At 42.6% G+C, this 144,179-nt stretch overlaps 2 protein-coding genes, 2 long non-coding RNA genes and 1 pseudogene across 6 annotated transcripts; 2 read left to right on the top strand and 3 right to left on the bottom strand.

Annotated features, from left to right (window-relative positions):
* Window positions 1-24,040: 24,040 nt before the first annotated feature.
* LOC120027745 (enhancer of polycomb homolog 1-like) lies at window positions 24,041-72,388 on the bottom strand. Its single transcript, XM_038972751.1, has 14 exons — window positions 71,953-72,388; window positions 60,009-60,168; window positions 59,042-59,187; window positions 55,373-55,579; window positions 55,006-55,154; window positions 53,182-53,338; window positions 51,812-51,970; window positions 51,426-51,515; window positions 50,964-51,112; window positions 47,301-47,716; window positions 30,447-30,619; window positions 26,655-26,796; window positions 25,994-26,399; window positions 24,041-25,711 (listed from the first exon to the last, which is right to left on the bottom strand). The coding sequence occupies exons 1-14, from the start codon at window positions 72,103-72,105 to the stop codon at window positions 25,639-25,641; spliced, it is 2,580 nt and encodes an 859-aa protein (XP_038828679.1). The 5' UTR covers window positions 72,106-72,388; the 3' UTR covers window positions 24,041-25,638.
* A 1,679-nt stretch (window positions 72,389-74,067) lies between these two features.
* On the bottom strand, window positions 74,068-81,457 carry LOC120027956. The gene is made up of 3 exons (XR_005473356.1): window positions 81,148-81,457; window positions 74,900-75,003; window positions 74,068-74,662 (listed from the first exon to the last, which is right to left on the bottom strand). It is a non-coding gene; the product is annotated as an uncharacterized LOC120027956 (long non-coding RNA).
* LOC120027957 lies at window positions 80,601-86,123 on the top strand. Of its 3 annotated transcripts, none has more exons than XR_005473358.1 (4): window positions 80,601-80,818; window positions 85,185-85,323; window positions 85,416-85,835; window positions 86,013-86,123. It is a non-coding gene; the product is annotated as an uncharacterized LOC120027957 (long non-coding RNA). The 3 variants fall into 3 exon arrangements; XR_005473359.1 differs by lacking the exon at window positions 80,601-80,818 and having other exon boundaries at window positions 83,242-85,323; window positions 85,416-85,599; window positions 85,672-85,835; XR_005473357.1 differs by lacking the exon at window positions 80,601-80,818 and having other exon boundaries at window positions 83,242-85,323.
* Window positions 86,124-90,353: 4,230 nt separating this feature from the next.
* Window positions 90,354-99,381, top strand: LOC120027659 (annotated as a pseudogene).
* Window positions 99,382-104,143: 4,762 nt separating this feature from the next.
* Window positions 104,144-128,243, bottom strand: LOC120027658 (serine/threonine-protein kinase H1-like). Its single transcript, XM_038972652.1, has 5 exons — window positions 127,960-128,243; window positions 127,605-127,704; window positions 127,034-127,400; window positions 126,600-126,805; window positions 104,144-104,596 (listed from the first exon to the last, which is right to left on the bottom strand). Exons 1-5 carry the CDS (start codon window positions 128,241-128,243, stop codon window positions 104,144-104,146), a joined length of 1,410 nt encoding a protein of 469 aa, XP_038828580.1.
* Window positions 128,244-144,179: the final 15,936 nt, after the last annotated feature.

The raw sequence follows: 144,179 nt of genomic DNA, 5'->3' as shown, positions 1-144,179 counted from the left end.
ACCATGACATTTGGAGAACCACAGAATAGGTGATCCTTGTCGACACATGCAGGTTAGTGTTTTTCGTCATGTTCTTGAGTTAGCTCTGCAGAGTGGCACAACTAGCAGGCACAACCACAAAGTCCTAAAATCAGATTTTAAACCTAACCCTAAACACACTGCTAACACTAATGCCTAACCCTAACCTTAATTAAGACCAAAAAGCTAGTTTTTGATTTTATGAGTTTTTACAATAGAGTTAATTTTGACTTTGCAGCTGGGCTATCTACAGGGTATCTGCAGGTTCCATGAAGTAGAAATTTTAAGACCTTTCTAATGCCACTTGGAATGTAATTTAATACACATTTTGAAGTATGTGCGCCACACACCTGCTAATATTCCCCTCCAGAAATGAGCCCACGTTGGCAAAAAGTAGAATTTTTAGGACTGGCTCTTTCACAACAGGCTATAGCCTACATGGCTCATATTATCAGGCAGGTGCGCTATCTTAGCAATGAGCATTTGCATTGTACATTCTCCTGTAGCCTAACGGATGTAGTAGCATAGTGGCTAGGCTATAGATGGCTGAAGCATGGGGTTGATCATATGCATTTAGGCTACCCCAATGGGCTAATCATTAGCTAGATCACTCCAGGTTTTCAGAATTTTGGCTTTGACTCAAAACGAACAACAACTAATGCTACTCAATATCATAATGATACCACTGTTGAGAAAATGCCCTAAAGTCAAATATACAACACGGTTACTGTATTAAACACATGTGGTCAACTCTCCATTTGGAGAGCTAGGCCACTGGGTGTGCAGACGTTTGATCCATCACTGCTCAACACACACCTGAGTCAGCTTAACGAGGTCCTGTTGAGCAGTTGATTTGTAGAATCTGGTGTGTTCGAGTGGGGCTGGAACAAACGTCGACACACCTAGTAGCTCTCCTGGAGATATGACGCTGTAACATTGGACTACAACCAAAAAGTTGTAAAAAAACAACAACAATTCCCTCATTCAGGGAATCAGATATCAGATGGCTATACTTTGAAGCAAGGTAGCTAAGCGGAAGGGCTCGAGACTGACTTTATCCAGTGCCAAGCAAGACGTGAAAAAAGTTAGCTACTTTATCTGTTAGTTCATACAATACATGCTAGATATATTTTGATGTGCAACATTTATTTTGGGCTCTTTAGAGATTAATTTGCCTGCATGTTGTTTGTGCATAATGGCCTAGGCTATTTACCACCTGGGGAAACGAGAACTCAAAACACATTAGCTAGATTTCTAACTGTAAATATGATAATGGTGCTAGACAGCCATGCAATTCATCTAACACTAAATGTAATGTCCGACAAGGAGAAATCACTCAGCCTCCAGGACAAGACTCATGACAATAAACGTCAACCTGCTCGACATGTGCCTGCATGTGTAGCCACACGCCATGCCCCAGATGTGTTGTAATGGCTCTTTCATCCCTGCATGATGCCACAAGCCACGGTCCACCACCTTCACAGAAACGTATCAAAGCATCGCAAATGACAAGCCTATTCCCTATTTACTGTCCATACCGTAGGTCAAAATTTGTGCACTAAATAGTGAATAATTCAGGTATCCCAAATTTCGGCTGAGCCCAAGTAGTTGGATTTATATACACTATATACAATGGGATTAGTTCTAAACTCAGCAAAAAGAGAAACGTCCTCTCACTGTCAACTGCATTTATTTTCAGCGAACTTAACATGTGTAAATATTTGTATGAACATAACAAGATTCAACAACTGAGACATAAACTGAACAATTCCACAGACATGTGACTAATGGAAATGGAATAATGTGTCCCTGAACAAAGGGGGGGGGGGGGTCAAAAGTAACAGTCAGTATCTGGTGTGGCCACCAGCTGCATTAAGTACTGAAGTGCATCTCCTCCTCATGGACTGCACCAGATTTGCCAGTTCTTGCTGTGAGATGTTACCCCACTCTTCCACCAAGGCACCTGCAAGTTCCCGGACATTTCTGGGGGGAATGGCCCTAGCCCTCACCCTCCGATCCAACAGGTCCCAGACGTGCTCAATGGGATTGAGATCCGGGCTCTTCGCTGGCCATGGCAGAACACTGACATTCCTGTCTTGCAGGAAATCACGCACAGAACGAGCAGTATGGCTGGTGGCATTGTCATGCTGGAGGGTCATGTCAGGATGAGCCTGCAGGAAGGGTACCACATGAGGGAGGAGGATGTCTTCCCTGTAACGCACAGCGTTGAGATTGCCTGCAATGACAACAAGCTCAGTCCGATGATGCTGTGACACACCGCCCCAGACCATGACGGACCCTCCACCTCCAAATTGATCCCGCTCCAGAGTACAGGCCTAGGTGTAATGCTCATTCCTTCAAAGATAAACACGAATCTGACCATCGCCCCTGGTGAGACAAAACCGCATATCGTCAGAGAAGAGCACTTTTTGCCAGTCCTGTCTGTTCCAGCGACGTTGGGTTTGTGCCCATAGCCGATGTTGTTGCCGGTGACGTCTGGTTAGGACCTGCCTTACAACAGGCCTACAAGCCCTCAGTCCAGCCTCTCTCAGCCTATTGCGGACACTCTGCGCACTGATGGAGGGATTGTACTTCCTGATGTAACTCGGGCAGTTGTTGTTGCCATCCTGTACCTGTTACGCAGGTGTGATGTTCGGATGTGCCAATCCTGTGCAGGTGTTGTTACACGTGGTCTGCCACTGTGAGGATGATCAGCTGTCCGTCCTGTCTCCCTGTAGCGCTGTCTTAGGCGTCTCACAGTACGGACATTGCAATTTATTGCCCTGGCCACATCTGCAGTCCTCATGCCTCCTTGCAGCATGCCTAAGGCACGTTCACGCAGATGAGCAGGGACCCTGGGCATCTTTCTTTTGGTGTTTTTCAGAGTCAGTAGAAAGGCCTCTTTAGTGTCCTATATTTTCATAACTGTGACCTTAATTGCCTACTGTCTGTAAGCTGTTAGTGTCTTAACAACCGTTCCACAGGTGCATGTTCATTAATTGTTTATGGTTCATTGAACAAGCATGGGAAACAGTGTTTAAACCCTTTACAATGAAGATCTGTGATGTTATTATCTTTGAAAGACAGGGTCCTGAAAAAGGGACGTTTCTTTTTTTGCTGAGTTTATCTGAGTTTTCTTCTATTTTTGTTTTATTGTTTAAGTATGTAAGAACTCTTGAACAGGATGATAAACAGGTGATGCAAAGCACTTTACAATAGTTGTAGGCAACACCCCCCCCCCCCCCAAAAAATGGCAGCAAAGACAGCAGATAAACCAATGCAATCATGGTAATTATTATGTTCAAACCTGCATGCTGTATTTCAAGACGGGGAGAATGACCATTTACGGGGAGAAACGTGTGTTCTTGTAGAAAATTGCTTTTCAGCATTTTCCCATGTTTTCTTTTCTTTTATCCTTCATTGATTTCCTAAGAGGAAGCAAAGTGGATTTCACAGAAAGAACGCCCTTAAAGAACTGTGTCTCTTTTTTGAGGAAAGGGGATGTAGATGCCATCTCTAGTAGACTAGTGGAGCCTGTGTAGAGATGTTAGATAATGGCAGCACGCAGGTGGCATTTTATGAACTGGGAGACAGACAACCTCAAAAACCACTGGTGGGAGGAAGTAGCTTACCTGGCAGATATTAGAGAGATGATTTTGGCTTTAAACTCAACAGTAAAAAGCCCTCTTTGTTGGTTTGAGTCAGAGCTTTAAATGCAGATAGAGAGAGTGCGAGAGAGAGGATATACCATCCCCTTTAAAGCCACTGAAGCCTGTTCTAAGAGGGGGCCTGTTTTGTGGGTTGTGGAGGGAGGGAGGAAGGGAGGGTGGGGAGAGGCAGGTGCTGAGGAACAGGGACTCTATTGTGGGTCATCTCAGTCTCTTCACTCCTCCTCCACTCTCAACCCTCTCTCACTCACACCATCACTAGGAAACAGGTGTATGTGTGAATCCCTGCCTCCCTGCCTGCCAACTCTCTTCCTCTATCCCTCCATCTCCTTCTCTTCTCTCTCTCTCTCTACGTCCTGCTTCAGCTGTCTCGCCCATGCTGTTCTAAAATGCACAGTCTATTGACCAGTTTAAATATTGCTGTTATTGCCATCATCATCAAGGTTTCTTTCTGTCACACGCAACTCCTGAATCCCCCGAGTCTATAGGATCCTGGTTGCATCACAAATGGCACCCTAGTGCTCTACTTGTGACCAGATTACCCACTATATAGGAAAGAGGGTGCCATTTGTGGCACAGCCCCAAGCTCCTGTTTCACCTGACCATGAGCTCAATAATCCCTTTGGACCCTGCGGGCGTGACAACAATGTCACGGTGATTACATTGTCATGACAGCATCGTCAAGGGTAAAGTGTTCTGACTGGGGGCAATAAAAGTCGTTGTTGAATAGCACATGATGATAATGCTGTATGGATTCATTCACAACCCTCTGCTGAGGTCAATCCACCAATAACAAGTCAACATATTTCGAATAGACTGCGTAATTAAATTCCATCTCAATACTATCAGTTCAGTTTGTCAATTTGAAGTAGACCTAGTGTGCATCCCAAATGGTACCCTACTCCCTATATAGTGCACTACTTTTGACCAGGGCCCATAGGAATCTGGTCAAAAGTAGTGCAGTACTGTCAAGGCTCAGGAGAAGACCCAGATGCAGACAGTTTCGAAGTAACAAAAGTTTATTCCAAAAACAGGGGGGCCGTCGAAGAGACGGCGGAGAGGGAAAGTGCCTGGAACCCGGAACCACACTGCGGGAGTCTTGCCGAAGCTGGAGTAACCTCCGGGCAGCCTCTCTCAATGACAATGGAGAATCGAAAACCTTCTTCACCTCCGCCACCAACTCCTCCAGACTGAAGCATACGACTGTTGTTCCCACACAGCCGTAGCCCATGCGAGAGCCCTTCCGGACATCAGCATGATGAGGTACGCAGTCGTCGAGCGGACAGAGGGGAAGGAGGAGGGCTGCAGCTCAATGATGAGAGAACAATGCGCCAGAATTGCCCGACAGGTTCCCGAGCGCGGCCGGGGAGCCCGCGCTGCTAACAGCCGGGTTACTGAGGGGCTGGGATGTTACCATCGTGGTAGGCTACCTGACAGACAACCCGCGGAATTGCAGATCAGGGTGTGGCACAGTATATAGGGAATAGGGTGCCATTTGGGAGGTATCCCTAGTATTTGATTCCAATCCTAACATTGCCTTTGACTGCTGGATGTATGAGTCAGATATAATAATGGCTGTCTATTGACACATACCAAAGGTGACAATTGGCTGCTGTCTTGCCATGATGTGTATAGCCATGTTCTAACGGTCGTGCTTCCCAAATAGCACCCTGTTCCCAATGTAGTGCACTACATAGGGAATAGGCTGCCATTTGGGATGCATCCTTAGCCTTTACTACCAGCTCTCATGTCTTCTAAAAAGCTATGTTGCAACCATGGTTACAAAATGGTTACAAAGTCATGCAGTCATACATACAGTACGAGCCTCGACATCGCTGATTCCATTGTGTCCATTCTCAAATGCACTGAAATGCAACCTATTTTTCATTTGTCTTTTATTGTTGACACACTGTCACTATGAGGCCTTGCTGCCTAGCAACAGAAGCCTACCGGCTGCCGTTTTTCAATCTTTTGTCAGGGAAAGATCCTCATTTTCCTGTCCCCAGGGGCAGATGGAAAGGTCACATCACTCCTCCACTTGTCTATCTACAGAAGAAAGGTTTAACTCTGTCTATCTGTCTGTGGGCACAAAACATCCACTTGGGGACAATGGGAAGGGCAGCCATAGCCTGTCACCCACATTGAATATTGCTCTGTTAAAGTATTGTTTGACATCGCAGTGGGGTTGCAAAATTCCGGTAACTTTCTGGATTTTTGAAAAAGCTTGGATTTTTTGGAAAGTTACCGCAATTTTGCAAGCCTACCCAGTGTCCAGTGGACCTCTCACTCTTGAGTCAAGGAGATGTACTGCCTCTTCTGAACTGCTTTTACACACAGTATTCTCTCCAAAAGGAAAATAGCTTGATATACTTTATTTATCCCAGAAGGGAAATAAAACAAACATCATTTTGGAAAAAAGGCATCTAATTTGGCATTTGAGGGACGAGAGCTTCTGTCCTCCATCATCACCTCATTGGGATTCCTCTCACACAACACACAGCTATACATTTGTGCATTCTCCCAGATGAAGCAATCAGGACCGAGATGGATTTCCATCCCTCTCACTTTAGTGAATGTAACGTTTTATCAATAAAGTGGCTCATTTAAAGCAGGCTGAACACACTGCGGAAGCCAAGTGTATGAATGTGAAAGCCTCGCTATATCCAAAATGGCACCCTATCCCCTACATAGGCCCTGGTCAAAAGTAGTGCACTATATAAGGAATAGGGCACCATTTTGGACACAGCCCCTGTTTAATTCTGAATTAGCATGCCCTTCACTGCTAGTCATTCTGAAGAGCCTTTTTCCATTAAAGGCATTATTGACAGAGTAGTGAACAGAAAAGTGTCTAATAATTTCAGGGCTTTTGTGCCAAATGATAACCCACTGGGCACACACTGGTTGAATTAATGTTGTTTCAACGTAATTTGTCATCATATTGTGACGTGGAATCAACGCGGAAAATACATTGGATTTGAAAATACATTGACTTAACCTGACTAACAGGTTGTTATATCAATCTAAATTCAACATACATTTAAATTTCATAGATCATTCCACATAAAAACAAAAAAAAATTTCAATATTCAAGATATCTTGTTGGGTGGTTGAAATTACATAGATTTTTATATTTGATTAGACATATTTTATTTGACCTTGTGTCACGGCCGTTTAAAGGAGTGGACCAAGGCGCAGCGTTTTGAGCGTACATACTTGTTTATTTAACGATGTCGCCAACAAAACAATAAACAACCAACCGACACGTGAAGCCAACGTAGTGCTCACAGGCAACTAAACATGGACAACTACCCACAAAACCAACATGGAAAATGGCAACCTAAATAGGCTCCCCAATCAGAGACAACGATAAACAGCTGTCTCTGATTGGGAACCCATTCAGGCCACCATATACCTACATACCCCTAGACAATACAAAATCCCCATAGATAACCAAAAAACCCTAGACAATACAAAAACTAAACAAACCACCCTTGTCACACCCTGATCTAACCAAATAATAAAGAAAGCAAATATAACTAAAGTCAGGGCGTGACAGTACCCCCCCCCCAAAGGTGCGGACTCCCGGCCGAAAACCTAAACCTGTATGGGAGGGTCTGGGTGGGCATTTCTCCGCGGTGGCGGCTCTGGTGCGGGACGTGGACAGGAGGGCGACTCTGGCAGCTCCGGACAGGAGGGCGGCTCTGGCAGCTCCGGACAGGAGGGCGGCTCTGGCAGCTCCGGACAGGAGGGCGGCTCTGGCAGCTCCGGACAGGAGGGCGGCTCTGTCCGCTCCGGACAGGAGGGCGGCTCTGGCAGCTCCGGACAGGAGGGCGGCTCTGGCAGCTCCGGACAGGAGGGCGACTCTGGCAGCTCCGGACAGGAGGGCGACTCTGGCAGCTGGCGAACCGGGGACACTGTGCGTAGGGCTGGCGCAGGATAACCCGAGCCGAGGAGACGCACTGGAGGTCAGATGCGCTGAGCCAGCACCATCCCTCCTGGCTCAATGCCCACTCTAGCCCGGCCGATGCGAGGAGCTGCGATGTAGCGCACCGGGCTATGAGTGCGCACTGGGGACACCGTGCGCTTCACCGCATAACACGGTGCCTGCCCGGTCACTCTCTCCCCACGGCAAACACGAGGAGTTGGCTCAGGTCTATGACCTTACTCCGCTAATCTCCCCGTGTGCCCCCCCCCAAAAAAAAATTCTGGGGCTGCCTCTCGTGCACGCCTCCTCGAGCCAACTCCTCGTAGCGTCGCCGCTCCGCCTTAGCTGCCTCCAGCTCCTCTTTAGGACGGCGATACTCTCCCGTCTGTGCCCAGGGTCCCTTGCCGTCCACGATTTCCTCCCATGTCCAACTCTCCAACAAATGCTGCTTCCTCCTACCACGCTGCTTGGTCCTCTTTTGGTGGGTAGTTCTGTCACGGCCGTTTAAAGGAGTGGACCAAGGCGCAGCGTTTTGAGCGTACATACTTGTTTATTTAACGATGTCGCCAACAAAACAATAAACAACCAACCGACACGTGAAGCCAACGTAGTGCTCACAGGCAACTAAACATGGACAACTACCCACAAAACCAACATGGCTCCCCAATCAGAGACAACGATAAACAGCTGTCTCTGATTGGGAACCCATTCAGGCCACCATATACCTACATACCCCTAGACAATACAAAATCCCCATAGATAACCAAAAAACCCTAGACAATAAAAAAACTAAACAAACCACCCTTGTCACACCCTGGCCTAACCAAATAATAAAGAAAACTAATATAACTAAAGTCAGGGCGTGACACCTTGTTTCAATGTTGATAGTAGAATTGTATGTTTGAATCAACGTCATTGTTTCAATGTCATGCTGTCAACCTAAATAAAGAGATAATGTATGTTGAAATGTGTGCCCAGTGTGAAGTGACGTGTTAAAATTATGAAATGTGTGTGCGTCCCAAATAGCACCCTATCCCCTACGAAGTGTAGTATAGGGAATAGGATGCATTTGAGACGTAGCGGGGGAGTTGGCCTGAGGGGGATGTATTGTGAGAGGCTGTACGGTACAATACTGGAGGTTGTTATTCAATCACCCACACGACCAACCAACCAATCGACCTACCACCTCCCTCCCAGTTAGCCAGTACCTCTTCTGAAGTGACAGGACAGGGCAGCATCTCCCCTCTCTCTGCTTCCCGGGAGAGCTGAATGTCTGATTGTCTGACACAAAAACACACACACACACACTCACACACTTGCACACACAGACACAGACAGACAAACATAAACACACTCTAATTACACAGCCACGTATTACACTGTAAACCCTATCTGAACACTCGGCACCAGTCCCACTCATAAAGCTCTCAGCTGCTCTATTTGATTTTTGTTTATTTTATTTCACCTTTATTTAACCAGGTAGGCTAGTTGAGAACAAGTTTACAACTGCGACCTGGCCTAGAATAAAGCAAAGCAGTTCGACACATACAACAACACAGAGTTACACATGGAATAAACAAACATACAGTCAATAATACAGTAGAAAGAATCTATATACAGTGTGTGCAAATGAGGTAAGATAAGAGAGGTAAGGCAATAAATAGGTCATGGTGGCAAAGTAATTACAATATACCAATTAAACACTGGAGTGATTGATGTGCAGAAGCTAAATGTGCAAGTAGAGATACTGGGGTGCAGAGGAGCAAGATAAATAAATAAATGCAGTATGGGGATGAGGTAATTGGATGGGCTACATTACAGATGGGCTATGTACAGGTGCAGTGATCTGTGAGCTGCTCTGACAGCTGGTGCTTAAAGCTAGTGAGGGAGATATGAGTCTCCAGCTTCAGTGATTTTTGCAGTTCGTTCCAGTCATTGGCAGCAGAGAACTGGAAGCAAAGGCGGCCAAAGGAAGAATTGGCTTTGGGTGTGACTAGTGAGATATACCTGCTGGAGCGTGTGCTACGAGTGGGTGCTGCTATGGTGACCAGTGAGCTGAGATAAGGTGGGGCTTTACCTAGCAGAGACTTGTAGATGACCTGAAGCCAGTGGGTTTGGCGACGAGTATGAAGCGAGGGCCAGCCAACGAGAGCATACAGGTCGCAATGGTGGGTAGTATATGGGGCTTTGGTGACAAAACAGATGGCACTGTGATAGACTGCATCCAATTTGCTGAGTAGAGTGTTGGTGGCTATTTTGTAAATGACATCGCCGAAGTCGATGATTGGTAGGATGGTCAGTTTTATGAGGGTATGTTAGCAAGCATGAGTGAAGGATGCTTTGTTGCGAAATAGGAAGCCGATTCTAGATTTAATTTTGGATTGGAGATGTTTGATGTGAGTCTGGAAGGAGAGTTTATAGTCTAACTAGACACCTAGGTATTTGTAGTTGGCCAGTCAGAACCGTCCAGAGTAGTGATGCTGGACGGGCGGGTAGGTGCGGGCAGCGATCGGTTGAAGAGCATGCATTTAGTTTTACTTGCATTTCAGAGCAGTTGGAGGCATCGGAAGGAGAGTTGTATGTTATTGAAGCTCGTCTGGAGGTTAGTTAACACAGTGTCCGAAGAAGGGCCAGAAGTATACAGAATGGTGTCGTCTGCGTATAGGTGGATCAGAGAATCACCAGCAGCAAGAGCGACATCATTGATGTATAGAGAGAAGAGAGTCGGCCTGAGAATTGAACCCTGTGGCACCCCCATAGAGACTGCCAGGGGTCCAGAGAACAGGCCCTCCGATTTGACACACTGAACTCTATCAGAGAAGTAGTTGGTGAACCAGGCGAGGCAGTCATTTGAGAAACCAAGGCTGTTTAGTCTGCCGATTAGAATGTGGTGATTGACAGAGTCGAAAGCCTTGGACCAGAACAATGAATACGGCTGCACAGTAATGTCTCTTATCGATGGCGGTTATGATATCGTTTAGGACCTTGAGCGTGGCTGAGGTGCACCCATGACCAGCTCTGAAACCAGATTGCATAGCGGAGAAGGTACGGTGGGATTTGAAATGGTCGGTAATCTGTTTGCTTTCGAAGACCTTAGAAAGGCAGGGTAGGATAGATATAGGTCTGAAGCAGTTTGGGTCTAAAGTGTCTCTCCCTTTGAAGAGGGGGATGATCGCGGCAGCTTTCCAATCTTTGTGAAATTCAGACAATACGAAAGAGAGGTTGAACAGGCTAGTAACAGGGGTTGCAACAATTTCGGTAGATAATTTTAAAAAGAAAGGGTCCAGATTATCTAGCCCGGCTGATTTGTACGGGTCCAGATTTTGCAGCTATTTCAGAACATCAGCTATCTGGATTTGGGTGAAGGAGAAATGGGGAGGCGAGTTGCTGTGGGGGGTGCCGTACAGTTGACCGGGGTAGGGGTAGCCAGGTGGAAAGCATGGCAAGCAATAGAAAAATGCTTATGGAAATTTCCAATTATAGTGGATTTATCGGTGGTGACAGTGTTTCCTAGCCTCAGTGCAGTGGGCAGCTGGGAGGAGGTGCTCTTATTCTCCATGGACTTTACAGTGTCCCAGAACTTTTTTGCTTTGTGCTACAGGATGCAAATTTATTTTTGAAAAAGCTAGCCTTAGCTTTCTTAAATGCCTGTCATTGGTTCCTAACTTCCCTGAAAAGTTGCATATCGCGGGGGCTATATCTGTTCCTGGTTCAATTATTTTTTAATGGAGTATGCTTATTTAATTAAGATGACGAGGAAGGCACTTTTAAAGAATAACCAGGCATCCTCTACTGACGGGATGAGGTCAATATCATTCCAGGATACCCCGGCCAGGTCAATTATAAAGGCCTGCTCGCTGAAGTGTTTTAGGGAGCTTTTGACAGTGATGAGGGGTGGTTGTTTGACCACAGACCACAGAGGGGTGGTGGTTTGACCACCATTACGGATGCAGGCAATGAGACAGTGATCGCTGAGATCTTGGTTGAAAACAGCAGAGGTGTATTTGGAGGGCAGGTTGGTTAGGATGATATCAATGAGGGTGCCCGTGTTAACAGATTTGGGGTTGTACCTGGTAGGTTCATTGATAATTTGTGTGAGATTGAGGGCATCAAGCTTAGATTGTAGGATGGCCGGGGTGTTAAGCATGTCCCAGTTTAGGTCACGTAGCAGCACGAGCTCTGATGATAGATGGTGGGCAATCAATTCACATATGGTGTCCAGGGCACAGCTGGGGGCAGAGGGTGGTCTATAGCAAGCGGCAACGGTGAGAGACTTGTTTCTGGAAAGGTGGATTTTTAAAAGCTCGAATTGTTTGGGTAAAGACCTGGATAGTAAGACAGAACTCTGCAGGCTATCTCTGCAGTAGATTGCAACTCTGCCCCCTTTGGCAGTTCTATCTTGGCGGAAAATGTTATAGTTATGGATGGAAATTTCAGGGTTTTTGGTGGTCTTCTTAAGCCAGGATTCAGACACGGCTAAGGTTGGCAGAGTGTGCTAAAGCAGTGAATAAAACAAACTTAGGGAGGAGGCTTCTAATGTTAACATGCATGAAACCAAGGCTTTTACGGTTACAAAAGTCAACAACTGAGAGCACCTGGGGAATAGGAGTGGAACTAGGCACTGCAGGTCCTGGATTAACCTTATCCTGCCTGTTTGGTCCTATCCGGGGGTATCATCGAATGGGGCCACAGTGTCTCCTGACCCCTCCTGTCTCAGCCTCCAGTATTTATGCTGCAGTAGTTTATGTGTCGGGGGCTAGGGTCAGTCTGTTATATCTGGAGTATTTATTTTGTCTTGTCCGGTGTCCTGTCTGAATTTAATTATGCTCTAATTCTCTCTTTCTCTCTTTCTTTCTTTCTTTCTCTCTCTCGGAGGACCTGAGCTCTAGGACCATGCCTCAGGACTACCTGGCCTGATGACTCCTTGTTGTCCCCAGTCCACCTGGCCGTGCTGCTGCTCCAGTTTCAACTGTTCTGCCTGCGGCTATGGAACCCTGACCTGTTCACTGTGATTACTATTATTTGACCATGCTGGTCATTTATGAACATTTGAACATCTTGGCCATGTTCTGTTATAATCTCCACCCGGCACAGCCAGAAGAGGACTGGCCACCCCTCATAGCCTGGTTCCTCTCTAGGTTTCTTCCTAGATTTTAGCCTTTCTAGGGAGTTTTTCCTAGCCACCGTGCTTCTACACCTGCATTGCTAGCTGTTTGGGGTTTTAGGCAGCACTTTGATATATCAGCTGATTTAAGAAGGGCTATATAAATACATTTGATTTGATTTGATTAACCTCTACATCACCAGAGGAACAGAGGAGGAGTAGGATAAGGGTACGGCTAAAGGCTATAAGAACTGGTCGTCTAGTACGTTCAGAACAGAGAGTAAAAGGAGCAGGTTTCTGGGCGCGATAGAATAGATTCAAGGCATAATGTACAGACAAACGTATGGTAGGATGTGAGTACATTGGAGGTAAACCTAGGCATTGAGTGATGATGAGAGAGATATTTTCTCTAGAAACATTTAACCAGGTGATGTCATCGCATATGTGGGAGGTGGAACTAAATGGGTGGTTAAGGCATATTGAGCAGGGCTAAAGGATCTACAGTGAAATAAAACAATAAACAATAACCAGAACAGTAATGAACATGGCATATTGACATTAGGAAGAGGCAAGCATAGCCAGGTGATCATAGGGGTCCAGTGAATGGTTGGGCTGTCTGGAGACACGGCGATTCAGACAGCTAATAGGCCGGGGATAGCAAGCTCGCAGAAGGGCCTTAGAGGGATGTCGGGACGGAGGAAAGTTTGTTTTAGCCTCCTCGTGCGGTTCCGTCGATAGACCAGTCATGATGGATTAGTAGGGTTCTGTGTAGCAGAGGGTTCCAGTCCAATTGGCAAATGGATCTATTCAGCTAACAGTCCAATATGCTCTAGACAGCTAGCGGGCCGCACCTAGCAGGCTAGCACATGGGCATTCAGGCGACGTCGCGACGCAGGGGCCTGTTGGAAAAAAAACACTTGGGCAGATTACGTCGGTAGGCCAGTCGTGATGGATAAGCAGGGCTTCGTGTGGTAAAAGGGGCCCAGGCCGATTAGCAAAATAGGAATAGTGGCACGAGAAATTGGCCGATGAACCTATTAGCTAACAGTCCGATATGCTCTAGACAGCTAGCGGCTGCGGCTAGCAGGCTAGCAGATGGGCATTCAGTGGACGTCGTGACGTAGGAGCCAGTTGAGTAACCCCCTCGAGCAGATTACGTCGGTAGTCCAGTCGTGAAGAATCAGCAGGTTTCCGTACATCGTACCGGCAGTAAAAGGGGTCCAGGAGTGGCTGATGGACCTCTTCAGCTAGCCGGGAGATGGGCCTAGCATGGGCTAGCTCCAGGCAAATTGGTGCTTGCTTCGGGACATAAACGTTAGCCAGGAGTAGTCACTCAGATTGCAGCTAGCTAGCTGCGATGATCCAGGTGAGAAGGTTCAGAGCTTGCGGTAGGAATCCGGGGATATGGAGAGAAAATAGGTCCGGTATGCTCTGGTTTGAATCGCGTCCGAGCTAAAGGTAGCTGATGACCGCTAGCAGTGGTTAGCTGACTACTAGCTAGTAGCTAGTTAGCTGGCTAGCCTCTGTTGGGGGATTCCGATTCAGAGGTAAAGAAAAATTATTTAGAAAAAAGCAGATCCACACCACATTGGGTGAGGCGGGTTGCAGGAGAGTATTTTGAAGTTGAGGTTTAGAAAATATTTTAAAAACATATGCAAAGAAAAATATATCAAAAAATATATACATGGGACACGACAAGACGAAAGACAAAGACGTCTGATTGTTACGCCATCTTGGATCCCTGAGCAAACATACATAAATGTACTGTATTCAAACCCTCCTTATTCATTTCTAAGAAGCCTGAATCGGAAAAGACTGAATCGGAAAAGACTGAATCGGAAAAGTAAGGATCTAGATGATGAGCGTAAAAGGTTGCTGTGGCAACTGCGCTTAAACAGCAGTATAACCTGAATGACAGTAATTCAATTGTTATCCCTGTCAACTCTTATGTGCAAGAATAAACACGCATTTGTAATCTTCCTCACTAGTACACAATGATTGGAAAATTGATCATCTAATCATCCAGACAGTATCAAGTTGGAGAAGCTCAAGTAGAGAGTCGTTATCATTCATGTCCCTCTAACTGTTCTTCTGAGGCCCCTACATACCGCCTACGTACCTTACCTTACTCTGTCCTCTCTCTCTCTCTCTCTCTCTCTCTCTCTCTCTCTCTCTCTCTCTCTCTCTCTCTCTCTCTCTCCCCTCTCTCTCTCTCTCTCTCTCTCTCTCTCTCTCTCTCTCTCTCTCTCTCTCTCTCTCTCTCTCTCTCTCTCTCTCTCTCTCTCTCTCTCTCTCTCTCTCTCTCTCTCTCTCTCTCTCTCTCTCTCTCTCTCTCTCACGCACACACACACAAGCAGCAACTATCCTTCCTGGGGTCCACACAAAACATGACATAATATAGAACAATAATAGACTAAGAACAGCTCAAGGACAGAGCTACAAATATTTAAAATAAATATAGAAATACATAAGGTCCTGTGCTGACAAAACACTTCTGTGTTTGAAAAACAGTCCGGCTTTAAATGACATGCAGCTTATAAAGGCTTCATAAAGCCTTCATAAACACTAGATAAATGTGTTACAAATAATCTATAACCGTATACGATGCTTTATAAAGGGTTAATTTGGTAGGGCCTTTTAAAATCTGTTTGTATTTTTTGACTACTGCTGTTTTTTCACAAATTCCATTTTCTTGTTATTTTCTTTTTCCAGGTTTCGGATTTCCCCCCGTTACTTCTGGTTCACCCCATTTTTCACACTTTTCTAATAGAAAAACAACTAAATTGGATGTTCTGTGTTCACAACAATGCTTAAACCACATCAGGGGATGACTTTTGAGGTCAATTCAGTGAGCAAGCCCTGTACTGTTGTTTGGTTAGCATCCCAATATTACACTTCATATATCTCAGAAGACTGAAATAAAACAAAACTGTTTGACATAGAAATAACAGATTTTCATAATTAAAAAAAAACTTGATTAATTATTTTAAAAAATATGAATATATTCTACTCATGAGGCCATGGGGGCTTTTGGTCATTACCCTCATCTGGTGAGAGGAACTGTGTTTTTTGTAATAATAATGTATTATTTTTTGGTTTTTCTCAATCTGATTGGGTGGGCGTGGCAGGGCCTGGCTCCCCAGTGGGTGGGCCTTTGTCCAACCAGGCCCATCCATGTCTACGCCCCTGATGCAAACAGCACATGTTGACTGAATTGCACATCACAAATAGCCTACTAAACCAAGACTTCGGACCAAACTTTTTCAATACCTGATTTGCATACCCATTGTTGCCTTAGCTAGCATTTACTCCTAGATCATATGTTGAAACGTCTTTCCTACCTACCGGCTACTGATTACATTATTCTGTGAGCTGCTCCATGCCAAAACCAGTTGAGAGCTGTGTGTTCTTGCTGCCTACAGATTATATTCAGTTGAAACTAGGTGTGTAGCGCGCATGTGAGTATATGTCATGTGCTTTGCGATTTTGTAGGCTACTTTGTGCATGATTTCACCAGTGGTGTAAAGTAAGTGGTTTTTTGGGGTATCTGTACTTTATTTGACTATTTATTTGTTTGACAACTTTTACTTTTACTCCATTACATTCCTAAAGAAAATAATGTACTTTTTACTCCTTACATTTTCCCTGACACCCAAAAGTACTCGTTACATTTTGAATGCTTAGCAGGACAGGGAAATTGTCTAATTCATGCACTTATCAAGAGAACATCCCTGGTCATCCCTACTGCCTCTGATCTGGTGGACTCACTAAACACAAATGCTTTGTTTGTAAATTATGTCTGAGTGTTGAACTGTGACCCTGGCTATCCGTAAATAAAAAAACAAGAAAATCGTGTTGTCTGATTTGCTAAATATAAGACATTTGAAATTATTTATACTTCTACTTTTGATACTTAAGTACATTTAAAACCAAATACTTTTAGACTTTTACTCAAGTAGTATTTTACTGGGTGACTTTTACTTTTACTTGAGTCATTTTCTTTTAAGGTATCTTTACTTTTACTCAAGTATGAAAATTGGGTACTTTTTCCACCACTGGATTTCACTATTGTACTACATAATTGATAAGTCGTATACCTACACTACACTACTTTAATAAGCATCAGTGGGGATTAAGAAGTGAGCATACGCAATGTCCACTGTGGGTATACGGCGAATACATGCATATAGCCTCCACCACACCACTTGCCCTTTGTGTTTTACAAAAAGTGCACTCTCCTACATGAGTGCACTGGTATTACCGTTGCTGTCCTTTCCAGTGGTGTGTACTCATGGATGCCAAGGGAAGCCAGGCTTCCCCAAAAAATGGACCAAGAAAAAAACATTAAAAAATGTATCTTTCTCTCTCTGTGTTTTCAGAATTTTTCTTCAATTCGCACGAGGCTGAATGTATCTCACCAGAGAAAGCATCCGATCAATAGAAACAGCGCCCCTCTGTCTCTGTATGTTTAGGCCATCTATCTGATGCGGTCTTGTCGTAACGAGTATGACATTGTTGCTGCTCCTAGCAAGGAATGCAAGGGAAACAATCTCGCATTTGGCCTCCCTTGATAACAAAAGTATAAAATAATAGCCAATCAGTTGAGTGAGCTCAACTGTGAATGGTCCTGGCGCACCAAAAAAAAGTGTCAAGGGAAGCCAGTTTGGATTTGGCTTCACTCCTATCACAGAGAAATATGTAATCGATAGAAACAACTTGAAATATTGCATCTCGTTGTGTTCTTGTCCTTATGTGGCAAGCTAGCTAGCTAAATTGTCCTTTTCCTAAATTAACCATGGATGGAGATAGGGATTTGTACTTGTGGTTTTACTTAATTCTCTGTACTGGCCAATGATTATAACGGCTATTCTGATCCAACCATAAAATACATTGTGCCCCTGGACTGAGAGGACGGAAGTTCAATATGTAGATAGATGTAGAAGGCTAATGCTAACTAGCTAACGTTACCCATGAAAGGAAGTAAGGCTAGCGAGCAAGCATTTTAGCCAGGTAGCCTAGGACAACAAAACATGTAAGCGTGTACTGTATGACAGATTCATAGACAATTTTGTCAACATGAAAGCGAGGAGGATGGCATCGGCATTTCTCTACAACTAGGGGGAGTCAACATGTTTTTCTACTTGCACGAACGAACACATACACAAATCAGAACCATAGAAAGCCACATCATATTTATGTTGATTGGACTACATTGTTTTTGGTATCTTTTAGTTGTCACTGTATTAGACTAAGCATAGGGGATTTGATGATGTTTAAATGTTGAAGTTGAAATTGTGCTGGAATAGTGGAGGCAGCTCCTGTTTTTTTGCGTGTTTTGAAATCAATAGTTGTTTAAAATTCCGAAGATGTCGGAAACATGAACTTTCTTGACCATGCTGTAGGTCATGTAACTGTTTGTTACATGCAATAAGGCCTATGCTTTGTTGACTTCACGGGACAGAGGTTGCTCTTCGGTTTTGTGATGAAACAAAGGTGTGGTTGAATTTATTCTGCCACTGTGTCTTCTTATTGTCTCGACCTTAGGCATACATCGAGGTCACAAGGCATATGAACTAACAGGTGATAGAGCAAACAATGTAATTATCACAACACATACACTACCAGTCAAAGGTTTGGACACACCTACTCTTTCAAGGATTTTTCTTTATTTTTACTATTTTCTACGTTGTAGAATAATAGTGAAGACATCAAAACTATAAAATAACACATATGGAATCATGTAGTAACCAAAAAATTGTTAAACAAATCTAATTATATTTTATATTTGAGATTCTTCAAATAGACACCCTTTGCCTTGATGACAGCTTTGCACACTCTTGGCATTCTCTCAACCAGCTTCATGAGGTAGTCACCTGGAATGCATTTCAATTAACAGGTGTGCCTTGTTAAAAGTTAATTTGTGGAATTTATTTCCTTCTTTGAGCCAATCAGTTGTGTTGTGACAAGGTAGGGGGGGTATACAGAAGATAGCCGTATTTGGTAAAAGACCAAGTCCATATTATGGCAAGAACAGCTCAAATAAGCAAAGAGAAATGACAGTTCATCATTACTTTAAGACATGAAGGTCAGTCATGATATCAACCATTCAAATTTGGCCTTAGTGGGAGTGTCCATAGAATTCTATAGGAGGGACCTTACTGCGTAAAGTATTTGTCATCGTCACTACTTAATACAGTCAAAAAGTCATAATTATTTCTAAACCTTCCTATTTCCACAATTTGTCTTCTTAAAATGTGATTTTAAACCTAACCCTAACTAATGAAGGACAAATTTGATGCGTTGGTCCACCAGACCTTCTGCGCATTTGGGCGGAAGTGTCTGAGATTAGGTGTAATGTGACTAATATGACATCACTTTAGAGCGTATGCCATCCTTCAGCACAACATGTCACCCTTTATAAAGCACATGTTTATATCATATTCGACATAGAGGATTATGTCACACAGTTATACCACATTTATGAACCTTTTATAAAGCATGACATACAATTATAGATGCTTTGTAACACATTTACGTAGTGCTTATGGAGGCATTATGAAGGATTTATGAAGCCTTTATAAGCTGAATGTTGTTTAAAGTGGGACTGGTAAAACATTACTTGCTAAGGGAGAGGCGTTGTTCTGTGATGTGTAATTTTGTTGTTTGCTTGGGTCATTTTAGATGCAAGTCCTTTCCATCCAACCATGGCTCTATACAATACTATGCGTTTCCTTCAATTTGTTTTGGACTTGGGGACTGTGAAGAGACCCCTGGTGACATGCCTGGTGGAGTACGTATGTCTGTCAGCATGATATGTTATTTGATTATGCCGACAATTTGGAATTTTCATCACAGTAATATTTCTCGTAAAAACAAGACGTGATGCAATCAATCTTTCTTCTCCTTTAAGCCAAGTGAGACTGGCATGCATCTTGTTGATATTATCCCTCTGCTAACAATGAAGAGCAAGACATGCTGCTCTGTTCTGGGCCAGCTGCAGCTTTCCTAGGTCTTTTTTTGCAGCTCCTGACCATATAACCAGCAATAGCCAAGATGGGCCAAAACCAGAGCCTGCAGGACTTTTTGGGGTGAATGTGGTTTTAAAAATGCAGAGCATCTCTTCATCACAGACAGACCTCTCCCAAACTTTACAACAATCTATGTCTTGACCATGACAATTTGCAATCTAATGTAACACCAGCTTGTGAAATCATGTGCTTTTGGAACACTTGACATGTGAGGATAATTAACATGATGTTTCACATGTGTTTTTGGAATACAATTTAGAGATTTATCACACTTGATAACATTGCCTGTGTTTATTTATACAGTAATTATAATTAAACATGTCCTCACCTGGGATTTGAACTCACAACCTCATGCCGATCTTCCTGCCACGCCACCATGTCTGTCAATGACTGAGTTTCACATGTGAAATAGATGTTTTCACATGTTGAGCTGAAATGTTCAGTTGTTCACATGTAAACCATCAGTGGAGGACGGCTCATGATAATGTCTGGAATGGAGTCAATGGAGTGGTATCAATCACCTGGAAACCACATCTTTGACTCCATTCCAGCCATTATTATGAGCCGTCCTCCCCTCAGCAGCCTCCATTGGAAACCATATGTTCACATGTATTATATTTAGAGTTCACATGTTAAAACCACCTTTTTACATTTGAGGAGAATAACGTTTTCACCTCATGTGAATTTTCACCTGTGAAAATCTAACTCTCATGTGAAATTGCCTTCTCACATGTGAAAAACATTGTCGAAATTTTGCATCCCCATGTTGTCACATTTATTTCACGAGCTCATGTTTTCACGTGCTCAAATTTGTAGTTTCATGGTATCACATGTTGAAATTTTGCATCCGTATGTTTTCACATTTATTTCACATTAGATCATGTTTTCACGTGTAGTTTTATGTTATCACATGTTACTTTTATATGTTGTCACGTTATCACAGTAACTTCACATAAGATCACGTGATCTCCCTAGGCAGGTAGCTGCTGGTTCAAATCCCCGAGACAACTAGGTGAAAATCTGTGGATGTGCCCTTGAGCAAGGCACTTAACCCTAATTGCTCTTGGAAGTTGCTCTGGATAAGAGTGTCTGTCAAATGGAAATGTGAAATTCATGTGGTTATTCTGTAAGTGCCCACTCTGTTTGGTGTCCCCAAGCTCAGCCCAGACTAGTGCCTTATTCCCTAGTGTGTCACACTGTCACTGCAGGCCGTCTGCGTCAGGTTGACACGACACTGAAAAAACTCAACAGAAGCTCACAAATGTCCAAACATGCAGACACACTTAGATCAGAAGGAAAAAAAATCAGTATACATGAAGAAACATACATCACATAAATCACTGGTTGAGCTCTCTTGCTGAAAGACACACAGAACCAGAACAGAAACAGTCAACACTCTTGAGATCAGCCAATAAAAACCCAACGTTCCTGTTAAAAAACCCACTCTTACTGAGAGCTCTGTAAAAGGCTGCCACACTAGAGTGTTTTCATAAGTGTTTTCTCCACTTGAGCACAGACGGAGGAACACTCATAGTACCATCTACAGAGAATGGCCATCTACAGAGAATGGCCATCTAAGGAAAATTGCCACTCTCTATTGAGTGCAATTTTCACTCAAGGACTGCGCAAGCACAACAAGTCCAACAGCACCGGCTGGCTGCAACATCTAACCTGGCTTGACGCTCCTCAGCTTGAGTTTGTTTCAGTCCAGCATAGGTGACTGAGTGTTGCAATGTGTGTATGTGTGTCCATTGAAGAGTAGACACCCGGTGAAATAGAAACGTTCAGTACAGATTGATCTCACACCACAACTGTGTCCACAGTGACAGCAGGGGAGAGTAGTTTTGGCCCTGAATGGTTCTGTGGCTACATCACAAATGGCACCCATTTCCCTATATAGTGCACTACTTTTGACCAGAGCAATATGGACCCTAGTCAAAAGTAGTGCTCTATAAAGGGAATAGGGTGTCATTTGGGACACAAGCTCTGTTTACCACAGCTTCACATGATGCACTTTATTCTGCTCACATGTCAAAGTGAAGACAACCAGCTTGAAAACAGAGCTGAGTCTGACTATATCACCTCACTTGAATGAAATAGGCTGTGCCCCAAATAGCCAGTGGTGTAAAGTACTTAAGTAAAAATACTTTAAAGTACTACTTAAGTAGTTTTTCTGGGTATCTGTACTTTGCTATTTATATTTTTGACAACTTTTACATTTACTTCACTACATTCCTAAAGAAAATAATGTACTTTTTACTCCATACAATTTCCCTGACACCCAAAAGTACTCATTACATTTTAAATGCTTTGCAGGATAGGAAAATGGTCCAATTCATGTACTTATCAAGAGAACACGTGGTCATCCCTACAGTCTCTGATCTAGCGGACTCACTAAACACAAATGCATAACTTGTAAATTATGTCTGAGTGTTGGAGTGTGCCCCTGGCAATCCATAACATTTTAAAACAAGAAAATGGTGCCATCTGCCTTGCTATATATAAGGAATTTGAAATTATTTTTTACTTTTGATACTTAAATATATTTAGAACCAAATACGTTTAGACTTTTACTCAAGTAGTATTTCACTGGGTGACTAACTTTTACTTGAGAAACTTTCTATTAAGGTATCTATACTTTTACTCAAGCATCACAATTGGAGACGTTTCCCACCACTGCAAATGACACCATATTCCCCACATAGTGCACTACTTTTGACAAGGGCCCATAGGGAATAGGGTGCTATTTGGGGCGTAACATAGTCATGAAACTTCTTCATTCTTCCATCTCTCTTTCGAAAAAGTCTAATCTAACCCTACTGAGAAGTAAAGCATAATTCATCCCTGAGTAACGTGATCATGTTATACAGGAAAGGCTATCTCTCTCCAGAGGTAAAATTATATTTATGATAAGTCATATCATAGACAGTACCAGGCTATCAATCAACAAAGTCCCCATTCCCTTTCAGACTACTGCACCTGTTGGCCAGGGAGAGGGTTGATGGGGGACTGAGGGGGAAAGAGGGAGACAGAGGGGATAGAGAGAGGTGGCGAGCAAGGGGTTAAACCTGCTTGGCTGTCAGCCCTTCCAATCACCTCCCTGATGAAGACATCTGATCCAGTTGTGAACAGATGCATCTTGTTTTCCACCAGGGTTATTTTGGTCACGCTGTCCATTTTGTTCTATACTCTGAAAGCTAAACCCATGCCAAAGAATTCATATTTACAGAATGAGGGCAATCAGAGTGAATGACAGACAAAGAGAGTGAGCTTTATATTTCAGCTGTTTGCTTGGAGGGGTTAATGGAAAGCAGAGTAATTCCATGTGCTGCCTAGCTATATCTTGACAGCACAGCGTTGTCATGGTGAATTGTCCCTGGGAGCAGTGTGAGTGTATTGTTGGGAGTGTGTGTGCAGTTTTATTTCTCTCTCACGTCAGAGTGCTTGAAGCAGCCCAACACCCTATTCCTGACAAAGTGCACTACTTTGGACCAGGCCCTGGTCCAAAGTAGTGCACTATGTATGGAATAGGGTGCCATTTGGGATGCTCCCTAAGACTGTTGTAATGAGAAAGCTGACTTGATTAGTTGTTTTATCTGGTTACAGAGGGACTGAATTATCTTGCCTGTGCTGTTGGGATCCGCTGGTGTGGAATCAATTATGAACATGCTTGCATTGTCTGAGTGCCAAATGGCACCCTATTCCCTATATAGTACATTATTTCTTTTTAATAAAGCACTAGGCCCTTGTCCAAAGTAGTGCACCACATCAGGAATAGGATACCATTTGGGCAAGAAAGGGGGATAATTCCCTTTGCATGTAATGCTTGGCATTTTTGTTCCCAATAACAATCAAATAATGAGGTTACACTTGGTCAAAGAATGCTTGGTATTTTCTTTCAGTATGTCATTGTTCCTTTCAAACAGGGTGCTAATAGTTTAGGTAATGTCAACCTGCGAGGCATGCACTCAGACACGCACAATCCCACTAACATGTAATTCCCCTTTGAGTAATCCGTTTTAAATGAGAAACCGGATGGCTTTCAGCTCGGTGGTACTGGTGCTTTAATTACAGCATCAAAATGTGATAATGTAAACATGATGCAATAATGCAGTATAAACCGTCTTAAACTCCCCCAAACATTGCGCTCTCCACTCTCTTACACACACAGCCACCCAGTTGAAACATCCATAGGCCTACACACATTATTCAAAACGTCTCATTCTTAAAATATGACAATTTTTGCTTACACACACGACCATAACATTCACCCAACAGAACACAAAGAGTCACATAATCCACATATAATGACCTGGTCTTTATTGTCTTATATTATCGTAGAGTTCTGTCACTTTTTTATTTTCATTATTCTTTTCAGCCTCCAGGTGGGACAAGAAAACCTCAAGGATAAATCCTGCCATTGGACTGGGCATTCAGATTCTGACGACATAGACAAAAAGTACTACTAGGAGTAGCACTGTCTTTGTGCCTTACTCTTCACAGAAGAGAGCACGTTTTTTCCCCCCAAGGGAAGGCACCCGACACTTGTGGTTTTTGGCCTTGCAGCCGTCTGGAGTTTGAAACGGTGAGATAAGAGGAGAAAAAGAAGCCTTTCTCCATAGCTACCCCCCATTAGCATTTTTTTTTTCTTGTCAGAAATTGGAATGATGATACATACAGCAATTGTAACTGCCATTCACCTCCCTTATCACCTATGCATAAACAAGTAACAAAATAATGAAGTCTTTCAATACGAAGAAGCTTACAATCATATTTTTTTTTACCACAAGAACAGGAGAAAAATACAAAAATAACTAAATTCTGTTTTACAAAAATGTGTGTGGGGTTAAAATAATTAAAGGGGGGGCATTGCATGAAAACAAGGGACCAAAATTATACAAAAGCAGCATTAATATTGATTAAAAAAACAGAAAATTAAACAAAATCGATAGTGCTTTGAATCAGAAACATGATAGATGCTTCTAGGAAGAGACTTCATCCCTAGTTTGTTACTTGTATCGGGATAATGTAAATGGAAGATCCCAGGAAGAGCTTTAACCCCGCTAAGTGAAGTGAACCAAAGCTGACCATGTCCTCCACCTCTGGCTCCCCTCCCCAAAGAGTCTATCTGTAAATCACCATTGAATTCCACATGATCCAAAGAAAAGCGCAGGGACCCAAAGGGGGGAAAACCTGCATTGTGTTTACAATATACAAAATACCCAGGAGTCCGTAGCTACCTAACATTTACTACAGCACAGGAACCAATTAAGGTACAGTGCAGAAATAAAATAAGGAAACTGTAAACACAGCACAATAAATAGATAAAACAGCAGGCTCTGCACCATGCATGTGATGAAACGTCTCTTCTGAAATGTCTCTTTTCGTTTATACAACTCTCACATCTCACACTCACAAGTTTATCGCTTTTTTTCTTTTTATTCCCAAGTGCAAAACATCACAAATAAACAAGTTTCTGTATTCAAGTAACATATATACAAGGGGGTATTACAAATATTTAGTTACTGTACAGATACTAATTTGCCATATTCATAATTTACACAATGTCAATTTTTACTCTTATTAACAGTAACGAATACAAAAACAAAAACATTTAAAAAGCATGAGAGATGAGAATTGCAACCTATGTAATCCCCACAGTTGCCGTGGAAACGTGTATGTCCGTACTCCGTATGTAGTCCGTATGTGGAGTCCCGCCGACCACCCGCCTGCCGTCCCTTTTGCATTCCCAATGCTACGATGCACAGCACCTAAAGAGTGGATTCAGAGAGTAGTAGCAGACTCTCAGCAGAGGACTGGTTGGGCAGCAGAGGGTTGGGTAGCGTTGGGCCTGGCTGGTCTGTCACGGTAGCTAGCAGCACCACCACCACTCTGCTACGTCACCTCCATGGCCACTGTGTTGTCCGCTATACTGTTCAGAGCTGGCTTGTCTTGATCGTGATTATCCCTGGAAGAATACAAGACAAACACCATTTCAAAAACTGCTTCCATTAGACCCCTATTAACTTTAACTTTGTATGTTGATAACATTTGTTTAAGTCAAGGCATGGCTTAACCAATTAATTAAAACAAATAACAGATTCATCACAACCTCTAACCGTATCATTTGTGAATAGCCTAGGTCTGTGTCAGAGTATGTTTTTATAATAGCCTTCAGTTAAAGTCAGGGCATGCCTTAAACTATATGTTATTCAAAGTTCATTTGTTAGAATATGTTAAATCAACTCACCTGGATCCTATGTCTATGGTAGAAGCCCCGGTGACCTTGTTGGGCATCTGACAGTTGGTGTTGGCAGCCATCTTTAAGGCAGAGGGCAAGGCTCCCAGAGCCCTGGGTATGTGGCGTGTGGTGGTGCCGCCCAGACTGGGGAGGACAGGGGAGGAGGGTACGCTCATACGGACGTTGTTCCCTATCAGGACCTGAGTGGTGGTGGGGGTGGAGTTGGCAGCGTTGCTACCCAGGTGGAGGGGATTCCCGTGTGCGTTAGCTGGGGAGCTGAGGGAGGAGGCGGTGACAGGGGACGTAGTGGTGGAGGAGGGCTTGAGGAAAGTGGGGGCTGATGGAGGAGGAGTGGGAGTCTGGTTGGTGTTGTGGGTGTGGGTGGTGCTGGCGAGGTGTAAGCCCTTGTACACTCCTGAGGGAGGGAGACATTAATACATTAGACTATACCATACATGTCATTTATCAGTAAAATGCTGTGAGGAGATGGGTAAAGAAAATACTTTGATAAGACTAGAGAACTTCCTCAACTCTACAGTCCTGTCTCTCTATTCAATTGTATTTATTTGCAAATCTGGTCTGCGTCCTACAATGGTACTCTATCCATATATAGTGCACTACTTTTAACCAGGGCCAATAGAGCTCAGATCCCATTGGCGCTGCTGCTCACCTGAGCCTGGAAAGACCCCGTTGACGCCACTTCCCAGAACCCCCTCCTCCTTGCCCTTGAAGCCCATCAGCTGGTCCGTGGTCACCAGGGCAGAGGCAGCAAACTGGGCGCTGGCCGAGTCTAACGTCTTAGATATTATACACTGGAGGAAGGACAGATGGAGACAGACCGAGTGATGTGATTGTACAACCACTGAGCATATTAAACATGGAAGAGTCAGTGAAACCAGTCATTCCCCTGGTTATTTTTTCAGGCAGGATGCAAAGCTCCCTCAAAGCAACACAAAGGCTTTCTGGCTTCGAGGGCTTTCCCTGACTAAAAACAAATCTTGGTCGATCGATAGTAGTCTTTTCTTTCGACCAATCGATTGGTCTGAATTTGAGAAACTTTTATATATAAAGACACCCTATGTGTTCTAATAAAATCAACTACATGTATCTAGCTTGTCTTATGCTTTAAGAACACTGTTTGATTAAATAATTCAGACACAAATTATTCAAGAGAGCCAGAGATCAAGATGGTCTAACCAGAAGGGAAAAAACCTGTTCTTGACCCTGCTCCAACTCTGCTGTTACGCTCCTGAAGTTGCCAGAAACAGGCTAAACCAGGGGTCGGCAACCTTTTCCATTTGGGAGGTCCAACTTCTCTTACAATTTCTACCGACCCGGCGTGCCAGTTCTGATTTTCATATGCACATTTCCGTAGAACAGTTTCATTGTCATGTGGTTAATAACAATTATATCTAAAAGAAAATGATACAAATCTAAAAGTAACATCTATTGCCAACGATGTAAAAATAGCACACAAAGCCAACAGATAAAAACATTGCAGCCTGCAGGTAGAAAATATACAGATAATAATAAAGCATCCTATAAATCATATTGGCTACGCATGGCCTGTCTGCAAAAAACTTGAAACATCGTATCAACTATCAACTGTGTCTGGTCCGAAGCTCAGGCTAGCAAGCTTGCAACATGATCTGGGTCCTCAGAGCTCCCCCCGCCAGTGAGCTCGGGACAGACACAAGCAACTTGTGCAAAGGATAAGAAGTAAAATCAGGTGTTTTATGACGTTTCCACTGGATCAGAGCATTACATCTTTCCATTTCATGCCGAGTAGTTATCAAAAGTGAGATCGGCGAATATTTTTTCTAATACATTGGAGGAACTATTGTCACATTTTATATTTACGTCATTCAGCAGACGCTCTTATCCAGAGCGACTTACAGGAGCAATAAGGACACAGACAGGTTTTTCGCCTAGTCGGCCAAGGGATTCGAACCAGCAGCCTTCGGTTACTGGCATAGCGCTCTTAACTGTTAGGCTACCTGCCTCCCTTGTCAATGTACTCTAAAAACAGACTTTGTTTACTTGCATGTAGGGGGCTGGGGAATATGACGATATACACTGCTCAAAAAAATAAAGGGAACACTTAAACAACACAATGTAACTCCAAGTCAATCACACTTCTGTGAAATCAAACTGTCCACTTAGGAAGCAACACTGATTGACAATACATTTCACATGCTGTTGTGCAAATGGAATAGACAAAAGGTGGAAATTATAGGCAATTAGCAAGACACCCCCAAAAAAGGAGTGATTCTGCAGGTGGTGACCACAGACCACTTCTCAGTTCCTATGCTTCCTGGCTGATGTTTTGGTCACTTTTGAATGCTGGCGGTGCTCTCACTCTAGTGGTAGCATGAGACGGAGTCTACAACCCACACAAGTGGCTCAGGTAGTGCAGTTCATCCAGGATGGCACATCAATGCGAGCTGTGGCAAAAAGGTTTGCTGTGTCTGTCAGCGTAGTGTCCAGAGCATGGAGGCGCTACCAGGAGACAGGCCAGTACATCAGGAGACGTGGAGGAGGCCGTAGGAGGGCAACAACCCAGCAGCAGGACCGCTACCTCCGCCTTTGTGCAAGGAGGTGCACTGCCAGCGCCCTGCAAAATGACCTCCAGCAGGCCACAAATGTGCATGTGTCTGCTCAAACGGTCAGAAACACACTCCATGAGGGTGGTATGAGGGCCCGATGTCCAGAGGTGGGGGTTGTGCTTACAGCCCAACACCGTGCAGGACGTTTGGCATTTGCCAGAGAACACCAAGATTGGCAAATTCGCCACTGGCGCCCTGTGCTCTTCACAGATGAAAGCAGGTTCACACTGAGCACATGAGCACATGTGACAGACGTGACAGAGTCTGGAGACGCCGTGGAGAACGTTTTGCTGCCTGCAACATCCTCCAGCATGACCGGTTTGGTGATGGGTCAGTCATGGTGTGGGGTGGCATTTCTTTGTGGGGCCGCACAGCCCTCCATGTGCTCGCCAGAGGTAGCCTGACTGCCATTAGGTACCGAGATGAGATCCTCAGACCCCTTGTGAGACCATATGCTGACACATGCACATTTGTGGCCTGCTGGAGGTCATTTTGCAGGGCTCTGGCAGTGCACCTCCTTGCACAAAGGCGGAGGTAGCGGTCCTGCTGCTGGGTTGTTGCCCTCTTACGGCCTCCTCCACGTCTCCTGATGTACTGGCCTGTCTCCTGGTAGCGCCTCCATGCTCTGGACACTACGCTGACAGACACAGCAAACCTTCTTGCCACAGCTCGCATTGATGTGCCATCATGGATGAGCTGCACTACCTGAGCCACTTGTGTGGGTTGTAGACTCCGTCTCATGCTACCACTAGAGAGAGAGCACCGCCAGCATTCAAAAGTGACCAAAACATCAGCCAGGAAGCATAGGAACTGAGAAGTGGTCTGTGGTCACCACCTGCAGAATCACTCCTTTTTTGGGGGTGTCTTGCTCATTGCCTATAATTTCCACCTTTTGTCTATTCCATTTGCACAACAGCATGTGAAATGTATTGTCAATCAGTGTTGCTTCCTAAGTGGACAGTTTGATTTCACAGAAGTGTGATTGACTTGGAGTTACATTGTGTTGTTTAAGTGTTCCCTTTATTTTTTTGAGCAGTGTATATCGTGTGACAATAGACATTTTTCTATCGTTTCATATTATGCTCTATCGTTTATTTCGTTGGGTCGCAAATCACACTCTTTACGGCAATATTTTTCATCAATTGGACGTCGCTTTGCGTTCTTCCAAATTTGCAACACAAACAAACATGGAGTGTGAACGCGACACAGAGCACGGAGACCGTACCTAAAAAAGGGGCTACTTCAGTCGCATGGACGTGGTTTGGGTATGAAAAGTCTGACACGGACCAGAAAACCGTCCTCTACAAAATATGCCACAGGCAATATGCCACAGGGACACCACTAACCTCTTTAACCACCTACGTAAGAATCAAGCAAGAATCATGTGAAACAGTACAGAGAGAGTCTACGGATGAGACCCCAAAAAGTACAGCGGAGTGCTCAAAACAAACCCCCAACTCAGACGTTGCAAGAGGCTTTTGCCCACGGCACACCATATGGCAAAGAACCATGAAAATGGAAGGAGATAACAGCTGCCGTTACAACTTACATCTGCAAAGACATGGCCCCAATTTACAAGGTCGAGAAACCGGAGTTTTGTGAGTTGGTGCTAACACCCGACCCAAGGTACCAAATACCTTTTATTTGTTGAGTATACAATGTAGAAAATAGTAAAAATAAAGAAAAACCCTGGAATGAGTAGGTGTGTCCAACATTTTGACTGGTACTGTACTTGCGACTGCTTGACTAAGAAACGTAACGAAACAAACAAACCTACACAAAACTGTTTTGGAAAAGATGATTTGGGTATAGTAGGTGAGTGGCTGGTTTGTGTATAGCAGAGGAGTGCTACTGACCTGTGTGTTGGGTGGTGGTGCTGTGGATGTAGTAGTAGAGGATGGGTCTGTGTTTGCCTGCTGCTGTGCCTGTTGCTGCTGTGCCTGTTGCTGCTGTTGGATCTGCTCAAGCTGCTGTTTCTGCATCAGGGCCAGCTGCTCCTGGTGCTGGTGGTACTGCTCTGCTGTGAATGCTACAGAGACAGGATAACAATGTTATACACACACACATGGGTTATACACAAACTGGTCACAGGAGAATGAATGAAGAGTCAGGGTTCATACACACTGACAGATGTCATGAAATTCCTTTTCCATGACTTAAGCAAATTTCGATGACCAACAATTGGCGGCGTCTATGTACATATAAAAAAACAAGCACCATGTGGTATTGACACTGGGAGCTCTCAGATCACATATACCACCTCCTGTCATTAACCCCCCCCCCCACAAAGTAGAATACATCAAAGTAGAATACGGGTTAGGTAACTGTATAAAATGCAATTGCATTTGTTGTCCGTAGCTTATGCCTGCCCATACCATAACCCCACCGCCACCATAGGGCACTCTGTTCACAATGTTGACATCAGCAAACCACTCGCTCACACGACGCCATACACGTGGTCTGCGGTTGTGAGGCCGGTTGGACGCATTACCAAATTCTCTCAAATGATGTTGGAGGCGACTTACGGTAGAGAAATGAACATTAAATTCTCTGGCAACAGCTCGTGGTCATTCCTGCAGTCAGCATGCCAATTGCACACTCCCTCAAAACTTGAGACATCTGTAGCATTGTGTTGTGTGACAAAACTGCACATTTTAGTGGCCTTTTGTCCCCAGTACAAGGTGCACCTATGTAATGATCATGCTGTTTAATCAGCTTCTTGATATGCCACACCTGTCAGGTGGATGGATTATCTTGGCAAAGAAGAAATTCTCACTAACAGGGAGGGAAACACATTTTTGCACAACATTTGAGAAGCTTTTTGTGCGTATGGAAAATTTCTAGTATCTTTTCTTTCAGCTCACGAAACATAGGACCAAGACTTTACATTTTGTTAAGTGTATATTGGTAGGTGCTACCGAATGTCATTTTTGGTGAGTTTGGACATTTACAAGCGAATGGTAGACATCATGCAAATTAACAGTACTAGCTCTGGAGCAGCATATGTCCACTGGAGTTGCTAGGGCAACAGGCCTGACTGCTCTGAGAAGATGGAGGAGCAGCAGACAGGCTGAGAACTGAGAGGAGAAAAAAACAAGGAAATCAAAAGATAAGTGGCAGCTGTACAGAACTCAAACAAAGGGCTTTGACTTCACCATGGCAGAAAGCCAACAATATGATGTCCAGTCACCTTGATAACTAGCAAGTTAAACTTAGGTGTCGCGTTTACGCAGAATTCTTAGAAAAAAATGATTACGCATAAGAAACATTTTGCTGCGTTTTGTAAATGCAGATATAAAATGCTTCTTAATGTACTTTTGTTTGTGCTCAGTTGCATTTCTCCACTCAGATGAGAATACAATTCACTAACTGCCATTCTATCAGCACAGTGCTCTGACTGATATGCAACTACTTTTCTCTGGTACTTTTATTGGTGTAGCCAGCCTACTTTTCTCCGGGTAGAATGCAAGAAAAACATTAGGAAATGTAGCTGGCTACATTCTTTATGATAAACAGAAAGATTATAGACATGCATAGTTGTTCCCCAAAATACCTTGGTTTTTAATTGTAAGCTCATTTACTTCTGTTGTCATCTGATGAAAATGAAGCTATTTTCTGACGAAGATGTTTCACTAATGTATTTTCTGGTAAGGAAAACTATAGTTGAATGTCCCTGATCACGCTATTGAAGCCAACATTTAAATAAATAAATAAATAAAGTTAACTTTCAATATAAAACACAGCCCTGTCAATACACAGCTGGACTCACCTGCTCCTGCTGGGAAACTACGGTAAGCTTCATAATGTAAAATAATGTGACAGGTGAAACGAAGAACGCAAACTGCTTCATCTTCTTACATATTGCACAAGTTGACTGCAGGTATTTACTTAAATAGTTTCAATGGTATTAACGGTATTGAAAAAACATCCCATGGTTATTTCCAAATACCCTGGTATACAGACCAAGCCTAATGGTAGACTCAGTATTTTTAAATCAGCTAAAGCAAGCCCACAAATTTTATACAGGAAATTCCCCTTTTCTAGTTGTCATATTTATCTTAGCTACATTAGAAGTGTTTACTTTGCAGGCTGACTAGCATCTATTGAGTTGCAATGTCCCCTACATTGGATGGCCAAATCAACTGAAAGCATCTACAAAACAAGCTTTCAAGAAAAATGCATTTTTTGTTGTTGTCATTTTGTTCGATCATCTTTGAACTGCAAGAGAAAGGCCTATATATGACTAAGGAATCTAGACGCAATTTAGATTTTGGCCACTAGATGGCAGCAGTGTATGTGCAAAGTTTTAGACTGATTCAATGAACCATTGCATTTCTGTTCAAAATGCTGTATCAAGACTGCCCAAATGTGCCTAATTGGTTTATTAATAGATGTTCAAGTTCATAACTGTGTACTCACTCAAACAATAGCATGGTATTATTTCACTGTAATAGCTAATGTAAATTGGACAGTGCAGTTACATTAACAAGAATTTAAGCTTTCTGCCCATATCAGATATGTCTATGTCCTGGGAAATGTTCTTGTTACTTACAACCTCATGCTAATCACATTAGCTCAACCGTCCCGCGGGGGAACACATCCTGTAGATGTTTTAAAAAGTAAATCAACTTCATATGTCCTTATTCGTGAGTGTCGGTGTACATTTTTCTGGGACATGACGAAAACATTAATACACGCTAATAGCTAAAAAGTTAACTAGAGCGTACAAGATACTGTATGTTTTGAATAGGCTACCTACTTATTAGTCTGTTTTCTATCATATTTTAAAGTCTAGGCCTACCTGCTGATGCAATGTCCGACTGGCTCTCTCTCTCTATGAGCAACGGCCTATTCGTCTCGCGCAGATGCAGGTGAGGTGCGTGCAATAACTCAAGGGCTAAAGTGTCATTCTTATCCTAGCTGACAGGTTGATTTTTTATTTGATAAAATATTTAAAAAACGGTGCCTAAATAAATTACATTAAGAGAAATTATTAAATTCATTTCCATAACTTTTCAGATTTGATCATTTTCTAAAACTTTTCCAGGCCTGGAAAACACCATTTAAAAATTTCAGGATTTACAGGATTTTCATGATAGAAAGATCCCTGAGAGTTTAGGTGATATGCAGATCCTATATTTCGCCACCAGTCATAATAAAGCAAAGAAAAGCCTGCACAGTGCACACACTAGGCAATTTGCCACTCTCATGCCATATTCTTTCATTTCCTGCATATACACAACTGTAATTGGCTCCAAGGCTGACTTTGTACACCTGTAGATTGTCTTCTAGACAGAACATTCAATATCTTCACGAAGCTGGTGACTCTTTATTTGAGTCAATAGCATGGCTGATAGAAGACATAAAAATAGCTAGCTTTCTACGACGTCAATTTTGTTCAGTGATAGGCCTACCGTTGTAATCAAATAATCAGACCCAGTATAACCCTCGATCTAAGTCCTAAATATCCTCATTTGACCCTTAGCGTGGCTGACAAAATGCATCACAATACCTAGCCCTCTAAGACATTAGCCAGGAATATAAACTTGTCAGACTCACTCCTGTGCTCATGTTTTTTCCAGTTAACTCAGTAGATCAGATCATTAGTGCCTTGTGTGACTGGTCTAACAGGATACGCAGCTGCTAGTCTGTCTCAAACTAACTCATTCATTTCACTTCGCACGCCAAGACCACATCCCAAATGGCGCTCTGTTCACTATAAAGTGCACATTTCCCTAAATCGAAGACTGGCAGTGTCTCGCACCAGAGACATGGTTAAAGCAAGTTGACAAAGCAATGACAAATCTGTGCTAAAGAGGTATTTCATAGTAAGGTCAACCGGAGTATGAAAAAACAAAATGGCTTATTTCCTAATTAAACTACTTTCATATTTGCCTTGAATGTGTGCCTTTTGAAGTAAAGACTACATTTGGCCTATATATTTGCCAAATTGAATGTTATTGTTACTACAAAGTAGAATACAAAGTCTCAAAATAAGTATTTGTCAACCAGATTTGATAACTTTCAGCAATGGCTCACAGAACTTGTTTTAGTAGTCAAATCTCTGTCCCCCTGTGTTTCTAACCAAATCGTAAGGTTAATGATACAATATCAAACAAATGTTTGTCCAGTGAGTGCTAGTATAAAATTCTAGTGAAGCTAGAAAGCTGATTTGGACAGGGAGTGTCACATCCGTAATGTTTTTGAGGAAAGGTTGTTATTGTGGATGCGTTTCAAGTATGATTGTATGCAAACTTTCTGTGCAAAGCTAACTTTCATCAAGGGCTTAGGTGATGTATAATGGGTTTCCTTTCTGTCAGTACTCGTTCTAAGCGTAACGGATGTGACCGTTACGGACGCATAACATGATCAATGACTCACTAGTCAGCAGCACTGCATAACGCGATCATAATAGAATGTTCATGCCCTTCCTACAGCTTCAGAAGTGTGTTTATGTTCATAAACAAGCTAGCGGGCAATCTGTGTGTGTGTGATCTATTTCGGGTGTACTCCCGTTCTCATATGAACTGCAATCATGCGTTCTGCTAACTGGACCATTGCCTTAGATCACATGGCATAATAAAGGTCTTAAATTCATAAACATAATTAGTCTTAAAAATCCATAAGAAACTTTCACTGGTCATGCTGAGTTTGTTTACTTCCTTGAGTAACTACGGGTACCCCCCAGTGACAATATTTGTCTGTATCTGTGTAGTCTGCAGCTATCAAGTCTCAGGTGATTTACAACCTGACAAGAAATGTCTGTGAAAGTGCAAACCCTGTGCCACTGGTAGATTATAATTCAATGAAACATATGTTTTGCCATTTCACATAACAAAAATGAAGTTCACAGGAAAGACATCAAACATAAGGACATATGTCAAGATATAGTAGAGATGATAAGGGATGAGTGAGGAATGAGCACAGCTATCTCAAATGAACAAGAGAATGAAATGAGTGTATCAATCCCTGAGTCTAGGGTTAGACATATACACTGAGTCTACAAAACATTAACTGCTCTTTCCATGGGGCATGGTAGTAGGTGACAGACGCACCGGTTTGTGTCAAGAACTGCAACGCTGCTGGGTTTCATGCCCAACAGTTTCCCGTGTGTATCATGAATGATCCACCACCCAAAGGACATCCAGCCAACTTGACAACTGAAGCATTGGAGTCAATATGGGCCAGTATTCCCGGGGAACGCTTTTGACACCTTGTAGAGTCCATATGGGGGGGGGCAATACTCTGCAGTTTGTGGGACTGGTAACAGATAAAGACTGACTCAGATGCTGTTTAAGAGAAATTACCACACAGGATGTGTGTACATCTTGCAAGCCAAGGAGGACAAGGCTTGGGTGGCTGCAGGTCAAGTTGTCCAGTCCCTGTCATTTTGTGGACAACAGGGGGGAGGAGGTAACATTTCATAAAGCCTGATTTAGAGCCTGATGTGCTGGCAGATTAAAGGGTGTGAGATTAATAAAGTATGAGGTCATTTTTTTAATTGAGTTTTTGTATGTTTAGGTGATTGATAATAAACATTAATATTTTAAATAAAACAGTCATTAACGATCTAAAATGAAATGACTGAAACATTGTACATTTGAAATGGAGTGCAGTGTCATTTGCAGTCTGTCTTTTGGGACCCTGTCACATCCATAATGCAGAATGTCACATCCATAACAACATTTACCTCTAGAGTTATTATGAATTGTTGAGGTATGTAGCACTCCAATTCGGAATGAGAACGGAGTTTTTCAAATAAAGAAATGTAAACGCATTTATGGTTGGTTAAGATGGGACCCACAAGTGCACTTTGAGAGCCTACGCAATAATTATTCAAGATACTGGTGATTTCTTGGTTATTTGAGGTACACTGCATTTTCAGATGACAACAAAAGTATGATGAAGTTTGGTAAAGAAATCTTTAATATATAAACACATATTATCCACAGCGTCACATCCATAACGGTCAATTTTCCTCTCTGAAGTGTGTGTATGTATGTAACAATTTTTATATTTTCATCATTGGTTTCTGTGTAGTCAATCCTTACTTTCAAAGTGGCTATTAATATTTTACCCTAAGACTGAGATTGACTTTTGCTGATGTGTCCATTGTCCCTAAAATGCCTGTCCATTTCCGTCATATCCATAACGAACGTTTTGTTGTTGCATTACTGTGGTATTATTTAGAATTGTGTCTACACTTCCCCTTTAGGGTTCTACAAATATAAAAACATTAACATTTTAATTTATGCTTGATAAGGAAATTCTGAGAGACATTCTGTTTCTCATTGTGTGTGCAAATGTCATATCCATAACACTAAAATTGCCCTAAACCTAAGGTTACGGTGATGCACAAGGCTGTGCTGAACCCCTGTAAAGGCCCATGTTTGAGCTCACAGACAAGAGGTTTACCTCAAAGCCCAAGTCAAGAGATTATCAATCCACATCCTACACTTAGCCAGCCGCTGTGGTTTGGGTCAACACATCTTTTCAGATTCCAGGTGTGGTTTGAGAATCAAGTAACCTCTTATCGGGCCACTCTCTACACTGGGTCAAACCTTTGACCGAGCCTATAAAAATACCTCCTTCAGAAAGATAACTTATCAGGAGATGAACTGGGCTTAGCTATGAACTAGCTCCTATGGTTATCCTTTTGATCTAAACAAAACAGGTGTGACAGCCAGAACGTAGGCTACTCGTTCACAATATACACTTAGCGACATCAAAAGTTGACTAAGTGAACATAAACATACACACCAGTGCCCACAGAAGCACGTGCATGGCAAAATATGCCTCCCCAAAATGGTGATGCAGTTCAACGTGTGGCCTAGCTAACCGCAAGGGGGTATGAAAGGAAAACACACCGATATGGCTGTCCCCGACAAAAAAAATAATTATTGGTCGACCAAGAGTCATCTAAACTGGTCAACATGTTTTAAACATGTATTTTCCCATATACAGATGCTTGAATAAAATAAACTATTTGTAGGCTACTGAGCTTGCCTGATGCACTAAGCAATTCAATTAAAAATGACAAGTGACTTAAGAGGGAGGCAGAGATCAATATAGCAAAGTCAATAGGCTACGTTGAGGAACTAATGTCATTCTCAATGGATTTTAAAAACAGACTTTGTTTACTTGCTGTTTGAGGCAAAGAAAAAATTACTTTGAGAAGCTCCACAGTGGTGGTGAGTTAAGACAATCAGAAATAGTATCAGATTCCCAAATGGGCACATTTATATGAGGCCAGGTAGCCTAGGCCTATTTCTATGTGTAATCAGGTGAGTGTCCTTACTCAAGATTGAAAGGAGCGCTCCAAACAAATGAATTAATAAATTGACAACTTGTAAATCGAATGAAATAAACCAAAACTTTCACAAGTGTAGCCTAGGTTGTGTGCTCTGCAAACAACAAGTCCACTCCAACAATGACAACAGTAAGCCTGCAATAATAATAATAATAATAATAAATTGAATGCATTAACAGAAATTATGGTAATTAATGGTAAATGTACTACTGGTGATACGGGTGTGCCATCCCCGCGGCCTCCGCAATGGATTAGTCCACTGAGACAGGTCATGTGTGTCATGCATTTAAAAAAAAATATTTGTAATTATTCGACAATAAAAAATGTCAGTTGACCAACAACCAAACAATTGACCAGTCGACTAAACGGGGTCAGCCCTACACACCAAGGTTAGCTTTCTGACATCAAACATAATTCTAAAACGTAAAAATTACTATAAAGTATAGAGCTCACCAGCTTGTAGTCCTAAAATCATAAATTAGTTAGCATTTTCTACTTCTGGTTTGTTTGCTATGCGAAAAATGTATGGGGGTTTTGGGATCAACGCTGCAAATAATTTAGGAAATCTGTTCTTTCCCACACAAAAAAAGACGTGATCCTGTCAATGTATGAAATTATTATTATTTTCAAATAAAATCTATTTTTTGGGCTTAGTTGTGGTAAATTTGCAGTCTACAAATTATTATAATTATCTGCTCCATCAAAAAAAATCATCACGTGTAAGGAAAATCAGTAAATTTAAATAAATAAATTAGGCCCTAATCTATGGACTTCACATGACTGGGAATAGAGATATGCATCTGTTGGTCACAGATATCTTTTTTTTTTTAAAAGGTAGGGGCTTGGATCAGAAAACCAGTCAGTATATGGTGTGACCACCATTTGCCTCATGCAGCACGACATATCTCCTTTGTATTGAGTTGATCCGGCTGTTAGTTGTGCCCTGTGGAATGTTGTCCCACTGGCTGGAACATGCTGTCGTACACGTCAATCCAGAGCATCCCAAACAGGCTTAATAGGTGATCTGTCTGGTGAGTATGCAGGCCATGGAAGATCTGGGACATTTTCAGCTTACAGGAATTGTGTACAGATCCTTAAGACAAGGGGCCGTGCATTATCATGCTGAAACATGAGGTGATGGCGGCGGATGAATGGCACGACAATGGGCCCCAGGACCTTGTCATGTTCTCTCTGTGCATTCAAATTGCCATCGATAAAATGCAATTGTGCTCGTTGTCCGTAGTTTATGCCGGAGCATAGCATATTCCCACAATCACCAAGGGGCACTCTGTTCTAGAGGTCGACCGATTAATCGGAATGGCCGATTAATTAGGGCCGATTGCAAGGTTTCATAACAAATCGGAAATTGGTCATTTTGGATGCCAATTTAGCAGTTTTTTTTTTTTTTTTTTTTACACCTTTATTTAACTAGGCAAGTCAGTTAAGAACACATTCTTATTTTCAATGACTGCCTAGGAACGGTGGGTTAACTGCCTTGTTCAGGGGCAGAAAGACAGATTTTTACCTTGTCAGCTCAGGGATTCAATCTTGCAACCTTACGGTTAACTAGTCCAACGCTCTAACCACCTGCCTCACGAGGAGCCCGCCTGTTAAGCGAATGCAGTAAGAAGCCAAGGTACGTTGCTAGCTAGCATTAAACTGATCTTATAAAAAACAATCAATCATAATCACTAGTTATAACTACACATGGTTGATGATATTACTAGTTTATCTAGCGTGTCCTGCATTGCATATAATCGATGCAGTGCGCATTCGCGAAAAAGGATTGTTGTTGCTCCAACGTGTACCTAACCATAAACATCAATGCCTTTCTTAAAATCAATACACAGAAGTATATATTTTTTTAAACCTGCATATTTAGCTAAAAGAAATCTAGGTTAGCAGGCAATATTAACCAGGTGAAATTGTGACATTTCTCTTGCGTTCATTGCACGCAGAGTCAGGGTATATGCAACAGTTTGGGCCGCCTGGCTCATTGCGAACTAATTTGCCAGAATTTTACGTAATTATGACATAACATTGAAGGTTGTGCAATGTAACAGGAATATTTAGACTTATGGATGCCACCCATTATATAAAATATGGAACCGTTTCGTATTTCACTGAAAGAATAAACGTTTAGTTTCCGGATTCGACCATATTAATGATCTAAGGCTCGTATTTCTGTGTGTTATGTTATAATTAAGTCTATGATTTGATAGAGCAGTCTGAGCGATGGTAGGCACCAGCAGGCTCGTAAGAACTCATTCAAACAGCAGTTTCGTGCGTTTTGCCAGCAGCTCTTCGCAATGCTTCAAGCATTGTGCTGTTTATGACTTCAAGCCTATCAACTCCCGAGATTAGGCTGGTGTAACCGATGTGAAATGGCTAGCTAGTTAGCAGGGTGCACACTAATAGCGTTTCAAACGTCACTCGCTCTGAGACTTGAAGTAGTTGTTCCCCTTGCTCTGCATGGGTAACGCTGCTTCGAGGGTAGCTGTTGTCGATGTGTTCCTGGTTCGAGCCCAGGTAGCGGTGAGGAGAGGGATGGAAGCTATACTGTTACACTGGCAATACTAAAGTGCCTATAAGAACATCCAATAGTCAAAGGTATATGAAATACAAATGGTATAGAGAGAAATAGTCCTATAATTCCTATAATAACTACAACCTAAAACTTCTTACCTGGGAATATTGAAGACTCATGTTAAAAGGAACCACCAGCTTTCATATGTTCTCATGTTCTGAGAAAGGAACTTAACTTCTTGCCACTATAGGGGGTGCTGTTTCGCATTAGCATAATTTGCTCTACAGATTAAACTGCCTAGTACTCAATTCTTGCTCGTACAATATGCATATTATTGTTATTATTGGATAGAAAACACTCTCTAGTTTCTATAGCCGTTTGAATTATGTCTCTGAGTGGAACAGAACTCATTCTACAGCACTTTTCCTGATATGGAGTGAGATTTCAGAAATCTTGGCCTCTGGTCCCAGGTCAGTTTTAAAGTCCCTGTGAATCCTATGAGGATACAAACACTGCCCACGCCTTCCTCTAGATGTCAGTAAGAGGTGACAATTTGAATGGAGTCGATTGCGCAATCAGGGCCTGTATAAAAGGCCAAAGACCGGATGTACCGTTCTTTTGCTCCCTGCGCCTGACGCACGATGGACGTCGGACCTGCTCTCTTTCCAAGCTGTTGTTTAGCCAGTAATATATCGCCGGTCATGTTTTTACTCGTTATAGGTGTTAAAAACATCATAAGGTAGTTAATTTAAACCGTTTTATAGCAATTTATATCCGTTTAGTGCGATTTTGAGGCATTGCTTTGTGATGCACTTTGAAGCGCCGGGCACGTTTCGGGGTCCCGGTCGAACGTTAGTGGGCATTTCGACGGACAAGAGGACATCTTTCGACCAAAAGAAGATTAGACCCAAGAAAGGATACATTGCCCAAGATTCTGATGGAAGATCACCTCATAGTAAGAAATATTTAAGATGATAAATCGTTGTTCTGTCGAAAAATGTTAAACGCATATTCCGCCATTTTTTTTGGTATAGCTTCGCTTGGCGAACCCTGTATTGCACAGTAAGGATAATTTTAGAAATGTAATTCAGCGATTGCATTAAGAACTAATTTGTCTTTCGATAGCTGTCCAACTTATATTTTTTTAGTCAAGTTTATGAATAGTTATCCATGAGACAAGATCACTGTGAAAGATGGCGCCCGACATTTTCAGGCCAGTTTTGCTAGTATTGTCATTGTATAACCACGTTTTTTTGTGGCTAAATATGCACATTTTCGAACAAACTCTATATGTATGTTGTAATATGATGTTACAGGAGTGTCATCGGAAGAATTCTGAGAAGGTTAGTGAAAAAATTAATATATTTTGGCGATGATAACGTTATCGCTCTCTTTGGCTTGAATCAATGCTCGGGTAACGTTTGCACATGTGGTATGCTAATATAACGATTTATTGTGTTTTCGCTGTAAAACACTTAGAACATCTGAAATATTGTCTGAATTCACAAGATCTGTGTCTTTCCATTGCTGTGAGCTGTGTATTTTTAAGAAATGTTTTATGATTAGTAATTAGGTAATTCTCGTTGCTCTCTGTATTTATTCTAGTCGAGTTGTGATGGTGGGTGCAATTGTAAACTATGATTTCTACCAGAAATATGCACATTTTTCTAACAAAACCTATCCTATACAATAAATATGTTATCAGACTGTCATCTGATGAGGTTTTTTCTTGGTTAGTGGCTATCAATATCTTTATTTGGCCGAATTGGTGATAGCACCTGATGGAGTAAGAAACTGATGGAGTTAGAAAAGTGGTGTCTTTTGCTAAGGTGGTTAGCTAATTGATTTACATATTTTGTCTTCCCTGTAAAACATTTTAAAAATCTGAAATGGTGGCTTTATTCACAAGATCTGTATCTTTCATTTGGTGTCTTGGACTTGTGATTTAATGATATTTAGATGCTACTATTTAATTGTGACGCTATGCTAGCGATGCTAATCAGTGTGGGGGGGGGGGGGGGGGGTGATCCCGGATCCGGGGTTGAGAGGCGGTAAAAGTTAAACGTTAGCTTTCTTACATGGCACATATTGCACTTTTACTTTCTTCTCCAACACTTTGTTTTTGCATTATTTAAACCAAATTGAACATGTTTCATTATTTATTTGAGGCTAAATTGATTGTATTGATGTTAAGTGATATTAAGTTAAAATAAGTGTTCATTCAGTATTGTTGTAATTGTCATTATTACAAATACATTTTTAAAAATGGTCCGATTAATCGGTATCGGCGTTGAAAAGAAGGTCGACGACATCCGATCCTCGTTTGCTAAGTCAAACGACACCGCTGGTTCTGCTCACACTGCCCTACCCTGTGCTCTGACCTCTTTCTCCCCTCTCTCTCCAGATGAAATCTCGCGTCTTGTGACGGCCGGCCGCCCAACAACCTGCCCGCTTGACCCTATCCCCTCCTCTCTTCTCCAGACCATCTCCGGAGACCTTCTCCCTTACCTCACCTCGCTCATCAACTCATCCTTGACCGCTGGCTACGTCCCTTCCGTCTTCAAGAGAGCGAGAGTTGCACCCCTTCTGAAAAAACCTACACTCGATCCCTCCGATGTCAACTACAGACCAGTATCCCTTCTTTCTTTTCTCTCCAAAACTCTTGAACGTGCCATCCTTGGCCAGCTCTCCTGCTATCTCTCTCAGAATGACCTTCTTGATCCAAATCAGTCAGGTTTCAAGACTAGTCATTCAACTGAGACTGCTCTTCTCTGTATCACGGAGGCGCTCCGCACTGCTAAAGCTAACTCTCTCTCCTCTGCTCTCATCCTTCTAGACCTATCGGCTGCCTTCGATACTGTGAACCATCAGATCCTCCTCTCCACCCTCTCCGAGTTGGGCATCTCCGGCGCGGCCCACGCTTGGATTGCGTCCTACCTGACAGGTCGCTCCTACCAGGTGGCGTGGCGAGAATCTGTCTCCTCACCACGCGCTCTCACCACTGGTGTCCCCCAGGGCTCTGTTCTAGGCCCTCTCCTATTCTCGCTATACACCAAGTCACTTGGCTCTGTCATGACCTCACATGGGTCTCTCCTATCATTGCTATGCAGACGACACACAATTAATCTTCTCCTTTCCCCCTTCTGATGACCAGGTGGCGAATCGCATCTCTGCATGTCTGGCAGACATATCAGTGTGGATGACGGATCACCACCTCAAGCTGAACCTCGGCAAGACGGAGCTGCTCTTCCTCCCGGGGAAGGACTGCCCGTTCCATGATCTCGCCATCACGGTTGACAACTCCATTGTGTCCTCCTCCCAGAGCGCTAAGAACCTTGGCGTGATCCTGGACAACACCCTGTCGTTCTCAACTAACATCAAGGCGGTGGCCCGTTCCTGTAGGTTCATGCTCTACAACATCCGCAGAGTACGACCCTGCCTCACACAGGAAGCGGCGCAGGTCCTAATCCAGGCACTTGTCATCTCCCGTCTGGATTACTGCAACTCGCTGTTGGCTGGGCTCCCTGCCTGTGCCATTAAACCCCTACAACTCATCCAGAACGCCGCAGCCCGTGTGGTGTTCAACCTTCCCAAGTTCTCTCACGTCACCCCGCTCCTCCGCTCTCTCCACTGGCTTCCAGTTGAAGCTCGCATCCGCTACAAGACCATGGTGCTTGCCTACGGAGCTGTGAGGGGAACGGCAACTCAGTACCTTCAGGCTCTGATCAGGCCCTACACCCAAACAAGGGCACTGCGTTCATCCACCTCTGGCCTGCTCGCCTCCCTACCACTGAGGAAGTACAGTTCCCGCTCAGCCCAGTCAAAACTGTTCGCTGCTCTGGCACCCCAATGGTGGAACAAACTCCCTCACGACGCCAGGACAGCGGAGTCAATCACCACCTTCCGGAGACACCTGAAACCCCACCTCTTTAAGGAATACCTAGGATAGGATAAAGCAATCCTTCTGACCCCCCCCCCTTAAAAGATTTAGATGCACTATTGTAAAGTGGCTGTTCCACTGGATGTCATAAGGTGAATGCACCAATTTGTAAGTCGCTCTGGATAAGAGCGTCTGCTAAATGACTTAAATGTTGAAAAATCATAATCGGTCGACCTCTACTCTGTTCACAACCTTGACATCAGCAAACCGCTTGCCAACACAAAGCCATACACACTGCCAGGTACAGTTGAAACCGGGATTCATCCATGAAGAGCACACTTCTCCAGCGTGTCAGTGGCCATCGAAGATGAGCATTTGCCCACTGAAGTCAGTTATGACGCCAAACTGCAGTCAGGTCAAGACCCTGGTGAGGACAACGAGCACGCAGATGAGCTTCCCTGAGACGGTTTCTGACAGTGTGCAGAAATTCTTTGGATGTGCAACCCCCCTGTTTCATCAGCTGTCCGGTTGGCTGGTCTCAGACAATCCCGCAGGTGAAAAAGCCGGATGTGAAGGTCCACGTTACACATGGTCTGCTGTTGTGACCTAATGCCAAATTATCTAAAACGATGTTGGAAGCCGCACATGGAAGAGAAACGAACATTACATTTTCTGGCAACCGGTCTGGTGGACATTCTTGCATGCCAATTGCACACTTCCTCAAAACCGTTGACATCTGTGGCATTGTGTTGCATCACAAAACTGCACATTTTAGAGTGGCCTTTTACTGTCAACAGCACAAAGTGAACCTGTAAAATGATGATGCTGTTTAATCAGCTTCTTGATATGCCACACCTCAGGTGGATGGATTATTTTATTTCAGCTCATGAAACATGGTACTAACATTTTACATGTTGGGTTTATATTTTTGATCAGTGTAGTTGCTAATATCATTAAGTTAACAAGACCGTCGTGAATTATGAAGCCTTTAAATGATTGTTCTGAATAAATAAATGCTAAAAAATGCACAAAAAGTGATGCTATCTGTTGATGATTTCATAGAACAAAACGTATAACATGCAAACGTCATCGGATGTGATGTGTGCGAGCGGTGCAAAATAGATTTACACATACATGTTATTCAATCATCTCACCCAGACCGCAAGCACGAAAATAGAACTTTGATGTATTTGAAACGCTCCACAAGTACCTTCCTTATTGGATATCAGGATGCTTGAAAGAAAAACGAGAGAATAATAAAAGATAACTAAAAACAAACTAGGTTTACCTTTATCTGTGGATTAATTATCAGAGAAGAAAAACACACAATTTTGTATGACTCTGGGTCAAAATTCTACAAAGATCCATCTAAAATGACAATATGTATGTCATGTAAAATAACAACCCCAATGTTCATCTCCCAGGACAACAGCAACAGCTAGCTAGCTAAATGTCCATGAATGTGTCCTGTGTTTTGACCTGCCACAAAATCTATCATTGATTCACAGTTGAGTTTGGTATTTTAACCTGTGTGTCATGATCGCGTCTGGAGGGATAGACAAAATCAACATGAGCCGGTGTAGTCAGCATGTAAGATCTCCTAAGCCTGTGTTTAACACAGACCTTATTTTCAGCATTTATCCAAAAACCGCAGTACTTTCCCCATAGGCTTTGGCCAACGATGCCATGGCGGAGTTAGCCTCCACTATTGCCTACAAAAAGACACCATTACTATTGCTCTCCATATTCCAGTCTTCAGACACCATAGCATGAAGGATAGGACTATCAAGGCTAAACTCGAACAAGCCAAGACTCTAGCTTGAGATACTGCTCGTCATATAGGTAAGCCTGACAGTGTTTAGCATGCAGCAGACTCATCTCTACGGCCATTGGCCCTCTTCTGAATCTAATTATACGACACCATTTCTAATTGACTCCCTGAGCCGGGAGAACAGGAATTAATGTACTCTTATAAGGAAGCAGCGTATGAATACAGAATGTTCATTTGGTTTACAGCCAGAAAAGGCGTCGCTTTCTGAAGGAGAAAAATAAACCATTAAATACCTAATCAGGATCAGATACAGAATAGCTAAACAGTGAGCCTTGAAAAATGCATATTTATCTCTCCTTCGCACCCTCCCCCTTGCAGGCACACGCAGGCACATACACTAAACAATGGTAGCTCACAATTTCATGCATGGAGACATTTCCCAATTACACCCCTCCCCACATACCACACACACACACACTCACTCAAAGCCTGCTCAATTCTCTCATTCTGATTCACACTAAACCTTTATAGCTCTGCCAGAACAGAAAAACTGTCTTTTCAAGAAATAATGCTCCTGTGACTAGGTCAAAACAAACGCCTCCTCTCTTCTCCCTGCCAAACACTTATCTATTTATCCGATTTCTAAAGAGAATACCTGTCCTCAAGAGCGTCAACATAGTGCCCTAAAGCAAGGGGGTGGAATACTACATCCCAAATGACACCCTATTCCCTTTATAGTGCATTACTTTTTTTTTTATATACCAGAGCCCTATGGGCCATGGGTCCATATCCACAAAGCATCTCAGAGTAGGAGTGCTGATCTAGGATCAGGTCCCCCCTTTTAACTATCATTTAAATGTCAAAAATTATCCCAGGGACAGCACTCCTACTCGTAGATTCTTTGTGAATACGGGCCAGGTCAAAACTTAAGTAATGCATTATATAGGGAATAAGGTGCTATGTGGAACACAGAAGAGCAGATATTCCTCCGCCACTGGGCTGGGGTACATTACATTCAGGACTCTGAGGCACAGCAAACTCTTAACAAACCAGTACTCAGAAACAGCACATACTATGCCTATATCTGCATTGTATATTGCCCGTAAAGCAAAGTGGTAAGTGACAAACAAACACCCTTCAGTACTCTCAAGCAGGACTTGGCAGGTTACCCACAATACCTGAATTCTAGCGTAAACCACAAAGCAGGAGGAGCACAACTCACCGGTGACGGGTGTAGCTCCTGGGCCAGTGCGGGGTAGGGCGTTAGCTCCACTCCCCAAGAGCCTGCTCTGTCCCAAGGACGTACTCCGGGTAAATCCTCTAAATCCTCTGTAGCGTGAGATGTCACCTCCACCCAGGGGGTGATGGGATAGCGTCCGCGGCCTAAAGTGCCTCCAGCGGCCCGACTTAATGTTCAACAGAATCTCACTGAGGTCCACAGATGACGAAGAGGGGTGGTGGTTGTTGGGAGCATTGGTTCGGTCCGAGGTATTGGTGTCTGAGGTACTGGCAGGCGCTGCACTGCGGAGAGGAGAGCTTGTGGGAGGAGATGAGGCTTGAAGTGGTTCGGTCTCGGGGTCCGAGTCCAGGCTGTGGAAAACATTGTCCAGATCTGTGTGCGCTCTGTCCAGCAAAACTCTGAAACAGAACCAGAGAGACTCGTTACAATCACAGCAACGATAACACCCAGACTGAGTCCCATATGGCACCCTATTCATTATATAGTGCACTGCTTTTGAAGGCTCTGGTCAAAAGTAGAGCATTATATAGGGAACACATGCCGTGGTCAAAAGTATATAGAGAGAACAGGGTTCCATTTGGGACGCATCCACAGACTCCTGTTTACACAACATGAAGTCGTGGATTCACGGAGCTACCTTTACCCGAGACGGGACCAAAAATTCTAAATGATGTCACAGGTAGGGCTGTGTCGGTCATGAAATTTAGTCAGACGGTGATTTGTCAAGCAAATAACTGTCGGTCCCACGGTAATAGACCAGTAATTAACATAAACACATTTAGCATCTCCTGGTTTCCACACATGGTCTGCATCAGTGGTTGGAAGTCTGTTGGAACCTCTACATTTAAAAAAAAGTATAATAAATACATGTAATATAGCCTACACCTTCACAATTAATCCATTATTTATTTTAGACGGGTCTAAAGAAGCATGATTTGAAGAAAATTATTTCAGAAGAACATAGAATACTCTGAGTCCTTAAGTCCTAATGTGGATACACCAAATGGCTGTGGGCTAGACTAGTTCATTTAGCAGACAAGATTTGTTTAGAATTCCGTGGCAATATTTAATATTATTTTATAGTATGAAGAAAACAATTGAACAAAGCTTAATAAAATAAAAATTAAATGTTTTTGATGGATGGCGCTAAATACAGGAAAATTCTTGAGGGAAACCTGTTTCAGTCTTCCAGAGATTTGAGACTGGGACGGAGGTTACCTTCCAGCAGGACAATGACCTTAAGCATACTGCTAAAGCAACACCCGAGTGGTTTAAGGGGAAACATTTAAATGTCTTGGAATGGCCTAGTCAAAGCCCAGACCTCAATCCAATTGAGAATCTGTGGTATGACGTAAAGATTTCTGTACACCACCGGAGCCCATCCAACTTGAATGAGCTGGAGCAGTTTTGGCTTGAAGAATGGGCAAAAATCCCAGTGGCTAGATGTGCCAAGCTTATAGAGACATACCCCAAGAGACTTGCAGCTGTAATTGCTGCAAAAGGTGACTCTTCAAAGTATTGACGTTGGGGGGGGGGGGGGGGGGGGGGGGGAATAGTTATCCACGCTCAAATTCTGTTTGAGTCTAATTTCTTGCTTTTTTCACAATTAAAAATATCTTGCATCTTCAAAGTGGTAGGCATGTTTTATTTTACACCCTTGTAAAGCAAAATAAATGTGCTTAATTGTAAGAAGTTATTTGATAATTTTAGTTGTGATACAAATCTTATTAAAACATATAAGCCTAGACTACATGCGGTGTGCGACTGATTTCAAAAAGTCGCGGGAAAAGGCCGTTTCTGGGTATCATTCACAAGTGATAATATTTAATTCACAAGTGATAGGCTAATATTGTCACCCATCAGACTATTCTTGATTCAATCTTGTCTTTACATATACAAAATAATATGTGTGTGAAATTTGTTTTGATTTAGAATGTCTCGAAACAGGGGCAGTGGGAAAAAAATACATGTCACCTATGCACTTAAATAAAGAATGGAGAACGCTTTCATGCCAGCCAGGTAGGCTATACTCCTGTTGTAAAAATAAACAATGTGCTTAATATTAGGAAAATTGAGAAATAAATATAGTAGGCGTAGGCCTAGTCCATAGAAAGCTGATGGGATCCTCCTCTTTTTAGTAGTGGCCATTACTGTTTTCTCACGCAATTGCATAGCCTATAGAAATGTTGAGCAACATGAGCTCTCATGAAGTGTTTGATTCCATTTTCATTTGCATTTATGTCAGAGTGATTAGAGGGACAATAGAGTGTGGAGTAGCAGGCAGTTAGCAAGTTTGGTAGGCTACTAATGACCATCAGCAGTATCAGAGCTTGGAGAAGCCTAACTACCGTGACTAAACGGACACGTGGAATTTGACCGCCTTCATGACTCATAACCATAACGTAATACGGTCACCGCAACAGCCCTAGTAACAGGTCTTGGTCAGATCTGATGGTCACGGGTATGTGTAATTTTAACTGACTTGTACGGAAAGGCCTGTATAGATCCGAACGAGACTGCTGCAGTAGTTTATGCTCCTGCCCTTGCTTTTCACGAGTGGCACATGTAGCTTGTTTACCAATCTTAAGTCATCAAAGCGGCAATAGACAGGTTGACTGACAATGTTACGAAAATCATGCGCACGCATCTATGTGGCCGGAAGGTGTGCGTTATTATTCGTAACGGTCAAATAGCGAGCAACAATGACAAGAAGCTGCCATGTAGGGAATCACTTCAGCTTGTTGTATTTTGTTAATGATACCTTGTTTTGAGGTGTTTTGACTGATGCCATGTCTATGCTAATATGGCTCAAATGTACTAGCTAGCTAACCAACAACTGTAACAATGTATTTGAGAGACAAGAAGTGCCAATTGTGCAAATGTATCTATGTTTTCAATAAACTATCTACTGTAGGGCGAGTCGGCTTGGTTGGTTGCATCTCTCTCTCCCTCCCTCCCCATGTCACTCGCTCACACACACTGAGTAAACACAGCACTGTCCCTGCTAGAGCGGTACCTCTCTCTACCTCGCGCTTTATCAGCTCTGTTTAATAAAGTAGCTTAAAAATATATCATTTTCTGCTGTTTCCCTCAGATCGGACCGGGTCAGGATCCATTCAGGTCTCGACGTACCGGGTCTAGTTATTCTTGGGTGGGTTGGGAATTAAAAAAACATTTTTTACGCATATTGGGTCCGGATGGGAAAGCCCCAGGTCCATTTCGGAACAGCCAAACTTTTCAGACCGATGAAGACCTCAAATTCAGAGCCTGGGGCAGGTGGAATATGCATGATAAAATGTTGCAGCTGTAATTGCATGTCACACTATGAGAGTATTATAGTTCTAGCCTTCCTAAAAGACCTGATAGTTGTTTCCAATCTGTGTGCACGTGTTGCAGTGAGTGTGTCAGAAACTGTCGCCACTTGCCAACTTAATCTCCTCAATGACATCCAGCACAGAAATAGGATCCCCTGTCAAATGAACAGCTACTACAACAGGCAAGTAGAGCCTCAAGGCGAGATTTGGGATGTGTCCCAAATGGCACCCCATTTCCTATTGACCAGAGCCCAAAAGTAGTGAGCTACATAGGGAATAGGGTGCCATTTGGGTCACAGCCCTAGGCAGCAGTAAGGGCGTCTGAACTCACCTGCCCCCTCTGCCCGTGCGTCGCCTTGCCAACCCTACACAGCGCCGGGGCACCGTCAGGGACGTGAGGCAGTAGCGGAAGCGAGGGTCGCCCAAACCACCCCCAGAGGGGCTGACCCACGGCCAGTTACCACTCTGGTCCAGACGAGACTGAGGGAGGGAGAGAGGGACAGAGAGAGAGAGAGCGCAAGGGAGATGGCGAGATGGAATGGGGGAGAGAGAGAGCAATAGAGAGAAGAAAATAGAAAAAGGGTGAAGAGAGAGGGGAGGGAGGAGAGGGAAAAGAGAGACAAAGCAGGAAGGCTCCGTCAGTAAGGCGTTGATGTGGTCAGCAGAGCATGGAAGAGAAAAAAGCGGCAGCCCTGGCTGTGTGTGTGTGTGTGTGTGGCTGGCCGAAAGAGCAGCGTATGGGCTATAAATAGAGCAGCGGAGTCACAGGAGCGCAGGCAGCTACTCTACTCACAGCGTAGTACTGACAGCCGGCCTTCCTCCGGAACGCAAAGCAGCCATCTGGGTCATTCTCCTCCTCTGCCTCCGAGGAACCTGAATGGATCTAAACAAACACGAGGGGGGGGTGAGTTACGATAAGAGCCAGAGACAATAACAATGGGGCTGGCTACTTAGACAACAGCCATGATTGCAATCACATATCCAACTGCTACTACAACTACAACAAATAGACCGATACTAAACATTATTACCATCATTATCTGCACCCCAAATGGCACCCTATTTCCTATACAGATGCACTACTTCTGACCAGGGCCCATGAAGTGGTGCACTAAATAGGAAATAGGGTACCATTTAGAACGCAAACATCACCACCACCGGCGTTATTTATGAGTTTACCTGTGAGAAGGGTTCGTCGTCAGAGCTGGGGAAGTCATACTGGTTGAGGTCCTTGGGGTTGAACACAGAGGGGCCAGAGTGTTGGGGTGCAGAGAGAGGAGGGATCTTAGGCTTCTTCTCGTACTTCCTCTTCGTTCTGACCACCTCCGTCTTCTCCGGCTGGAAGGAGGAGAACCAGAAAAGGAAAACTGTTAAACAGCTGTCTACATTAAAGGGATTCAGAGCGTGGCCTAGGTTGGTCTAGCGGTCGAAGCCGCTGCCTCCAGATCACAGACACAGCTGCAGCATGGGTTTGAATCCGTCCCACTGCTATTTTAACACACTCCATGTCCATATATCCTCTCTACCTCTGTCCTATTCAATAAATGAACAAACATATATAGCAAGTCCTATGAAGGATAGAGGCTGTGCTACAAAAAGGTATTCCGAGCCCTGTAGCATTTCATATGGAGGTGGTGCCATTCAGAAACAGAACAGTGAGTCATTGGTATGCAGATGAGAGGCGAGGCACGGAGGCATGCACCAGATGCTTCTGCCCAGACAGATTGTGCCGCTCCCTGAAGACAGGACCCCCCCCCCCCCCCCCCCCCCCTCCAACCACAACACACTCCACCCCTCCCTGCCTACCCAAAGAGCAGACCCCACCCCTCACTGACTGAACACACTCCTCCATACCACTAGTAGAGGTTAGTGAACTGAACTCTCATTCAACCCAAGGCCCCAGAGGGAAGAGGTAGGGGGGTAAGGCTACAGTACGGGGGGGGGCATCCGTTAAATCAATGGAAGGAATGAAAGCAAGGTGGGGGTGTGGACTAGGAGTGTGGAGGGACACAGTTACATCAATAGATGAGTGTGGGGATAAACAATAGGAGAGTCACTCATCGCCCAGTTGGTTGATTGACTGCTCAATAGTCATAATGAGAAGGGTCTGTGTCCCCAATGGCACCCTTAGTAGTGCTAGCTAAATAAGTCACGAGAGCTGTAGCATGATTTACTACAGTACCCATAATGCTCTGTGTAACATATCCGGTGTTATCTTAGTAAAGACGTTCTCGAAGCTACCATAATGGTGTCCCATCTCCTTATCAATACAACACCTAATTACCTCAACTAACCTGTACCCCGGCACATTGACTCGGTACCGGTACCCCCTGTATATAACCTTGTTATTGTTATGTAAATGTATTGTGTAACTTTTAGATTGGATTTTTTATTTTACTTTTGTTTATTTAGTAAACATTTTATTAACTCTATTTCTTGAGCTGCATTGTTGGTTAAGGGCTTGTAAGTAAGCATTTCACGGTAAGGTCTACAACTGTTGTATTCAGCGTATGTGACAAATAAAATGTGATTTGATATGTGTTTCTTACTTTAGTTTTGTACTCCTTCATGTCCATGTGGTCTTGGTGGCGGTACTGGTTGCTGTTGGAGAGGGGAATGATGGGTATCGTGTAGACAGGCTTTACCAGAGCCCTCTGGGCCAGGGCCTCTGCCATAACTTCACTCCCGTAGTCAGGCATGCCGTTTCTAGTGAGAACACAGAGGAAGAGGGGGTGAGGGTTATTGGAGAAATACCCTTTTAGGTCAAAACGTTGCACAATTAAACTGCAGGAGCATTCAGCAGTGTGCAAGTAGGCCTAACCATATGTCTTTCATAAGTACTTTTTGTACTTTGCACAGGCAAGTTACTGGATGTGAGCAGGCTACACCATTTCTAAAATCAGAGAAAATACTCCGAAAAGTAGTGAAGGAAGTTGGCCACCTGGATCTCTGCTATACAAGGGCAAAACATCTTCCATCATAGAACAATACGCCAATCCAACTGTGTGAGTAAAAATAAAAGCATCAGGATGCAGACGCTAGCGCAGGGCAGGCTGATAACAGGCGGAAATTGAAATGTCACTACAAATCAAAAGTACTCAAGGAAAGAAGGAAAATCTAAACTCGCAGTGACATCTACTTTCAGATGGAATCTATCCCATTCTGATATGTCATGTTTGGAAATGCGATTCCCAAATGGCAACCTGCATTGTGCACTACTTTTGATCAGGGCCATAGGGCCCTGGTCAAAAGTAGTGCACTTTGCAGGGAATAGGGTGCTATTGGGACAGAAGGTGCCCCACAAGAGAATAGCAAGCCCCAAAAAAACTAATTAAGAGTAATTAAGAGATATAAATGCAACTAACCAACAATAAGCCCAGCTTATTCTATACTGACAAAACCAATTTTTTTATGGCCAGTGAATTGAGTGAAAGTGAATGAGCTCATTGCTTTGACCTTACTGCACAAATAAGGTGAATTCTAATTGATAATGCATGCAAAAAAGAGCACTGAATGATGCCCCCAATTAACATGAGCAACAAAGCCTGACTACATAAAAAAAATACAGAGCCTTGGTCTACTCTGCTAATACCCATCATATAGGATTCGTCCCAAATGGCACTCTTCCCTATATCAGGGTTCCCCAACTGGCAGCCCGCAGGTGATATTATTTGGCACCCCAAGTTTGTTCAGCAAAAGACATGACAAAAAAAACTGCAAATCAGCTCCAAGTGATTTTAATTTTGGAAATTATTCCCACACATAAAAAGTATTCCCACACATAAAATAGATGTGTGATCGTAGATAAATGTAAGCAAGGTTTGAAATGATTAAGTTGTAGTCAAATATTATATCCGTTTGGGCTTCTTGCTGTCAATTTTCAGTCCACCAATTATTTGTAATTATGTTCCGGCCCCCTGACCATCCACTCACAAAAGAAAATCGACCTGCAGCTGAATTTAGTTGATGATCACTGCCCTATTATAGTGCACAACTTTTGACCAGGGCCCATAGTGTACTATATAGGGAATAGGGTGCAATTTGGGATACATCCTCAGCCTGCCCTGACAACCCAAGGAGCCTCCTTTGGCAAACAAACAGCAGGTTTAAAATCAACCAGACAGGCTACTACCCAAGTCACAGAACCAAAATGGCAGGTGTGTAATCAGCCTGAAAACTAACAGCTGCAGACAGTCATTAACCTGCAATCACGGAGAAAGCAACTGTTTTCTTTGATTTGGGGGACCAATAATTTATACCCACAGCAAATAGCATTCTAAAGCCTAGATAGTAACTGAGACAAATAAAGTTGTTCAAGGTCCAAAACCCAGCGAGAAACCAGAGATAAAACAAGCTTTGAAGGGCTTTCTCACCTCTTCTCTACGATCTCCAGGGTGAGGTGTAGCAGCTCCCGCTTGCTCTTCTCCCTCCTCTTGATCATCTCCAGGATGGTGACGGCTCGGCTCAGGTCCCTCCGCAGCTTCAGCATCTTCTCATACCCAGCCTCGTCGTTCTTACGGTTCTAAAGATCGATTTATGGAGGCACATGTAAGTAAACAAGATTCTCTCTTTACTATTCTTTGTAGGCCAGTTTCCTGGACCCAGATTTCTGGAACTAAAATGTATGCCCAATGCAGGCCCTAGGAAACTAGCTCTAGGTTACAACTAAATCCAGAATTGTGTCTGGGTGATGGCTGGGTCTTTAAAGACCCTGTCGTGGGAACTGGCCTCCAGCCTCACCTTTCTGGTCTGCATCTTCTCGGTCCTCCTGCGGAAGGCCACGTAGGGGTCTGAGGTGCTGGATCCGTCTCTCTTCTCCTGCTTCACAGTGGGAATGAGCGAGCCACTCTTACAGTTTTTTCGCTTCCTCGTCCAGTAGTCAAACACCTCCTTGATCAGCTCGTCATCCTCCTTCAGCAGCAGCTTGGCCTCCTGCAGGCTCACCAGCTGAGGAGAAGAGGCAACACACATTTAGTCACACTGTTCTTTCTAGTACTCAATAAAGCACCTAGACTAATCATGAACACCTACAGCCGACAAAAGTGCTTCCCAAACTTCTCCTTAAAAGTACCCCTAGCCATTCCACTTATTTGACCAAATAGGCAGAACGGCTTGGGGTACACAAGAAGAGGTTTGAGAAACACTGTCCTATGTCCTAACACTGGCCTAAGAAATGCCTTGAACATTGTGGTGTGGTTAACTTCTTATGGCTGGGGGCAGTGTTGAGTAGCTTGGATGAATAAGGTGCCCAGAGTAAACTGCCTGCTACTCAGTCCCAGAAGCGAAGATATGCATTAGTAGATTTGGATAGAAAACACTCTGCAGTTTTTAAAACTTTTGAATGATGTCTGTGAGTATAACAGAACTCATATGGCAGGCAAAAACCTGAGAAAAAATCCAACCAGGACGTGGGAAATCTGAAGTTTGTAGGTTTGCCTATCCAATATACAGTGTCTTTTGGGTCATATTGCACGTCCTAAGGCTTCCACTAGATGTCAACAGTCTTTAGAACCTTGTTTGATGCTTCTACTGTGAGAGAATGAGAGCTCTTTGAGTCAGGTGTCTGGTCACGCGCGCACCCGTGAAAGCGACCTGCGTTCCATCGCATTTCTGAGGAATTCTCCGGTTGAAACATCATTGAAGATTTATGTTAAAAACATCCTAAAGATAGATTCTATACATCGTTTGACATGTTTCTACGAACTGTAATGGAATTTTTTGACTTTTCGTCTGACCTGCGCGTCATCAATTTGGATTTTGGAACTAAACGCGAACAAAAAGGAGGTATTTGGAAATAAATTAACGACGTTATCGAACAAAACAAACATTTATTGTGGAACTGGGATTCCTGGGAGTGCATTCTGATGAAGATCATCAAAGGTAAGTGAATATTTATAATACTATTTCTGACTTCTGTTGGCTCCACAACATGGCGGATATCTGTATGGCTTGTTTGGGCTCTGAGCGCTGTACTCAGATTATAGCATGGTGCGCTTTTCCTGTAATAAAAAAAAAAATCTGACACAGCGGTTGCATTAACTTCTTATGGCTGCAAGGGGCAGTATTGAGTAGCCAGTTAAATCGTGCCCATTTCAAACAGCCTCGTACTCAATTCTTGCTCGTACAATATGCATATTATTATTACTATTGGATAGAAAACACTCTCTAGTTTCTAAAACCGTTTGAATTATTTCTCTGAGTGAAACAGAACTCATTCTGCAGCACATTTCCTGACCAGGAAGTGGAATGTCAGAAATCGATGCTCTGTTCAACTTCCTGCCTATACATGGGCATGATACGTAAGAGTCTACGTACACTTCATACACCTTCCCCTGGTTGTCAAGAGGCGGTGAGAGAAGACATTTCGTGTTTATCTTGGTCTGAGGTGGAATTAAAGCTCTTTGTATGACGTGACCGTCCATTTCCTGTTTCTGGAGCACGCGAAAGGGGACATGGATTTGCCTTCTGTTTAGCTGTCGTTATGGACGACTAACATCTCCGGTTTAGATTTTATTTGATACATGTGACCATATCATCGTAAAGTATGTTTTTTCAATATAGTTTAATCAGATTATTGAAATTTTTTCGGGAGTTTTGCCGTGTTCCGTTCTCTGACTTTGTTGACGTTGGAGAGATCCGTGCCACTTGGCAAGTGTGCGTGCTAAATCGAGAGGGAAAATGAACGTTCTGAATCCAAACAACGACTGTTCTTGACAAAGGACACCTTGTCCAACATTCTGACGGAAGATCACCAAAAGTAAGAAACATTTTATGATGCTAATTCATATATCTGTCGTGCATGTGAATTAGTCGTGGGCGCCCAACTTTGGGGTACTCAGCTATACCAAAGCTGGATGTCGTAATGAAGTTATTTTTTAGAATTCTAACACTGCGATTTCATTAAGAACTAATGGATCTATCATTTCCTATACAACATGTATTTTTTACTTATGTTTATGAATAGCTATTTGGTCAGAATATGTGTGTCAGAAAACGTGTCAGAAAATCATCGTTGCTGTTTAGACGTTGTGGGAAAAAGATGCTACGTTAGCACAATGTGTAACCACTGATTTCAGCTCTAAATATGCACATTTTCGAACAAAACATAAGTGTATGTATAACCTGATGTTATAGGACTGTCATCTGATGAAGAAAATCAAGGTTAGTCAAAAATTATATATCTTTTGCTTGTTTGCTACGATCGCTAACTTTTGCTAATGGGAAATTGCTTGTGTTTTTGGCTATTGTGGTACGCTAATATAACGCTCTATTGTGTTTTTGCTTTAAAACACTTGATAAATCGGAAATATTGTCTGGAATCACAAGATGCCTGTCTTTCAATTGCTGTACACTATGTATTTTTCAGAAATGTTTTATGATGAGTAATTAGGTATTTGACGTTGGTGTCTGTAAATATTATGGCTGCTTTCGGTGCAATTTCTGATTGTAGCTGCAATGTAAACTATGATTTATACCTGAAATATGCACATTTTTCTAACAAAACATATGCTATACAATAAATATGTTATCAGACTGTCATCTGATGAAGTTGTTTCTTGGTTAGTGGCTATTTATATCTTTATTTGGTCGAATTTGTGATAGCTACTGATGGAGTAAGGAAAAGTGGTGTCTTTTGCTAACGTGGTTAGCTAATAGATTTACATATTGTGTCTTCCCTGTAAAACATTTTAAAAATCGGACATGTTGGCTTGATTCACAAGATGTGTACCTTTCATATGCTGTATTGGACTTGTTAATGTGTGAAAGTTAAATATTTAAAAAAAAAATCTTTTGAATTTCGCGCCCTGCACTTTGAGCTGGCTGTTGTCATAAGTGTACCGACGTCGGGCTTGCACGCCAAACAGGTTAAGGAGAAGTTTATCTAAAGTTCCATGTTTAATTCTTGTATCTTTTATCAATGTTTATGATGAGTATTTCTGTAAATTGATGCGGCTCTGCAAAATCACCGGATGTTTTGGAGGCGAAACATTACTGAACATAACGCGCCAATGTAAACTAAGATTTTTGGATATAAATATGAACTTTATCGAACAAAACATACATGTATTGTGTAACATGAAGTCCTATGAGTGTCATCTGTTGAAGATCAAAGGTTAGTGATTCATTTTATCTCTATTTCTGCTTTTTGTGACTCTGGCTGTGTTTTTCTGTGACTAGGTACTGACCTAACATAATCGTTTGGGGTGCTTTCGTCATAAAGCCTTTTTGAAATTGGACACTGTGGTGGGATTAACAACAAGTTTATCTTTAAAATGGTGTAAAATACTTGTATGTTTGGGGAATTTTAATTATGAGATTTCTGTTGTTTGAATTTGGCGCCCTGCAGTTTCACTGGCTGTTGTCAAGTTGATCCCGTTAACGGGCTCTCAGCCATAAGAATTAAAGTACCTGTGTGCCACTGCCTTTCTCCAGCCGGTCAATCATCTCCTCAAATTGCAGAGAGGTGATCTCCATCTTCTTCTTCAGCTTATTCACAAACGCCTCGTCCTCTGAATCCAGGTCGTAGTCCGGCTGCTCTGTATCCAAACTGAAAGCTGTGATAGAGAACACGGGTTGAAGTAAGAAATAACGCCAACAACACTTTGCAGTACTTTTAGAGTGCTTGCCAAATGGCACCCTATATAGTGCACTACCTTTGACCAGAGAGCTAAGGGACCTGGTCAAAAGTAGTGTACTTTATAGTGAATAGGTGTTACAGAAAGATGATAAATGGGAATTCTGATAAAAACACATCTCTATTTTTTGCCCACAATCAGCAGCGTAATGCTGCCAACTCCAGAAATACGCTAAGCTTGCAAAAAGCCTGCCATCCCTTTGCATATCTGGTTCTATATGAAAGTCCTTTAAAAAAAACAGTGCAGACAGGAGTGTTTGTAAACTGGGGCTGAGAGGGGGTCCCCTGGGCTTACTGAGTATTCAGACAGACAGTGTCCCACTCTCCCCCCGCCGCAGCCTGTGTGATTGTGTGTGGTGTGTGAGTGAGTGAGCTCAAATGCTTTCAGACAGCAGAACACGTCTGAGATCACACTGCTGCTATTAGAGACACCCCAGGGGCTGACACAATCACTTAAACATACCTCAGACAGAGCACACACACGCAGCAGCATGAACACACAAACAAACTGCAGTATGCGTACACACACACACACACACACACACACACACACGAAAACCAGCAGACACACCAGGCACACTCAAGACAAGAAAAACAAACATCTGCCGACTGACTGCAGACAGATAGAGCTAACAGACAGAGGCAGACAGACACACAGGCGCGGCAGACACACAGGCGCGGCAGACAGACACACAGGAGAAAGACAGACACACAGGCTACATGAATAGTAATAGTCCTCACGCTGTATGTGAATGAGCTGCTTTGGCATCTTGAAGTCCCCGGGGTAGAGGGACTCATAGTAGGCGATGTTGCTCCCTGCTTCGGGGACGGGGATGACCATGTTGTCCCGTTTCTCCCCGTACACCTGCTGTGCAGAGATGGCCCGCTGGAGATGGTGCTCCTGTGGGGGAGGAATATAACAAAGGAAAGGTCATAGATTCAGTCATTAGGCCTACATCATCAACAACAGTGCTTTGGTGAGATGCAATGACATACACAAGGAAAACATTAAAACGAGGTTAGACTGGAGGCCAGCTACATTAACAAAGCAACATCATCGCTTCGGTGAAATGTAAACCACATAACACACTGACTAACACCTTTAAAAACAGGAGTTTGCGCCCTTATGTGAAAGGTTCAACCATGAAGCAGTCTCACTGTGTAGCAGGGCTCTACACTGACCCTTGAGTCGTATTTTGCGACCATTTGACTTGGCTGTGCGAGTAAAAACATTTATTGGTCGCATCATTGCAAGTTACAAATTCTAACTGGTCAACACACCTAAAACGTCCTATTTTTTGGGAGGCTAGAAGCATGATTTGGTTAAACGGTACACCTTAAGTAAAGTGCATTGATTCCTGCTATGAAAGTGCCTGACTTGCCCATTTTACCAAGGTTAACTATTCAGCAAAAAAATATATAGTTACAAATTCTGGAGCCCTATGTTGACAGTAACCTATAGCAACAATAGCCTTATTGTCAACCCAGAATGCATGACCATCACTGGTTTATGTTGCACATCAAAATTACTTCATGCATTCCTGCTTTGATTAACATTTTATTTATTATACCATCTCCGTAGTCTATTTTATTTTAAGCACTGTGGCTACTAGGGGTGTGAAAGTTTAAACGGGATCATTAACATTAATAAAAATGTTTTGTTCTTTTTCCCACAATTAAAAAAGCCTGTATTGCCTGTATCGATTACCCTTTTCAGACATAATTGAATGTGGCCCCTTGAAAGCTCTTCGGCGACAGCATGTTGCCTGTTAGGGTAGACTACACTACGGCTTTTTAAAAAGCTCACAAAACCCTCTCTGGAGATATAAACGGGCATTTTACTAGTCTGTAAAGGAATGCAGCAGAAGCGAGACTAACATCCATCACTAGGTGACCTAAACTTGAGCTGTTGCATGTAGCTTGCCTGCATAGCAGACCACTCTCTACTAAAAAAAAGTACTTTAAAGTTTGTTAAATACCATGTCTTACCAAGATATTTAATAGAAAGAAAACATTAGCTACTCTACCATAAAAATCAGCATTAAAAAAAAGCAGCACATCAACCAACAACGTACACTGCTGTCAGGGAAACGATACCGAACATTCTATGCAGAGCAGAATTGTACTGTCTTAAAAAGGTAGGGACGCTTCTGACGCGGCACTTTTTTCCTACGCCTAAAAAATGTTAGCAATTGTCGCTATCGACATATTACTGTAGCTGCGTTGTCTCTGTAAAGGGTTGTGGTAGATACAACTCCATTGCACAGGCCCTAGCGGTTACATACATGTAATAGAACACTTATTCTGCATTGTGAATTGACATGTAAGTATATATTTTTTTTAATGTTTGCGATTTAAAGGAACCAGCCCCCCCAAGAAACGGCTGTTTAAACGTTATGTAAAATTTCAATTTGTCACATCCCTAGTGGCTACTAATTTATTCTATTGCGTTACGACGTGACAATTTTGGTGCCACCAAATCATAGGCTAGTGCCAATTGAAAAAGTTAGTGGCAGGGGAAAACCGTTAGTCTGGAGCCTGGAGTGTAAGCTAAACCTTGTGTTACACAATCCGATCCTTAGGCCATTCCAAATAGGCTAACAATGTTATAACCCCGGCTCCATCTAGCAGTAGGTCCAGTGTCCCCATCTGAAGTCACATCCAAAGTACTCATCCAGTTTTAATTCACATTGCAGGTTTCTAAAACATGCTTCAAACAGTTCTACATTAATGTGGACGCTGCCATGATTACGGATAATCCTGAAAGAATCGTGAATAATGATGAGTGAGAAAGTTAGAGGCATTTATATCATATCCCCAGAAAGGCTAAGCTCCCGTTATTGTAATAGTGAGAGGTTAACATGTCTCAGGGGTATGATACTTGTGCGTCTAACTTTCTCACTCATTCACGATTCATTCAGAACTATCAGTAATCATGGTAGCATCCACATTAATGTAGACGTGTTTCGAAACATATTCTATTTACAATAAAAGGGGTTCCAAAATTACAATTTCTATTGTGCACAAAATAATCTGAAACCATCAAAACAAACTGCAAAAAGCATCCAACAAGTTTGTAGAGTCACAAGCTTGATATAATCATTGCGTACTAGGAATATGGGACCAAATACTAAACTTGACTACTTTAATACACATAAGTGAATTTGTCCCAATACTTTTGGTTCCCTAAAATGGAGGGGCCTATGTACAAAAAGTGCTGTAATTTCTAAACGGTCACCCGATATGGACGAAAATACCCACAAATTTAAGATGAATCTGCACTTTCACCTCAGTCATGGTATCATTTCAAATCATAAGTGCTGGAGTAGAGCCAAAACAACAACAAATGTGTCACTGTCCCAATACTTTGAGCTCACTGTATGTGTTGCAATTTAGCAATTAGGATTTGTTATCTGTAATGGTTATGATAGATTAGGCATTGTTACACACTGTTGGCATAGACTTAGATAATTGCGCACATATTTTTCCAATGGGGGCCTTGTGTTCTAAAACTAGATTTCTTTCTCCATTCGAGTACTCTATTTTTATGCCCAGCCCTAGAATTCACGAGCAATTATCCAAATAAACCATATCATATCAATAAAAAATAAACTACCATCACAATATGTCCTATTGACTCACTCTAGCCTTTACATACCAACATGCATCCCACTGCTGGCTTGCCTCTCTCTGAAGCTAAGCAGCGTTGGTCCTGGTTGGTCCCTGGATGAGAGACCAAATGCTGTTGGAAGTGGTGTTGGAGGGCCAGTAGAAGGCACTCTTTCATCTGGTCTAAAACATATATCCAAAATGTCCCAGGGCAGTGATTGGGGACATTGGCCCGTGTATGGTGCCGTCTTTCGGATGGGACGTAAAACGTGTTTCCTGACTCTCTGTGGTCACTAAAGATCCTTTATCGTACAGAGTAGGGGTGTCCTGGCTCAATTCTCAAATCTGACCATGGCCATCTACTAATCCCTAGCTTCCAATTGGCTGATTCATCCCCCCTGTAACTATACCCCATGTCGTTGCTGTAAATGACAATGTATTCTCAGTTAATTTACCTGGTCAAATCAAAGGGATGAAGAGAGCAGATGGGCTATTCAAGCAAACTGTGACTGCCTGTGCTCTGGTTAACTATGATAACATTTCACACCGAGTAGGCATGTCCAATTCACAGGGGAAAGCCATCACCGAGAGCTTACATAACAACCATAGGGATTGACATTAGGCGCTCAAGGGCACTTGCCCATTGTTTTTAATTGCCCGAAGATTATAATCTGGCAACCAGGCTAGATTAATGTCACTCACTAGACCAAATGTTTATATGGTTTAGCACATGGTGTGGTCAATTTCCTTAACAGTTTAGACAGAGGAAGCAGAATCAACAAGATGTGTCTAACAGTTAGCCTAAACAATTCTCTTCAATACATGAATTGGCAAGGTTCCAACCAACAGGACAGAGCAACATTACCTTCAAGAGGTAACGTAGCACCACCATCAATGCACATCATTTAGGCTAGCCAAGTGACATACCAATGATTCAGCAACAAACGGCCTTCTGCTTGCTGCCAAAACCAATTAATGTTGTTAATCTCTTAGAACAAATGATGTACATCGGCGCAAGACGAGAAGCTAGTATATGAAGTTAGTCTACAAACAGACCGGTCTTGGGCCTTCATTTCTCTCAGTTGAAGCAAATCTTGACTCAACACCCAGCTCACATTTTCTTCAATGCGAGGAAACACAATTTACATCATGTTCTATGATGATAATGGCCAACCCAAGGCGAGGGACAAGCAATACTTCGAGGTGTATTAACTAGGAAGCAAACAGGCCAAAAACAGGGAGGGACCTTCCTGGATTTGTCCTACAAGAAACAATGTGCACTAATGAACACACTGGGCAAGGTGAGATCTTGCATAAGGAACCAATTAGTAACAGGCCAGAGCCAGACTTCCCTTCTCTGGAGAACGTCAGGCTGCGACCGACTCTAGCCTGAACCACAGGGAAAGCATCAATATAAGACTAAGATTGAAACCTACTATGCCGGCTCCGACGCTCGACGAATGTGCCAAGGCGTGCAAACTATCAGATTACAAAAGGGAAACTTAGCCGAGAGCTGCCCAGCGACAAGAGCCTACCAGACGAGCTAAATGCCTTCTATGCTTGCTTTGAGAAAAGCAACAGCACGCCAATGGTAGAACCAGGTTACCCGTGAAACTAGGACTGCAGAGTCCCTGCCCATCTTCTGAAAACATCTGAAACCCTATATAGGTTCAGCACTTTTGTGAAACAGCACAGTTAAACTATATGGCAAATAGAACTGGATGGTCTTTAGAGATAGATGGGTAGCTGAAGGATGGGATAAAAAAATAAAAAAAGATAACTATTGTGTCCGTGAAATGTATATAGTATGTATAAGCTGGAAGTAGAAGCATAAGTTTAGTCTATTAGTTTACTCCAATTAGGGGAGGGGTTGGTAGGGTTAGGGGAAAATAAAAGGACAATAAAATATCTAAACACACATAGTATTCAGAACCCTTCCCCTTTTCCACATTTTGTTACATTTCAGCCTTATTCTAAAATGGATCAATCTACACAAAATACCCCATAATGACAAAGCAAAAAACAGGTTTCTACATTTTTCGCAAATATATAAAAAAACTAAAAACAATCACAAATACCTTATTTACATGAGAATTCAGACCCTTTGCTTTTAATTGAGCTCAGGTGCACCCCGTTTCCATTGATCATCCTTAAGATGTTTCTACAACTTGATTTGGAAAGGCACACACACAGGTCTACATAAGGTCCCACAGTTTACAGTGCATGTCAGAGCAAAAACCAAGCCATGAGGTCGAAAGAATTGTCGGTAGAGCTCCGAGACAGGATTGTGTCAAGGCACAGATCTGGGGAAGGGTACCAGAAAAACTCTGCAGCAATGGAGGTCCCCAAGAACACAGTGGTCTCCATCATTCTTAAATGGAATTAGTTTGGAACCACCAAGACTCTTCCTAGAGCTGGCCGCCTGCCAAACTGAGCAATCTGGGGAGGGGGGGGCGCCTTGGTCAGGGAGGTGACTAAGCTAGAGATATCATTTGTTTTGCATTATTATTACTTTTAAAGTTCATTGTCAGAGTGGACACGTTTGCGGAGCGCACAACCTAGGCAACACTTGTGAAAAGTTTTGGTTTATTTAATTCCATTTACAAGTGGTCAATTTATTAATCATTTTGTTTGGAGTGCTCCGGTCAATGTTGAGTAAGGAGACGCACGTGATTACGCATAAATGTAGGCCTAGGCTACCTGGCCTGCACGGCAATAAAAAAAAAACATTTTTTTTTATTTAACAAGGCAAGTCCATTAAGAACAAATTCTAATTTACAATGACGGCCTACCCCGGACGACACTGGGCCAATTGTGCGCTGCCCTATGGGACTCCCAATCACAATTTACATCCATTGAGAAAGCCTATATTGAAGAACTATTGTCAATTTGAAAAATCTTTCCAGCTCTCCCCCTTTCGATAACCACTCTGCGTGTAAGGGGGGACATTATGCTCGGATACGTCTTAAAATAGGCCTACCTGATTACTTATCCTTGCGCAAATACAGCTGTCTGTATGGAGCTCACTGGCATGGGAAACTGAGGGTTCATAACATTTTATACGTCGCAAGATTGTTCACTTTTGGGGTGGACACAGTTGATACAATGTTTCAAGTTCCTTGCACACAGGCCATGCATAGCTACCACACAGTATATGTTCTACCTGCAGGCTGCAATGTTTTTATTTGCTGGATTTATGTAGGCTATTTTTACATCGTAGGCAATGGAAGTTAAATTTTAGATTTGTATATTTTCATTTAGATACAATTTTGATTAACCACATGACAATGATTGAGATACGAAGACTATTATAAAATAAATGAAACTGTTCCATGAAAATGTGCATATGAAAATCAGAACTGGCATGCAGATCGGTTGAAATGGTAAGATAAATTGGCACTGCAAATGGAAAAGGTTGCTGACCCCTGGTGTAGACTATTACTGGCAACTTTGGGAACATAGTGGCAGAATCTGCGAAAGCCAGCAGCAGCGGTGGTTCGGAAACAGGTTTTTTTCTTCTGGTTAGGCTCTCTAGCTCCCCCGAGTCATTTGTGTTTTAATTATTGAATCACAGATTGCTTGAAGCATCAGGCAAGCTGGCTGTAGTTTACATATTGTTGATTTTATTAAAACATATAGGGCATGTCCATATGGAGAAATACACATGTAAAAATGTTGACCAGACGATTGGTCGAAAGAACAGACGACTCCTGGTCTACATTTTTTTTAAGTCGGTGACAGCCCTAAATTAATTTCTTACACTCAATTTTTTTTTTTTTTTTTTTTAAACTGTCCACACATGCCTGATCAAGGACTAGCTCAGTATTTGAGTAGATCTCTGTACAGATTATAGTAACCTAATAGTATAGTAAATTCTAGTAAAGTAGCAGGTGCACTGAACTCCAATCATGCAGCATCTCAACATTTAAGCAGGGATGTATAAGGCTGTGTGTACTGTGATGTTATCTAGCTAGGTGTAATAATGCGTAGGATCATGAAACACTAGCTCCCAGTCCTTGACATGTTCCTCTTGACGGATTACAAAACTCAAACTGTGCGAGGCAAGCAGGGGTTTGAAATTGTTCACTACATGGGACATAATAGCCAAGCGCTCAAAGGGGATACCTAGTCAGTTGTGCAACTGAATGCATTCAACCGAAATGTGTCTTCTGCATTGAAGTGCGGGGCTTAACTGCTTTGCGCAAGGGCGGAACTGCAGATTTTCCCACCATGCAGGCTCAGGATTCGAACCAGCGATCGCTTGGTTACTGACCCAGTCCATTCACTAACCAAGTAGCCCAACTGTACAAAGACAAATCCACCACAAGACAATGACAATCAATTTGGTACAGGACAGTAAAGGGAAAGTTATTATGGCCATTATAGATCCAGCCAAACACTTTCCTCCATTTCAAAATTCCACAAACACTACATAAAACATTGAGCTGTATAAAATATGCATACTGTTAATTCCGGTATGGTTTCACAATAGCCCGCCAGCCAGAGAGCTTTGCGTTCCAGATTTAAAACCACCAGACCAGTTCCTGGTCAGGGGAAGCTAGCTACCAATCCATCCAGTCTGCCTAAGTCAATCAGCTCCCAGAGTGTGTCCCAAATAGCACCATATTCTCTACATAATGAACTAATTGACCACTAACAATGTGTGCCCTGTTCACAAGTAGTGCACCATAAAGGGAATAGGGTGCCATTTAGGTACAGATCCAGGGTTTCCCCATCCAGTTCCCACTGGTGTAAATGTGGGTCAGACAGCAAAGCAGCCACGCTGCATATCACTTGGGCCCCTGAAGTAAAACAGCCTCTATCTCCCTCGGTCTCTGTCACTCCAAGCAGTTACATAACAGAGAAAGCACAGGACAGAGAGGGGCTGGTGGGATTCTTCTGATAGTTAAATTAACTGCACCCCCAGTCCCTTCCTCTGTTTGCGTTCACTGAGGCATCTCAGCACAAGACGCCCCCCTCTGATGCCCTGGTGAGGTAATGAAGAGGCAATAACCCACTGTCTCTCAGACCATAACACAATGCTCAAAATTGGCCACTGGGTTTGTTTTGGATTATAACCCAAAACTGGGTCAAAGTTGTTTTGCATCAAACCCCCCGACAGTAAAAAATGTGCACACAGCATCAGCCTGAACCAGGGGGTGGAACTGGTTCACAGAACAGAACCAAAAACATTTTTTTTGAAGGTACAGAAAGAAATGTAACAGGGAACAAAAGGTTATCCACACTGTTCCCGGAACAGAACTGTTATTTCAAAAGCATGGGAACCGGTTAATAACGTTATGTTACACTCCAGGCATTTTTTCTAGCCCCCCCCTCCCCCAAAAGAAAACACTAAACAAAGCACCTATGCAAAGCCTTCACTGTCAATCAAATGTATTCCAGTGTCTGCATGCAAGCTGAACATCTTTGCCAGTGTGTGTTCAGGCTACTTGCGCCTCCCCCTCCGAAGCATAAACGTTACAAGCGTGATTCAGAAGATGGAGATTTTTTAATTAGATTAATTAGAGGAGAATGGATTAACATTTCCAATGCTAGTTAAGGATACTATAGGTATAGTTCACATTTCCCGTTAGATTTATTAACTACAAAAAGACATGTTTTGTTAGCTAGCGAGCTCAAAGGATATTCAAAGTTCCTCCCTAGGTATAATTCTGTTGACCTAAGTCAGATAATGCATGTCATAAGATGCGCCGCGCTTCAAGCCTCCTCAATCCACTCTCGCTCGCTCTCCACCCGCAAAATTTCTGTTGCGTCGTGCACCATTGGTGGCACTTGTCTGTCCATCACGCATGTAAACAACTAGCTTGCCTGCTCTAGCAGCACTGATTAGTGAAGTCATTTAATGAGCTAAATGTAAAAAACGTGATTACACAAGTTAAAGGAACGATAAAACGGTACTTTGTGGGGTTTCGCACCGGTTTAGAAATGTATTTTGCCGGTCGGAAAACGTGAGATTTTTTTTTTTTAATGGTTCTGTTCAGAACGAAGCACTGGAAGATCATGTTGGTTCAAATCCCTGGCCTGAACTCAGATCTAGCTATATTACATTCAGGAGTCTGGGCTTCACTATACCCATAGATTGCTACTTCATTCCATAGCTACCTATCTAACAACTAGCAGCATTCCTTTATGAATACTGGCTTTATGAATACTGGCTTCTAAAATGCTTGTTTTCTGTCAGCTGTAGTTAGCTTGAATGAAGAATTAGACTATGGTCAAACTTCCAACAACAGATCCCATCTCTACGTACTCCTGTCACTGAGACACATGGCTAAGAAAAGCTTCTGGGCACACTTCTGAATTAGAAAATGCAGACATGCTTATTTTTCTGTTCACAATCAAAATGATTGACTAGTTTTTTTCGATACTATAACATGAAAAACAGTTCGATACTAAATGTGTCTCTCAATCTTCTCAAGGGGGCAGTAGTAAGCTCGCTACTTGTGCTTCCGCATGCAGCTGACAGCACAAGCCACTTGAGAAGCAAGAGAGAGAAAATGCTGACAGCACGGCTTCTAACGAAAACATCATACCTCCACCCGCAGCTTGACAAAACTGGCTCCAGAGGCGATCTATGGGAATACTTTGCTTACAGGGCAGATGAGGACCAGTCCACCGAAACAACTATGTAAAATGTGTTACAAAGCACTGCAGCGCAAGGAAGGTTTAGTTGCAAACGACAAACTATTTTAACACGTGACATTTCATTAGAGTTTGACACAAGAGTAAAAATGTATTCCTGTTCTGTCCTGTCAACAAAATTCCCATACTGCTATAGTTCTATAACCCTGGAACTTTCCTGTCCCATCCCAATTCTGCAGCATTGCATAAGTGGAAACCAAAACTTTTCTCTGGGCAAGCCTCATTGTAGCTAGATGTTAGTCACAACGGGACAATTTTAGCTAATCCTAACCTGCAAAAGTAATTTCTGCTGGTCAAAAGCGGCAGAAATGCCCTGAGAACAGTTTTGGTTTCTACTAATGCAATACAGCTGCTCTGAGTAGTCATAGCAACTGCTCCATGTTGCTGCTCAGTGCTCAGGAGACAGTTGCCTGTACACAGCTGATAACCACATTACGAGATTTTGGCAATGACGGCAGCCCTTGTACTTACTCAAGAGTCGGATGAACTCATGGATATTGGACATGTGTAATTGTGTGCGTCTCCGTGTGCATCTGAGGTACAGTAGTAAATGACTACAACTGGAGCGAGGTGAGAGTGTGTGCTGACTGAAGGAAATCATTTTTATTAGAAAATAAAGCAGAAATCACCCTTTTCCTGGTTGCTAAAATAGTTCACTTAAATTTCAGTTTGTGTGACAAAACAAGAAAGTTTAGTGTAGAGAATCACTGTACCCTTTTCCATAACCAAAACATTATTTGCAGCTGTTTGAAGCTGGTTTACAAAAGAAAAACAGTAACGGGGAAGAGAGCAGAGCTAATGCTTAGACTTGCTTTCAATGAGAATGAAAGATCTATAACTCATTTCTATCTGAATTTGATCAAAATGCCCAAAAAGTTACATATTGCATCTTTAAGTAAACTATATTAAGCATCATTTTTTTGAAATTATTATATGAAATTCACCACACTTTACATATTTATACCCCCCCCAATATTGCCTGAATCCTACATGTCGGAGGGAGTCCTGTTACTATGTCAACCTCTAATTTGCATATTAACATTCTACTATCAACTAAATGTAAAGTGTTCATAAGCGACAATGACATGAACATATATTCAGCCTGACATTCATGTGAGCCTGATATGACTAAAACCCCAAATTAATGTGAAATGCACTCATAAGTTAGCTATGACAGCAATATATTTAGACTACTTCGCTTTTGTCTGGTCTTGCTAGCAGTAGCCACTAGCCAGCCAGCAGCCCTGGGCGGAGCATTGCACCCTGGGAATCATTATGCTGTGTAAAATCCATCATATGGTGTGTAGACTACTGCAAAATAGAAGTTTCAGAAATGATCTTCAATGTGTTGTCATTTTGGAAATAAACTATTCATTTAATACATTCAATTATTTAGCTGTAATGAATCATAGGTCTAATGAATAGCAGTTGACCCAATATGGTCATAGATGTATCAAATTACATTTTAAAACGGTTTAGATTTAAATTGTACAATTATTTTGTATGCTTCAAGTCTCAGGGTTTGGCACAAGGAATATTTAAGATATTCCCTTACAAAAAAAGAGTGCAGTGAAACTGCAGAATGCAGCAAATACTGCTTCCAATATATATATTTTTTTATTCTTTTACTGCAGTAAATTTGCTGTGTATCTGCATTACACTGTAGTTATTCTGCAATTACTGCATCCAAAACCAGTGACTATACTTTTACTTCAGTTTAAAAACAGCAATCTATTTTTGTAAGGGTAATATGAAGTTTTATGTTTTGAAAGAAATTGAAAACACTATATAAGATTGTTCAATGTGAGAAAAAAAAGGGGGAAAAGTCAGTGGTTATTCTATGACTACAACTAATACCCTCTTCTTTGCTGTGGTATCGTTTCGGTATAGAGTATCGTGATATTAAACCTGGTTTGGTATCAATTCTGGTATCGTGACAACACTACTACTAGTGACACTCCCACAGACACGTACATGGTCGGTTTTACCGATCTGTCCAAATGTGTTGCCCATTCAAAACATGTCGACTCAATGTCTCCCCCTGGTATTTGTTCATGGTAAGGGCACCACTTCAAAGCCCATCCCCAGCAGTCTTTGGCAAAGTGAAAGTCAACAAAATGGCGGATGCGAAACGAATCACGTGACCCCTTTGTGCTTTCCAATACAATTCCATTTGAAATAAGTGGACACAACACGGCTAACGAACCCAAATTCAAAACAATACACGGTTAGGATTAGATTAATGGAAAAATGTAGGTGTAACACGCAAATTTCGTCGCTATCTACCGTGTTCACGGTAAACCGATATGGCCGCCATTTTGTGCAAAGTTGCGCAGGCAAGATAGCGACGCCCCCCATATTGTGAAAATGTGGAAAACATATCAAATATGAATCTGCCAGCGATAAAACATACCGATTCTTCCTCTTTCTCCATCCCAGTTGGCATTTGCGGTACTGCCCGATTGATAGAGGCATATTCGTGCAGGTCTGGCAAGTCCTCGCAGCGAAAGACGGGTAGAGGCTTGGTAGCGTCCAGCGCCCGTGCCCGAAACGACAATTTACTCATGTTTTTTTTATAATGTAAGATTCAGCATTTATCTAACCGATAACCTAAGGTTCACAACAGTACTGCTTTGAGTTCTCATGGATGGATCTGTGATGTTCGCCAGAAGTCAACCGTTCGATTGGTAGTAGGGTAGGTATATGGAGATGCGAACGGAGCCGGGAAGGCCCGGGTTTTGATCGCTCTCTGTCGGTCTCTTTTTTCCGAGGCTCCGCTCTCCCTGGTTCAATACGCCATGGCCAACATGGCGGACATTACAAACTCTAGCAGCTCCTAGCGGCCCAACCCCCGGTCACACAACAGCCATTCCCACACGGTTTTGCACGCGTGCGCGCTCGCGGAGCCCGGGGGAGGGGGTACTGGGGGAAGGGGAGTACTCACACGTTCCCACCGTAAAAACTGCCTGGCATGAATATTCACATACTATGAGAGGCAGCTGCAAACCAGTGCGCGCTACCCGCGAACGAAATCACTTGCTGTAAATGTTTTTTATTATTCTACAGCACAGGGCGACAGAATGCCCTGGCGCGATTATTAATAGTTTGCAAAAAACTGGAATACAATAACTTAATTTGAATTGTAAAATAAACTAAAGCAACTGACAGTTTGTATAATGTTACGATGCACGAACTCTAGATGGGGTACTTGAATAGTTGTATACAAGTGCATCAGACTGTTGTGAAAATCATTTGCTAACTAAATATGAAAAGAAAATCACGAATCAATGTATCAAAGATGAGTTTACTAATTCTATGGGACCCATTTGTTAGTCAATGTCGCCCTCTTGTGGCATAACCTAAGAGTACTGCGCAGTGTTGGTTATTTCCTACTTCAACCGCTCTTCCCAATAAATGTTCTTTTTAACCATTATTTTACCAGGTAAATTGACTGACAACACATTATCATTTACAGCAACGACATGGGGAACAGTTACAGGGGCGAGGAAGGGGGATGAATGAGACAATTGTAAGCTAGGGATGATTAGGTGACCGTGATGGTATGAGGGTCAGATTGGAAATTTAGCCAGGACACTGAGGTTAACACCTCTACTCTTACGATAAGTGCCATGGGATCTTTAGTGACTACAGAGAGGACACCAGTTTAACATCCCATCCGAAAGAAGGCCCCCTGGCCACATTTAGAGGTGGTATGACAGCGCGTCAGTGTGACCCAAACACAAAGATTTACACACACAATATTTACACACACAGTTCTCACAGAATGAGAACAAAGAAAGTATCGGCAAGTAAAGGTTAATCTAAAATATCCTGATTATTGCTAGCAACATTATGCTCAACCTTAAACACAAGCTTTAGAAACCTATGCCAACACAAGCTTTAGAAACCTATGCCGCTAAGGTTAGAGATCATTTGTTGATCAGAAGATAGGATGTAGGCCCAAACCTACTAGAGAGCTACTGGACATGCAAGCACATGCTCCAACCTAGCTCTCAAACCCTTCTCTCCATAGGGTTTTCAGTGGGTACCTTCGCACACGGCTGGCTCAGAGTGAAGTACAATTTCGACCCCCTCGTTTTAACGTTTATAAGGTCCCGCAGTCATACTATTTCCGAAGTAAAAATAGCCTATGACCAAAACCCATAATATTTGTATGCTATTAAAATCCTCAGAATAAGAAGTTGTATCTTGGGCAGAGAGCTTATATTCATGACCTCGCCTTGACTGACAGCTGTTTGAAACACCCTTGTGGGCATTGCCAGGTAACAAGGTAAACAATGGGCCACGTCATTCCGAGCCTAAATAGTATGTATGCATCAACCCATTTTCTCTGCAAAATGCTCTGAGTTGATCATAGACTGTTGGATATCAGACAAACCGCAGCAATACACAATTGTATTTCTATTGTTTTAACTAAATTACAGAATATAGTTCACCGATACACGTCACAACAATTTGTAAAGCCTGAATCACCTTAGACGTAAGGGAATGTACATGACAAACAGCATACAATAAGTGGACTGGACAATTTATTGGTGCCTCTGCATTAGCATTGTAAATGACTATATTCAGAATTGTATGTATTGATCAGACATTTGATCATTTACAATAGGCTAGCATATCCAAAATATTGATCAACATGAGAAAAAAGTGAGAAATAATGTTGAGACATTTGACATAAAAATATAATTACAGCCATAAGCCTAGTATAGGCACTCGGCCGCCCTTGTGTCCCTACAGTGCGCAGGACCCATTGATTCGTTCAATTTGTAACACAAATCTCCAGTCCGAATGCTTGAAAAATTATATAAAAAGTAACAAAATTATGTGATATCAAGTAAAGTGAATTACTAAGGGTTTAGGAAATGCAACCAACTACAAAGATTGATGGGGAGAGGAGGGGGACCCATGTACCCCGCTTCAATCAAGCAGGCGTCAGTCACCCACTTGGTTTCAGTCACCCCCCCAAGACTGAAGCGGGAGACAAATCCAGCTATGGCCTCCTTGTCAGGCCTCTTACATGGGGGAGATAGCTCGCACAGCTTCCCCACATACGGCGCTGGATCAAGGGGGACATTGATCCAAGAGCCTGTCTGCGTAGCCTGTAATGTTTTGGAAAAGGCAAATGTTTGTTAAATATGTAGTGAATTTAAATGTTCTGATTTATGATGCTATCAATTTGTTAATGTAGAAATCTACTCATTCTACACTGTGTTTTCAAGTGCTGAAATTTAAATATGCAATATTTGTTCAGGCACTTTTGTGAAACTTTTCAATGTTTGTATGTGGAATTTCTGTGTGCACAATTAATGCAGATTTGATATGAATAAATGACTTACAGAATGTTGGGTCTGTCTTCACAGACTTCACAGCATATCCTTCTTTGCCTTGGGAAAGCTGTTTTTGTATTACAGCATTCCTCCTGTGATGGTTGCCTGGGAAGCTGTGCAGACACAGTATATGTTGAATACAAAAACAACATGTATTTCATTAGTTTGATGATAGTGGAAAGACAAAAGGAGATGAAAAGTGAAATAATCCCCCCCAATCATCATGATTAGACCCAATGACACAAGCTACATCAACTGCAAGACAACCCACACAAGAATGGTAAATGGTAAAGCACACTTTACTGGGTCTAACAGCTGACCAATCGGCTTGCTGCCGACACGTAGCAAACTTAAGGTAAAAAATTGTGTTTGACCAGATAAAATGCTATTTCTCCAAACAAATGAACAATAGACTTTCAGCATGCTTATAGAGAACGGCACTCAACATGTACTGCACTGACACAAATTACTGATTGGTTGAAAGAAATTGATAAGAACATTGTGGGAGCCGTACTGTTAGATTTCAGTGCAGCCTTTGATATTATTGACCATAACGTGTTGTAAAAAAAACTTGTTATGGCTATTCAACCTCAGCTCTGAATCTATATGGCATTCTTTAAACGGAAGCTTCTCTAATGTTCAACATATAAAGTGTGGTACCGCAGGGCAGCTCTTTTGGCCCGCTACTCTTTTCTATTTTTATTAATGACCTACCACGGGCATTAAAACAAAGCCTGTGTGTCTATGTATGCGGATGATTCAACCCTATACGCGTCAGCAACCACAGCTAGTGAAATCACTGCAACCCTCAACAGAGTTGCATCAGTTCTAGAATGGAGGAGCTATTTTTATTTCTCAATCTCAACTTGTAAAGCGCACCCCCCATTCGCATGCATAGGCTATAGCCTGCCAACCGTTGACTATCAGCCACCACTTTGCAATGTGAGCTTGAGGCAGTATAATTGTTTGAAACCTGAATGTTTTACTTTACTTAAACAAATAATGAGGTTTCTTACCTTGCTTCAAAGTAGCCTTGTGAAAATCCACCCATAGAAACTTGGAGGCAATTATTTTATAAAGACTTCCTCATGCCATTAACCAGCAATTTTCTCCGGTTCTATTGGTTTTTATGCCAACTTTCTTTTGTTGTCCAGAAGCCAAAAGGCACAATCCTAGTCATATTAGCAACCCATTATAGTAGTTGCATTAGATTCCCCCTCTAAATTTCTAATGGAGATTCTAATCTCTGTTATATATGGAACTGCTCTCATTAGCTGCACAGTTTAGAACTGTTTTCCGTGAATTGCATTTGGGCAAATGCTTGAAAAGGAAGTTTTATTAGCGGTTTCATTACACGAGTTGCATGTTCAATAATAGGCCATAGCCTTTGACTAAGACAATAGGCTTGCACTTGTTGCAAGTTTACATTAAGCTCTTAATGAAAAATGTCCGGTCTTTGTATGCATGCATAGTATCAGAGAGTTATAGGCGAAGCGCACGCTTTTACTCTCGCCAAAATAAGTCCAATGTGTTTCTATGGGCATAAGCTTGTCGCCTGCCTTCCCACATTGGGACTACCCCCATTGTTAGGGGGGAAACATAAGCATCTTGTCATTACATACAGATCTATGATAGTATTTTCTGTTGGTCACGCCATTTTACTGTTTGGAAAAAATGTAACCGTTTGTTGACCGGTTAATGAGGGTCAGTTAGTCGGCAACAAAATTGACCGAAATTTGCATATTGTACAGATTAGAGGTCGACCGATTAGGATTTTTCAACGCCGATACCGATTATTGGAGGACCAAAAAAAGCCGATACCGATTAATCGGACGATTATTTTATTTATTTGTAATAATGACAATTACAACAATATGAATGAACACTTCTTGTACCTTAATATAATACATCAATAAAATCAATTTAGCCTCAAATAAATAATGAAACATGTCCAATTTGGTTTAAATAATGAAAAAACAAAGTGTTGGAGAAGAAAGTAAAAGTGCAATATGTGCCATGTAAAAAAGCTACCGTTTAAGTTCCTTGCTCAGAACATATGAAAGCTGGTGGTTCCTTTTTACACGAGTCTTCAATATTCCCAGGTAAGAAGTTTTAGGTTGTAGTTATTATAGGAATTATAGGACTATTTCTCTCTATACCATTTGTATTTCATATACCGTTGACTATTGGATGTTCTTATAGGCACTTTAGTATTGCCAGTGTAACAGTATAGCTTCCGTCCCTCTCCTTGCCCCTACCTGGGCTCGAACCAGGAACATATCGACAACAGCCACCCTCGAAGCATCGTTACCCATCGCTCCACAAAAGCCGCGGCCTTTGCAGAGCAAGGGGAACAACTACTCCAAGTCTCAGAGCAAGTGACGTCACCGATTGAAACGCTATTAGCGCACACCCCGCTAACTAGCTAGCCATTTCACATCGGTTACACCAGCCTAATCTCGGGAGTTAATAGGCTTGAAGTCATAAACAGCTCAATGCTTGAAGCACAGAAAAGATCTGCTGGCAAATGCACAAAAGTGCTGTTTGAATAAATGCTTACGAGCCTGCTGGTGCCTACCATCACTCAGTCAGACTGCTCTATCAAATCATAGACTTAATTATAACATAATAACACACAGAAATACGAGCCTTTGGTCATTGATATGGTCGAATTCGGAAACTATCATTTCGAAAACAAAATGTTTATTCTTTCAGTGAAATACGGAACCATTCCGTATTTTATCTAACGGGTGGCATCCCTAAGTTTAAATATTGCTGTACAACCTTCAATGTTATGTCATAATTATGTACAGTTCTGGCAAATTAATTACGGTCTTTGTTAGGAATAAATGGACTTCACACAGTTCGCAACGAGCCAGGCGGCCCAAACTGCTGCATATCCCCTGACTGCTTGCACGGAACGCAAGAGAAGTGACACAATTTCCCTAATTATAAGAAATTCATGTTAGCAGGCAATATTAACTAAATATGCAGGTAAAAAAAATATATACTCGTGTACTGATTTTAAAGAAAGGCATTGATATTTATGGTTAGGTTTGGTGCAACGACAGTGCTAAATCACCCGTTTGTCGAAGTAGGCTGTGATTCAATGAGAAATTAACAAGCACCGCATCGATTATATGCAACGCAGGACACGCTAGATAAACTAGTAATATCATCAACCATGTGTAGTTAACTAGTGATTATGTTAAGATTGATTATTTTTTATAAGATAAGTTTAATGCTAGCTAGCAACTTACCGTGGCTTCTTGCTGCCCTCGCGTAACAGGTAGTCAGCCTGCCACACAGGCTCCTCGTGGAGTGCAATGTAAGGCAGGTGGTTAGAGCGTTGGACTAGTAACCGGAAGGTTGCAAAAACAAATCCCAGAGCTGACAAAGTAAAAATCTGTCGTTCTGCCCTTGAACAAGGCAGTTAACCAACCGTTCCTAGGCCGTCATTGAAAATAAGAATGTGTTTTTAACTGACTTGCCTAGTTAAATGAAGGATAAATAAAGGCGTAAAAAAATAAAATACAGATTTCCGATTGTTATGAAAACTTGAAATCGGCCCTAATTAAAATCGGCCATTCCGATTAATCGGTCGACCTCTAGTTTACAATACCGCGTTGGTAATAAAGCAATTTGTTTGACCACAACTTCTGGGATAGTTAGCTTGGTACCTAGATATCACCAATACAACCAGCCTGAAAACAATGACCAGTAGAAACTGCAGTCACTTTCACTATTCTTAGCAATGACTTAGGAATCTAGCAATGATAAGTATTATCTAGGTTGCCACTTGTTGTTCGCCTACTGAAATTTAACTTCAGTTCATGAAAATAAATAGCTAGCCAGCTAATTAACCCTGTTGCCCAAAGCTAACGTTATAAGCAGGCAGCTAGCTTCACCTGGCTAGTGACACTCGACCGGACTGGGTTATGTGTTGTGAAGCTAGCCACAATAAGGATTAGGCACAATAGTGGAATTTGCGGTTTGCCTTCAAAATAAAAGTATGTAATTGACAGTGATGCAAATTAATACAAATAGTAGAATTATGCCATACTTTCATTTTGAAGTCTAACTGCAAAGTCCACTATTAGCTCATCCATAGATGGCCCGACCACCATTAATCAAATAAGAACTGTCTTATAAATTAAGGTTATTTTAGATGACACCTAGCTATATAGTTAGCTAGCTAACTATAACAACCGAAAGAGATGCGGTTTTGCTATGTTTTTGGAGAAGAACATTGTTTGCATCCATGAGCTAGCTAGCTTTTTTTTAATGACCAGCACTGTAGGTCCGTGAGACAACTTTACTAGCATCATAGCATACGTATCCATGAATCGTTGTGACATATGAAATACGAGTGATAGTGTAATCAATGTGTAATAATTACGTAAAAATGTATGAACGCGTTAAATTATTATGCGATGTGCAGCCATATTCAAGTCCTGATTGGCCATAGTGTTATTTGACACGTCAAAGAGGGTATATTTTTTGACACGCAAGACCCAAACGGCGTTCCATAGAAATCCTGGTTGAGAATGGAACGACTTAACAAATGAACAACGAAATAGCACCGCAAGTAAGCGAAAGAAATAGGTTTCGATTATGTTTTACTGGTAATGGGGACATACGTAAATTCCAACAAAATTAACCTTTTGGTCAGTGTGGTGTGTGTAACCTTTATTTAACTAGGCAAGTCAATTAAGAACAAATTCTTATTTACAATGACAGCCGGGACGACGCAGGGCCAACTGTAATCCACCCTATGGGACTCCCAATCACGTCCGGATGTGACACAGCCTGGATTCGAACCAGGGACTGTAGTGACGCCTCTTGCACTGAGATGCAGTGACTTAGACCGCTGCGTCCATGTGTGTGTTAACTATTTAACTGTACTAGAATGTTCAATGGTGTAGGAACAGTTACTAGCTAGATTTCATGTAGCCAAGCCATGTGCATGAGTAGCCACTAGCCACTCAATGAGAGAGCAACAGCACATATAGCACATATAGAACAATGACCCAGATTGTTCACTATGTATAAATCTAACGCATCCTGTTGGCGTTTCCACTCAACACCAAATATGATGAAAGGATGCCCAGTGGGCGGCAGTGGGAGAAGATTGGGCAAGATGAATTTTGGCCGACATTCTGCAAATGTTCTCATCCATGAAACATTTGATCCCAATACAGCTTTGTTACGAACAGAATGGACTAAGTTTTGTAGACTTTACCCTGTGCCTAAGTAAATTGCGTTGTTTAAGAGCACAAGGGCGAATTGAGTTACTGCAAATGCGCATTTCAGAGTAGGCGTTCGAACGGAAATATGCAAATACATGCTAGCTCGCTTTTGGCTCTGCCCACCTTGCTTGTTTGCCCACTATGATTCATTTCCTGAATTGGTAACGAAAAGCTGTGGTCTACCTTGGGTTAGTTTAAAAAATATTTGCCAACAGCGCCACCACATAGTCGACGAAAACCCCGCCCTCAATGATGGCCAAGAAAATGTAAACGAATGTTACTTTGCTGTCGATAATAAAACTGCGGACAGAGAGAAGACCATTTGAGGAAATGAGCTGGCCGCAACCAGATTCTAGACAAGTGGGAATCAAATGTACCAAACGTTTCAGTTAGTTAGAGACGGACACAAAACTGGTAACTACAACATTAACTAGCTAAAGTGAGCTAGTGAGATTTGCGCTTTGGTCGCTTGACTTGGTTACGAATGGTTGGCTAATTTGTAACTAGCTAAATTAGCGGTCATCAAAAAGTACGTTAGATAGTTGTTGACTAGCAAACAGCACAGTAGCCAGCCAACTTCTTGTAGAGTTCCACCCACTATAAAATCTGCCTTTACGAATGATTTTTCAATGCTTGCCCTCAGCGAATATGGTCAGGCAGATGTTGGGGCAGCGTTAACGTGAGTTACTGAAATTATTATCAAATAGTTTTCCTCAAGAACGAGAGCGGTTGCTAGCAGGTAGCTAACGTTATAGCTACAACATTAACGTATATAGAATGAGAAGTTTACGTAGCTGGCTATATTATGGGGAAGCACATTTGATTATTTTACACCAAGTAGTATTTAAAACGAGGGTTGTGATTTAAAACAGCATGGGCGTCGATTGTCTTGGCGACGTCTAATTGTATTGGCTAACTACATTCAAAAACGTAAATTATTAAATGTGTTAGTCAATGTAGCTAGAATAGTTACAGGATCTAAGAGACAAAACAAGAACATTTACTTACCAGGGAGGATGATAACTAGTCGACATGACGAATATTCCAGCTAGCAATAGCATACTTAGCTAGCGAACGTTATCCATTGCAAACCGCGCATACATAGTTATTGCTGGGTTGGTACAGCTATCTTGCTGGCTAGCACGCAATCCACAAACACTATGCGGTATTTAGAATGTAGCAACATTTTATGTGTGTTGTTTCAGTAGTTTGCTGTCAACGTCGGGTCGGAAGGGATAACTAGCTAGCTGTAGCGGAAAATCTGTTCACCCAAAAGGTTACTTACAGCTGACCAAGCCATAACTTTGCGTTGGCAAACAGACTGTTTGTGATTGGACAGCGAGTGGCACCAATCACCTGTTGAGAGCTAGGGGACGATGAGCTTACTGGTTACTTTACTTCGAAGGACCGAGTAAAAACCAACAAAAAACTAGTAGAAAGGGACAGATAATTTTATATTAAAGTCAATCGTAAAACTGTGAAATTACCAAATGAATTGTAGTACTTTTATATTTTAAACATTTATGGCTCATCTGATAAATGTTAGACTATGTAGACTATGTACATGGATCATCTGACCCGATAATATGGATTTAGTGTGGGAGAGTATTATTGGAGAGGTAGTGTAGTGTAGACACATTGATCATATACCAGACATACACAGTGACAACATTCCTTCTGAAACAGATTGTTGCAGTGTGATGCAAGGGAAAGGAGGGGGAGGAGATCTGTCCTGCTTTCAGCTGCTTCTGCCTCCCTTTGGATGGGCTAATGCCCATCAGCCACAGATGAGTTTTGATTATGTTTATTTGACCATTTCAAAACAATACAACTACACATGTGGATATGGCACTATGCCATTAAAATAATCGAGGATGACATAAAACATTTAAAAAACATGTATTTTCATTGTGGTCCTCATGTAAATACATGAAAACCAAAGGTATAGAAGATTATAACATGAAAGCAAAATACATCTTATCAATAGGGAGGAAACCATAAAACAAATAAAATAGATTACCAAGTAACGTTCTGGAAACAATTATACTTTATTTAAGCCTGTGCAGTTCTAAAGCATTTTGCCCATAAAGCATTTCTTAAGCTTTATCTTAAAACTCTCTAGTGTAGGGATGGATTTGATATGGTTTGGTACACCATTCCATTCCTCTGCACCAGTGTTAAGGAAATAGCTTTTTCCAGCCATGCTCCTATAGCGCAGGAGTCTGATATTAGCAACACTGGCTCTGGTGTGATGGCTATGAGAGTCTAATGAAATGAAAATAACCAGACAGGTAACTGGGGGCAAGGTCATGTATAACTTTAAAAAAAACATCAACAGTTTGATTTGCACCACCCGGAGATCAACTGGAAGCCAGTTCAGTTCCTTGAAATTATTAGGACCAATGTCCGTCCTAGGGCTGAGCATGAGCATAATTCTCATTAGTTTGATTAGGGCCATTTAAATTTGTGCTTAAGATTTTTTGTTATGCCTCTGAAATATGCGATACAAGCATAGTCATAGTGGCCTGTATCAGAGATATTGCCAGGGTCCTCATAGTCTCTGTATCCAGGAACTTGGCCAATGACCTTCAGAGCCATGAGTTCACCTGCCATGTGTTGGTCCAGTTCACATCCAAAGTATGTAGCAGAGCATTTTTACTTCAGCTCTACACCATTACACTTGACCAAGAAGTTGGAAGAGTTTCTCACGTTGTGTTTAGAACCAAAAGGGATACATTCTGTCTTTCCTAAATGCAGAGACAGTTTGCTGTTGGATAACCACTTTCTGACTTTAGTCAGTTTGCTGCATAGGGTCTTTTCAACAATATCCTTTTTCTTATGTAAAACCAAGAGGGCAGAATCATCCAGAACAGAGGGCATGAACAGGCAGAGGGCATATCATTTATGTAGAGCAAAGAAAGCAAAGGCTCCAAAATGCTCCCCTGGGCGATACAAATCAAATCAAGTTTATTTTATATAGCCCTTCGTACATCAGCTAATATCTAGAAGTGCTGTATAGAAACACAGCCTAAAACCTCAAACAGCAAGCAATGCAGGTGTAGAAGCACTGTGGCTAGGAAAATCTCCCTAGAAAGGCCAAAACCTAGGAAGAAACCTAGAGAGGAACCAGGCTATGATGGGTGGCCAGTCCTCTTCTGGCTGTGCCGGGTGGAGATGACCCGTTTATCTCCTTAGCATCAGACAGTGTTCAGCCCACATCCACCCTTTGGACCCTATCAATTAAGTATGACCACCCATAATAAGGAGTCGGTGCAAAACCAATTGCTTTCAGTTTGTACAACACAATTTTATGGTTCACAGTATCAAATGCTTTTAGTAGGTCAAGCATGACAATACCACAGAAGTTGCCCTTGTCAATTACTTGCTTGATAAAATCTGTCATTTATATTAAACAAGTATCAGTAGAATAGGATTGTCTAAAACTGGACAGAAGGTCATATAAAATGTTATGGTCATCAATGTACTTTATGATCTGTTCATGGAGTGCTCTTTCTAAAACCTTTAACAACAAACTCAAGATTGACACTGGTCTGTAGTTCCCTTGTTCAACCTTGCTTCCTTTCTTGTATAAAGGAACAACTCTTGCATGTTTCAACTCTGGTGGTACCTTTCCATGTTGAATTGAAAGATTGATGATGTGTGTTACATAAGGTCCAAAATTATCAGCAGCATCACTCAGGAATCTAGCTGGGATGTTATCCAGTCCTGTGGCTTTCTGTTTGTCTAGATCTTTAAGCATCTGAAGTTGAAACCTGGGAAAACGCAAACTGTCCTTCGGAGATGCCCTTAGCTGAATAATAGGTTTGTATATGATGGTTTCCAAAGGTGCCAGAGCATTCTGGGAGTTTGTCAACAAGATTGCTGGCAATAGTGGGGGAAAACTCATTAAATGATCACTCACCTGTGCTCTGTCAAAGGTTACAGTACCATTGATATTCAGTCCAATGCTGTTTGACTTTGTTTTTGGCTTGTTGCTACTGCCTAGGTCCTTGAAAGTCTTCCAGAGGGCCCTGGGGTCGTTTTTATTGTCCTGGGCGCTCATTTATCAATGTTGCGTACGAACACGTAAACCATGCGTGCGATCATTTCTAAGCAAAGTGTGGGATTTATCCATTTGTACTTATACTTGAGAATGTGTGTAAATTTAAGCACACCTCGGACCATGCGTACACACAGCACATTGTGGTAGAAAAGTCTAACTGCTTATGAAATACCACCCACCAAATGGAGAAAGGATTGACATACTGGACCAAATCATAAACTATGACGATAAAAGATAATACATTAATAGTTTATTCATGTATTTCTTCTATAGACTCTTAAGCTACTAATAGTTTTCTCAGGGTGCTATCGAATTCATAAACATGAAGTCATTTAAGCCTAATTGAATAATAAAGTAAATTAAAAAGAGAGTGGAATGTACGGTTGGAGTCAATTTTGTTAAACCAGTTAAATAATATAAAAGGCAACACTGAGGCATTGTGACTTGTCAAAAATGGCAAATCTTGCATTGCTAGAGGATCTGGCACAAGCTGCATTACGCAGGGAGCGGGTTTTCAATGAGCGTGCAGATTTTTTGCTGAGAGCGACACTTGGCTTATTAGTAGATTTCGTTTTCCAAGGCATATTTTATTGTATCTCTGCAACCAACTCTCCAGTATTAGAAAGGGAGACGAATCGCACCAATGCCATCCCAGTGCATACCCAAGTCCTCTCCACCCTGGGATTTTTGGCCACTGGAACATTCCAAAGGGAGATTGCGGATCAGTCTGGCATTTCACAACCAACCATGAGCCGAATATTGCCTGCAGTCCTTCGTGGCATTATTTTATCGACCCCCACAATACATACAGTTTCCATACACTGCTGTGCAACAGGCCAGAGTGAAAAGGGATTTCCATACCGTAGCTGGATTTCCCAATGTCATTGGAGCAATTGACTGCACCCACATCTCAATAAAAGCACCATAATGGAAAGAATTCAACTTTGTCAACAGAAAATGTTTCCATTCTGTCAATGTGCAGGTCATCTGTGAATCACATTTGGATTTGTTGAATTTAGTGGACAAATGGCCAGGTTGGACACATGAATAATTAATTGTGCAGAACAGTTCAGTAGGCCTTAGCCTCCAGGAAGGAGCTGTTGAGGATGGACGGCTTATTGGTAAGTGACTTATGCTTTATTTGCACAATTTTATTTGCCTCGTTAGACCTCTACTGGGAAACAATATCTGAATGTTCTGTTCATAACCGCAGGAGCTACCCATTAAAAACATGGCTGATGACTCCCCTCACAAACCCCTCAAACCAGCTAGTGGCCAGGTACAACCAAGCCCACGCATGCACAAGAACAATAGTGGAGTGCACCATAGGCCTGCTGAAAGGGCATTGGCTGTGCTTGTCTGGGACAGGAGGCACACTGCAATACCAGCCTAGCAAGGTTTGTCTCTGAAATGACATTCCTTCAAATGCCATTACGTGAATGTAATAAAATGTACAATTTCCTTTTTAGGGTTGCTACATTGTCAAGGCTTGCAGTGTGCTCCACAACATTGCAATCAAAAACAGTATTCCACTGAATGATCCACCCAGACCCGATGAGCCCATGCCTGACAGGGAGTGTTTCCCACCACCCATAGCTCTGGCACTGAGGACAATAGTCAATATCGGTTTTAGGTATCTGTTCTTCCAAATATTGTAATCAAATCGACAAGGAAAACACATTTACATTGCACCAGAATTTATTGTCTCACATGTTTGACACAATCAATATCTTTCAATGATTGATTTATCTCTCTCAGGCCATTGCATACATCCTCAAGAGTATGTTTTGTTCTCTTCTTGTTGTTTCAGGACTGCGTCAGTCCTGAAGCGCTCGCCAAAGAGGACACCGTTCTGGTAGGCCTGGGGATGAGGGGATCAGGCAAATCACCCACATCTGTCAAGATTTCATGTCTGAATGTGGTTGCGAAAATAAAGCTTGACTTATCATCAGTTGGTGTATCTGGTATTCCTTCAGGGTCTGGAAGAGGGTCCTCAGTATCACCATCACAAATGATGCCAGACACTGAGGTCTATCCAATCATGCTGCCAATGCGATGGTTCATAGCAGACAGTGAAGAGTCACTCTGTCACTCCTCCTGTTGCACTTATTTCCCTTTGGTGGATTTTTGTTTTTTGGCATATGTTTTCAAATCAAACCATTTCTTTTTAATTTCGTTAACTGTTCTGCACTCAGATGAGGCAGAATTTACCACAGCTCTAACCTGCTCCCAAGCAATATTTTTTCTCTTATTTGCCAAGCCATTGCTGAGGGCTCCGAAAAGTATGGCTTGTTTTGCTTCCACTTCGGTGATCAAATCTTCAATTTCTGTGTCCGAAAAGTGTTTTTTCTTTGTCTTCTTTGATTTCTCCATGTTGGCTGACAGAAATTAGTGACATTTCTTGCAGCTTTAAAGGGAAGGTTTGTGACCATAAATGGTCATTTAGGGTGGTTCTTTATGTAAATGAGACTTCACGAGCACTAGCACAGTGTTTTAGAACGTGTCTGATTTAACAAGGCAAAATACTTACAGGTGTGTGTAAATCAAGCGTACGAGCATTTGATAAATACCTACTTTTTTGTACTTGTGAACATTCTAAATGTTCTTCGTACGAGTTCATTGAGAATCTTTTCTACGCAACATTGATAAATGAGAGCCCTGGATCTTTGAACTGTATTCCTTAGGTGTTTGTGTTGAGTGAAGGAATCTGGAAATGTTGACCTCTTGAAGTCTTTTAGAGCATTGTTTCTCATGGTGATGGAAGGAAGATTTCCCTACGATCCTGGGTTCTGTCCTTTGTTTGATCCTCCTCACTTAGGGATGCCAGCTTGTCCACAGTACTGAGAAATATACCTTGGAAGAGTTCCTATGCTCTATCAACACCCTCACTTTCCATAACATTAGACCAGTCTACCTATCCTAGTAGTTTATTAAATTGTTCCTTGTCATTGTTTTTGAGGGATCTGGTCCTGAAGGTATTATGACAATTTAACAGGTTTTGCTCACTTTCCTAGAGCAGGTTATTAAGACATGGTTGATAATTCCATATGCAATTACACTACTTTGGGATATCTTGTGATTATCTGATACCATATTGAGATCAATGGCAGTCTGACTGGTGTCAGAGATTCTTGTAGGCGTATTTATCAACTGAGTCAAACAGAAAGTTTTGCAAAAGTTAGACAAGCCTTATACAGGGGGCAGCTCATGTTCAGTACATCAGTATTTACATCACCCAGAATAATCACTTCAGAGGTTAGAAAATCACATAAGGCAGTACACTCATTTTCAAGGATCTCATAAAAGTCGCTCTGGTCTGGAGGTCTATACAGAACCCCTATTCTGGAGGTCTATACAGAGCCCCTAACAAGATTGCTTGGCACTTAAGTAATAATATATCCAGGCAAACTGCTTCCATGTGATCATGGTTTAAATCAGTTCTCATTTTAAAACCAATGTCCACTCACGTCCCCTCCTCTCTGATTTCTGTCCTTTCGGGTAATTAGGAAGGTTTCTATTGTCATGCCCTGACCTTAGAGATCCTTTTTATGTCTCTATTTTGGTTTGGTCAGGGTGTGAGTTGGGGTGGGTATTCTATGTTCTATTATTTGTATTTCTATGTTTTGGCCGGGTAGGGTTCTCAATCAGGGACAGCTGTCTATCGTTGTCTCTGATTGAGAACCATACTTAGGTAGCCCTTTTTCCCACCTGTCTTTTTGGGAAGTTGACTTTGTTTATGGCACTTAGCCTTTAGCCTCACGGTTTGTTTTGTAGTGTTTATTGTTTTGTCGGCGTATTCACCTAAATAAAAGAAAATGTACGCTCAGGAGGAGCAGCGTGTTCAGGATTCATGGACTTGGGAGGAAATCCTGGACGGTAAGGGACCCTGGAGGCAGGCTGGGGAGTATCGCAGTCCACGGGAGGAACTGGAGGCAGCGAAAGCAGAGCGGCAGCGTTACGAGGGAACACGGCTGGCAAGGAAGCCCGAGAGGCAGCCCCCCAATTTTTTTGGGGGAGGGGGCACACAGGGAGTTTGGCTGAGTCAGGTTGGAGACCTGAGCCAACTCCCCGTGCTTACCATGGCGAGCATCGTACTGGTCAGGCACCGAGTTATGCGGTGGAGCACACAGTGTCTCCAGTACACGTTCTTAGCCCAGTGTGCTACATTCCAGCTCCCCGCATCTGCCGGGCTAGGGTGAGCATCCAGCCAGGACGGGTTGTGCCAACCCTGCTCTCCAGACCTCCAATGCGCCTCCTCGGCCCAGTATATCCTGCGCCGGCTCTACGCACTGTGTCTCCGGGTACGTCTGCACAGCCCAGTGCGTCCTGTGCCAGCGCCCCTCATTTTCAGGGTGAAGATAACCACCCAGCCAGGACGGGTTGTGCAGGCTCCAAGCTCGAGACCTCCAGTGCGCCTCCATGGCCCAGTGTATCCGGTGCCTCTGCCAAGGACAGGGCCTCCTGTATGTCTCTCCAGCCTGGTGAGTCCTGTGCCTGCGCCCAGAACTAATCCTCCTGTATGTCTCCCCAGCCTGGTGAGCCCTGTGGCAGCTCCACGTACCAGACTGCCCATACGTCTCCTCACTCCAGTGATGATCCATGGCAAGAAGCCTCCAGTGATGATCCATGGCAAGAAGCCTCCAGTGATGATCCATGGCACGAAGCCTCCAGTGATGATCCATGGCACGAAGCCTCCAGTGATGATCCATGGCACGAAGCCTCCAGTGATGATCCATGGCACGGAGCCTCCAGTGATGATCCATGGCACGGAGCCTCCAGTGATGATCCATGGCACGGAGCCTCCAGTGATGATCCATGGCACGGAGCCTCCAGTGATGATCCATGGCACGGAGCCTCCAGTGATGATCCATGGCACGAAGTCTCCAGTGATGATCCATGGCACGAAGCCTCCAGTGATGATCCATGGCACGAAGCCTCCAGTGATGATCCATGGCACGAAGCCTCCAGTGATGATCCATGGCACGAAGCCTCCAGTGATGATCCATGGCAAGAAGCCTCCAGTGATGATCCATAGCACGAAGCCTCCAGTGAGGAGTCAATGCACGAAGCCTCCAACGACGGCCTCCAGTCCGGAGCCTCCAGCGACGTTCTCCAGTCCGGAGCCTCCAGCGACGTTCTCCAGTCCGGAGCCTCCAGCGAGGGCGCCCAGTCCGGGGCCCGCGACGAGGGTCCCCAGTCCGGGTTCGGCGACGAAGGTCCCTGCACCAGAGGTGCCACCAAAGTGGGGTGAGCCAGTGGTGGAGCGGGGTCTGCGTCCCGCACCTGAGCCGCCAACGCGGATAGATGCCCACCCAGACCCTCCCCTATAGGTTTAGGTTTTGCGGCTGGGGGGAGGGGGGTACTGTTACGCCCTGACCTTAGAGATCCTTTTTATGTCTCTATTTTGGATTGGTCAGGGTGTGAGTTGGGGTGGGTATTCTATGTTCTATTATTTGTATTTCTATGTTTTGGCCGGGTAGGGTTCTCAATCAGGGACAGCTGTCTATCGTTGTCTCTGATTGAGAACCATACTTAGATAGCCCTTTTTCCCACCTGTCTTTGTGGGAAGTTGACTTTTGTTTATGGCACTTAGCCTTTAGCTTCACGGTTTGTTTTGTAGTGTTGATTGTTTTGTCGGCGTATTCACTTAAATAAAATAAAATGTACCTCACCACGCTGCACCTTGGTCCAGTTCTTTCAACGGCCGTGACATCTATTTCTAAGTCTTTGATGGAAGGATCTCTCTGTGAAACATAAAACCCCTGCGTTACTCTTTCTGGCTAGCAAGCAAATCTCATCTATTTTTGGCAGTAGACTGCATACATTAAGATGTAAACAATGCACATTTCTGGGCGTGAGTGGCTTGAAAGAGACTACCTCAGGAAGATCCGTTTGGGGCACTTGGTTGAGTACGCCCTCTGAGTTCTCCCCTTCACCAAGGAAGGCTGCTGACCGATTGAATGGACTTCTGTCCACTCTCCCACAAAGGTTTCAACTCTGTCATCTTCATGCAGCACTGGGTCTCTGCCTCGGATGGTGGAGCGACCACCCCCTCCACCTGTCACCTACCGGCGTTGGTAGCAGCGAGTCTCTTTAGCCTGTGCCTCACTCCCCGTATTCCCCCTGGCTTCCTGGGATGTCCTGTCCAAACATGGGCATGCTGGTGTGGCTTGACTATGTCCAGCATTCCATCCAGTCCTGGTGCAGAGTAGAATTGAGGTCTTAGACGAAACAGGCTATCCCATGTGCGCCGGTGTCTAGTTGCGTCTTTAGTTTCCATGGTTACCACAGGTGAAAAGCACATCAAAAGCAGCAAAAATGCAGCTGAAAGTCTTCTGATTGCAAAAACCCTCCATCCATCAGTTGAAGCAACCATTCCAAAGCAATGTACAGAAAACTGCACACATGAAAATCACAATTGTACTTGTGATTTTGATGAAAGATGAAATGATCTAGCTAGTCAAAACAACTAGCTAGTTGATTGCAGAAGTACTGTAGTTTGGAGAAGTTCTCAAATGTCCAAACCAATTCAATGTCGATGGTGATAAAAAAAGATGTACAGTTGGAGTCGGAAGTTTACATACACCTAGGTTGGAGTCATTAAAACTCGTTTTTCAACCACTTCACAAATTTCTTGTTAACAAACTATAGTTTTGGCAAGTCGGTTAGGACATCTACTTTGTGCATGACACAAGTAATTTTTACAACAATTGTTTACAGACAGATAATTTCACTTATAATTCACTGTATCACAATTCCAGTGGGTCAGAAGTTTACATACACTAAGTTGACTGTGCCTTTAAACAGCTTGGAAAATTCCCAAACATTATGTCATGGCTTTAGAAGCTTCTGATAGGCTAATTGACATCATTTGAGTCAATTGGAGGAGTACCTGTGGATATATTTCATGGCTTACTTTCAAACTCCGTGCCTCTTTGCTTGACATCATGGGAAAATCAAAAGAAATCAGCTAAGACCTAAGATTTTTTTTTGTAAAACTCCATAAATCTGGTTCATCATTGGGAGCAATTTCCAAACCTCTGACGGTACCACGTTCATCTGTACAAACAATAGTACGCAAGTATAAACACCATGGGACCACGCAACCGTCATACCGCTCAGGAAGGAGACGCGTTCTGTCTCCTAGAGATGAACGTACTTTGGTGCAAAAAGTGCAAATCAATCCCAGAACAACAGCAAAAGGACCTTGTGAAGATGCTGGAGGAAACAGGTACAAAAGTATCTATATCAACAGTAAAACGAGTCCTATATCAAAATAACCTGGAAGACAAAAAGCCAGACTACGGTTTGCAACTGTACATGGGGACAAAGATCGTACTTTTTGGAGAAATGTTCTCTTGTCTGATGAAACAAAAATAGAACTGTTTGACCATAATGGCCATCGTTATGTTTGGAGGAAAAAGGGGGAGGCTTGCAAGCCGAAGAACACCATCCCAACCGTGGAGCACGGGGGTGCTTTGCTGCAGAAGGGACTGGTGCACTTCACAAACTAGATGGCATCATGAGGAATGAAAATTATGTGGATATATTGAAGCAAAATCTCAAGACATCAGTCAGGAAGTTAAAGCTTGGTCGCAAATGGGTCTTCCAAATGGACAATGACCCCAAGCATACTTCAAAGTTGTGGCAAAATGGCTTAAGAACAACAAAGTCAAGGTATTGGAGTGGCCATCACAAAGCCCTGACCTCAATCCTATAGAAAATGTGTGGGCAGAACTGAAAAAGCGTGTTCAAGCAAGGAAGCCTACAAACCTGACTCAGTTACACCAGCTCTGTCAGGAGGAATGGGCCAAAATTCACCCAACCTATTGTGGGAAGCTTGTGGAAGGCTACCCGAAAATGTAAACTTCTGACCCACTGGGAATGTGATTAAAGAAATAAAAGCTGAAATAAATCATTCTCTTTACTATTATTCTGACATTTCACATTCTTAAGGTTAGGAAAAGGGTTAGGGTCAGGGTTATAGCTAAAATGAAACAAAAAAAATCTACTTTTGATGTTAATTTGATAAAAGCTGGATCCCTACTAGTCATGGCCCACCCCCTGTTGGCTGTAAAAACTATGCGTGTCACACAGAGTTGTGTGCTAGCTAGCTGTCTGCATCGTGTCACTGAGGGACTATGGTAACAGCACATAATGATTAATCTGACAATTTATTACATTCTCAGCAATGTCATCAGCAGTCATCTAGGTTTATACAAATGTTTATGATAAACTGACAGTGTGAAAATGTGGCATCATTTGATCACAAAGAGATGAACTGCCCTGTGGTTAACAGTGAGAACAGTCTAGCAGAGATATGATTGGCGGTTCATTATACAAAAATGTTGGCTTTCCTATCCTGGCCTCAATCACCAGGAAAAACATTTAAAAGTGCCAGATAATGACAAAAAATATGTGTTTTTGTTCAAATTGAAGTGTTTAATTTTTTTTTTAAATATATATTTTTTTGTTCATTATTTTACCCCCTTTTCTCCCCAATTTGGTAGTTAGAGTCTTGTCCCATCTCTGCAACTCCTGCACAGACTCGGGAAAGGCGAAGGTCGAGAGCCGTGCGTCCTCCGAAACACAACCCAGGCAAGCCGCACTGCTTCTTGACACAATGCCCACTTAACCTGGAAACCAGCCGCACCAACGTGTCGGAGGAAACACCGTACACCTGGCGACAGTGTCAGCGTGCATTGTGCCCGGGCCGCCACAGGGGTTGCTAGTGTGCGAACGGACAAGAACATCCCTGCTGGCCAAACCCTCCCCTAACCCAAACGACGCTGGGCCAAATGCATGCCACCCCACCGGTCTTCCAGTCGCGGCCAGCTGCGACAGAGACTGGACTCGACCCAGGATCTCTAGTGGCACAGCTAGCAGGAGGCCCCTCAAATTGAAGGGTTTTATTGTTAATAAAACATATGTAAGACAGATAAATTGGCAACAATTTTTACAAATATATATTGAAGAACACGGTCAGTAGCATGAAATTGGGTTGTCCCTCGGGTCATGAGTCAAGGTTGAGTGACATATTTTGAGTAAAACAATATATTTTTGTTCACACTTTAAATGTCATTATGCAAAAGAAAGTATTAACTTTGCATAGTTGACAACTTAAAAAACTAAAATATCAACTAAATATGAACAATCTTTTACAGGGAATAACTGTCCTTCCACTCCATGTCACTAGTGTTACCCTTTATAAAAAACAGTGCTATCCGTGATCCTTAGGACGCCTCTACCCGAAACCATAACCGCTTTACATTTCAACGGGGTAGTTTAATTTAGTAGAGTACAGTAGAGTATAGTTTAATTCAGTAGAGTAGATTAAAGTACAATACACTTTACTGTTCTCTACTTTGCACTGTAATGTACAAACCTGGCTGAGACCTCATCTAGAGGGCAGTGCAGACCTGTGTAATGTCCTTCGATTCAGTATGTGGCAGAGTTGAAGTGAGTGTTCCTGCCTCTTTATAATTCATATCATCAGAGCAGCACTGTGTGAAGTATCACTGCATGGAAGGAGAAAGAGAGAGAGAGTCCTCTTCATTTCCTCAACTTACTGCGCATAGGCTGTGTTACTGCCAGATATTCAGTAAGGAGTCCTTCGTCTTCCAGTCTTTGTCTCCACTGAGAGATTGTTCGCTGCTCAGCACCCTGTATTATTTAACACTTGTTCTACGTCTCAAATGGCACCCTATTCCCTATATAGTGCACTACTGAAGTAGGGCACTATGTAGGGAATAGGGTGCCATTTGGGACATCCTGAGCAGTTGGCTGCTGTTAGAGCTGGTCTTGGATTAGTGGAAGGGGAGGGCTGTCCTGCAGGAGGGAGGGGTTAATGGTCAGGTCTCTGTTGAGTTTGCATCCCAATATTACACTTTATATACATCACAGAAGATTGAAATATAACAAAACAGTTTGACATAGAAACACAGAACTTTTGTTGTAAAAAAACTACAAGTCCTTATTAATTATGACATTTTGAATAATATTAATAACATTCCAACCATGAGATCAGAGGGCGCTTTTGGTCATTGACTGCAGGAAAGGGCTACAGAAGCTAAAGAATTGCTGATCAATCATTCTCCACTCTCTCCTCAACAAAGGAAAGGATATCAAATTCTAGTCAGCAAACTGTTTTTGTGTTTATGGTCAGATGCTGTTGTGCTGTTATTTTGCTGCCAGGACTAAGGGAAATCAAGGTAAATCAATACCTTTCTCATAATAGAGGTATAAATGTAAAAAAAAATGTATAATCATAATTCTTTCCCCTTTCACAATTTCATATTACATTAAATACAGGAGGATAGCTCTATTGAGAGTCTAGAGAATGATAAAGCACATTGCAGTGGGTGGCAGAGAAAGGTTGTTGTTCTACTTGTTGTCCTTGCCCTAGGCCAGAGAAGACAGGAGGAGTGCTATGGTCAGGGGTCAAGAGCTGTGGAGAGTGTCTGGAGTCTGGACCACACTGTGCCTGGTGTAAGGAGGAGGTACTGTAAGAGGGTTCAGTCATCTGGCCTATTTGCTACTTAAATTATTGGAGTACATTAGTCTTAGAAAATATTTATTTTTTCATATAATGTCCAAATAGCATGATACTTTGTTTTACTGTTCTTCCATGATGTGTAGACTTTCATAGAACCAGGTTAGCAGACGTGGGAGCATTGTGACACCTCCAGGGCTCTGCTGGAGAGAGGCTGCCTGGTGGAGCACCTCGAGAACCCTAGAGGTTCCACAGGCCTCCTGGAGATCCACAAGGTCACCTCCAGACCCCAGGACCAGAAACACCAGCCCAGGCTGGACCCCCACCACATTACCCAGTTATAGCCCCAAAGAGTCCTGCTACACCTGTGCCCTGGTAGGCCATGTGTATATATAAATTGTATATATAAGTCATTGGTCATTATAGTGACATATAAGTAATACTGTATGTCAGCAAAGGGGACATATAACTACAATGGTTAAATTCCATTATTTTCTAACCATTCTGATGAGACCATGAGTTCTCTATGTAAGTATTGGCTACTTGACTGACTGAGTATCCACCTCAACTCTGACAAGCAGATAGATGTGCTCGGTTTTTCTGGGTGTAGTGTGTGAATGTAATAAGTGGCTTCCTCTTGGTACAGGCGAGCCCCAGACCTTTGAGGTGAAGTTCAAGCGTGTGCAGGACTACCACATAGACCTGTGCTACCTGATGCACCTCTCCTTCTCCATGAAGGACGACCTGGCCAACGTCAAGAGGCTGGGGACACACCTGATGGAGGAGATGAGGAACACCACCAGCAACGTCAGAATGTGTGAGTGTGTGTTTGTTTGTGTGCGCACATGTGCCTGTTTGCATGCTTGCCTGGCTGCCTGCATCCCTGCCTGGAGAACTGACTGGGCCAGATTTGTATATTCATTACTGTTAAACCGTATATTTTATTATTTCTCTGAAGGCTTTGGAGCATTTGTGGACAAGACAGTGATGCCCTATTGAGGGGATGCTCCAGAACCTGTGTAAAAGGATGGAGTCCTGGCCTTGATCCCCTCCCTTCACCTACCACAATCTCTTGGGCCTCACAGCTGGTGGTGGTGGTGGGGGGAGCAGCGAACTCCGGAAACCTTGACTCACCAGAGGGGGGCCTGGATGCCTTGACGCAGGCCGCCATGTGTGAAATAAAGTGAGGTTGGATACACACCCAGTAGGGGGTAGAGCTGCTGTGTTGGATTGTTATGTTGTTTTGTCTGGGTTAGTGTGTTTGTGTTACCTTAACTCCTTTTGGGATCATTTTTAGACCAATGGGCTGTGCTGGCTTCCACTTTGCTGGAGACGGGGAACCTGGGAGCGATCGTTCTGCCCAACGATGGGAAATGTCACCTGGAAAACAATGTGTACACCAGAGGTAACCTCCAGGTACAGCTATGCTCTATCCAGAACCCCTCAATAAACACAATAGGATTTGCAAGTATAACAGAGTTCCTTGAGCTAATTCCTAGGCTAAAACTCAGTGGGATAACACAGCCTTGTAGAGTGCATGCAGGAAACCCTGGTTTGAATCCCATTGGTCACACTAGCATGTCTCTAACGGAAGACTAAATAGTAGTATCTTCCTTTATATTCTTACAGTAGCTAGTGTGAGAGGATATTAGGGAGTGGCAGTAACTCCATGCAGTACAGACTGCAGAAGTAGACAGAAGTCTACAGAAGACAGACAGAAGTCAACGGCAGTGATTTAAAGGTCAATATCATTTGTAAAGAGGATACTGTCAGGCACTTCCTGATTTGAAATAGCTGGGGTCACCATGGAATAATCCTGACAGAGCCTTTTTATCTCCTAAACTAAGTCTGTGTGTTTGTGTCTATGTGTGTGTGTGTGTGTTATATCGAGCCTCCCTCCACACTGTGCTACTGAGTGTGTTACAGACCATTTCTGTTTGGATAAGTGCCCACTCAGGGTGGGGAATGGACATGTGAAATATGGATCCCCACACTCCTTCTAAATTGGATTTATTTATCCCTTTTCAGAGAAGGAAATGGAATGTTTGTCTGATAGAGTGGGGGGTAGAGATAGAAATAGAGAGAGTGTACGGTCTGTCTTCCTGTTAGGACTATCCCTCTGTGGCTCACCTTGCTGAGAAGCTGAGAGAAAAAAATATATCCAGATCATCTTTGCTGTGACCGAGGACGTCACACACCTGTACGAGGTAGAAACCCATCTTTATCTCCTCCTCCTCATCCATTCCTCCCTCTCTCCAACCACAACATTACACTAAATATCTTTGACAGCACAATACAGTATATATAGTTTAACAGTAACTCCTCTGTATTTTATCAAGATGGATGTAGTGTTGTTTTATTCTTCTGGCATATCCTGAAGAGCACCTTCTCAAAAAGTGCTGTCGGAACGCTCTCCAACAACTCCCAAAACATCCTGCGTATAATAGGCATATAACGTAAGTGCAGCAGAATACTCCCTTCCTACACAGGTCATTATTTCTGTGTGTACGAGGCTGCTGACGAACTGCTGACACCTCCTCAGCTACAGAGGTTAACTGTCACACACACATGCACACACACACACGCACGCACACACACAGACCCACACAAAAACACACTCCTCCTCAGCTAAAAAGGTTAACTCTGTTATTGACCCCAGGACCTGACCTCTGAGGTTGTTATGGAGAAGAGTGAGCTGCCTGCAGGCTTCCAGATATCATACAGCTCCCACTGTAAGAACAATGATGAAGAGCTGCTGGAGAGAGAGGACCAGGGAAGGAGGTGCTCCAATATATCCATTGGTGATGAGGTGTGTGTGTGTGTGTGTGTGTGTGTGTGTGTGTGTGTGTGTGTGTGTGTGTGTGTGTGTGTGTGTGTGTGTGTGTGTGTGTGTGTGTGTGTGTGTGTGTGTGTGTGTGTGTGTGTGTGTGAGAGAGATACATACAGTTGAAATTAGATACACCTTAGCCAAATACATTTAAACTCAGTTTTTCACAATTCCTGACATTTAATCCGAGCAAATATTCCCTGTTTTAGGTCAGTTAGGATCACCACTTTATTTTAAGATTGTGAAATGTCAGAATAATAGTAGAGAGAATGATTAATTTCAACTTTTATTTCTTACATCACATTCCCAGTGGATCAGAAGTTTACATACACTCAATTAGTATTTGGTAGCATATCCTTTAAAATGTTTAACTTGGGTCAAACGTTGAAGGGTTGCCTTCTACAAACTTCCCACAATAAGATGGGTGAATTTTGGCCCATTCCTCCTGACAGAGCTGGTGTAACTGAGTCAGGTTTGTAGGCCTCCTTGCTCGCACACGCTTTTTCAGTTCTGCCCACACATTTTCTATAGGATTGAGGTCAGGGCTTTGTGATGGCCACTCCAATACCTTGACTTTGTTGTCCTTAAGCCATTTTGCCACAACTTTGGAAGTATGCTTGGGGTCATTGTTCTTTTGGAAGACCCAAGCTTTAACTTCCTGACTGATGTCTTGAGATGTTGCTTCAATATATCCACCATCCACAGAAAAGCATCCCCACAACATGATGCTGCCATGGGATGGTGTTCTTCGGCTTGCAAGCCTCCCCCTTTTTCCTCCAAACATAACGATGGTCATTATGGCCAAACAGTTCTATTTTTGTTTCATCAGAACAGAGAACATTTCTCCAAAAAGTATGATCTTTGACCCCATGTGCAGTTGCAAACCGTAGTTTGGCTTTTTTATGGCGGTTTTGGAGAAGTGACTTCTTCCTTGCTGAGCGGTCTTTCAGGTTATTTTTTATATAGGACTCGTTTTACTGTGGAGATAGATACTTTTGTACCTGTTTCCTCCAGCATCTTCACAAGGGCCTTTGCTGCTGTTCTGGGATTGATTTGCACTTTTCGCACCAAAGTACGTTCATCTCTAGGAGACAGAACGCGTCTGCTTCCTGAGCGGTATGACGGCTGCGTGGTCCCATGGTGTTTATACTTGCGTACTATTGTTTGTACAGATGAACGTGATACCTTCAGGCGTTTGGAAATTTCTCCCAAGTATGAACCAGACTTGTGGAGGTCTACAATTTTTTTCTGAGGTCTTGGCTGATTTATTTTGATTTTCCCATGATGTCAAGCAGAGGCACTGAGTTTGAAGGTAGGCCTTGAAACACATCCACAGGTACACCTCCAATTGACTCAAATTATGTCAATTAGCCTATCAGAAGCTTCTAAAGTCATGACATAATTCTGGAATTGTCCAAGCTGTTTAAAGGCACAGTCAACTTAGTGTATGTAAACTTCTGACCCACTGGAATTGTGATACAGTGAATTATAAGTGAAATAATCTGTCTGTAAACAATTGTTGGAAAAATTACTTGTGTCATGCACAAAGTAGATGTTCTAACCGACTTGCCAAAACTATAGTTTGTTAACAAGAAATTTGTGGAGTGGTTGAAAAACAAGTTTTAATGACTCCAACATAAGTGTATGTTAACTTCCGACTTCAGATGTATATCAGGGCTATATAACTATATTCAGGCTATTTTCACATCTCCCGTCTAGGTGAAGTTTAATGGAACCATCACTGCCCCTCCATATCTGTCTGGTACCAGTATGGGACAGTTGCGTGGGGTCATCAAGCCCCAGGGGTATAGTGAGGAGCTGGAGATTTTGCTGAAGCCCATATGTGACCGTCCATGTTAGAGGGACAGGGTTCCACACTGCCCAGCCTGTAGCCATGGTAACAGTGCCCTCGAGTGTGGAGTGTGCAGGTAAGAATCTGTGTCCCAAATGGCATCATATTCCGTATATAGTGCTAGTTGCAAATCCTACCCCATTGAATATGAATGACGAGGTCATCATGTCTCTTACAGTTGTAGGGAGGGGTGTGTCGGAACGTTGTGTGAGAAAGTAAAGCCGGGCAAAGGGGATCATGGGAGATACCTGTGTTGCCATGACAATGTTTCAGAAGAGTGCAGTGGGTATGGGGAGTATGTTTGTGGAAAGTGTTTGTGCCATAATAGCCACAAAAATCCCACATTTCATGCTTACTATGTGCAGTTCTGTGAGTGCAGTGACTTCCGCTGTGACCAGTACCGGGGCTTACCATGTGGAGGTAGGTGTGTGCTCTCTCTCACATCTGACATACAGTTGTTTTCTACTGCTTTACATAGGCAGGTCAACTGTAACGTTGTCTTTGTAATGGTCAGTGTGTGTGTGCACGTTCGTTCGTCTCTGTGATTCAGGGTGGGGCAGGTGTGTGTGTGCCAGTGTCTTCTAGGGTTCAGTGGCAGTGCGTGTGAGTGCCCACTCAGCACGGACAGATGTTTGTCCCATAGCAGCCTGGCCTGTGCAGGGAGGGGCGTCTGCAGCTGCGGTGCTTGTCTTTGCCAGGACAGACGTTACCAAGGGCCCTACCTGTGACCTGTGCCCCACCTGCCCTAGCGCATGCACTGCACACAGGTATGGAGTGGCAGCCAAGTGAACATTAATATCTAACATTTGTAAGAACAAGTGCATAAATTGGAATTTGACTGCAAGGAGAGCTCTACACTCATACTTGACTTTTTCCTACAAGCACCGACATTGCTGATAGCTAATTTATTGAGGAAAATGTTACTTACAATAGCTAGGTTTCCATCCAATTGGCGACAGACTTTCATGTGAATATTATAAAATCTTCATCAAAACAATATGGGCATTTCCCCACCAGAGATGTGTTTCCATCAAAATGACTTGTGGAAATAAAAGGCTGTGCGTGATGACATAGTGCACATACAAATGTTGTGGTTCAATTCCCATGTACTGAATAAAAAGTTGGGGTTGGGGTTCCATCCCATTTTCAACTCAACTGATGGTTTTCTCACAAAAATTGTTGCGTCACATAGCGAGTGTGCCCACTGGTATTGGCACGCGCACTCTAGCCAACAGCTTTGCAGGTACAGCGCGGGTATAGCCTACATGATGAGATCATTATGGACTAAAGAGCGAGATTATTTTTACTTGCCAAACCGCAGCCGAGCATAGATTATCATATCACCAGAATAAGACCATGGACATTTATTGGAAAGGAGCATCAAGCTCAGCACCTTGCACTTTCACCACCTGTCAAGGGATGACGCTGGAGAGGCGAAGCAGGTACGGGGAGTCAAACATTTAATATGGAACGGACATAGAACGAGACAGGAACAGCGTGACACACGGGTAACACAGACAAATAACAATCAATGCAGCAGCCGGGAACAGAGCTAGGGAACTGACAAATATAGGGGAAGGAATAAACAGGTGATGTGAGTGAGTCCAAAATCGCTGATGCGCGTGACGAGGGTAGGCAGGTGTGCGTAATTGATGATGGCAGGAGTGCGCAATGCAGGGCAGCCTGGGGGGGGGGGGAGAGCGGGAGCAGGTGTGACACCACCCTGTGAAATTCATCATCATTTATTTCATCTGTAGCCTAATAAACTGCATGCTTTCCACACAACATGGACCACACAACATGTCATCGCGTGACTCCAAGTTGACTTTGTTATGATAGTTATTATATCAATATTTGCGCACAGACATTTATCGCATAATTCATTTTACCGACACGAAAAGAACCCACCTTGTCTAGCGTATTTTGTTTTGTCGACATTTGGAAAGTTTACCAACAAATGTTCTGTTTCCATCAGGCCTGTCGTGACATTTTTATCTGACATGTACTTTACTCGCATGAAAAGGTTGGATGGAAACCTAGTTTATGGCTTAGCTATATGGTTGTCTCACCTAGCTATCTTAAGATGAATGCACTAACTGTAAGTCGCTCAGGATAAGAGCGTCTCCTAAATGACAAAAATGTTAAACGTTTACATACAAGTATTCATGAAAGAGAGACACATCAAACATTAAACATATAATCACATAGCAATGCAGATTGCAGATTGCTAGATTGCATCCTGTGTCTGGCCTTTTACCAGGGTCTGTCAGAGGAGATGTGCCCACCTGAACCTTACCCTGGTGGGGAAGCAACCTGGTCAGCTACCCCTTGCCTCTGAGCACCACCACCCCTCCAACGGTTTCCACAGATGTAAGGAGAGGGACACGGACGGGTGCTTGGTTCTCTTCTTGTATCTGGCCAGACAGAGACAGGGCTTTGCCCACATTCACACAGCCCTAAAGCGAGGTACTAAAACCTATATTGTCAAAGATAATAATCGTTTTGCACTCATGAATGTTCACTCATTTGATTGTGGTTAATTTCTCCAGCCCCATACCTCAGTTGTTTACCAAAAAAGTGCTGGGTGACCAGTTTGTTGCTGTTTAAATCCCAGATTTAAAGCCACACTGTCATAATTCCTGCTGTTCGAAGGTAATTTGAATTAATGACACACCAATTGCTTCTTCAAAGTGGCAAAAGTGAGGCTGTTGCAATGGGAGGTTGTGTCTTTAATGTTTGATCTTATTTTCTTCCTCCCAGAGTGCCTGTCAGGTTCTGATGTAGTTCTGCTGACTGCAGTGGTGTCTGGGTCCATGGTTTGGTCTCTGTACTGCTCTGCTAACGACTCACCTCCATCCACAACCAGAGAGAGTTTGCCCGCTTCCACAAAGAACTGGGAGGGATGACCTGGCTAATTGCGAGTCCTGCCAGCCCTGCTATACCCTCTGACCGCAGGCCCCGTTCCAAATGGCACCCTATTCCCTGTATAGTGCACTACTTTTGACCAGGCCCCCTAGCACTATATAGAGAATAGGGTGCCATTTGGGACGTAGACCTATTCTCAGTGTCTGGCTTGCCCTGATGTGGCTGTAGACACCATGGAGGGTTGGAAGCTACAGGTCAGACGTATCAGGGAAAGTGTTTCACCAGACTCACAACAATATACAGTACATTAGCTGTTTTGTCTCTTCAATGTCTGTGAATTAGGATTGTGGTGGGAGAAATCATTGGGGATCATATATGTACCGATAGTGTTCCTCTATTCCATTACAGGGTGAGAAGCCAATCTACAAGAGTGCCATCACATCTATTGTCAATCCAAAGTATAAATGATGGACGTGCTTAAACCAACTCAAGAAGTCTACTCACTCTTAGAGCCTTGAGCCTGTGATGGGAAAGATAACTCAAGACCAAGGGACAATAGAAGAACACACATTAGTTCCTCTCATAATTTCTATTAAGGATGCATTCATTCACCCATGCCACAGGGTGCTCACCGTGTGGACAAATAATACAGATCATTATATATCATCAAAACATGGTGATGACAAATGTTCATTTGATTAAAAACGTTTGTTACATTAACTTGTTGGAGTAATATACAGTTTATTTCACCTTACGTCAGAATTAGAGAAAGGATGCAGAAACTAAGAAAACAAACATGCAGGTGGCAGGCAGATTAGATTTCATATTTATATTTACAACCATTCACTGGCTTAAAGAGGTGATGTAGGGAGGCCTTTCCACACAAGTAGGCGATATGTTACATCTGACTCCATCATTGAACCAGCATCAGTGGTAAGGACCCATTGTCCTCTATAAGTTTTACTATCACGTCTCCTCTCCAAAGTGGAAACTAGCCAAGTAAGTCAGACAGCAAGTTTAAGTCCCTAATGGCACCCTATTCCCTTTATAGTGCACTGCTTTTGACCAGGAACCATAGGGCTCTGGTCAAAAGTAGTGCACAATATAGGGAATAGAGTGCCATTTTGCACGTACCCTAAGTCATCTTCAACTGAGAACATGAATCACCAAGATTAATACAAAACACAAAAAATCATGAATATAATTTGTGATAATGCCAGATGAAATGGAGCAATTATTCTTCCCATCCTTTTTGCATTTTAATGCACTTTCAAACTTTGATTTTATTTTTTGTTTTCCTCTCCTCATAGCCTTTTCCTAGAACGTTTTGGATTTGAAATAAAGTTTTCAGGTACTCAATTTAAATATTGATGATGGTTTATTACACTGTTACAGAGCTGGGTGTTTAAAGAGGTAGCGTCCCACTGCCTGTCAAGCCTCATCCCGCAGAGTTTCACTCATACTTATTTACTTAACCCTTTACTCTCCTGAAAGAAAATAGGGCCTGTACTAGAGTTTCACTTATATGACACCATAAAAATTATCTGATGTTTTGCCTATTCTTTAAGGCAAAGTCTGATCATCTCTGCTGGGGTTGGAGATGGTACTGTCTTAGGAAAAGCCTCAGTCTGTGTAGCGTGTTTGTGAGCAACCAAGTGTTGAGGTAGCCTGAGAGGGATCAGAGTGTATAGCTGAGCATGGGTCTGTAACTAAGACAGAGTGGCGGCAACAGAACAGGCTAAAGCTTTCAGCCTGACCCGCAGACACCACTGGTCAAAAGTAGTGCACTAAATAGGGAATAGGGTGCCATTTGGGAGACACTCCGATGTCTGCAGCAGTAAGACAGGACTTAGCCTGAACAGCTGTTGTGCTGCTGATATTAGCCTGACTGTGACTGGGTTTTTGTCAGGGCGACCCTGGCTGGGTGGTGGTGGTGGAGCCCGCTGGCTGAACCTGCTCAGGGGGCTTGTTGGGCTGGGAGGTGGGTCTTAGAGACTGGGTCGTAGCCTGGTTCCCTGGCTGTCGTCTCTGGTTCTGGATGGTGGGTCTCTGGGTTTGCTTCTTCTCCAGCAGATCTTTCTCCCACTGATGTGTAAATCGACTGTGGCTGGCCCCGGAGCCTGTGCTACTGGGGCATCGGGAGGATGACGAGGAGGAGGGTACGGAGGCCCGAGACGCCCGCCGCCGGAGGTTCTGGGAGATGGAGCGATGCAGGTTGGTCATGGACGAGGAGCTTGCTGACATAGTGACCACCCAGGGGTGTTGGAGGGCCTGGATGGCGGTGAGGCGAGATGAAGGGTCCACCCCTAGGAGGCACTCGATGAAGTCCTTAGCCAGGTTGGAAACAGAGGGCCAGGGCTATGATGGGGAGAGGAGAGAGGTAATCATTCACACTATGTATACAGTAATATGACTTACAGTACAGACCTGTTATAACGATTAGAAATGAAAGGTCAACTTTCATAATAATTAGCTATCTGTCCTACTGCCCTTATTATTGTAAGTAGGACTTACCTCAACTAATTTACTTTAGACTCCACTGCTCACATAAATTGATGTAGTTCTGTCCTTGAGCTGTTTATGTCTATTACTGCTCTGTATTATGTCATGTTTTGTGTGGACCCCAGGAAGAGTAGCTGCTGCTTTCGCAACAGCTAATGGGGATCCTAATAAAATACTAATACCAGATGGTCTATTATACTACATTTCTAAAATAGCAGAGTACATTCTCACTATTCCCTAGATACCCTTAAAGTGTAACAGTCCCTTGATTCGGTGAATCTAGTGTCTAAATACTTAATTGGAAGACAACAGGATGATCTCAAAGTCCTGTTCAATCAAAATTGACACCAACTTCCAGGTATACATCCCAAACTGCACCTTATTCCCTTTACAGTGCACTACATATGGGACACACAGACCAAGATTTGATTACATAGGCCTCTACGAGTGTGTTCCCTGACCTCTGCTGCCCAACAGTTTAGAACAGCTAAATGTCACTGGCTAAATGGACCGGTCTTGGCTGAATTACTTTGAAACCTGAATATGACAGAACTGGATTTAGGTCTATGTGGGAATGGGTTCTAGGACAATTATTATATTTACACTAGCTTCACAAAACAACCCTGCTTCACATCACATCTATGGGGTCTTTCAGTTCATTGTTAATTCAAATATCAAATTATTCCCCTTTGTAATGAATAAAATTACACTCATGAATAGACCGTCATCAACATGCAGTGTCTTTTCAATAAAGAATATATAATCCGTTTAATAAATCAGAATCCTTTTGGCATTCTGTCATAGAGACAATGATCCTCATAATCAAGTTGTTCTTAAAAGTAACCCAAATTGTGCTAAAAAAGCCTGAAGTGCACTGTGACTTAGTGACCTTTGTGTCACCTCTCCACATTCACAGATGCAGCTGGCAATAATGCAATTGTTTTGGTATTAGAAAGTATAGCATGCTTAGCATCGGCTTGACAACAGTGACAGGTGAAATCCATATTAATAATACATATAGTACCAGGCAAAAGTTTGGACACACCTACTCATTTAAGGGTTTTTCTTTATTTTTACTATTTTCTACATTATAGAATAATAGTGAAGACATCAAAACAATGAAATAACACATATGTAATCATGTAGTAAGCAAAAAAGTGTTAAACAAATCAAAATATATTTTACATTTGAGATTCTTCAAAGTAGCTACCCTTTGCCTTGATGACAGCTTTGCACACTCTTGGCATTCTCTCAACCAGCTTCATGAGGTAGTCACCTGGAATGCATTTCAATTAACAGGTGTGCCTTGTTAAAAGTTAATTTGTGGAATTTCTTTCCTTAATGCGTTTGAGCCAATCAGTTGTGTTGTGACAAGGTAGGGTCCATATTATGACAAGAACAGCTCAAATAAGCAAAGAGAAACGACAGTCCATCATTACTTTAAGACATGAAGGTCAGTCAATACGGAACATTTCAAGAACTTTGAGCGTTTCTTCAAGTGCAATCGCAAAAACCATCAAGCGCTATGATGAAACGCGATCATGAGGACCGCCACAGGAAAGGAAGACCCAGACTTACCTCTACTGCAGAGGATAAGTTCATTAGAGTTACCAGCCTCAGAAATTGCAGCACAAATAAATGCTTCACAGAGTTCAAGTAACAGACACATCTCAACATCAACTGTTCAGAAGAGACTGCGTGAATCAGGCCTTCATGGTCGAATTGCTGCAAAGGAGCCACTACTAAAGGACACCAATAAGAAGAAGAGACTTGCTTGGCCCAAGAAAAACGAGCAATGGACATTAGACCGGTGGAAATCTGTCCTTTGGTCTGATGAGTCCATATTTGAGATTTTTGGTTCCAACCGCCGTGTCTTTGTGAGACGCAGAGTAGGTGAACAGATGATCTCTGCATGTGTGGTTCCCACCGTGAAGCACGGAGGAGGAGCTGTGATGGTGTAGGGGTGCTTTGCTGGTGACACTGTATGTGATTTTTTTAGAACTCAAGGGACACTTAAAAACTTCTTAGGGATAGGCGACCCATCAACGGGACAGTTGTAAATCATGCAGCGCCTTGTGTCACGATCGTAAATTTTTGAGAAACAACAAATGTCCGGTACATATATCTTATATCGGCTGAAAGCTGAAATTATTGTTAATATAACTGCACTGTCCAATTTACAGTAGCTATTACTGTGAAAAAAATGCCATGCTATTGTTTGAGAGCTCCTAACAACAAAACACTTTTTTCACCACAATAGGTTTGATAAATTCACCTCTGAAGGTGAAATGTGTACTTAAATCATAGCAAGATTTCAGAATGTATCATCCAAAGGGTCCCAGAGATAACATGAAGTGTAGTTTTGTTAGATAAAATCCTTTTTCATTTCAGAAAAAAGTCCATATAGCATGCACAATCGATTTTGTATTTCCACTGCAAAGAAAGGAATCTGTGAAAATCGAACCCTAAACGTTGTTTCAACCAGTCAAATCACATTTGTATTTATTCCTCAGCGATCCTAGAACGTAACCAGACTTCACTATATCATTAGGGGTGTAGTATATCCTATAGGACACCAAATTTGGTCAGAGACCGACGCCTTCATGGCACGCCGATAACGCGGGCAGTCTTCACTTGATCGACTGTAACTTTGTCAAATAAGCACCAATCGGGGTCAAACAAAGCTAGCTAGATAGCCAATGAGCTGGGATTTACGGGAGTATCCGGAAACCACGTATTTGTCGCAAAATGTAGCTGTGCGACAGCAAGCCTTTTCCTTTTGGACAATAATGATTAGAATATGGAGAGTTATGAAGTTATTAAAACTGGGTGTTTTGCAAATGTTGAACTTATAATATGGCTACTAATACTGGAAAAGCTAAATAAAAGACCATGTATTCGATTTGACGATATTCTTGCAGAAAAATGTAATGGGGCGGCAGGTAGCCTAGTGGATAGAGCGTTGGGCAAGTAACCGAAAGGTTGCTAGATCAAATCCCTGAGCTGACAAGGTAAAAAATGTGTCATTCTGCCCCTGAACAAGGCAGTTAACACACTGTTCCTAGGCCATCATTGTAAATAAGAATTTGTTCTTAACTGACTTGGCTGGTTAAATAAATAAAAAATGTCTTCTTCACGATTCGCCCAAATGTACCTGGGTGACTTTACACTAAATGTCATGTAGTTTGCTCATACTTCAAGTTATCTGTTTGCACACACACTGCTGCCATCTTGTGTACACCATCAGAATTACAACCAGAGTGATGGCTAGATGTGGGACCTTTCTGTTGCATTTCAAAGATGGTGGTAGATTTTTTTTTTTAAATGGTTGTTTTTTTCTTTGTATTTTCTTCTACCAGATCTATTGTGATATATTCTCCTACATTTCCACAAACTTCAAAGTGTTTCCTTTCAAATGGTACCTAGAATATGCATATCCTTGCTTCAGGGCCTGAGCTACAGGCAGTTAGATTTGAGTATGTCATTTTTGGCGAAAATTGAAAAAAAGGGAGCTATCCCTAATTAACCAGCATGGCACCACAGCATTCTGCAGCGATACGCCATCCCATCTGGTTTGCGCTTAGTGGGACAATCATTTGTTTTTCAACAGGACAATAATCCAACACACCTCCAGGCTGTGTAAGAGCTATTTGACCAAGAAGGAGAGTGATGGAGTGCTGCATCAGATGACCTGGCCTCCACAATCACCCGACCTCAACCGAATTGAGATAGTTTGGGATGAGTTGGACCCCAGAGTAAAGGAAAAGCAGCCAACAAGTGCTCAGCATATGTGGGAACTTCTTTAAGGCTGTTGGAAAAGCATTCTAGGTGAAGTTGGTTGATATAATGCCAAGAGTGTGCAAAGCTGTCATCAAGGCAAAGGGTGGCTACTTTGAAGAATCTCAAATATAAAATATATTTTGATCTGTTAAACACTTTTTTGGTTACTACATGATTTCATATGTGTTATTTCATAGTTTTGATGTCTTCACTATTATTCTACAATGTAGAAAATAGTAAAAATAAAGAAAAACCCTTGAATGAGTAGGTGTGTCCAAACTTTTGAGTGGTACTGTATATTGATTATAATACTTTAATACCTTAATAGCTCAAGAACAAAATTTACAAAATCTACCTGTCGCCTAAACAACCAAGACTCAAACTCATCAATGTCATTCAACAGAGAAAATAATGTCATAAACCCAAAAATAATGACTAATTTCCTTCCCACTAAGCTCTCTCTATAAATACTTTTGAGGCTTTGATTATTTGTAATAGTGTAATCATTTGTTACCTCAGGCTAAGTGCCATTTACTTGTATTATTACTGTCAATGCACAATGCAATGCATGATAAGCTTTTCTCACTTTACTGCTAAGTAGAGCATGGTACCTTTAATCAAAATATATCAAACATCTCACTTTAAAATGTTCTTCTGTACAATAAGGGCTACAACAACAACCCAAGGAAAACAGTGGATGAATGAATGTTTCTCTCTTATTCTCAATTCAACCTTGCAAAAGCAGATGAACCTCGCTCTTCGGGGAAGGTCTCGCTCCTCTCCATTTTAATCCAGAAATGCATTTCTCCTTTTGTGTCTCTCACCCAGTAATGACAATTAATCAACCATGAAATTGACAATTGCAAAACTGTTGCCAGGGAGGTGAATTTAAAGAGAAGCAGGTCTCACTCATAGACACAGTGTACTACACTAGAGAGAGCTGAGAGAGATGAAGAGAAAGAGGGAGAAGTCAACTGTCTGTCTGTAACTGAGCAGAAAGTACTGCACACAAAGCACCATAAACATGCTCCTCACAGACTCCCTTCACTGTGTTATTTCACACCTGAGAGAAGCAGTATTTGATTGAGCTCCACAACCACATACCAGTGTTTGTCTGTCCTTCAGAATCATAATGTTCTGACTGATGACTGCTTACAGTGCCTTCAGAAAGTATTCATACCCCTTGACTTATTACACATTTTGTTGTGTTACAGCCTGAATTTAAAATTGATTAAATAGATTTTTCTCTCTCACTCATCTACACACAATAACCCATAATGACAAAGTGAAAACAGGTTTTTATACATTTTTGCACATTTATTGAAAATGAAACACAGAAATATCTAATTTACATAAGTATGCACACCCCTGAGTCAATACTTAGTAGAAGCACATTTGGCAGCGATTACAGCTGTGAGTGTTTCTGGTTATGTCTCTAAGAGCTTTCCACACCTGGATAGTGCAACATTTTCCCATTTATTATTTTAAAAATACTTCAAGCTCTGTCATATTGGTTGTTGATAATTGCTAGAAAACCATTTTCAGGTAGATTTAAGTCAAAACTGTAACTCGGCCACTCAGGAACATTCACTGTCTTCTTTGTATGCAACTCCAGTGTAGATTTGGCCTTGTGTTTTAAGTTATTGTCCTGCTGAAATGTGAATTAATCTCGCAGTGTCTGGTGGAAAGCAGACTGAACCAGGTTTTCCTCTAAGATTTTGCCTGTGCTTAACTCCATTCTGTTTATTTTTTATACTGAAAAACTCCCCAGTCCTTAGCGACTACAAGCATAAAGTATTCACCCCCCCTTGGCATTTTTCCTATTTTGTTGCCTTACAACCTGGAATTAAAATAGATTTTTTGGGGGTTTGTATCATTTGATTTACACAACATGCCTACCACTTTCAAGATGCTAAATATTTTTTCTTGTGAAACAAAAAATAAATAAGACAAAAAAACAGAAAACTTGAGCGTGCATAACTATTCACCCCCCCAAAGTCAATACATTGTAGAGCCACCTTTTGCAGCAATTAGAACTGACAGTCTCTTGGGGTATGTCTCTATAAGCTTGACACATCTAGCCACTGGGATGTTTGCCCATTCTTCAAGGCAAAACTGCTCCAGTTCCTTCAAGTTGGATGGGTCCGCTGGTGTACAGCAATCTTTAAGTCATACCCCATATTCTCAATTGGACTGAGGTCTGGGCTTTGACTAGGCCATTCCAAGACATGTACATGTTTCCCCTTAAACCCCTCAAGTGTTGCTCTAGCAGTATGCTTAGGGTCATTGTCCTGCTGGAAGGTGAACATCCGTCCCAGTCTCAAATATCTGGCAGACAAACAGGTTTCCCTGAAGAATTTCCCTGTATTTAGCGCCATCCATTATTCCTTCAATTCTGTTTCCCAGTCCCTGCCGACAAAAAACATGCCCACAGCATGATGCTGCCACCACCATGCTTCACTGTGGGGATGGTGTTCTCAGGGTGATGAAAGGTTTTGGATTTGTGCCAGACATAGCGTTTTCCTTGATGGCCAAAAAGCTAAATTTTAGTCTCATCTGACCAGATTACCTTCATCCATATGTTTGGGGAGTCTTCCACATGCCTTTTGGCGAACACCAAACGTGTTTGCTTATTTTTTTCTTTAAGCAATGGCTTTTTTTCTGGCCACTCTTCCATAAAGCCCAGCTCTGTGGAGTGTACGGCTTAAAGTGGACAGATACTCCAATCTCCGCTGTGGAGCTTTGCAGCTCCTTCAGGGTTATCTTTGGTCTCTTTGTTGCCTCTCTGATTAATGCCCTCCTTGCCTGGTCCGTGAGTTTTGGTGGGCGGCCCTCTCTGGGCAGGTTTGTTGTGGTGCCATATTCTTTCCATTTTTTAATAAGGGATTTAATGGTGCTCCGTGGGATGTTCAAAGTTTTGGGTATTTTTTTATAACCCAACCCTGATCTGTACTTCTCCACAACTTCGTACCTGACCTGTTTGGAGAGCCTCCTTGGTCTTCATGGTGCCGCTTTCTTGGTGGTGCCCCTTGCTTAGTGTTGTTGCAGACTCTGGGGCCTTTCAGAACAGGTGTATATATACTGAGATCATGTGACAGATCATGTGACACTTAGATTGCACACATTTAGACTTTATTTAACTAATTATGTGACTTCTGAAGGTAATTAGTTGCAGATGATTTTATTTAGGGGCTTCATAGCAAAGGGGGTGAATAAATATGCACGCACCACTTTTCCGTTTTTTTTAAATAAGTTATTTTTTTCATTTAATTTCACCAATTTTGACTATTTTGTGTATGTCCATTACATGAAATCCCCCAAAAATCTATTTAAATTACAGGTTGTTTGTCACGACTTCCGCCGAAGTCGGTCCCTCTCCTTGTTCGGGCGGCATTCGGCGGTCGACGTCACCGGCTTTCTAGCCACCGCCGATCTACTTTTCATTTTCCATTTGTTCTGTCTTTGTCTTATCACACCTGGCTTCACTCAACCAATTACTTGTTTATTATTTAACCCTCTGTTCCCCATGTTGTGTTTGTGAGTGATTGTTTATTGTAATTCGGTCCGTCTTTGTGGGCTTGGTATGTTACTTTGTATATTTGTCTTATACGTTGATTATTCATATCTGCTGTCCTGCGCCTGACTCTCTACACCAGCTACACACAGGATCCTTACATTGTTATGCAGCAAAATAGAAAAAACGCCAAGTGGGATGAATACTTTTGCAAGGCACTGTACCCGTACCGGAACGCCAAGTCTAGGACCAAAAGGCTCCTCAACAGCTTCTACCCTCAAGCCATAAGACTGTTGAACAATTCGCCACCAGGCAATTTACATTCACCCCCCCCCACTCCCTTTCATACACTGCTGCTACTCGCTGTTTGTTTGTTACCTATGCATAGTCACTTCGCCCCCACCTACATGTACAGATTACCTCAACTAGCCTGTACCCTCGTACACTGACTCGGTACCGATGTCCCCCGTAAATAGCCTCGTTATTGTTATTCTTATTGTTACTTTTTATTATTACTTTTTATTTTAGTCTACTTGGTAAATATTTTCTTCTTCTTGAACTGCACTGTTGGTTAAGGGCTTGTAAGTAAGCATTTTACGGTAAAGTCTACACTTGTTTTATTCGGCTCATATAAATAAAGTTTGGTTTGATTTGATAACATGATGCAGCCACCACTATGCTTGAAAATATGGAGAGTGGTACTAAGTAATGTGTTGTATTGGTTTTTCCCCAAACATAACACTTTGTATTCAGAACAAAGAGTTAATTGCCCTGCCACATTTTTTGCAGTATTACTTTAGTGCCGTGTTGCAAAAGGATGGATGTTTTGGAATATTTATATTCTGTACAAGCTTCCTTCTTTTCACTCTGTCAATTAGGTAAGTATTGTGGAGTAACTACAATGTTGTTGATCCATCACAGACAAGAAAAACTCTGTAAATGTTTTAAAGTCACCATTAGCCTCATGGTGAAATACCTGAGTGGTTTCCTTCCTCTCCGGCAACTGACGCCTGCATCTTTGTAGTGACTGGGTGCATTGATACACCATCCAAAGCGTATTTAATAATTTTGCCATTATTATTATTCAATATCTGCTTCTTCTTTTAGCCATCTATCAATAGTTTACCTTCTTTGCAAAGCATTGGAAAAACCTCCCTGGTCTTTGTTGTTTAATCTGTGTTTGAAATTCACTGCTCGACTGAGGGACCTTAGAGATAATTGTGTTTTTATTTTTTGTATTTATTTCACCTTTATTTAACCAGGTAGGCCAGTTGAGAATAAGTTCTCATTTACAACTGCGACCTGGCCAAGATAAAGCAAAGCAGTGCGACAAAAACAACGACATAGAGTTAGTTACACATTTTCTCATTATAAAACCAGCGATGGCGAGATTCAAAAATGGTGATATTAATTCTACAGCTATTTATGTATGTATTAAGCGTGCATGCATTTTTTTATTTTTTCACCTTTATTTAACCAGGTAGGCCAGTTGAGAACAAGTTCTTATTTACAACTGCGACCTGGCCAAGATAAAGCAAAGCAGTGCGACAAAAACAACAACACAGAGTTACACATGGAATAAACAAACGTACAGTCAATAACACAATAGAAGAATCTGTATACAGTGTGTGCAAATGAAGTAAGGAGGTAAGGCAATAAACAGGCCAATAGAGGCGAAGTAATTACAATGTAGCAATTTACACTGGAGTGATATATGCAGATGAGGATGTGCAAGTAGAAATATTGGTGTGCAAAAGAGCTGAAAAACAAAAACAAATATGGGGATGAGGTAGGTAGTTGGTTGGATGGGATATTTACAGATGGGCTGTGTACAGCTGCAGTGATCGGTAAGCTGCTTTGACAGCTGACTCTTAAAGTTAGTGAGGGAGATATAAGTCTCCAACTTCAGTGATTTTTGCAATTCGTTCCAGTCATTGGCTGCAGAGAACTGTAAGGAAAGGCGGCCAAAGGAGGTTTTGGCTTTGGGGATGACCAGCGAAATATACCTGCTGGAGCGCGTGCTACGGGTGGGTATTGCTATGGTGACCAGTGAGCTGAGATAAGGCGGAGCTATACCTAGCAAAGACTTATAGATGACCTGGAGCCAGTGGGTTTGGCAACGAATACGTAGCAAGGACCAGCCAACAAGAGCACACAGGTCGCAGTGGTGGGTAGTATATGGGCTTTGGTGACAAAACGGATGGCACTGTGATAGATTGCATCCAATTTGCTGAGTAGAGTGTTGGAGGAAAATTTGTAAATGACATCGCCGAAGTCAAGGATCGGTAGGATAGTCAGCTTTACAAGGGTAAGTTTGGCAGCATGAGTGAAGGAGGCTTTGTTGCAAAATAGGAAGCCGATTGTAGATTTAACTTTGGATTGGAGATGCTTAATGTGAGTCTGGAAGGAGAGTTTATAGTCTAACCAGACACCTAGGTATTTATAGTTCACATATTCTAAGTTAGATGTCCAGAGTAGTGATGCAAGTCGGGCTGGAGGGTGCGGGCAGCGATCGGTTGAAGAGCATGCATTTAGTTTTACTAGCATTTAAGAGCAGGTGGAGGCCACGGAAGGTGTGTTGTATGGCGTTGAAGCTCGTTTGGAGGTTAGCTAACACAGTGTCCAAAGAAGGGCCAGATGTATACAGAATGGTGTCGTCTGTGTAGAGGTGGATCAAATAATCACCTGCAGCAAGAGCGACATCATTGATATATACAGAGAAGAGAGTCGGCCTGAGAATTGAACCCTGTGGCACCCCCATAGAGACTGCCAGAGGTCCAGACAACAGACCCTCCGATTTGACACACTGAACTCTATCTGAGAAGTAGTTAGTGAACCAGGCGAGGCAGTCATTAGAGAAACCAAGGCTGTTGAGTCTGCCGATAAGAATATGGTGATTGACAGAGTCGAAAGCCTTGGCCAGGTCGTTGAAGACGGCTGCACAGTACTGTCTCCTATCGATGGCGGTTATAATATTGTTTAGGACCTTGAGTGTGGCTGAGGTGCATCCGTGACCAGCTCGGAAACCAGATTGCATAGCAGAGAAGGTACGGTGGGATTCGAAATGGTCGGTGATCTGTTTGTTCACTTGCCTTTCGAAGACTTTAGAAAGGCAGGGCAGGATTTTCCCTGACACGCAAAAGTACATTTTGAATGCTTAGCAGGCGGTCACTAAACACATGCTTTGTTTGTCAATGATGTCTTGAGTGTTGTTTGCTTAATATAAGGAATTTGAAATGATTTATACTTTTAACCTGTCTGGCCCCAGCGTTCCGCTAGCGGAACTCCTCCGACATTCCACTGAAAAGGCAGAGCGCGAAATTCAAAAAATATTTTTTTGAAATATTTAACTTTCACACATTAACAAGTCCAATACAGCAAATGAAAGATACACATCTTGTGAATCCAGTCAACATGTCCGATTTTTAAAATGTTTTACAGCGAAAACAGCACGTATATTTATGTTAGCTCACCACCAAATACAAAGAAGGACAGACATTTTTCACAGCACAGGTAGCATGCACAAAGCCAACCTAACTAACCAAGAACCAACCAAACTAACCAAGAAACAACTTCATCAGATGACAGTCTTATAACATGTTACACAATAAATCTATGTTTTGTTCGAAAAATGTGCATATTTGAGGTATAAATCAGTTTTACATTGCAGCTACCATCACAGCTACCGTCAAAAATAGCACCGAAGCAGCCAGAGTAATTATAGAGACCAACGTGGAATACCTAAATACTCATCATAAAACATTTCTGAAAAATGCATCGTGTACAGCAAATGAAAGACAAGCATCTTGTGAATCCAGCCAATATTTCAGATTTTTTAAGTGTTTTACAGCGAAAACACAATATAGCATTATATTAGCTTACTACAATAGCCTACCACACTTCCGCATTCATTCATCAAGGCACGTTAGCGATAGCAATAGGCACGTTAGCGTTAGCGAATAAACCAGCAAAAGATATTAATTTTCACTAACCTTCATAAACCTTCCTCAGATGACAGTCCTATAACATCAGGTTATACATACACTTATGTTTTGTTCGAAAATGTGCATATTTAGAGCTGAAATCAGTGGTTATCCATTATGCTAACGTAGCTTCTTTTTCACAGAATGTGCGGATATTTCTATTAGACTCTCACCTATTCTGACCAAATAGCTATTCATAAACATTACAAAAAAATACATGTTGTATAGGAAATGATAGATACACTAGTTCTTAATGCAATCGCAGTGTTAGAATTCTAAAAATATCTTCATTACGACATAAGGCTTATGTTATAGCAAGAGAGAGTGGCCAAAACCTGGGCGCAAAACTACTAGTACACAGTTCGACAGATATATGAAATAACATCATAAATGTGTCCTACTTTTGGAGATCTTCCATCAGAATGTTGGACAAGGGGTCCTTTGTCCAGAACAGTCGTTGTTTGGATTTAGAACATCGTTTTTCCCTCTTGAATTAGCAAGCACACTGGCCAAGTGGCTCGAAGCTCTCCTTTCTGAACAAAGGCACACAACGCAACACGCCTAACGTCCCGAATAAATTTCAAAAATCTAATAAAACTATATTGAAAAAACATACTTTACGATGATATGGTCACATGTATCAAATAAAATCAAAGCCGGAGATAGTAGTCGCCTATAACGACAGGTTTTCAAAAGGCAATCCCACTGTCCGCCTCGCGCCTTCCTGAAAACCAGAAATCGGTGACACGTCATTCCAAGAGGACGTATTCCATCTCAGACCAAGATAATCACTCCATTTCTTCTCTCACTGCATCTTGACATCCAGGGGAAGGTGTATGACGTGCATGTATACTAATAGGTCTCATGCCCATTTATAGGCAGGACCCAGAAGAGAGCATCGATTTCAGATTTTCCACTTCCTGGTCAGGAAGTTTGTGCCAAATGAGTTCTGTTTCACTCACAGATATAATTCAAACGGTTTTAGAAACTAGAGAGTGTTTTCTATCCAATAGTAATAATAATATGCATATTGTACGAGCAAGAATTGAGTACGAGGCCGTTTAAATTGGGCACGTTTTTCCCCCAAAGTGACAACAGCGCCCTCTGTCCTCATCAGGCTAAGTACATTTTAGCAGTAACATTTACTTTTGATACTTAAGCATAAAAAACAAATACTTTGTTTAGACTTTTACTAAGAGTAGGATTTTACTGGGTGACTTTCACTTTTACTTGAGTCATTTTCTATTAAGATATTGTCACATTCTGACCATAGTTCTTTTGTGTTTTCTTTGTTTTAGTGTTGGTCAGGACGTGAGCTGAGTGGGCATTCTGTTGTGTGTCTAGTTTTCCTGTTTCTGTGTTTGGCCTGATACGGTTCCCAATCAGAGGCAGGTGTTAGTCGTTTGTCTCTGATTGGGAGCCATATTTAGGTAGCCTGTTTTGTGTTGGGTTTTGTGGGTGGTTGTCTTCTGTCTTTGTGTCTATGCACCAGATAGGACTGTTTCGGTTTTTCACATTTGTTGTTTTGTAATTTTGTAGTGTTCACGTTTATCGTCTTTATTAAAACATGTTGAACACTAACCGCGCTGCGCTTTGGTCCTCTCCGTCGTCCACAGAAGAAAGCCGTTACAGATATCTTTACTTTTACTCAAGTACGACAATTTTTCACAACTGTTTGATACCAATCCATTCAACCCATTTTTATTTATTGAACCTTTATTTAACTAGGCAAGTCAGTTAAGAACAAATTGTTATTTACAATGACGGCCTACCCCGGCCAAACCCTAACCCGACGACGCTGGGCCAATTGTGCACCGCCCTATGGGACTCCCAATCACGGCTGTCCTTATGAACCGTCCTCCCCCCAGCAGCCTCCACTATAATAATATGAAGGATCTTCATACTTTCCCCAAGTATTCTTCTATATCAATACACTGGAGAAGAGAGAAGAGTTGTGGCAACTCTGTCTGTGGTAGTGCACCAACGACCTGAAATACAAGTATATTTTCTTGTTTTATTTTGTACATTTTTCACATAAAAAAACAGTGGCTTTATTAGGTTTGGTGGAAAGGGACAAGAGCCTGAACCATATATCATTGCTGAGGAGAAAGTCAGATTAGGAGAGAAAGGGAAAGGTATTGGGCAGAGGAAGAAGGAGAATAACACTATGTCCCAAATGGCACCCTATTCATTGCCTACATAGTTCACTACTTATAGGGCCCTGGTCAGAAGTAGTGCACTATATAGTGAATAGAGTGCCATTTGGGGACGTAACCTTAGAAGAGAAACCACTACAGGGCCTGGTTTATTGAGCAACATGCCGTTAGCTGTTAGAGAGACAGGAAGATGTGAGGCGTCAGTGACTCGCTTCGCTCCGGCTCTGTTAGCGCCAGGATCCATCCTCACCTGACAAACATATAATTACAACAAATAAAGAAAACGCTAGAGGCTAGGATTACAGCTCTAATGTGATTGTGTGGATAATGCACTCTGAATAATGTAAAACTGCACGCAAGCCTCTCAGACAGTCACTGCTAAAGATTTATTAGCTGCTGTTATGGGAAGTGGAACTCCAGCAGGGATTTTCCATAGCAACAAAGACAACCTTATATAACATTAGTACATACAGTATATACCACTATAATAGCACAGCTATTAAGGCCAATGGAAGAATGTAGCCGGGTGTTTTAAATCAACCAAATAACTGGCCTGCATGTATATTGTAATACCAAACATAAATGACCATTCAAAGTCTAAATATCAAATCCAGGTGGTAAACAAATTTAAATGTCATGACTCAAGTGGAAAATAAAGAGGAGATGGTTTTTCTATATGGACTGCTGAGTTCATTCACAGTCCCCTCACTAGGTGGCAGACTGGGCTAACTATTAGAATCATGCATAGCTCTTGCTGCTAAATCTACCATGCAGATGCTTAGGTCAATATTGTGTGGCTTTTGTAATTTGTTCAAATGCAGAAAAATCACCATGCTAAGGCAAGTTCACAATGAACTCATGCTTGCAGTGAACAGGTTGAGCGATAAGGCTCAAATAGCCCAGAGGCAACTTCCTCCCCACCCCCTATCCCCCATCCCTCCTCCTTCACCTCTACAGTTCAGTAGTGTATACAGTACATGAGTTTCTACCACACAGCCTGAGGCCAGGGTTGTGACACCTGTGATGCTGTACTGCAGTGGGGGAAGGAGAAGTGGTGTGTGTGTGTGTGTGTGTGTGCGTGTGTGGCGTCATGCCCATAGGGGGCACATGCCCCTCAGATGTGTCCCGTTAAAACATTTTTTGTTACATTTTTTGTTGTTGTTTCTCTGTAATACTACTAGCCACCTAGCACTTTTATAAAGTTGGCTTTAGCTAGCCCAGATAGTTTCCCAATCTCCTAACCTCATAACTAGCTACCAATCAGCCATTTTAGGCTATCAATCAAGCTAGAGTAGCTAGCATGTCTAACTATGTTAGCTGGCATGCCTGCTGGCAAGGTTGGTAGACTTTAGAAAAGCAAGCAATTACTAAATGTACCAAACAACACTCACATTTCTTTCAATCCTTTACCTAGATTTAGCAGAGATGCAGAGAAGCATATTTAGTTTGGTTAAAAAACCACCAGTCAAAAGGATACAGACAGCTCCTATATAATATTAGCTCAAAAGTATTCACTGCAACTAAAGTCACTGCAACTAAATATAAAAGGTACCGGCACCCAAAATGAGTACCGGCACATACAGTTCATTAAGAAATTATTCAGACCCCTTGACTTTTTCCACATTTTGTTACGTTACAGCCTTATTCTATAATGGATTAAATAAAATAAAAATCTCATCAGTCTACACACAATACCCCATAACGACAAAGCGAAAACAGGTTTCTAGAATTTTTAGCAAATGCATTAAAAATAAAAAACAGAAACACCTTATTTACATAAGTATACAGACCCTTTGCTATGAGACTCAAAATGTAGCTCAGGTGCACCCTGTTGCCATTGATCATCCTTGAGATGTTTCTACTACTTGATTGGAGTCCACCTGTGGTAAATTAAATTCATTGGACATGATTTGGAAAGGCACACACCTGTCTATATAAGGACCCACAGTTGACAGTGCATGTCAGAGCAAAAACCAAGCCATGAGGTCAAAGGAATTGTCCGTAGAGCTCCAAGACAGGATTGTGTCGAGGCACATATCTGGGGAAGGGTACCAAAACATTTCTGCAGCATTGAAGGCCCCCAAGAACACAGTGGCCTCCATCATTCTTAAATGGAAGAAGTTTGGATGACACCAGGGCTATCATTCCTCCGCCATTTCCTTCTCCACTCTTTCGCTCTCCTCTCTGTCGCTCTCTATCTCTCTCTTTGTCTTTTTCTCTCGCTCTGTTTCTCTCCCATTCTCTTTCTTGCTCTGTCTCCATTTCTCTCTCTTTCACTGTCTCTCTCCCTCTCTATCTTCCTATCTCTCTCCCTCTCTCCATCTCTGGCTGGCTCCTCACAATTTACTGTACTGTAGGGCTCCTTAAACGCTTTTAGTGGAGTATGTAAGCCAAAGCTTTATGGCCTAACTGTATGCGCCAAATACTCGCCAATGGCCAAATGCTTTTTGGGAACTTGGCCAGAAAAAGTTAATGGCGATCCACTGTGGCAAAAAGGACAACGTCGAAGTTGAATTCAATGAGAGAAAAGGAGAGTTTAAAATAAAGAGAAAGGAGGGCCATAAAAGTAATGTTTGGGAATGATTTTGTGAAGTGGTAAAAGAGGATTATAGCAGTGTGATTATTGTGAGGTGCTATACACATTCGAGAGTTACAAGACGGGGACTTCAAATATGGCAAGTCAAGGGAACTGTAGCCTACTGTTTAGATGGGTAAATTGATAAAATCCTAACTGAAATCTGGACACTGCGTGTAGGTCTATAACCTCTCACATAACCAATATAATACAAACTCCTGCAGAATTAAGCATATTTTGCAGTAAAATGATACACCAAATGTACATTTTGACTCGGGAACAGGAGTGGAGAAATATGATTTCTTTCTTTCAGCATCTTGAGAGAATGAATGTGTGGTTAGGGACTGTCTGTAAATGCGCTATCTCTATCAGATTCATAAAAGCTGATAGTATTTGAACCATTTAAAATATTTGTATTTATTTTTTATTTAACCTTTATTTAACTAGGCAAGTTAGTTAAGAACACATTCTTATTTACAATGAAGGCCTATCCAGGGCAAACCCTCCCCTAATCTGGACGATGCTTGGCCAATTGTGCGCCGCCCTATGGGACTCCCGATCACGGCCGGTTGTGATAGAGCCCGTGATCGAACCCGGGTCTGTAGTGACGACTTAGACCGCTGCGCCACTCAGGATCCCATAATATGCATCCAAGCAGAACTGAAATCTTATCAGAAACATGTTGGCTTTTTCTCACTGCTTTTAATTTCCTTAAAACCGGCCAAACTGATATCATTTGAACATTTTGCACGAAAGATCTTTCCCATTTTTTTTAGTTATTGCATTTTCTCCCCGGTCCCTAAATGTCTGTTGAGCGAGAGAAGCAGAGATGAAAGAGAACTTTACTGATGTCAACTATATTGAACAAAAATATAAATGCAATATGCAACAATTTCAAAGATTCTACTTAGTTACAGTTCATATAAGGAAATCAGTCAATTTAAATAAATTCATTAGGCCCATTCATCTATGGATTTCACATGACTGGGAATACAGATATGCATCTGTTGGTCACAGATACCTTAAAAAAAAGTAGGGGCGTGGATCAGAAAACCAGTGAGTCACTGGTGTGACCACCATTTGCCTCATGCAGCGCGACACATCTCTTTTGCATAGAGTTGATCAGGCTGTTGATTGTGGCCTGTGGAATATTGTCCCACTTCTCTTTAATGGCTGTACGAAGTTGCTGGATATTGGCGGGAACTGGAAAACACTGTCGTACATGTCGATATAGAGCACACCAAACATGCTCAATTGGTGACATGTCTGGCAAGTATGCAATTGTTTACAGATCCTTGCGACATGGGGCCATTAACATGCTGAAACATGAGGTGATGGCGGCGGATGAATGGCATGACAGTGGGCCTCAAGATTTCATCATGGTATCTCTGTGTATCCAAATTGCCATAGATAAAATAAAATTGTGTTTGTTGTCCGTAGCTTATGCCTGCCCATACCATAACCCCACCACCACCATGGGGCACTCTGTTCACATCAGCAAACCGCTCGCCCACACGAGCCCATACACATGACATGGTCTGTGGTTGTGAGGCTGGTTGAACGTACTGCCAAATTCTCTAAAACGACGTTGGAGGTGGCTTATGGTAGAGAAATTAACACAAAATTATCTGGAAACAGCTCTGGCGGACATTCCTGAAGTCCGCATGCCAATTGCACGCTCCTGCAAAAGTGAAACATCTGTGGCATTGTGTTGTGTGACAAAACTGCACATTTTAGTGGCCTTTTGTACAGTGTATGTACAGTGGCTTGCGAAAGTATTCACCCCCCTTGGCATTTTTCCTATTTTGTTGCCTTACAACCTGGAATTAAAATAGATTTTTTTAGGTTTGTATCATTTGATTTACACAACATGCCTACCACTTTGAAGATGTTAAATATTTTTTTTGTGAAACAAGCAAGAAATAAGACAAAAAAACTGAAAACTTGAGCGTGCATAACTATTCACCCCCCCCCAAAGTCAATACATTGTAGAACCACCTTTTGCAGCAATTACAGCTGCAAGTCTCTTGGGGTATGTCTCTATAAGCTTGACACATCTAGCCACTGGGATGTTTGCCCATTCTTCAAGGCAAAACTGCTCCAGTTCCTTCAAGTTGGATGGGTCCGCTGGTGTACAGCAATCTTTAAGTCATACCCCATATTCTCAATTGGACTGAGGTCTGGGCTTTGACTAGGCCATTCCAAGACATGTATATGTTTCCCCTTAAACCCCTCAAGTGTTGCTTTAGCAGTATGCTTAGGGTCATTGTCCTGCTGGAAGGTGAACATCCATCCGAGTCTCAAATCTCTGGAAGACTGAAATAGGTTTCCCTCAAGATTTTCCTGTATTTAGCTCCATCCATCATTCCTTCAATTCCTACCAGTTTTCCAGTCCCTGCCGATGAAAAACATCTCCACAGCATGATGCTGCCACCACCATGCTTCACTGTGGGGATGGTGTTCTCGGGGTGATGAAAGGTGTTGGGTTTGTGACAGACATAGTATTTTTCTTGATGGCCAAAAAGCTACATTTTAGTCTCATCTGACCAGAGTACCTTCTTCCATATGTTTGGGGAGTCTCCCACATGCTTTTTGGCAAACACCAAACATATTTGCTTATTTTTCTCTTTAAGCAATGGCTTTTTCTGGCCACTCTTCCGTAAAGCCCAGCTCTGCGGAGTGTACGGCTTAAAGTGGTCCTATGGACAGATACTCCAATCTCTGCTGTGAAGCTTTGCAGCTCCTTCAGGGTTATCTTTGGTCTCTTTGTTGCCTCTCTGATTAATGCCCTCCTTGTCTGGTCAGTGAGGTTTGGTGGGCGGCCCTCTCTTGGCAGGTTTGTTGTGGTGCCATATTCTTTCCATTTTTTAATAATGGATTTAATGGTGCTCCGTGGGATGTTCAAAGTTTCAGATATTTTTTTATAACCCAACCCTGATCCGTACTTCTCCACAACTTTGTCCCTGACCTGTTTGGAGAGCTCCTTGATCTTCATGGTGCCGCTCGCTTGGTGGTGCCCCTTGCTTAGTGGTGTTGCAGACTCTGGGGCTTTTCAGAACAGGTGTATATATACTGAGATCATGTGACAGATCATGTGACACTTAAATAAAGTCCACCTGTGTGCAATCTAACTAATTATGTGACTTCTGAAGGTAATTGGTTGCACCAGATCTTATTTAGGGGTTTGATAGCAAAGGGGATGAATACATATGCAAGGCACTGTAAGTGTGTGTGGGTGGTATGAGAGACAGACAGTCTGGTTGCACACACCTGTGAACATGTGATGTATAAGGATGGGCTTCTACAGCTGTTTAATGCAACAGATACAATATATAATTTCCCTAATTTCATAAATATGTTAAATAAAATTAATGAGGCTTGGATTATGATATGGGGGGAAGGTTAATGTTAGGACATATACAAACACACTACCATTATACACTTCCACACTCAATCCCCAGGTGACAGCAGCAACCGGGTATAGATGCTGAGCCAAGCTTTTATTTGCATACAGGTGCTGCCAATTAAGGTGATTCGTCAGTCAATGTCCCAGCTGGCAGAGTCGTGAGGGCTGCTAGTTTTGCTTGATGGCCATGAGGCCTTTTGTTTGTTTTTGTCTTTAGTTTGGGTGTGCCTTTTTCTATTTGATCAAATTTCTGTGTTTTTTTCACCATCTGAACAAATAATAATCTGCTTGGACTGGCTGACCAAGAGGTCAAGGAACTGTCCTTGAACCTAAAGTAAGGTAGCAGTATCCTGCGTACATACAGGTAACTGCCAAAGGCACTGTAGATGTAGCTTAATAAGGCATTTTTCGTTTAATTTGTATTTAATTCTAATTAAGTCACAGCCGAAATGTGTAATTTATAGACTATAATGATTTAATAAAACGAAATGTTGTTTAAATGCTGAGTGGTTAATGTCCCTGCCAGCCTTGACATAATTTAAATAATATAGCCTGAATAATTCATTTTCATCCTTCTTAGGCTACCTGTCTGGCTCCTGACCTATTTAGAGTGTTTATATGTTGTTTAATACGACACATAGCCTATTTAAAATGATGAGCGCTTCTTAAAGTTTTCTGTTGTTTATTAACATACTTTTCATTCAAATCATATGGTTTGGTTTCAATGCTTCATACCCAAATGGTAGGTCCAGGTAGTCACAAAAATCGATGGCTGTTGGATAAATTGTGATTTTAATGAATGGAATGAATTTGGAGAGGCAGTTTTTTTCCTTTTGAGCAAGGAGCGTTTTTTAGCGGAATGGTTGGAAAGGACGTGGAGCGCAGGAGCAGTGCGCATGCACCACTCCATGAGAGATGAGCGGGATTTCCGACCGCTCAACTCCGCTCACATACTCTGTGCCCTGTGGATGGGGGCACTGTCATCCTATGGGGGCATAGCCATGGTAGCCAAAATAATGGCCTGCCCAGCATTGTTATACATGACCCTAAGCATGATGGGATGTTAATTGCTTAATTAACTCAGGAACCACACTTCTGTGGAAGCACCTGCTTTCAAAATACTTTCTTTCCCTCATTTAATCAAGTGTTCCCTTTACTTTGGCAGTTACGTGTACATTCAACGCCTAGTCGCACACGCTTACTTCTTACATTTATGCACACATCAAATCAGGTTACCGACCATGTAGCTAGGCCTAAGACCCCTAGACATAAATAGTGCGGCAAAATCAGTAGACTAGTTATTCATTTCGTAACCGTTGCAGACAAGGTTATTATACAGCTTAAACACAAATATATTTTCTCAGTTTTACATAAGAAATATTTCTATAAAGCCATAAATATGTGAAATATGTTTTTTGTAATCCCACCCAGGGTTTCAGCCATATCCATTATTCCTTTGGTGGTCTGTCTGGTCAGTGTAGCAGCAGTAAAGATTGGAATAATAGAGCAGACTGAAATGTCAAGCCGCTGCATACAACAGAACGGGGCCATGCTTTAAAGCTCACTGAATAATCCCAGACTGGGGTGTAATCAGCGTGAAAGAACGGACCCAAACCTCCCCACAAACACACCACCACAGAGACTGAGCGTGTGTGTGTGTGTGTGTGTGTGTGAGTGTGAGAGAGAGAGAGCGCTCTAACAGAACTGTTCAAATATCCAGTTCACTTACAGCACGGAGCAGAAAGGAGCAGAGAGGACATGAACGACAAGGCCCTATTTACCCTCTAAGCGTTTTCAAAGAGCTAAATCAAATGGAGACGCCACAACAAACATACGTATCCATTCAAGTGTGTTACCATGCGGATCTGCTGAAGGGGATCAATGGAGACAAACGTCACATGATGGTTCTGAGATGTTCAGTGAGACATTCAGTTCAGTGATTCAGACTATTAGAAATTATCTGGTGAAATAATGACGAGGATATGATGTGTGTAACTGTGTGTGTGTGTGTGTGTGTGTGTGTGTTTATGTTACCTTGTTGAGAGAAATTGTGTGAGAGTGTGTGACAGTGTGTGTGTGTGTCTTCTGCATGAGTGAAAGACAGTGTTTGAAAGTGTGTGATGCGTGGCAGGCAGTGGATGTAGAAGGACTTCACTCAGATCATTGGCCTGCTGCGCACGATGGGACTACATAGCAAAACAACTAAAAAGACAGATGGATCATTCAAAGTAAAAAAACATTTAAAGAAGGAAATCTAGGATTTGGATCTCACGGATGGTCAGTCCTTGCACCAATAACTCAGTCTATGAATTGAGAGTGGTTACATTGCTCCAGCCCCATCCCTCTGCTGTTCACCAAAAAAGCAGTGGGGTGACAGCTTTGTTGTTGTTTGAATCCCAGATTGCCCCTTTAAGAAACGCATGATGGAACTCAACAACAACTCACCTCTCCGTGGAAGCTGTACCTTCCCCTGAGGATGGCTCTGTAGAGTCTGGGCCGGCTGTCGTCCTCGAAGGGCATGGAGCCACTGAGTAGGATGTAGGCTATGACCCCCAGGGCCCACATGTCCACCTGGCAGGAGTAGGGCATCCTCAAGACCACCTCTGGGGCCATGTACTCTGGCGTCCCACAAGTGGTCGTCATGGACCAGTCTCTTCTACCGCCACCTCCTCCATCCCCTCTTCCATCTCTTCCACTGCCTTTTCCATCCCTTCTATCACAGCTGCCCTTACCATCCCTATTTGCTACCTTACCACCTGGAACTCCACCCAGACTTCCACCCCTTCCACTGCCTCTTCCAACTCCACTATATCCAACTCCACAGCCCCCAACTCCACTTCCACTGCCCATTCCATCTCCATCTCCACTTCCATCCTTACCCCCTCCAGGGTCCTTGTTCCCAAAGCTGGCCAGCCCAAAGTCAGTCACCAGGAGGCGTGAGTCGGCTCCAGGGTGGTAGTACAACAGATTCTCAGGTTTCAGGTCCCTGTGTGTGATGCCCAGAGAATGAAGATACCCCACCCCGGCTAAAGTCATCTGCAGGGCTCTGGTGGCATCACGCTCGGTGAAGTGGCCCTTAGCGATGACACGGTCGAACAGCTCCCCGCCCGTGGCCAGTTCCAGAACCATGTAGACCCTCTGGGGCGACTGGAACACCTCCACCAGCTGCACCACATTGAGGTGGCTGACCCTGCGTAGCACCCCCAGCTCCGAGTCACACACCTCTCGCCCTTCCCTGGCCTCCACCTGCAACAGGTGTTGAATTTCAGTTTATAAAATGACACACAATTCTGAATAGTTTGACAACTGATATTACTGCACTTTTAATTTGTTGGTATAAATGCCCTTACTAATGTTGCACACTTCCTTCTCCTTCTGTTTCTCTCCTCATGAACATTCGCTGTCCCCCTACCTCTTCCCTAGGTCTACTGGAAGAAATAAGTTACAGACCTCCATCATCTTGATGGCGAAGGGTTGGCGGGTGGCTCGGTGCTCGACGCGTACCACCCGGCTGAAGCTCCCCCTACCGATCAGGGCCTTGATATCATACCTGGACAGAGAGGGCAGGAGGGAGGAGAAGAGAAAAGGGTGAGTGGGAAGTAGAATAGTGTTCTGTTCTACTGTATTCAACTCTAGTGAGGTGAGGTCTTCTATGGGAGATAAATATGAAATATCATAGAATGTGGAGTCGTCATCATCACCAACAACATTAGCAAATTAATTAGTCTAAGTACCTACAATGTATTGGCACTGATTTATATTGCTACTACTGATCTTCAAACTTTGACGATTTGTATACAGTTACCTTGCTGTGACTCTGGGATCAAACTTCGCCTTGTACTTGGCCACTTTGTTGTGCCTCTGCCCATCCTGGCCCGTCGGCAGTAGAATGCGTGACGGCGCCTGTGTACCCGTAACTCCACTGCTCTGAACAACACTCCAAAAGTCTTTCTGCGTTCCTTTACACTTCTGTAGCTCATCGTCTAACTCTTTTCTTTTGTGACTGTAGCCCACTACCGACTTCACGAAGCTCACGTAACCGTTTTTAACCGAGCTTTCAGGCAGCACTTTAGTGCTTCCGCAGCCCATTACTAAAGCGCAACTAAAGAATGCATGAAGAGAAAAGTGACAGTTGCTGCTTGCGTAATTCGGTGCGCTAAGAAAAACGTACACAATCTTAACAGACTCGATCAGCAGCAACGTCAACTTTAACCTGTACTATAATACACATAAACGGCTAAATTGGTAAAAAGACGTCTAGAAGAGTGAGTGAGCAGGTGAAGGCAACGCTTAGAATGTGTGAATGGATGGATTCACTGAAAAGGATTTTCTCGCCATTCTGTCACGCAGGTGCATAAGGTGCGGATGCTCTTCCACATCAGTCAGTTGCCAAAGATAACACGTCAGTATGAGTTGTTTTGAAGCTTTTGACATTCTTTCACTGAGCTCGTCAAAGTATAATTATCTCCGTTTGTCGAAAGAACTAGGCTATCCGCTAGAACTAGGCTATTTCTATAGTATTGCCACCCACCCTGGCCCGTGATGCTGGTTGATGACAGAGTAACCTACCATAGGCCTATTATAGCTTTCATCTTCTATATTTGTCAGTGTGTGGTGTCTGTCTGCAGTAGCGGTGCGTGGGCAATATGACTAGGGAAGCAAAGACAGAAAAAAATTCCATATTACAACCTATGTGTAATTGCGTTATCTCTATAACCTGTTAGTTCATATGCCTTGTGACCCTGATATATACCTAAGGCTGAGACAATAAGAAGACACAGTGGCAGAATAAATTCAACCACACCTTTGTTTCATCACAAAACCAGAGAGCAACCTCTGTCCAATGAAGTCCACAAAGCATATTGCATGTAACAAACAGTTACATGACCTACCGTATGGTCTAGCAAGTTAATGTTTCTGACATTTTCAGACTGCTAAACAACTATTGATTTAGAACCACAGAGAGTAACTGCAATTTAGTCCAATCAACATAAGCTAAATATGATGTGGCTGTCTATGGTTCTGATTTGTGTGTGTGTGTGTGTGTGCGCGTTCATGCAAGTAGTAAAATCATGTTGATTCACCCTAGAAATGCCAATGCCATCCTCTTTCATGTTGACAAATTCTATATGAATGTCATACAGTACATGCTTTTATTTTTTGTTGTCCTAGGCTACCTGGCTCAAATGCTAGTCTAGCTCCCTTTCATGGGAAATGTTAGCTAGTTAACTTTCTACATCTAGCTACATATTGAACTTCCATCCTCTCATTCCAGGGGCACAATGCATTTTATGCATTTTATGGTTGGATCAGAATCGCCATTATAATCATTGGCCAGTAAGGAGAATTAAGTAAAACCACAACTCCAAATCCCTATCCCCATTCATGGCTAATTTAGGAAAGGGACAATTTTAGCTAGCTAGCTAGCCACCACAGGACAACAACACAACCAGATGCAGCAATTCAAGTTGTGTCTGTCAATTACAAATTTCTCTGTGATAGGAGTGAAGCCAAATCCAAACTGACTTCCCTTGACACTTTTTTTTGGTGCACCAGTACCATTCACAGTTGCGCTCACTCAGTTTAGCTCAACGCTGATTGGCTAGTATACTATTTTTATCAAGGGAGTCCAAATGCTCGCTGGCTTCCCTTCCATTCAATGCTACGGGCGGCAACAATGTCATACTCTTTATGACCAGACAGCTTCAGATAGATGGCCTACACATACAGAGACAGAGGGCGCTGTTTTGCTCACTCGGATGCTTTCTCTGGTGAGATTCAGTACATTCAGCCTCTTGCGAATTGAAGGAAAATGATGAAAACACAGAGAGATGAAAGATAAATGATTTAATATATATATTTTCAATTTTTTTGGTAAATATTGTGGGGAAGCCTGGCTTCCCTTGGCATCCATGAATACACGCCACTCTCTGTCTGTCTGGCACGTCCATAGCACATAGACCAGGGACCATCAACTAGATTCAGCTGCGGGATGATATTTTTCTTGAGCAGATGGTCTGGGGACCGGAACATAATTACAAAAAATGTATAGACTGCAAATAAACTGCAAGAAGCTCAGACAGATGACTAAAACAATATCACTTCAAACCTTGCTTACATTTGGAAACAATCACACATATCTCTCTATTATGCATGGTAATACATTGGAACAGATTTTCAACATTAAAATCACTTGGAGCTGATTTTCTGGCCTTTATGCAGTCTTATGTCAAACAATTCAAATGTTTTTGCTCAGAAAAATTGGGGGTCCAAATAAAATGGCCGCGGGCTGCCAGTTGGGGAACCCTTACATAGACAGATATGACTGCAACGTCATCACCATTTCTGTTTCCAAATTCAGACACCAGGTTGTGATGTCATTCCTTGTGTGAGCCTTCCTTCCTCCAACCTGCTGTTTCAGACCCATCCAGTCAGTCTATATTCTGAATATAATAACAACTGAGTCATAATTGAGTAGTAGTGATTGTTGAGTTGCAACAGATGCATTCCCCCATTCTAGTGTCACTAGTGTCAAGATTTATGACAGGTTCTTTAACTAGTATAGTATACCAGTTAAACTGCCTTCAGGTGCACAGCTGATGATCAACCCCATTTATGCTATTCTCTTTACTCTCTTTTTCAGATAAAAAGTTTCACAACTTGAAGACAGATATGGCAACACCTGCAAATCTGCTACGACTGCTGCTCTACATGGCATTGGAACCTTTGAGGAGGTGACAAAAATAGAGGTTTGTTCCAGTGTTTCTTTTGTGTCACACACACACACACACACACACAGACACAGAGTGTAGTCTCAAGCCAACAGAGGATATACATCAGATCAGCAGCGAGGCGGTAAATCGTCCTTCAGAAGGCCTCTTCAGGGAGTCAGCCGTTAAGTCTTATCGAACCACTATCTGATTACTAAAAGGCTGTGTCCCCTGTTACAGATGAACCACAACGTGTGTGTGGTGTTGTTAATGCAGTTGGCTGTGTGTGTGTTGGTAATGCTGTTCACTGCCTGCCGCATGCCTGCTTCCTGCCTGCCGCATGCCGTTGAGTCCTTGGGAGAGTAAAGTCATTATAGAGTAGATGGGATGGGAAACACACACACACACACATATACACACACTCGCACACATTATGGACTGTAGGGATGGGAATCATTAGTGGAGAGGAGTAGTGGTAAGAGCACTTTTGCTCTGCATTCAGTTCAGTAAGTCCCTTCATTGCTCTTATTATGGTTGGATGATGTAGAATTGAATAGTAATTTGTTTGTCCATCTTGTAAAGGAAATTGTTTTTTTGCTCAGCTCTCAGTAGCAATCACTCTCAGAATGCACAGTAATAGACACAACACACCTCCTGGAAAGTGCACAGAGATCATTTTGTGACAATAGGGAATTGAATTGTGAATGTATTCAAAAATCATGACGTTTGTGATTTTTGCTTTGAAAATGAAATGCGTTCAGTTTGACATTGATTGTATAACTACACCCCCAGAAGAGGACGCTACATACAGTACATTGATTGAAGCTTGAGGCAATGCAAGCTATTAGGATACAGTGCCTTTGGAAAGTATTCAGACCCCTTGACTTTTTCCACATTTTGTTACGCTACAGCCTTATTCTAAAATTAATTAAATCTTTTTTTCCCCCTCAGAAATCTACACATAATACCCCATAATGACAAAGCGAAAACAGGTTTTTAGAATTCTTTGTACATTAAAAAAAAAAAAAAACATAAATACCTTATTTACATAAGTATTCAGACTCTTTGCTATGTGACTCGGCATTGAGCTCAGGTGCGTCCTGTTTGCATTGATCATGCTTGAGATGTTCTACAACTTGATTGGAGTCCACCTGTGGTAAATTCAATTGATTGGACATGATTTGGAAAGGCACACCTGTCTATGTAAGGTCCCACAGTTGACAGTGCATGTCAGAGCAAAAACCAAGCCATGAGGTCTTAAACCCGATCAAACATCTCTGGAGAGACCTGAAAATAGCTGTGCAGCAACGCTCCCCATCCAACCTGACAGAGCTTGAGAGGATCTGCAGAGAAGAATGGGAGAAACTCCCCAAATACAGGTGTGCCAAGCTTGTAGCGTCATACCCAAAAAGACTCGAGGCTGTAATCACTGCCAAATGTGCTTCAACAAAGTACTGAGTAAAGGGTCTGAATACTTGTAAATGTTGTAAATGTACTTGTAAAAACATGTAAATATTATACACTGCTCAAAAAAATAAAGGGAACACTTAAACAACACAATGTAACTCCAAGTCAATCACACTTCTGTGAAATCAAACTGTCCATTTAGGAAGCAACACTGATTGACAATAAATTTCACATGCTGTTGTGCAAATGGTATAGACAAAAGGTGGAAATTATAGGCAATTAGCAAGACACCCCCAATAAAGGAGTGGTTCTGCAGGTGGTGACCACAGACCACTTCTCAGTTCCTATGCTTCCTGGCTGATGTTTTGGTCACTTTTGAATGCTGGCGGTGCTTTCACTCTAGTGGTAGCATGAGACGGAGTCTACAACCCACACAAGTGGCTCAGGTAGTGCAGCTCATCCAGGATGGCACATCAATGCGAGCTGTGGCAAGAAGGTTTGCTGTGTCTGTCAGCGTAGTGTCCAGAGCATGGAGGCGCTACCAGGAGACAGGCCAGTACATCAGGAGACGTGGAGGAGGCCGTAGGAGGGCAACAACCCAGCAGCAGGACCGCTACCTCCGCCTTTGTGCAAGGAGGAGCACTGACAGAGCCCTGCAAAATGACCTCCAGCAGGCCACAAATGTGCATGTGTCTGCTCAAACGGTCAGAAACAGACTCCATGAGGGTGGTAAGAGGGCCCGACGTCCACAGGTGGGGGTTGTGCTTACAGCCCAACACCGTGCAGGACGTTTGGCATTTACCAGAGAACACCAAGATTGGCAAATTCGCCACTGGCACCCTGTGCTCTTCAGATGAAAGCAGGTTCACACTGAGCACATGAGCACATGTGACAGAGTCTGGAGACGCCGTGGAGAACGTTCTGCTGCCTGCAACATCCTCCAGCATGACCGGTTTGGCGGTGGGTCAGTCATGGTGTGGGGTGGCATTTCTTTGTGGGGCCGCACAGCCCTCCATGTGCTCGCCAGAGGTAGCCTGACTGCCATTAGGTACCGAGATGAGATCCTCAGACCCCTTGTGAGACCATATGCTGACACATGCACATTTGTGGCCTGCTGTACCCCATGTATTGAGTGTGGATTGGTGAGGGAAAAAAACGATTTAATCAATTTTAGAATAAGGCTGTTACGTAACAAAATGTGGAAAAAAGTCAAGGGGTCTGAATACTTTCAGAATGCACTGTACATGGCAATATTTTAGTTTAAAAATGTTGTTCTCCAAACTGTTGAGGCTGTTAGAGTAGTACCACTTTCAACTGACCAAAATAAATCATACAAACTTCCCAAGTGTGAATTTCATAAAAGAAAACAAAAAGTATAGAATAAAGTCAAAAGAAGCCCTGGTTTGTGATAAGAAGTTAATGGTATTTCATATCAGCATGTACTGTGTCCACAATGCACTCCCTGCGACTGCAGAACCCGCATTCAGAGCCCGAAGTTGTGCCCTTGTGACACACACACACACACACACACACACACACACACACACACACACACACACACACACACACACACACACACACACACACACACACACACACACACACACACACACACACACACACACACACACACACACACTTTCAGTCTTTTTCTACTCCCTAAACACAGCAGCCTCCTGTTCACATTAGATAAGAGGTATTTTCCGAGAGGGCCACAGTTGGGCAGATAAAATAAAATTGTGTTTATCAATCTCTTAGATTTGTTCTACCATCCGTGGCGAGTCAAGCCCCTCATAACCCCCTTCATCAATAACTAACCATTTGCAGTTTAGTTGTATTATCTCACTGATGAATTAAACCTGTCCTTGATTAATCACTGGAACACCACTCTGTAATTGTTGTTTTGCAGCAAAGAAGTTAGCGGCGAGAGAGCAAGGAAGTATACACAGAGCATGTTTGCTTATTATGAGCCGTTCAGAGGAAAGAAGGAAGAGAGGAAGAGATCAATGTTTTGGATAACACTTATTTTTCACACTAGTGAAACTTGATCAAAAACCTTTGATACAATCCTGGGCAATGGTGTAATGTTACACTTCCATCGCCATTCCAGAAGCTATGCAGGGAACAATAAAGAAGGTGCTGTGGAGAAACACAATGTATGCGTCCCAAATGACACCCTATTCCCTTCATAGTGCACTGCATTTCACCAAAGCCAATAGGGCTCTCGTCAAAAGTATTGCGCTATATAGGGAATATGGTGCCATTTGGGATGAACACAATAGCAGAGAAACAAAACTAATTACATTGACTAGTGAGGCGAGCGCTGGGTTTGTCAGAGGCAGAGAGTGGAGGAGGAGGATGCTGTTTCTGCATCCCAAATGGCACCTTATTCCCTATATAGTGCAATACTTTTGACCAGAGCCCTATTGTACATAGTGTACTATGTGTCCTGGTCAAAACTAGTGCACTATAAAAGGAATAGTGTGCCATTTGGGATGCATATTGTGTCTTCTAAAGGCAGGATCCTAAGGGACGGCTGACGGATACTCCAATTTTCTTTAGACTAGTGCCCCCACACGCACCCACGCATACACACACACACTGCCCGCTGCTACTACTGTCCCAGCCAAAGCGGAGTAGAAAGGACAGCAGATAAATTGGTTGTAATGTCTTGATTGAACAAAGCATGAACACTGAGCAAGTTGGCAAAATTGGATTCTGGTGACGGATTCTGTCATTGGTTCGCCATGTTCAGGTTAGGCTATGTCCAGTCCATCTGTCAGTCTATAGACTCGCATAATGAACATGGTTTCTTAATTGCTTTTACATCAGGCTAGAGTTAATAGCAAGTGATGGTGTAAGGTCATTAATTAGATTTGATAATTACTCAGATTATGAATTTGAAATATACAGTGGGGCAAAAAAGTATTTAGTCAGCCACCAATTGTGCAAGTTCTCCCACTTAAAAAGATGAGAGAGGCCTGTAATTTTCATCATAGGTACACTTCAACTATGACAGACAAAATGAGGGAAAAAAATCCAGAAAATCATATTGTAGGATTTGTAATGAATTTATTTGCAAATTATGGTGGAAAATAAGTATTTGGTCAATAACAAAAGTTTCTCAATACTTTGTTATATACCCTTTGTTGGCAATGACAGAGGTCAAACGTTTTCTGTAAGTCTTCACAAGGTTTTCACACACTGTTGCTGGTATTTTGGCCCATTCCTCCATGCAGATCTCCTCTAGAGCAGTGATGTTTTGAGGCTGTTGCTGGGCAACGCGGACTTTCAACTCCCTCCAAAGATTTTCTATGGGGTTGAGATCTGGAGACTGGCTAGGCCACTCCAGGACCTTGAAATGCTTCTTACGAAGCCACTCCTTCGTTGCCCGGGCGGTGTGTTTGGGATCATTGTCATGCTGAAAGACCCAGCCACGTTTCATCTTCAATGCCCTTGCTGATGGAAGGTTTTCACTCAAAATCTCACGATACATGGCCCCATTCATTCTTTCCTTTACACGGATCAGTCGTCCTGGTCTCTTTGCAGAAAAACAGCCCCAAAGCATGATGTTTCCACCCCCATGCTTCACAGTAGGTATGGTGTTCTTTGGATGCAACTCAGCATTCTTTGTCCTCCAAACACGACGAGTTGAGTTTTTACCAAAAAGTTATATTTTGGTTTCATCTGACCATATGACATTCTCCCAATCTTCTTCTGGATCATCCAAATGCTCTCTAGCAAACTTCAGACGGGCCTGGACATGTACTGGCTTAAGCAGGGGGACACGTCTGGCACTGCAGGATTTGAGTCCCTGGCGGCGTAGTGTGTTACTGATGGTAGGCTTTGTTACTTTGGTCCCAGCTCTCTGCAGGTCATTCACTAGGTCCCCCCGTGTGGTTCTGGGATTTTTGCTCACCGTTCTTGTGATCATTTTGACCCCACGGGGTGAGATCTTGCGTGGAGCCCCAGATCGAGGGAGATTATCAGTGGTCTTGTATGTCTTCCATTTCCTAATAATTGCTCCCACAGTTGATTTCTTCAAACCAAGCTGCTTACCTATTGCAGATTCAGTCTTCCCAGCCTGGTGCAGGTCTACAATTTTGTTTCTGGTATCCTTTGACAGCTCTTTGGTCTTGGCCATAGTGGAGTTTGGAGTGTGACTGTTTGAGGTTGTGGACAGGTGTCTTTTATACTGATAACAAGTTCAAACAGGTGCCATTAATACAGGTAACGAGTGGAGGACAGAGGAGCCTCTTAAAGAAGAAGTTACAGGTCTGTGAGAGCCAGAAATCGTGCTTGTTTGTAGGTGACCAAATACTTATTTTCCACCATAATTTGCAAATAAATTCATTAAAAATCCTACAATGTGATTTTCTGGATTTTCTTTTCTCATTTTGTCTGTCATAGTTGAAGTGTACCTATGATGAAAATTACAGGCCTCTCTCATCTTTTTAAGTGGGAGAACTTGCACAATTGGTGGCTGACTAAATACTTTTTTGCCCCACTGTATGTGATGTTACGCTCGCTGTCCTCAAACTCCCTGTCATAAATGAACCAAGGTGCAGCGTGGTAGGCGTACATTTTCTTTATTAAATAAATGTTCCACCAAAAAATCAATAAACAACTCAACGAACGTAAAGCTAGGAGTGCAACAACCTGCAACACAAAAGACAAGATCCCACAACAGAAAGTGGGAAAAAGGGCTGCCTAAGTATGATTCCCAATCAGAGACAACGATAGACAGCTGCCTCTGATTGGGAACCATACTCGGCCAAAAACAAAGAAATAGATAACATAGAATGCCCACCCCAAATCACACCCTGACCTAACCAAATAGAGAAATGAAACGGCTCTCTAAGGTCAGGGCGTGACATGTGAAGAGATCATTACTCTATTCCTGGTAAAACAATGTTGGATAATGGTTGACTCTGAAAGGCCTCCCAAAATAAATCACCTCTGAAAACATTTCCCCCTCAAAAGATCCATCTATGTGAATAATTTGATGTTTCCCCTTCTTATTCTGCCATTAAACTGCTCTGTTTAGAACCTGATCTTTAGTGTGTGGGCTCAGATGGAAATATCAGACTAAACTCTACCATTACAACAGTGCAAAACATGCACAGCTGCTGAAAAACATAGTTGGTCACATTTCCTTGCTATTCTCTCTGCAAATAAGTTATATTCTTGTATGTTACCTGCACAATTATAGTGCTCACACTGAAAACACAAGATGTCTAGTTGTTTAAAAAAGACAAGAATTTGTCCACATTTATTCCCATAGCCCAACAACATATACTGTAGAGCCATGCCCCACATAATCTAAACATTATGAAGACGTTGCAAAGTAAATCAAGGAAGGAGGCTGACATTAATCGAGCTCTATCTTCCAATTTTATGCCACAGAATAGTCTGCTGAGAATATTCAATTTGAATACAGTAAGTGATAGAGTGCCTGGTGATTGAACTCCTGCTAATCTAATGTCTGTATCACACATCCATCAAGCCAGCGACAAACTTATTTAAACTGTGTTTTTTTCCTGAAGGATCTGGACATTCCACTTCTTAAAAATACCATGTTTAATTTAAAATTGGGGCCTGTTGAATTACTCATTAAGTTGCTATGCCCTGAATCATCTCTAAATGACAGATAAAATGATCATGGAGGCCATATTTATGGGACAAGTCATGAAAAGAGGACTTGATGTCTGGTGTTTTTTAAATTTAGCACTTAGCAGAATGGACAGGTTTTATTTAATCACAACAAATGAACAACCTGACATGAGCCGGAGAACAAGGCTGACATTTAATCACAACAAATGAACAACCTGACATGAGCCGGAGAACAAGGCTGACATTGTACTTATTCCTAACCAATTGTGTTTTTTTGTTTGTTTCTTTGTGTTTGTAACTTATCTTTTTACTTATTTTGTATATAATGTTGCTGCTACCGTCTCTTATGATCAAAAATAACTTCTGGATATCAGAACTGCGATTACTCACCACGGACTGGCAGAATCCTTTTCTTCCATTAACGAGTCCGACGTGAATGATATACTGCTTCCCCGGGAACAGGCCCAGATCCCCGTCATTTGCGTGAAGAGAAGGTGGAGAAAAAGGGGCCAGAGGGCGTGCTGCCTTCTGAGAATTCATAGGCGATCAAATAAACTCCCACTTCCTTCCATTCTGCTAGCAAACGTGCAATATTTGGAAAATAAAATCGATGACCTACGCGGAAGATTAACCTACCAACGGGACATTCAAAGCTGTAATATCTTATCTAAGGAAGTCTCAAGGTTTTGCTCGCCTGAGGTAGAGTATCTCATGATAAGCTGTAGACCACACTATTTACCTAGAGTTTTCATCTGTATTTTTCGTAGCTGTCTACATATCACCACAGACTGATGCTGGCACCAAGACCGCACTGAATGAGTTGTATTCTGCCATAAGCAAACAGGAAAATGCTCACTCAGAGGCGGCGCTCCTAGTAGCCGGGGACTTTAATGCAGGGAAACTTAAATCCGTCTTGCCAAATTTCTATCAGCATGTTAAATGTGCAACCAGATGTTAAAGAACTCTGGACCACCTTTACTCCACATACAGAGACACATACAAAGCTCTCCCTCGCCCTCCATTTTGCAAATCTGACCATAATTCTACCCTCCTATTTCCTGCTTACAAACAAAAATTAAAGCAGGAAGCACCAATGACTCGATCAATAAAAAAGTGGTCAGATGAAGCAGATGCTAAGCTACAGGACTGTTTTGCTAGCACAGACTGGAAAATGTTCCGGGATTCCTCCGAAGACATTAAGGAGTACATCACATCAGTCATTGGCTTCATCAATAAGTCTATCGATGACGTAGTCCCCACAGTGACCGTACGTACATTCCCCAACCAGAAGCCATGGATTACAGGCAACATCCGCACTGAGCTAAAGGGTAGAACTGCTGCTTTCAAGGTGCGGGACTCTAACCCGGAAGCTTATAAGAAATCCCGCTGTGCCCTCCGACGAACCATCAAACAGGCAAAGTGTCAATACAGGACAAAGATCGAATTGTACTACACCGGCTCTGACGCTTGTTGGATGTGGCAGTGCTTGCAAACCATTACAGACTACAAAGGGAAGCACAGCCGAGAGCTGCCCAGTAACATGAGTCTACCAGACGAGCTAAACTACTTCTACGCTCGCTTCGAGGCAAATAACACTGAAACATGCATGAGAAAACGAACTGTTCCCGAAGACTGTGTGATCACGCTCTCCGCAGCCGATGTGAGTAAGACCTTTAAACAGGTCAACATTCACAAGGCCGCAGAGCCAGATGGATTAACAGGACGTGTACTGCGAGCATGCGCTGACCAACTGGCAAGTGTCTTCACTGACACATTTGACACATTTTCAACCTCTCCCTGTCCGAGTCTGTAATACCAACATGTTTTAAGCAGACCACCATAGTCCCTGTGCCCAAGAACACTAAGGTAACCTGCCTAAATGACTACCGACCCGTAGCACTCACGTCTGTAGCCATGAAGTGCTTTGAAAGGCTGGTCATGGCTCACATCAACACCATTATCCCAGAAACCCTAGACCTACTCCAAATTGCATACCGCCCTAACAGATCCACAGATGATGCAATCTCAATTGCACTCCACACTGCCCTTTCCCACCTGGACAAAAGGAACACCTATTTGAGAATGCTATTCATTGACTACAGCTCAACTTTCAACACCATAGTGCCCTCAAAGCTCATCAAAAAGCTAAGGACCCTGGGACTAAACACCTCCCTCTGCAACTGGATCCTGGACTTCCTGACGGGCCGCCCCCAGGTGGTAAGGGTAGGTAACAACACATCCGCCACGCTGATCCTCAACATGGGGGCCCCTCAGTTGTGCGTGCTCAGTCCCCTCCTGTACTCCCTGTTCACTCATGGCTGCACTGCCAGGCATGACTCCAACACCATCATTAAGTTTGCCGATGACACAAAAGTGGTTGGCCTGATTACCGACAACGACGAGACAGCCTATAGGGAGGAGGTCAGAGACCTGGCCGTGTGGTGCCAGAACAACAACCTCTCCCTCAACGTGATCAAGACAAAGGAGATGATTGTGGACTACAGGTAAAAGAGGACCGAGCACGCCCTCATTCTCATCGACGGGGCTGTAGTGGAGCAGGTTGGGAGCTTCAAGTTCCTTGGTGTCCATATCACCAACAAACTAACATGGACCAAGCACACCAAGACAGTTGTGAAGAGAGCACAACAAAACCTATTCCCCTTCAGGAGACTGAAAAGATTTGGCATGGGTCCTTAGATCATCAAAAGGTTCTACAGCTGCACCATCGAGAGCATCCTGACTGGTTGCATCACTGCCTCGTATGGCAACTGCTCGGCCTCCGACCACGAGGCACTACAGAGGGCAGTGCGTTCGGCCCAGTACATCACTGGGGCCAAGCTTCCTGCCATCCAGGACCTCTAAACCAGGCGGTGTCAGAGGAAGACCCTAAAAATTGACTCTAACCACCCTAGTCATAGACTGTTCTTTCTGCTACCGCACGGCAAGCGGTACCGGAGCGCCAAGTCTAGGTCCAAGAGGCTTCTAAACAGCTTCTACCACCAAGCCGTAAGACTCCTGAACATCTAATCAAATGGCTACCCAGACTATTTGCATTGCCCCCCCCCCCCCCCCCCCCCCCCTCTTTACACTGCTGCTACTCTCTGTTGTTATCATCTATGCATAGTCACTTTAATAACTCTGCCTACATGTACATAATAACTCAACTAACCGGTGCCCCTGCTCATTGACTCTGTACCGGTATCCCCCTGTGTATAGTCTTGCTATTGTTATTTTACTGCTGCTCTTTAATGACTTGTGACTTGTTTTTGTTATTATTACTTGTTTTTTTTAACTGCATTGTTGTTTAAAGGCTCGTAAGTAAGAATTTCACTGTAAGGTCTACACCTGTTGTATTCGGCACTTGTGACTAATAAAATGTGATTTGATTTGATTTTAACTTTTACTTGTGCCCTTTGAAATATACTGGCATATACAGTACCAGTCAAAAGTTCGGACACACCTACTCATTCAAGGGTTTTTCTTTATTTGTACTATTTTCCACATTGTAGAATAATAGTGAAGACATCAAAACGATGAAATAACACATATGGAATCATGTAGTAACCAAAAAAGTGTTAAAGTGTCAAAATATATTTTATATTTGAGATTCTTCAAAGTAGCCACCCTTTGCCTTGATGACAGCTTTGCACATTCTTGGCACTCTCTCAACCAGCTTCACGAGGAATGCTTTTCCAACAGTCTTGAAGTGTCACGACTTTCGCCGAAGTCGGTCCCTCTCCTTGTACGGGCGCCGTTCGGCGGTCGACGTCACCGGCTTTCTAGCCACCGGCAATCCATTTTTCATTTTCCATTTGTTCTGTCTTTGTCTAATCACACCTGGCTTCACTCAACCAATTACTTGTTTATTATTTAACCCTCTGTTCCCCATGTTGTGTTTGTGAGTGATTGTTTATTGTAATTCGGTCCGTCTTTGTGGGCTCGTGATTGTTATTTTGTAAATTTGTCTTTTTGAGTAAAGGACGTTGATTACTCATATCTGCTGTCCTGCGCCTGACTCTCTACACCAGCTACACACAGGTCCTTTTTCATGAAGGAGTTCCCACATATGCTGAGCACTTGTTGGCTGCTTTTCCTTCACTCTGCAGTCCAACTCATCCAAACCATCTCAATTGGGTTGAGGTTTGGTGATTGTGGAGGCCAGGTCATCTGATGCAGCACTCCATCACTCTCCTTCTTGGTCAAATAGCCCTTACACAGTCTGGAGGTGTGTTTTGGGTCATTGTCCTGTTGAAAAAAGTATGATAGTCCCACTAAGCGCAAACCAGATGGGTGGCGTTGAATTCTAAATAAATCACTGACAGTGTCACCAGCAAAGCACCCCCACACCATCACACCTCCTCCTCCATCATTCATGATGGGAATGACATATGTAGAGATCATCCATTCACCTACTCACAAAGACACAGTGGTTGAAACCAAAAATCGCAAATTTGGACTCATCAGACCAAAGGACAGATTTCCACCGGTTTAATGTCCATTGCTCATGTTTCTTGGCCCAAGCAAGTCTCTTCTTATTATTGGTGTCCTTTAGTAGTGGTTTCTTTGCAGCAATTCGACAATGAAGGCCTGATTCACGCAGTCTCCTCTGAACAGTTGATGTTGAGATGTGCCTGTTACTTGAACTCTGTGAAGCATTTATTCGGGCTTCAATCCGAGGTGCAGTTAACTCTAATGAACTTATCCTCTGCAGTAGAGGTAACTCTGGGTATTCCTTCCCTGTGGCGGTCCTCATGAGAGCCAGTTTCGCTATAATTATGGATTTGTGTCCGGTCCTGACCAACCAAGTTTGGTCTTATTTAGTGGTGAAGCTCATTAAAATAATAGCCGGTGTTTAGAATAATTCCCAAATATGCTAAGGAGGATATTGCATATTTCTACCTTTGTGTACATTTTTAGGACACATCCCCATGAAGAGAATGACATTCATATCACTAATTATGTACTTTTTCTGTAGCACAGAACAGGGACCCATGGTGAACGTCTATGTTTCAAGTTTGGACATCAAAGTACAGCACAGTAGAGCTCAGTGGAGTACAGTAGAGTACAGTACAGTACATTATAGTCATGTATAGTAAAGTTCAGTACAGTAAAGTAGAGTATAGTTCATTACAGTACATTATAGTGTACTCAACTCTAGCGTACTCTACTGTGCACTGTACTGAACTCTATTCCACTGTACTTTTCTGAACTACTTTTCTGAACTACTTTTCTTTTCTGTACTGTACTCCACTGTGCTCTACTGTATTGTAATGTGCTGTACTGTACTGTTCAAATTTGTGAAACATAGACGTCTCACTGGTTCAGATTTGGTCCAAACCAATCATGGATGTCTATGTTTGGGCCAAGTGAAGGCCGGTCCAGATGTCTGTGGACGTAGAAATCAAGGCTGGTCCGGATCGGACCAAAAAATGATGTCTGTGGGCGTCTGGTGTCGGTCGGTGCTCAGTGGGTGAGGATGCTTGTTACAGTAAATGGAAAGAGAGGGGGCTCATGGGTAAGTGTCAGTAAGAGCTGGAAGAGGTGACATTAATTGGAAAGAGAGAGGGAGAGGGACATGGAAGGGTTGTCCAGACTTTTCACACTCTTGCTGTGACCATCAGCTGAACATAACAGTGCCAGTGGAAGGGAGTTCAGGAGCAGGTGACCCAACTGTGGTTTGCGGCTACTAGGATTTCCCATTGTAGCCAATTAAATCGCAGAGATTCCGTGACAGATTTTCTGAAACTCTGTTATCGATTTGGTAACTACATTTCAAGTTTTAAACAATTTATAATTCATAAGCTAAATTGATATCAGTAAAAACACTACAACTAATTGATGTGTCTACCTTTACTTGTTACTTCTGTGAACTTTCATTATCCTCCCTCATAATGGAGAGAAATTAGAAAATATCTTGAAGATACGTGGGTTTTTAGTAACGGAATTTCAAGGCACAAGGCAATATTTTCTTGAACTTACAGAAAGCAGAATAAATTATTCTAAACTAAATATGTGTTGATATTAGGTGGCAGGGGTCTACTTCAACATGATTGTGTCTTGATGTATTTCTAATATCTTTTTAAGACTTTTTTTCAGAAGAAATCAAAGCCTTTGCTTATTCCACATTTTTTTGGATAGAAAATGGGAGAAAAATGAAATATATGCCTCAATGAATTTTTTTTTTTTAGGCTCTTAGCCTTCATTTGACACCCAATTTGATATGTTCCTATGATCTTCACATATTAGTGCTCATGGGTTCTTTTACATGGAAATGACCATAACAAGATCGTCAGTT

This window comes from Salvelinus namaycush, chromosome 33 (genome assembly GCF_016432855.1).
Source record: "Salvelinus namaycush isolate Seneca chromosome 33, SaNama_1.0, whole genome shotgun sequence".
Lineage (NCBI taxonomy): Eukaryota > Metazoa > Chordata > Actinopteri > Salmoniformes > Salmonidae > Salvelinus > Salvelinus namaycush.
Note: the sequence above shows the minus strand (reverse complement) of the source record. Positions and strands in the feature narration are given on the sequence as shown.

Excerpts from the sequence above, each read along its gene's own strand:
- LOC120027745 (XM_038972751.1), bottom strand. The coding sequence starts at position 72,105 with ATGAGTAAATTGTCGTTTCGGGCACGGGCGCTGGACGCTACCAAGCCT. Across the intron at positions 59,188-60,008 it reads GCAGCTCATTCACATACAGC|CTTTCAGTTTGGATACAGAG; the intron begins GTGAGGACTATT and ends TCTCTATCACAG. Across the intron at positions 51,971-53,181 it reads TGAAGGAGTACAAAACTAAA|CCGGAGAAGACGGAGGTGGT; the intron begins GTAAGAAACACA and ends TCCTCCTTCCAG.
- LOC120027658 (XM_038972652.1), bottom strand. The coding sequence starts at position 128,243 with ATGGGCTGCGGAAGCACTAAAGTGCTGCCTGAAAGCTCGGTTAAAAAC. Across the intron at positions 127,401-127,604 it reads TCGCCATCAAGATGATGGAG|GTGGAGGCCAGGGAAGGGCG; the intron begins GTCTGTAACTTA and ends CACCTGTTGCAG. Across the intron at positions 126,806-127,033 it reads GAACAAGGACCCTGGAGGGG|ACTGGTCCATGACGACCACT; the intron begins GTAAGGATGGAA and ends GCGGTAGAAGAG.